Here is a 144,179-nt window from a genome sequence, read left to right as displayed (position 1 = left end):
CGGATCTATGCAGTGCTTGCAATACAAACTACTGCTACTATTTATGGTAGTATTTGGACAAAATTAAAAGTTCTTTTCCTTGCCTTTCCTACACTGGAACGGACGTGCGGGTGCAGTGTTAGTGTTACATGCTCTTCAAAGTTACACTTAGTTCATCCACTGACCGTCTACTCTCTCTAGATCATGGGTACTCACAAACTTTCTCTCAGGGGCTACATTTACAGTGTAGTTTGGGGCCGAGGGCCGCACTGGTGGGGGCGGAGTCAGAGGGGGCGGGGCTAAAGCAAAACGATAACTTGTGACCATGAGGTTGCACACAGGTCCCTGCAGCAGATGCCCTCATCCACTGAGCCACCAGACCCAGCATTTACATACATCTCTCTCCCTCCTGCTCTCCCTCCTGCCCTCCCTCCATCTCTCTCTCCCTCCTGCCCTCCCTCTCCCTCCCCCTCTGTCATCTCACTGTGTGTGTGTCTATCTGTGTCAGCCTTCAGCCCGGGTTGAGACCGCTTCCTCAACGCGCACACACAGACAACAACACCAAAGTACTTAACAGGTCTTTAAAAGACCATTAACATATTATTGAGGCTTTGTTTGTTTTAGCGCCCCTGCTTCTCCACCCTGACAATCACTGCTTGCCCGGCCCCACAGAGCAGAGGCTTAGTTCTATTTCACCTCTTTGTGGCCTTGCATCTCCACTCTGCTCTGTGGGGGCCGGGGGAGCAGTGATTGTCAGAGTGGAGATGCAGGGGCGCTAACAGGTGAAATACAAAAAAGCCTCTGCTCTGTGGGGGCCGGGGGAGCAGTGATTGTCTGCAAGGTCAGCGCACCGCCAACGAAGGCTTGCCGGGCCACCACCGGCCCGCGGGCCGTACTAGGAGTACCCCTGCTCTAGATACACATATGCTATCTAAGAGTCAGATAGTAGCATGATCCAGGTATATGGACACATACAGTTTCTGTGTCACCCACCCAGGCTGTTGTCCTTCCACCCATCATTGCTTCATCATTCACCCAGCCATGCATCTCATATTCTTGCCTTCCCAGCTAGTCTTCAATCTCAATAAGTAAGGAATATATAAGAGCTTACCTCTGGCCGCCACCACCACCGTCTCAACTCTCACAGCTGCCGCCGCCGCCTCCTCCCCTGAAGCATCGCCCGATTCGCCCTCCGCCTCGGTGTCGAGCACCACCACCTCCACACTGGCCCCGCCACCAGATGTTCCACCTACAAAGTACATTTAAGAATGTTAGAATAAAGCAGTCACTAGTATTTGGTCTAGGAATGAAGACATGTGAAAACAATGTAATTTGTGACTGTCGTTAAAGTTAAAAAAAAATGTCCCTTTTTCCAGGGAAGGTTGTCTTGCTGCACTTTTTGGCACAACTGATGAAGGCTGTTTTTTTAACACGCACCATTTTTCTCCACACAGACAGAAGATGGACTTCTAACAACAAGATCAAGTTGAAACCAGGTGAGAGCTCGGCTCGACCACAAGAAATGTCTTCAATTAATCGTCAGCACTAACCACTTTTCCATTATCAGTTAAACGTTTAGTTTTATTATGACTTCATTTTAATAAATGTGTTTACTTTTAATAAAGCTTTTAAACTTAAATACAATCTGTGTTTTTTGGTCCAGACTAGAGTGACTGAGCGAAAGGTTTTGCAATTTTTGCAAGCATGAGTCCAGATAGAACACTTCAAAAGACATTATGGACAATCCCAGAGGACTGCACTAAGTTGATAGAGCTATTGCTGACTAGAATCATGGGAGTTTCGCCAACCGTGCAATCTTAGTTAGCTACACAGACAGACTAATAAGAATAATCTAGTAATACCACAGGGAGTCATAGTAGAGGCAGGATAAGAATTTAGATACAGTCTACAAGAAGAGCAAAGACAATTTTGAAAAAAGTCAAATGAGGAACGCTAGGAAAAATAGGTACTAGTCTAAAATGAAAACTTACTGGGGCCAGCAGAGGAGCCCTCGCCTGCCCGATCCTGGCCCTGTTGATGAACAGCATCCGCCGCCTGCTGCTCCTGTGTCCTCCTCTCGCCCCTGGGGGGAGCTGACGTACAACATGAAAGAAAGAACAGAAAACATGGATGATTGTTGCTTGTCAATGTCAACCAAATCAAACATTTCAAAAGAACAATAACAAAATATTTCTGCGAAATTATATTGATTATGGTTACTTTTCATTTATATGCGGACCTGTGACTTCGAAAGTCACGTAACTCACTAAACAAAGTACTGAAACGTTCACCTAGGACTGGCAGGCAGCAGTCCGCAGGCAAGACGCAAAGTGACAGACAAACTCCATTGTGATTTCAGTCAGATCAGTGACAACACTAACAGTTGCCTGCTACATTACCAGTCATTTAAATAGTCAAACTATCAATCCACCGCCACTATTTTTCTTATTGTCAGGGTTACAAAGGAAGGGGCAGATTTAAGCCCTTGCGGCTCTTTTGCGCCGTTCTTGCGTGACTTTTGTGACGCAGCAGCTAAACAAAAAAGGGCGCCATGGTGCGGCGTATAATATTATAACAACGTGACGCATTTGGGAGATGCATCCCGTTATAAAGCCCTGCGCCATCAGGGGGCGTTCCGGCGCAAGGGAGGGCATTCCTGCGCTGGAACACATCCTAATAGTGGCTGAGGGAAATCTACAAAATATCAATCAGTCACCTTTAGGACAATGATGCGTCACACAAACCCTGCACCTGCTTGAAGCAGACGTACGGCTTGACCCAGCATTGGGGAGATAGGGTACCCCAGAGCATTGATGGAGCTGCGCCATCGTTGCGACGCAACTCCAGCAGTAAAGCTTCGGTGACGTTTTGGGCCCATGGTGCGCCGCATTGCAAATACGGCGCACCATGTTTGGTGGTGGTAGCGGGCCGCACAATTAATGGCGCATCCCTGCTACTTTGCAGGGATGCGACGGTAATTGCAATTCTGCCCCTTAGGGGCATACTTACTTACGCGTTCTGGCGCATCTCCAGAGATGCGCCAGATCAAATGCGTCACGCAAAACTACCCTTGCGACACGGCAGATGTGCCTCATTTACAATGCGGCGCGCCCTGGCGCAAGGGTAGGCACTTGCGTGAGGCATCTCGTCACGTAAGAGCGGCGCATCGCTGGAGTCACGTCGCCAACGCAATGCAACTCCAGTAATGCTCAGGGCCACCCAATACTTAACATGCTGTGTCAGTCCTTTCGCCTGCTTCGAGCAGACATAAGGAATTGAATTGACGTAGCAGCGTCGCAGAAGTGCCTGCGTTAAATCTTGTACATTTCACGCAGGCAATTTTGCGAGGCGCACAGCCGCTGGACCGCGGCGCCCACCCTGCGTACTAGGAACGCACCCATTGTGGTGCAGGCCCATGGCTTTCTAACATGACGCATCTCCTAGATGCGTCATGCTGTAAATGACTCGCAGGGATGCGGCACATTTACGCCGCTGTTGCGTCACGCGATGCAACGTAAACGTGGCGCAAGGGGCTTGTAAATGTAATCTGCCCCCTAGTGTCTAGCATTACGCAGTTCTGTAAAGTACACTCATACATAATAGTTACTCAGGCCAATGAGACCACGAAATAGAAAACAAATAAGCATAGTAGCAACGCCACTGAGAAGGAGAGCAGTGCACCTGAAATGCACAGAAGATTTTGAAATATAATTTAACTACAATGTAATCGTCATCAGCGGCATTATTGGCTTGCTCCATGTAAAAAACAAATATTTGCAATACAACAACACAGAGCAGGAGAAAACATCATAGTAGTGAGTGATTAAATGGCTACTACTACTCACCAAGCCCGGGGATCTCCAAGCCGAGCTGGTCCAGCAGGTCGCGCTCGCGGTCCAGGAGGTCCGTCCAGCGATGGGTGACCTGGCTGTAGGTGCGCTGGACCCCGTAGAGGTGGGATATGGCCCAGCACACCTTCTCCCACCGCTTCCGGCGCTCCCGCATGTTGTACCCGCCGGCCGCGATCCTGCCGCCTCCCGCGATGGTCCTGGGCAGGCGGCGCTGGACGAAGTAGACCAGCGCGCCCACTTCCTCCGGGCTGAAGATCTCCCGTCGCGTCACCTGCTCCCTCCTCAATCTCCCGCATGCTGTCCTGCCACTGGGTCCAGCACTACTCCCCGCCGCCGCTGCGGCCCTCAAGTGCCTGGGCAGCTTCACGGCGCCTGGCTTGACCATGGTCTGGGCAGGTAAGGTAGGAAGAAGTAGAAAATTAAGAAAGAATAGGATAGGGAAGAAGAAAAGAAAAGAGTTTAAAAATGTAGTTTAAAAGTAAAGAAAAATAGCAGAAAAGACAAAAATATACAGCTAGGAAAAGAGAGGGATAGATAAGAAGCAAAATCGTAAAAAAAAAACTGAAAACAAGCAAAGGATGGCAAAGATACCAAGAGGATTAAACACCATGCCCAGACACAGGAAATGAATGAAAAACAAGATGGCCGGCGCCCGTTCACGAGCGCAAAAGTAAGTTCGCGCGAGATTTTCCTCGCGATCTCGTGCGAACCTCTAGATTTCCCGCGCGATCTCGTGCGACCCTCTACTCGCAATGCGCTTACTGCGCGAGATTATACATAGCGGGCGGAAACGGAAATACGTCACGCAAACAAAATGGCCGCGCCCGTACTCGACCTTGGGGTAAATTCGCGTGTTGCGCTGCAAGCGGCTCGCGAATACTGCAAAAAAACTCGCGAAACAACAAGCCGCAAAAAAATAAAATGCTCATTCGCACGAATTGGCGGCTTCCGCGGTCGGTTTCGCACGACGCCGCGCCCCGCGAATAGCGCGAAAAAAAACGAAAAACGATTTCAGCAAAAGCAAAAGCAATGAGCAGGTGCAAAAGGTCAACCTCATGATTTGTAACGATTCTTTGTAGTGCTTCCTGAGGGGGCCCTCCAGAATTCGGTTGCCTGCTTGCAACTATTGTGTGACCCTGCTCTGACCTTAACTGTATGCCACAAAGGTCCTGATTTACAGCTAAAGGAGCAGACAAGCAGGTGCCAGGCTGGAACTTTAAATTCTTTCAGTGACACATTAATTAGCCCCTAATTCATTATTGTCAGTTGGGGCAGGGCAGGTGTTGTAACTAATTTTGCAACAATGAAAGCACTTAGCAAGTGCAAAAGATCACTAATCAGGGCGCACTAAGGAAGCAGGTGCCAGCTAAAAAAATATTCTGTGACACATTAATCAGCCCCAAATTAATTCAAGTCACTTGAGGCAGGGAAGGTGTGCTTTGCTTTGCCGAAAATAATGTACACTGGACAACCAGAGGGTGTGGTGATGAAACAGAGGGTGGCATGGGTGGGCCAGAGGGTGGCATGAGTAGTCAGAGAGTGGCAGTGGTGACAGAGAGTGGCAGTGATGAAGAAGAGTGTCCCAAACAGGCTGGACATGTAGAAACAACAAGTTCGCAAAACTTGCGACCCGACAGGTAAGTTCGCAAATTGCGAAATTGTAAAAACCCTCGCGAACTGGCAGAAACACGGGCGAACACAAAAAAAAAAAAAATCCGCAAATTCGCGGGAATTCGCGGATTTTGCGGATTGCGAATCCGCAAATCCGCAAAATTCGCGAACGCGAGATCCGCAAAATTCGCCCATGCTTACTCCGGATACGAATCGCACGGACGTTTTTTTCCAGGATCGGAATCGACCACCATGTGTACAATACCGTGTCTGATACACCCAACCTACCATACCTACCTGTAATTATTGCCCTAGAACATTTGCACCAATACATGACACTTTCTTCTCGCTACCATGTGTACAACACACTAGTAAACATAGCACTACACTTCCCCAAAGCCTCCATACACCAGTACAGCACTTCACAATTACCCCATGTACTGAACTTCCAAACCCAGGTACAGGAAAACCATACCCAAACAGCACTTACCACTGCAACTCCTCCTTCCACAATCGCACATACCTCACTACAATACCACCAGAAAGGCCCACATTAACAACTGATTTCTCCAAAACTACCTCGCCCCACCCCTGCACTATCATCTCTCACTATTGTCCTATTGTAGAACTGTTCATCCGCACCTGCACCCCAGTGATCACTCATAGAATATCGACTACCCCAATATCGACTTACACAAATATCGGAACATAAATATTGTTGTCAAAAATAACAGCTTCTTATCTTTATAATGGTAAGTACACAGATATCGGAAAAAAATATTGTTGTAAAAAATATCAATGTACAAAATATATTTTTTTTATATGTATAAAAATAATGTAAAATTAATTTTTTAATATATTTTACTTTAAAAAAAATATTTAGAGTTATTTGTAAATGTTAATGATTATAAGTAATAAATTAAATTTTAAAACAATTATACATATATGAAATGTAATACACATATATATGCTTAAGAACTAATAATAAATAATAATTTTAATTCATTTTAAATGTTATAAATATATTATTATATACACACCTGTAACGTAAAAAGAAATTAAAAAAAATATATTATAATTTGAAATATTAGCATATTTAGTATTTTTTTAACCTACATTTTGCACTACATTTAGTGCAAGAATAGAGAAAGTGTTGGAGAGCAGAGGGGTAAAAAATACTATTCCCACTCCAGCGAGTGCAACAGTAGGGAAAGTGTTGGATAGCGGAGAGGTAAAAATTACTATTCCCACTGCAGCAAATGCAACAGTAGGGAAAATGTTGGATAGTGGATAATTAAAAAATAATAATCTAACTCCAGGAAATGCAACAGTAGGGTAAGTGTTGGATAGTGGAAAGGTAAAAATTGCTATTCCCACTCAAGCAATTGCAACAATACGGAAAATGTTGGATTGCGTAGGGTTAAAATTTACTATTCGAACTCCAGCGAGTGCAACAGTGGGTAAAGTGTTGGATAGCAGAAAGATAAAAATCTGTTGTTCCACTCCATTGAATGATAGGGAAAGTGTTGGATAGCAGAGAGGAATAATTTACTATTCCCACTCCAATGAGTGCAACAGTAGGGAAAGTGTTGGATAGCGGAGGGGAAAACATTACTATTCCCACTCCAGCGAGTGCAACAGTAGGGAAAGTGCTAGATAACATAGGGGATAAAATTACTAATCCCACTACAGCGAGTGCAACAGTAGGGAAAGTGCTGGATAACATAGGGGATAAAATTACTAATCCCACTACAGCGAGTGCAACAGTAGGGAAAGTGTTGGATAGCAGAGGGGTGACAATTACTATTCCCACTCTGAGTGCAAAGGTAGGGAATATGTTGGATAGCAGAGGAGTAAAACTTACTGTTACCACTCCAGCTAGTGCAACAGTAGGCAAAGTGTTGGATAGCGGAGGGGATAACATTACTTGTCGCACTCCAGCGAGTGCAACAGTAGGGAAAGTGTTGGACAGCAGAGGAATAAAACGTAATATTCCCATTCCTGCAAATACAGCAGTAGGGAAAGTGTTGGATAGCGGAGGGGTAAATATTACTAGTCCCACTGAGGAAAATTCTAATTTAACTACAATACAAAAGATAATAAAAAAACCAAAAAACAAAACATATATAAAAATATAAAAAAAATTAAAACATATTATAATGTTAAAACATATAAAAATTACATACAAAGTTTATTTTTTTAAAATATAAAAATAATTTAGAACACATACATATTTTATAATAGAAAATATTTATAATCAAAAACATTAATTATTACATGGATGTAATATTATTCCCTACCCTGTAAAACAACACAATTTACAACACACATCTAAATTTACAAATAAAAGTGTACCTCCATAATTAACACAATTATTATCAATTAAACCAATATTATTAATTCAAAAACACATTCAAATAGATAAAAATGAATGTACTAACCAATCCTTACCCCTATAGAACAAAAATCCACAAACAAAATAAAAATAGAGAATTACCAAAAATATTTCTCAAGTAATAACTGAATATTAGTTATGAAGTAATGATTAATTAATTTAAACTAAATTACTTTCCACCTACTACCCAAATAAACACCACAACACACACCCACAGATAACTACACAATTTCCATAACTCATTTTACATTAATAAATTCATATACATTAATTAAGACATAATTAATTAATTATAAACAAATTACCTCCCACCCTATTCCCCTATAAACCCCACCACCCAGTTCTAAAAATATGACACAATTAACATAATTAATTAACAATTAAGTAGTTGATAACAATTAACAAGGAAATTATAAATAATTAATAATAGATCAATTCCCACAATTAACACTATAAAATAAAATTACATAAATATTATATAAAATAATTAATACATGTATTAAAATTAAATTATTTCCCACCCTACTTCCCTATCAACCCACAGCCTGCTCCTAAAAGAAGACACAATTAACATAATTACCAATGAATTCAATTCAATTCAAAGAATCTTTATTCGGTGGTTAAAAATCACCATAAAGCATACACATATTTACATGAATAAAAAGTCATTAAACATTTTCAAGATCCTTATACAAAAGTATTAGTGTTAACATGGAACACAGACAGAAGAATATATCATTTAAAAAAAGGTAAAATCAGAAACATTTCATTCATCTCCCCTAGTTAGCCTTAGACGGACCGCTACCTTAATAAAATTCATTATACAACACAATGTTAAGGGGTCCGATGCTTTTTGTAAAAAGACTAATGCCTCCCTTGCATGTTCCAGTTTAGCTTTTTTTAAAACATTTACAAGAAATCTGCGCCTGGGCATTGTAAAAAAAGGACAGAGTAAAACAAAGTGAAGGGAATCCTGCGGTGACCTATTGTCGCAGCCGCAGGATCCCTTCTGTTCAATTGATGTTGCAAATCCTGCTGGTGATGCCAGCATAAAAGGGAGTAGGTTCAGTCTAAAACGACACATCAAGAATCTGTCCTGTGCGTTATGCATAAGGTACAAATATGGCTCCATTCCCTCAACGCTCTTCACCAGGTTGTGGGCCCTCACTGTCTTTTTAAGCCCTTCAGCCTCAGCTCTGCGTTGACTTTTCAACTCTAGGAAAGTTTTCCTTACTTGCATCTTGTGCTGGGCTACAATTGTTTCAGGGTTAGTGAAGAGATTCCCAAAGCCAATTTCCTCTAAGGCATTCTTTATATAATTGAGCCAGGGAATACGCATACATTTGTCCCTCTCTAAACAGTCCGATAAAATTTCTCTGCTTAGAGACGCCTCAGGATTAACCCAGGTTTTTAACCAGGCCACAATTGGCCTGAGTTTTACCAAATCATCTAGGTGTGGCCTCCCTAATTCCCTGTGTGCTATAGAGCCAGCAGTACTTGGGGGTACCCTCAGGATGGATTTTAGATATTTGTTTTCTTCCCGTTGAATTCTTGTGATATTAACCAAGCCCCATACTTCTGCCCCATAGATTACTTTTGAGCATGATACGGAGCTGTACAGGTTCATCACCTGTTCCGGGCTCCATCTACCTAACCTCCTGCCGTAGCTTGCTATTGCCCCGTTAGAAGCGATCATTTTACTACAACGCTCCTCCACCAGGGAATTAAACTGTAAGGCCCCATCAAAAGTTACACCTAGATAAGGGAACGTTTTAACCTCTTCTACTATGTGGCTTCCTATTGTGTAAGTGAATTTAGAGGAGGTTTTTTTACCAGCTAGGCGCACATAGGATTTGCCCAGGTTGACAGAGAGATCTAGGGCCCCATAAACTTTACAAATCCGTCGATCAAGATTTGTAAGCTCCTGGGTGTGCGTGCAATCAGGACCGCGTCATCTGCGTAAAGCAGAACAGGAATATGACGCGACCCCACCCTTGGGCAATCTGCCTTTAAGCCTAACAGATGCTGTTCCAAATTGTTAATGTAAAGGGAGAACAAAAAAGGGGCAAGAATGCAGCCTTGCTGGACTCCACTCATGCAGGGAAAAGAGTCGGTCAGGCCCCCCTCCCTGTTAAATCGAACCCTAGCCGTGGTGTCACTATGCAGTTCCCTAAGAATATTGATTAGGCCACTGTCTATCCCCATACTGGACATCATGTTCCATAGTTTCTCCCTTTTGACGTGATCAAATGCCGCTGCCAAATCCATGAATCCCATATAGATCGGTTCATCACTGGCCATGGTATATTTGGCAGTCAGCATATAAAGGTTCAGGCATTGATCACTAGTGGACCTCCCTGTCCTAAATCCATATTGGGTGTCCGAGAAGATGTTGTTTTCTTCGGTCCACTCGGACAGTCTGTTGAGGATCGCCCTACCCAGGAGTTTAGCCGATACATCAATCAGGGAGATAGGGCGATAGCACTTGGGATCAACCCTATTGCCCTTCTTGAAAATCGGCACAATTATAGCTTTGGACCAGGATGGTGGCAGACCACAGGTAATGGCAGTATAAATGACCCTGGTCATTAAAGGGGCCCAGAGTTCTATGCTGCTCAGAAACAGGTCGGGGGGATTCCGTCAGGGCCCGGGGCTTTGTTTTTGGCCAGACCCTCTATCCCAGCAGTAATCTCTTGATAGTGAATACAACCGTAGAAACCTGGGTTGCAAATTCAGGTAGCTCTACGGGAGTACCGGGCTCATGATTATACAGACCCCTATAGTGGGTGACCACTGTTCTGGAAGAATATTAAACCCTATCTCCGGGGTATCGTTTTCCTGGAAAGTGGGTTTGTTGATGATTCTCCAGAAACCCGCTAAATCCTTTCTTTCCCCTGCTTCTCTTAGGTCTGTCCACGCTTCTGCCTGCAGAGCGAATTTCCTCCTCTTGGTCTCTTTCTTATATTTCTCCCTGCACGCCTTGATTTTTTGGGGGTCCCTTGGTTTAGATTTAAGGCAGCTTTTGAGCTCCCTCAGTGCTTTCGAGCAATCTTTATCGAACCATTGAGGGTTACTGTGGTTCCTTGTGGGCACACTAGTTTTTAGTAGGCCATCAATCAGATTTGCGATCTGATGGAATGCTTCCAGTAGCCTTGATCCGTGGACTTCTATGTCTAAACAGTCATTAATGGCAGTTTTGCCAGCGTCCACCAGGGCCTTATAAAACTTTTCCCCATCTATTTTGGATCACTTTAATCTCCTGCCTTGATTTGTTACCCTCTCCGTGATTGTGCGATGGTCTCTCCTTTTTGAACCCACCCTATACAACAGCTCCAAAACAAGTGGGTTGTGGTCGCTAAAACTGCTCCATTCAATCCCTACACTAATTGTCTTATTTAGCAGGGATCTTGAGACCAAGATGTAGTCGATGACGGATGAGCATCCTCTACCCTTGAATGTCGGTGGGAGTGTACCATCCTTCTATGTGCCTATCATGTTAATAGTATGTTCAAGATCATACTTGAGCCGGAGCATACTGAAAGCTAACCCTGTCGGGGTATGGGAAAAATGCGGCCCCTTCTCCCTGGGGCATTGGGACCAGTCTGTGTTTGTTGGGACCAATGCCGGACAAAGGTGGCAATTAAAGTCTCCCATGACCAGCAGCGCATATGACTGCCCCTTTTTCTGGACTGTTGTTTCCTGACCCAGCCTATGATCTAATTCAGCCACAAGTGAGGTATGGTCTCCCGCTATCTCGTTATTATAGATATTAAAAATAATGAATCTTAGCCCCTTCCCGGAGAACCTAACTGCCTGGATCCCGTAGGAATTCCAACCTGGGGAAGACCAACTGCCCGTGAGATCTAAATCTATATAAATGGATATTCCTCCCATGGCTCTCCCTGATCTTGATTTTTGCGCGGGTACAAAGAAACACTTATACCCCTGCAAATGAAAGTTGTTCTCCGGGGCCCATGTCTCCTGCAGGCTGATTACGTGGAATTTTCTAATGTAAACAAGCCACTCTTTATTGTTAAATTTGCCTGCCAAACCTGCAATGTTCCAAGAAATCATTCTCAGTACCTCACCACTCTGCTCTGTTCCCCCTTGGGGCCCCAATTGTATCTCCCGCTCAGACCCTTGTATATCCAGTCCATGTCCCCCTCCTGTACATTCAATATTTGTAACCCTGGGCCCGTCTACCACAGACTTCCCAACCCTGCTAGGTGGAGTTTGCTGTGCCAGGAGGCTTTGCTGCTCCGGCTCCTCTACCAAGGCCCCTTTTTCCCCATCTCCTGGAGGGGCAGTATCTGTTTGTCAATCAACCCCCTCAAGGCCACTTAAACAATTGAACCGGTTCAAAGTGTGGAAGGGGGGCTCTGGGCGGCTAAATAGTGGCCTGGGGTTAAATTCATGATGTCTTCCCCTCCGACCAACCCTCTCCCAGTTATCATAGGTTTGAAACGGTTGTGCAGGGGCAGGGATAGGGGGAAAGAAGAAAGAAACCTGGAGGGTTTCAATAGTTGATACCCGGGTTCTATTCTTTCCTTGGCATATATGAGAGACAGTTCCAGCATCCCTGAAGCTCACCAATATGCAGTCCCCTATTATGGATTTGTGTGTTCTCCCCACCCATGGCACCCTTCTAACCATTATTATTTCATTATTTAGATGTACCGGGAGCGGTCTATTCATGTTTAGCCACTTGATTACCCTGCTTTTTAAGGAGCAAACATCCTCAGCTTCACCCGCTTCAAGTGGGGGGACGCCCGCCATGACTACCGTAAAATCGTTTGCCTCTGGGGGTAGGTTAGGCCTACATGGCCAGGGGGAGGCTTCATTAAAGGTGTCGGTGCAGCACTGTCTGCGGGCTGTGCCAGAGGGACAGGGTCTACAGGAGGAGTGGGTCTATTAGAGTTAAATGACTTGGTAGGTACAGGATTAGTCCTCAGGGGCTGTGGAGGGGCCACAGCATTCTCAGCCTGTGGGGGAGCTGAGCTCATTGCGCTATTTGGGGGCTGCTGGGGGGGCCGTAGGAGTGGAAGTGAGCTCCTGAGATCTTCCCTGGAGGCCAGCCGGGGTTTTCATGCTACTTAATGTGGCCTCCAGGATGGTGAGTCTGATCTCGACCTTTTTAATGCTTTCGCTGATTGGTAGTAGTAGCGACCTGAGGAGGAATTCCAGGTTACCTAACGGGGCAACAGAAAGGGGGACATTAGCAGTGTTATTACCTGTGTCTTTTGTCAAGGTCGGGGCCATAGCAGCCTGTACAGTGGGTTTGGGTTGTAATTCATCCGCTAATCTCTCAGTCGGTGTGAGGAGTTTTGATGACCTCCCAAACTCAGAGTGGGGGATTTTCGTTTTGTTTTTGCCCTGGGCACCCCTCAACTTCCTCCTACGTTTGTTTGGGGGTGGCCCATATACTCCTTGTACAGTGGCTGGCTTGGGTTTGGCTTTCCTAGCTTTCGGGGCTGGGGGGTTTGAGAAATTAAGTCAATGGTCACCCTGCTTGGGCTTGGGCTGGGGGCTGGGGTTAGACTCGTAAGTGGGACAAGTGGGGTGTTCGTACAATCCCTCAGCAAGAGGGGGACATCGTCTATAGAGGTCGACTCTTCAATGAGCGAAGTAGAATATTCACCAAGGGGCCTATGTTTCAAGTTGTCTATAGAACGTCTCCGCTCTGCCCTGAGTCGGATTAAGGTGCTCTCCTTATCCCCATCACCCACAGCCCGAGGAAAGTAATTATCTAAGGTCCTGTTTTTAACCCCTCCCTGCTTCATGGGGGTGCCCTCCCTTACTGGATACCGCATTTCAACACAGGTTTGATGGTATTAAATGGGAGCTTTATCAGCTAATAGGACCAGGACTCAAATATCTAAAGCAAGAGGGTGGGCCCAGCCCGGCCTACTCCGGCCTATGACGGCCTTAGACGGTCCCGCCCTTGTCCCGGGCTTCTCCCGGCACGCTCCCGCGAAGCGGAAGCCCTAGAGAGTATTATACTAACTGTGGCACTCTCATGGGCTGATAGGCGGGTGGGCGTGGCCAGCGGGGAGAGCAGCCCAGGTGACTCCTATCCGGCGCGCAGGGACTCCTGGACACTGGAGTCCCGGCGTCTATGCTCGCAGCCCCGCTGACACAATTGCCTGACCCGCGCTCCTCACCCCAAGTCCAGAGTCAGGAACAGTCCCAGGTGCACGACGCTGCGGGACCCGCGAAGCGGGTCCGGCGAGGCGCCGCTTTACTTCCCGGTGCAGAGACTCGTGGGAACACTCGGCGAACAATCCAGGACAGGTAGGGCGTTCAACAAAGTCCGAAAGGCTTCCCAATGAATTCATAATATTTAACAACCAGTTAATAAATAATTATTTATACAATAATTACCACAAATAACAGTGTAGAATATTACATAAATAAATAATAATAATTATTGAAAATATTTTTAATTATAATTAAATTACTTCCCTTCCTGTTCCCCTTTGAAACCCCCACAAATCACTCATAAAAAAATGACACAATTAACATATATACCAATCAATTCATTAATAAAAAATAGCAGCCAATTATTAATTAATTAATAATAAATTAATTCCCACAGTTAACACTAGAAAATCTAAATGAAATGAATACTAATAAATAAAAAATTTATATTTAATATATTATAATTAAATTACTTTCCACCTTATTCCCCCATAAACCCGCAACCTGCTACGGAACTAAAATGCTAAATTTAATTAAAATAAAACTAATAACTGCTAAAAATGTAACACATATATTAAAAAACAAAAGCAATACTTAGACAAAAAATAGAGCACATACATTTAAAAATACATCCAAAAATACATAACACTAACTAAAAATACTATATTTTTAACAACTATAATTTTGCAAACGATTTTAATGACTGATATTTTTTTAAACACTATTTCTTACCTTAAACTCGATATTCTTGCCCCTGATATTTTTGCTGTCAATATTTCTGTGTCTCGATTTTTTCATTTCCAACTCGATATTCTGTCTCCACACCGCGCCCCAGTGATGCTATTGTGTTGTGCTTTGTAGTGTGTTATTATTTTGGGTTATTGTGTCGATACGATACTTCGATGTGGTTTGTGTTGTGTTATTTTTTCATGTTGGTGACTTCAGCTGCCGTTTCTCGTACATCTTTGAATGGTGTTATAACAATTTTGTGTTTTTAAGAAGGAGGTGCATTGAGAATGGGGTTGCTTGGCTTTTAAGTAGAAAAGTTTGTTGTGGGGGGGCTTATATTTACTCTGGATGAGTGTTTTAATGGGCTACACATCATTCATTACATGTACTAGTGGTTGGTTGTGAAACATGAGTGGTATATAAGCTAGCCAAGACTGATGTAATTGGAGAGTCAGTGGCATGATGGTGGCCACCTGTAGCAGCAAGCAAGCCCTGACATAATGGTGCTTTTTCTTTGCAAATTGTGGACACCCATGACATGATGGTGTACACTGGGGCCACAATACTGACCCAGACATTATGAGTAAAAGCCTTCAAATAATTGTGACAGTCCTGCAGACCATGGGCATCCATGGTACTATGTGGCTCAAAGGGAGCACAATGCTTCCGAGTGCATAATGACAGTATTTTTATACATACTATTGACAGCCAAGGCATTATGGTGGCCACTTCTGTGCACAGCTTGCAGTGGCATAAAGGTGGTAATATGTTTACGTACTAGTGACCCTATTGGTATAATGATGCAGAATTCTGACGTAAAACATGACTACTTCTGAAGCCTGAACTTAGGATCATTGTAACCAGCCAGCGTACACATATTCATTTATTCACTCATTCATACATGAACTACCTTAAGCAACCACTCTTCCATCACTCGTACAACCATCCATTCTGCACACATAAAAAAATTAGGCATATTATTGAGTCCCTCATTCATCAATGCACTCCCTCAACCAGCTAAACCTCCCCCTCACCCACTCATCAACACCCTCAAAAACTTGCCAGTCAGCGGAGAAGCTCCCTCGTTTAAAATACACCTAGACCAGTTGCCTTGTGTTTTTTAATCCTGACTACTTCAAATTCAATTGTGTCTAGCTTGTTTCACTGATCGTTTCTGGACGTTCTTGAATCAGCTGTTTCTTTGAGTCAAGCCATCCCCATTAAGGTGCCAGACGTGCTCTACCAGCCAAACAACACTCTAGTTAGTATAACATAACATTATAATAAATGTCCACTATTTCCTAAATTGTTAATGTAGCCAGTGTTCTATCTCAATATGTTTGTGCATACCTACCCACTTCAGATACATCTTATACCAGGACCCTGACCCAAGCATAGGTACATCATTATGTACTTCCAGAGTTCTATTCAAAAACTGCATTTTAGAGGACGTAATGTAGGACCACAGTCGTAATGCTCATGTACAACAAATGCTATTCATAAACCTATGTCGAAAGACGCCTATCTTTGCGGTGTTGATATCTCTGCCACGGTGTCCGAGATCTTCAAACAGATAGGGATATGTTTCAGTAGCAAATGTGCGAGGGATAAGGGGAGGGTTTGTGAAATGGGGAATACTTCTCCTAAATAGGAGGGTTTTAAAGACGTTTAGAAAGGGGTTTAGGGGCATGCTAATACAAAGACAGACTCACAAAAAATTAAGACCATTGTTATTTACAAATTACACTTCTAAAGTTCCTACAACCCTATAGGTAACAAAACAAGTGTACATCTGCTCCAGTCTTGCAATAAGTTAGACACCATTCATGGCCACTGGTACTGTAGCATACTCTAGTGTAAGACAGTGTAAGCAAGGTTATAAAAGCGCGCCCCATAGAGAAAAATGTAATAATATTTAAAAGTGTAATACTGTGTTAGAAAATACATGTAACTATTAAATGATTGTTTTATTATTTTAAAAGTTCATTCTAAATTTAATTTAAAAATGAAATTAACTTTTATTAAATATGTTGAATACTTTTAATTAATAAAATGAGTATGAACACAATTTACTGCATATTAAATGAAAATAACGCAAGTGGGGGATGAGATTTTTTCAAAATTATTGTTTAAAAATATTATTTGGGGATTGAGTTAACATATTTTAATTATTTATTTAATTAAAAAATAACTTGAGTTAATGTGCTGTGACGTTTTATTCTACTAGCTCTAGGTTAAAAATACATTTTTTAAAGTAAGTAACATTTATATCTTACATTCTAAATACCTTTATCATGTTTTATTATTTTTTTTAATAATAATAAACTTTATTCATTTCTACCTGTGTACAGGGAGATCACTGCCACAGTGGTAAAGATCCACATCTATCTGCCTGTGCAGCCTTGCTAGTAGTATCTTTACACTCATAAATACTGTAGTAGAAAGCTGCACCCCTTGATCTGAGGAGAGGGGTGGAGATATGCAAGTCAACATCTAGGTGCAAATCTGCACATGGAAATGGTGAATAACAAAAAAGTTACAACTACATGTATTAGTAAATGTACACATGAATAAATATACATGTTTATATTTAAATTTGTGAATAGTCCCCATAAATGTTATTAAGTGAAAAAATATTCAGGGCTGAGTGCCCAGTATAAGAACCTCACTGATATGCTCTGTAAATGTTGGGGGTTTAATGACAGTGACACAACTAGTGCCACATGAACCCTATTGCAAAAAAAGAAAATTAATCCCTGCACCCTTCCCCCTCCCCCGTAGCGTAGTTTGAGCTATTAGCATTGTAAATAACAATGCCTTTTATGTATGTTTCAAACACCAAAACATAAACAAAAGGCATTGTCATTTACAATGTCAATAGCTCAAACACGCTCAAATGCGAGACCTATTGCATTGCAAATGCTTGTTATTATCTGCAACCTGTCTGATGGCTGCTGTCATTTATATAACAGCCTTATCTGGTCCAAGGTGGAGTCCAAACCTGTGTGATGATACTAAACACGTCGCCTTGCATCTGTGGTACCTACAATGCACCATCCATGGCTTTTTCAGTTTCTTTAACTTTGCATTTTATTGATTAAGCTTCCCTATTTAGACATTATTGATTTATTGGAAATTCCAAATGCAGTGTTGAGAAGACATTGCTCTGGTAAACATTGTTTATATGGCAACTTAATGTCACTTGTAGCTGTTCTTGTACAGCACATGCACACGTTTTTGCTGAAGTACTAAGACTCTCTTCTGCTGAGAGTAGTGACTACATATATTACGAGTGGATTGTTGGTTTCCTTTGTCGCAAACCTTTTAGCGGCCTCCAAGCTAGTGAAACTGCCCTTTCTGGATCCTAATTTACATTTCAGATGGCCATGTCCCTCTTTCACTTTCACATGCGGGTAATAAACTAACTTGCATGGCCGCATCACGGAAATGTTTTTAAAAAGTTGTATTTTTGTCTGACTGGTTTGGAGTTGTTTTTCAAACTTGAGACTTGTTGAGTCAAATACCTTTGAAAATCAGTGGCGGTGCGTCCATTTGGGCAAGGAAAGTTCTGTAAGGACTTGAAGACTTGATTCTTCCCTCAATAAGCTGTCTTTTGACCTGTAGGCCTTGTCATCTTGGCGCCGGGAAACCCCACGGTGGGTAGCTGTGCGCCCTATAAATTTGATTACATACATACATACACTGGGACGTTGCCCAACCTGCCACATGCCCCCATGGCCCATCTTTCGTTCTCGCATTAACTTCTACTTAAGTTCTCTACTTCTCTATAAGATTATTGATCAACTTGATGTGTGTTGTGTATCGCGCCGCCCGGCTGTTCCGGGTCGGCACCTGACCGACCACGCCCACTTGGTGGTGAATCTCTGAACTAGTCTGTACACTCAAGCGCAGCGCAGTATATTAGTGTGCATGTTCGGTTTTGGGAATGATCATTTTTATGACCAACCCAAACATGCGCACTACTACTAGCCGTAGCCTTTCCTTTAGGAGAGCGAGGGATCGAGGTTTGCTTGCTTCATGCAGCACCCTTTAATGGGCAGGGGGTATCGCTGCTCTCTAGCATGACTGGTGAGGGCTTCAGCCAAACACTGATAACAGACACCCGAGCGCCCGTGTAGAGTAGTTGCCGTATAACATTGGGTCTCTGCTTTTCTGCAGATAGTATGGATTGAAAGAGAACGAAGCAGTAAGGAACAGTAAATCTCCATTACCTAAAAAGGAATACAGGTACGATAAAAAACGGCTCATATGCTATAAATACATAAAGGTTTTGGAAAGGAAGCTCTAATATGGAATTGCTTCCTTCAAATAGATTCGACTTCCTAAAGGTAGAGCGCGCTCGTGGCAAGAAAATAATTTTGCAGGTTAAGCTTGAGCACCACAAAATTGAGGTATGAGAAATGGGGCATTGTGATATACATATGTAAAAAGTAATCATATGAGTATAGTCTGAGGCCAATCGAATGGTTTGTTCTTATAGAGTACACACAGTTCATCTTGCTGCCTATATTTGTGAGCTGTGAGGTCACACAGGATTGCCACAAAGACAAAAACATGAGGTATGAGATACCACAAATTGGAGATGCCGTAGTCATTTAGAAGGTTGAGGCTGAAAAAGTGATGTTGTATTTTTTATGTTTTTGTAGATATGTCCAATATGTTTTTACTAAGGAGCCCTGATGAAAGCCCATAAAGAAAACAGCGAGGCTAGAAACGCGTCGGCACAATCAATCTATGATGTCAAATAGTTGAATTGCAAATCATGATAAGTGAATCAAATCATGATAAGTGGATTGATTAAATCAGGATAGTTAACATTTTGTACATACAGATATGCCCTAGCAGGATGAGGCATATGTTTGTATATGTATATATGTGATATATATTTGTGGGGCGTCATAATTGTTTTTGAGTCCTTGACATATTGTTGATGATGGTAAAAGGTATAAATGTTCTATGTTGTTTAAAAAAATGTCAATGTCATTAATGTTAAATGTTGTATAAATTGTGTTTGATATGTTATGTTAGGGGGGTTCTTTTAAAGCGCACTGACACCGTGAGTTTCCTGGCGCTGATTGGGATTTCAGTGAGATAGCAGATAAAAATTAGCCAGATTGGGGAAAAAGCCAAGTTTTGAGAGATTTGCGAAAAAGAGTGAGTGAGTTAGCAGATTTGAGAGAGAGGGGAAAAGAGTTCCAAAGTGTAGGAGCAAGGTGTGAGAAACTCCGACCTCCAACCCTCGCGAGTTTGAAGCACTCGTGTATATATATATATATATACGTGTTGGTCTGGAAAGAAGAGAATTTCCGTATCAAAATAAGAAACCAAAGTACTAAGAAATAAGGTAAATAAATACCCCAACCACAAAAAAGTATATAGTGTGGTGATTGTTTTCAAAGAAATCGGATCCCAGGTTTTGCTCTTGGTCGTATATTCATAAATGGCCCTACCTGGGTCTTGTCCGTTGGGCCTGACCCCTATCTTGGTTTCTCTAGCCAATCCTGGCGCTGCTATTGCTAACGCCACATCTGAATTTGGCTGAGACTGAGAGTGAGAGACGCCGTGCAGTCTGAGAGCTGGCTCAGCTGTTGTTCACAATTACATTGGGTGCCGCCCGTGAGTGGCACAGCACTGCCACACTTGAAACGGTATATGGCCAATGACTGTGTGGCTTATGTGAAGCCATGCACAGTGATTGGCCATTTCGTTCACAATGGTGATTGTCTGACGTGACACCCACGTCGTCGCAGCACCGCAACGACACCTCGTGCACTGCCTGCCTACTGCTCGTCCTCGTCGTGGCTCAGATCTCGATGGTGTTGGTGGTCTGACCGGCGACCGTTCAAGACAGATCCTGACCCTGCCTTCCCTGACCCCTGAACTGATCATTCGGAATCGTGGCGTTGATTGAGAATCAGTCAGTCAGACTCAGGAGAGTTGTTAGACCCGGTTCCTGGGCACCAGGGCACTCAGGGGTAACTGCGCTCCAATCGCATCAACTGGAGTCTTCCCGCACTGGTGTCCTGGGGCCTCCGTACTAGTGGACCCAAAACTGGATGGCCAAGTACTCCTCTCCAGCACTTGACTCTCTAAGGGTAGCGAGACAGAGCAGTCCAATGCTTACTCAAGGAGGTGAGGTGGGGTTAGACATTCAAAATACAGTGTAAACCGTACCACGAGCTGATAAACTCAATGTACAGTCAGTGCTTTACTTTTTATAAAAGAAAAGTACTTTAACACACACAAGATAATTATACTACACATAAAACTAGGATAAACAGTGACAAGCATTTGCAATGCAATAGGTCTCGCATTAGGAATGACAAATTTGTTATTTATGTGTTGGTTTTGAAAATAGCGAAATTATTACCTTTGTCATTTACAATGCCAATAGTTTTAACTTTCGTAAATGTGACACCTGTAGCATTTGTAATGCAATATGTGTTGTATTTACATGACTTAGATGTATTGATATTACAAATAACAATGGCTTTTATTTATTTTTAATAATTAATACTTAAATAAAAGTTATTGCAATTTATAATGGCAATAGCCTAAACTTTGGTAAATAACTTTTGTGAAGATTATGTTAAGTGTATTTTATTGTGACAAAAATCCAAGCACAGAAGTGAAATATTAACTTCTTTTTGTGACATTTGTAATAAAGCTTGAAACATTGAGAGAATATATTTGAACCAGTTGTTGTTGAATGGTTGCACAGATTGATGTGGTGGTGGCGCTTAGTGATGTTGAGGTTGCAACGAGTGATGCTGTGGCTTTCAGTGACGCTGTGGTAGCGCATAGTGATGGTGTTGTGCCCCTGAGTGATGCTTTGGTGGTACTGAGTGATGCTGTGGTGATGCGATACACAGATAGAGTGAGGGCGATAGATAGATAGAGGGTGGGCGATAGATAGATATAGGGAGGGTGATAGATAGAGTGAGGGTGATAGATAGACAGATAGATAGAGTGAGGGCGATGGATAGACAGATAGATAGAGTGAGGGTGATACCAGATAGACAGATAGAGTGATGGTGATAGAGTGAGTGAGATAGATAGATAGACAGAGTGAGGGCGATAGATAGATAGATAGATAGATAGATAGATAGACAGACAGATAGATAGATAGATAGATAGATAGATAGATAGATAGATAGATAGATAGATAGATAGATAGATAGATAGATAGATAGATAGATAGATAGATAGATAGATAGATAGATAGATAGATAGATAGGTAGATAGACAGATAGAGTGAGGGCGATAGAGTGAGGGCGATAGATAGATAGAGGGCGATAGATAGATAGAGCGAGGGCGATAGATAGATAGAGTGTTGGCAAAAGAGTGAGTGCGATAGATAGACAGATCGAGTGAGTTAATGATTTTATGCTGTGGGCAGCGTGCTCCTCAGAAGCATTCCCCAGGTAAAGGGAGCCTTTGTACGAGCCGCATTCCAGGCAATTTACAGTGACGGGATGACGAGCGGCAGAGAATGTGATGAGAATTGGCCGACACGCAGGCCTCCGTTTTTGCTGATGCGCATGAATCTCAGTAATTAGTCTACACACAAAGTGATATATTTATCTCCCTTAGCCATAGCCGTTGAACCACTGGCTCTATGTGTTGCATGCATGCATTAACGTGACAGTCTATTTTGGCCAGCAGGCGCACTCACAACACAGTGAAAATGAACTACTATTACCCAATGTAACGGTACTCAATTCATCCACCTTAGAAGCTGGAAGTGTGAGTTGGTCCTGCCAGGATGTGAATTGATGACCTTTATTGCATAACTGCAGATGTCAGCAGCGAGCGTTTAACACAGAAAAATGTTGCTGTGAATGTATGTGTGTGTGCGTATGTGTGTGTGTGTGTGCGTGCGTGCGTGTGTGTGTCTGAAAGAATTAGTACTAAATAGCACATGTGTGAGTTGGTCCTGCCAGGATGTGAACTGATGACCTTTATTACATAACTGCAGATGTCAGCAGCGAGCTTTTAAAACACAGAAGAATCTTGCTGTGAATGTATGTGTGCGTGCGTGCGAAAGAGTTAGCAGTAACAAACAATACTAGATGTGGACAAAGCTCGGGTGGGCGCTGACTGCCAGAGAATTATAGATGGTGATGAACACGAAAAGGAGCACGAGCATGACATCACTGGCTCTTCCCAGCTCTAACAGCCTGAGATAGTCATTGGCCAAACTTAACCTGGCAGTTGACTGACCTTACCACTCCATGCCAGCACTCAGCTCTCCAGTGTAAACCCAAAGCTACCCTAGCAGTCATTAAAACCGAACATAAATATAAACAAGTAAAGGAAAAGTTACTTTTCTAAAAGTAAATTAGTTTTGATCCCGTACAAATGATATTATAAAAGCTCTACAAGGGAGCACTAAATATGATTTTACATAATGAAATGATAGACTAGTAGCACTTCACACACTTGCAGGTCCAGCTTTGCCATGGTAGTATTTACAGTAGCAAAAGGATGCATCGGTTTTTCTGGTGAATGTAAAGAACCCCATGTAAACATGTGTTTTAAATGTATTCTATTGTCAATGTTGTTTCTTTTTCTTTTAACTTGATGTTAGTATATATAATGTACGAATTTTGCGTTTTAATGTTTGAAAATTATTTTACAGGCCCGTGTCCGAATTAAACAATAGATTATATCAATTAATTCCAAAATAGAAATAAGTGTTAAAGAAATTCCGCACTGCGGATATCAACTAACACTAGCAACGAACTACCACACTGCCGATTGGAGACTGATGCTAAGTGGACGTGTGACGTCACGTGAGAGCGCTACCACACCCTTGTGTAGCGTTTGGTAACCCGTGGCGTTCCAGAGCCAGTGGAAAAATACTGCCCTTCTTGCGGTATTTCACCACCTGGAATGAGGAAGCAGCACGCGATGCCGGGCCTTGGGAAATGTAAGTAATTATGCTCAACAGATGAGAACTGAAGACTGCTGAACACTACTGTCAAAGACTTCCCATGCAACATTATGATTAAAATTAAAAACTTAAATGGTGAAATAAATTACGAGTTGGAACTACCAGAAGATATTGAGGCCAAACTTGAGGAGAACACCTGATAATAAGGTGTTTGGCTCATTGTGATTGTGATGCTACTCATGCATAACATATTAGAATGATGCCTCCAGTTTTATTTTAGTAACAACCTTAGGTACAATTTAAAAATATCCCCTGGCTGAACCCGAGCATTTTTAAACATCGTGGGTTCAATGGTACTCATCTCGAATTGAAGTAAATCGCATTGTAAACTAAACATCTCTTTCAGCGTCTAATACAAAGAGGGAAATGAGGCCCAGGAGAATGTTGTGCTGGAGAAGACCCGAGTCCGTGGTCATCTGGCGTCACTGCAGGTCTCGAGGGCAGAAACAAAAGGCTTGTGTTATTTTGCCCAGCCAACCCTACAATAAAAGGATCTCTTGGGATATTAGGCGGAGATTTCATAGCTCGTGTGGCAACAGGAGGAGGGCTACGGCTAGCTGGTGTGTGGAGCAGACACAAGCAGCATGTAGGGCGGAGAGCAGCCCGCCAGAGCTGGCTAGTGGAAGCTGCCCACTCTCCCCTGCACACTTCCCGTGACTGCTGTGGCTGGGCAGAGTGTGGTAGTCCGGCAAAGCACTGGCACCCCGGAGCTGGCCTGCTGCTGCTGTGCCCGTGTGCCTTCCCTGCCCCGCAGCTTCCTCTAACAGCTCGGTTTCCCTCTGCTCATGCTCCTTTCAGCCCACCATGCTTTAATGCCGTGCATTGCTCCCAGCAATGTTGTAAACCATTTTTGCTGGGAGCGAATCATGGGCTGCTAGGGGCCATTGCAAATGTTTTTTTACGGTTGAACTGGCAGCTAAGACTTGGGCAGAAGATTAGAGCCGTGGCTAATGCCGAAGCGGGAGATAGATGTGTGGCAGCCATAAATATGAAGGTTAGCATGCCGCACTTTATGAAAACAGATAAATTTTGAAAGAAAAGGATTTTGGCGAGGCACGCAATAATAAAGTTGTGTGGCCGCCATTTGCGCTTTATTGAAATGGTGAAGTGTGGCTCAATGGTTAGAGCAGGCAGACCTCGATGCAGAGCTCTGGCCAGGGACCAAGGTTTGATTCCTCCCCCGGCGGGTCTTGGGCTCATTAATTCCCCTGGCCGGATATTCTTGCCTCAGTGCCTATTCTGATCATGGGTCCCACACTGCAACTCTGGGCAATAGCTTGCTTAGTCTCCACAACGGCCCCCACAACGCGAGGGATGCCTGGTCTGCACCATGGGGGTGCCCAGTAGTGGACACTTCACAGGGAAAGCCAGGAAGGGTTCCCTTGCGGTATTCGTACAAGCGCCGGGAAACCCACTGCGGGTATACAAGTACAAAAACATTTACAAAACATTTAATGAAAAACAAAATGACCCAATCATTACCTCTTCCTCCAGCGCTTCCGCCGCCTCCGTTGCTGCTCGTCGTGGCTCCTCTGAGGGCGCCGACGCTTGTCCCCAAGTCCCCGCTGCCCTGCTCCTCGGGTCTCCGAGGTGAAAACGAAACCGAAACCTACGAAGCTCACGCGCATGACCAAATCCTAAAGCGCGCATCTTAATCCGAATCTGCCATGACTCTGCCATGCTGTTTCAATGCTGCGCGTGGTGCGCGTGGCCAGCTCCTGTCTCCAGTCGTTGTCGGCTGAAGTTGGCTGAACCGACAGCTGTAGTCTCTCAGCAAGAGCGCGCTTTTGCCCGATTTTCGCAGCGAGACCTAAAAAAACAGATGTCTCTACAACCCTCTGGGACAGGGTTCTGCTCCCAAACACTATTATAGTGCCTAGACGCCAAGCACTGTAAAAACACAGTTAACATGAAAACACACAATAAGCATTGCATATTACAGACCTTGTTACACAGGGCTGCTCTCATTCACTAGAGCCTTTATACCAATCTTTGGATTGAAAGGATATAGTTTCAGCATATGATGTGAAGTCAAATATTCTTGATCAGCCAATTAACCCCCCTCCCAAAGCAACACAAATGCCCTTCCGTCGTGAGTGAGGACACCGCTCTAGTGGTGTCAGGGATCTGATCACAGGTGCCTGATGTCTTGGCACAGTTTACTGGAGTCCCACTAGTCCAGTAGCCACTGGCTAGCTGTAGGAGGGTAGTGGCTGGACAGAGTTCCAGTTCACCCTGATACCCTCAGAGATCACAAAAAGAAAGGTTGTGGCCTGCTTCACCTGCCTCTATTCTCAGTTACTGCTTGTACAGGCTCCCACAGCGTAAGGGAGGAGCTTAACAGGGATTTGTTCTCACCTTCGAAGACTAGAATCAAGCTTCCTCCTCTCTGGCTTTTCTTGATGTGCTGCAAGCGTCCTTCTACCAGCCTCCGTGATGTGCCGCAAGATTCCTTTCCACACCAAATCCCTTTGATGTGCTGTAAGCTTCCTTTCTACACCTTGGGCAGCTGTCTATAATTTCCTTGGTCAAAAGCGAATGTTCCTCGAAGCCTCACAGAAACAGCTGGTCCTCAATGTTGCTGATGCCTTAATTCCAGACGCAATGAACAGAGTCTTCTCTACTGCCTTCACACTGCGGGTCGCGCTGTGCTATATTCAGACGGACCTGGTGTGGCCGCCTCTTTAGTCATAGACCAGTCTTGAACAACAGCTGACCACTCAGGCCAGACTTTTATCACCTCTGATTGATAGGCTCATCGAATCAGAGGGTCTGCTACTTTTGCATCCTGACTACACCTCAAATCACAAACCATTCATGGCGTGTTCAATGCATGGGTAAAGCATGCACCAGGTCCCTTCCTGCTATCAAGCTGTGCAACTCCCTGAAGAGGAATTTAAATTAACTCCAGCCCAGGAGGCCCTGACCAGTGAGGGAGGGTCCTCTTTGCAGAGTCAGTGCAGCTAAACCCAGATAAGAGCTGGGTGTCTACCCCAGCCCGCCTGGCTTTTCCAAGGAAATAGGGAAGGGCATGGGGGAACTGGGATGTCCAGCAGAACAGCTCGCATTCCTCACACTGGCTCAAATCACCAATCTTCCCCTTTACACCCAAGGGCTCTCAAACACACACAATCACATCAGGCAGACTAAGACAACAGGCCCACAGGCATGGCAAACTGCACAGACTAGGTCAGGAGGGTGCCTAGGGACTCGCCCCTCCTGACTATAGATTTATTGCTGCCACCACTGTCAGTCTATCAGAGTCTTAATAGAGAGGGCAGTAGCCACTCTCTGAAAAATTGGGGTGCACTAGACTTGTCCCATCGACCTCAGAGCCAAGCTCTACGGTCTCAATCCATGTAAACAGGGAGACCCTCAGTGGACATGTATGATTGTCATACTCACAGAAGGCAGGGATCTAGAAACCATACAGTAGCTTTTGAGTAACTTGCCTGGAGATTAGCATAAGGCAGGGGAAGCACTCTCTCCAGAGACATGCAGGAGACTTTCCGTCCCAAAATATGCCCTCCCCTGATCGGAATGGCTGGTACTTACTCCCCAGTGGGAGAAGACCGATCATCTGATTGGATAAACCAGCTGGAAAGTCCATCTGCATTACTCACAGGGAAAGCCAGGACGGGTTCCCCAGCGGTCTATAGCGCTACGAGGCCTGCAGTGCGGGTAGCAGTGCGCTTTACAAGACACACAATTTGCAATTTACAATTTACGGTAATCAGGGGTCTTCAACACAGGTGCATTGCATAATGCAGCCTTCAATTCATCAAAAGCCTTCTGAGACTCTTCAGTCCAGGTCACCTTCCTGGGCTGCTTCGTAGCAGGCAGGGTGTCCCCTGTATCTATGTCAAGCACACAGGCAGGCGTCATCCCAGGGGTAAGTGAAAAGAGATGGGACAATCTCCCCAGCAGTTCTTTACACTCCACCTGCTGTTCAAGTGTCAGTTCAGAGGCAAGCTTAACTCCCTCAAATGAACCATCCTTCTCAACACCTTGCAATAAGTCAGGGAGGGACTCACTCTCCTCTTCCAACTCTTCAACCAATGCAAGTAAAGAAACTGTGTCATTCCTGGGAAGACACACCACCCTCTCTAAGGGTACCTCCACGACTGGTAGGGGAACCAAGAGTACCTTCATCGGGCCACCAGACATGCTGCTGGTTTGACAGACCAGACAGGTATGGCAAAACTTCTCCACATCCTGCCCAACTCCTGGCCAGTAAAACTGAGGTGCTAACCTGTCGTTTGTCTTTTTGATGCCCTAGTGACCAGCTAGGGGTACATCATGGGCTAGCTGCAGCAGGAAATTCCTGTGTAGCTGAGGAACCACCAACCGTTTGCTGGCTACTGGCTCTGGGTCAGCAGGCTCACTGTAAAGGAGTCCATCTTCCCAAGCCACCTTGTGCTTTCTGACTACTCCAGTGGAGACCTGTTCCTGAGCAGTCATCCGCAGGCCAGCAAGTGTAGGACACTCACCCTGTGCCTTACAATACTCCTCAAGGGATGGTCCTATTGCCACAAACAGCTCCTGCAGCTCTGGCAGGGACCCAGACTCCAACACCTTATCTGCCTCTGGATGCTCACCCTCCTCTCCATCTGGAACAGGTGATGCAGACACCAGGACAGGTGCTTTCTCAGAATCTGCCTTTTGTTCTTGGTCTGGCCGGTTCCCCTCTAGTATCTCTTCCACTAGAGTGGTCCCCTCTTCACTAGGAAGCAGTTTTTTAGTCTGTGTCCTAGGGAGCACTGCTGATGAAATCCAGGCCATATAGGCCTCAGGGCCTGGTACTAACCCAGGTTCAACTAGATCATTCCCCAGAAATCACCCAGCACCCTGCTTTTCTCGCACCCCAACATTGACCATGGCCTTCTTGCCATTCACCCCTACCTGCACTCTAGCAAGAGGGTACTCCATGTCATCACCACTATCTACAAGTCCATACCCCTTGGAACCAGGAATGATCTCTTCAGGTTTGATATATTTGTGTTCAACCATAGTCCTGTGGGCACCAGTATTCCTCATGGCAGAACCCTTCCTTCAATTATACTTGCCACACTCATATACCCCGTTGAGTTAGAGTGAATATGCTTAAGGGTTTCTGGGTCAAGTTCCCAGTTGTCCCCGGTGACTAAGTTAAACTCACTTGGGCCTCCCTTCATGTCTCCCCCCACTGAAAGCACACTTGCTATCACGGGTGCCACTGGCACCACATCCTTCACTGGGCAGACTGGCTTTAAGTGTCCCTCTCAGTGGCACTTATAGCATTTAATCACAGAGGGAGTGAAAGGACCCTTACCTCCTTTCCCCTCCTGGTGCTGACTCGAGGCCCCGTTCCTTTTAGACTCTGGTCCTGACTGAGAGCCGTGGGAACCATTCTGGCACTTCCCCTCTGGTTTAGTGCCAGCATGCTGGGAGTTCTTCTCCCCCTTGGGGTTGGAAAGGGGTTGCCTCTGCCCCCTGTTCACTCTGTTGGCAAGCCACTTATCTGCCATCACTGCAAGTTTCTCAGGATCCCTCTCAGGAAGGTCAGACAGATACTGTCTGAGTGGGATAGAGCACTTCTCCCGGAGACGCTCTGCAATCATCACCTGATTTAGGGACTGGTAATCATTTGCTTCCATCCCTCTCACCCACTCATCCAGTCTCTCACTATGTCATGGTTCCAATTCTCCAAAGGAACCCCCTCTGCCTTCTTGTTCTTACGGAACCTCTGCAAGTACTGGGCTGGTTTCAACCCAAACCGCCTAATCAAAGTATCTTTCATGCACTCATGTGTCAGACAGTCTTTCTCAGGCATCCTTTCAATCACTTCAGTCCCTTCTTGAGGGAGGCGACTCAGTAAAGTCGCTGCTTGGTCTGACCATTAAGACCTTGAGGCTTACATGCTAGATGAAATGCACGCATCCAACTGAGAATATCAGTGCCAGGGACTGGCAAGTGTAACAATTCCTTTGGTACCTTGGTGGTATTTTCCTTTCCCTGGGACTTTGAAGTGGACTCACCATTGACAGAGCTAACCCCTCTATCAGCTGCTAACTTGAGCTACTCTTTCTCCAGGGCTATCCGCTCTTTCTCCAATTCCCTATCCTTTTCTTTCTCCTGTCTCTCCCTTTCTTTCTACAGCCTCTCCCCTTCTCTCTCCTCTTTCTCCTGTCTCTCCCTTTCTTTCTCCTTCTATTTCTCCTGTCTCTACAATTCTTTCTCCAGCCTCTCCCTTTCCCTCGTCTTCTCTTTCCAAGCCCACTCTTCCTGTCTGACCCTTCGCTGCTCCTCTTCTGCCTAGCAGGCCATCCTTAGCGTCTCCCAATCAAACTCCCTTGCTTTCTCCACTGCTAAATCCTTAGCTTCCTGGAGTTTCAGCTGAAGTTTAAGGGTCTCTGCCAGCTCAGTCCCTCCTAAGGAGGTGAATCCTGGGGCAGGGGAAAAGGTAGCCTTGGAGATAGGGGGAGGTGAAAGTCTAGGGGCAGGTCTGGGGGTAGGTCTAGGGGAAAGCATAAGGGAAAGCCTTGGGGCTGGTACAGGAGAAGCCTGCACTGACTGATTCGGCAGGCTTGTGGTAACAGTGCTCTCTAACTGTTGCACAACAGTGACCCCTTGTTCATAGCATTTTGTCATGTGGCTAATCAAGTGCTCCCTGTCCTTAGACCATGAGACTTTCCACCCCCTTTCAGCACACATTTGCTTTAATTGCTCCACAGTCAAGTTCTGCAGTTCCACTCCTCTCCAATGTTATCTGCCATTTTACATATAGCTTATGGGTATCTGCTGGACAGAGTCTTATCTCCTGCCTACTCAGTGTGGGTCGCGCCTGGCTATCTTCAGACAGATCTGGTGTGGCCGCCTTTTCAGTCATAGACCAGTCTTGAACAACAGCTGACCACTCAGGCCAGATTAGTATCACCTCTGATTGATAGGCTCATCCAATCAGAGGGTCTGCTACTTTTGCATCACGAATACACCTCCAATCACAAACCATTCACGGTGTGTTCAATGCATGGGTAAAGCATTCCCCAGGTCACTTCCTGGTATCAGGCTGTGCAACTCCCTGAAGAGGAATTTTAATTAACTCCAGCCCAGGAGGCCCTTGCCAGTGGGGGAGGGTCCTCTTCGCAGACTTAGTACAGCTAAACCCGGATAAGAGCTAAGGGGCATATTATCAAGACAGGAGATAAAATTATAGCCGCTTTATCGGCAGAAAACTGCAGATAAAACTGCGATAATTGGCTTAATAATATGCTCTATGGAATTCAAATCGAAGCCCATGATAGATGTGAAGACATCTAACATGGGCTTCGATTTGAATTCCATAGAGCATATTATCAAGCCCATTATCGCCGCTTTATCTGCAGTTTTCTGCCGATAAAGCGGCGATAATTTTATCTCCTGTCTTGATAATATGCCCCTTAGCTCTTATCTGGGTTTATCTGCACTAACTCTGCGAAGAGGACCCTCCCCCACTGGTCAGGGCCTCCTGGGCTGGAGTTAATTAAAATTCCTCTTAAGGGAGTTACACAGCCTGATACCAGGAAGGGACCTGGTGCATGCTTTACCCAGATGTCTTCAAATCTAACATGGGATTCGATTGGAATTCCATAGAGCATATTATCAAGCCAATTAACGCCGCTTTATCGGCAGTTTTCTTTTGATAAAGCGGCGATAATTTTATCGCCTGTCTTGATAATATGCACCTAAGTGTCTACCCCACTCCACCAGGCCTTTCCAAGGAAATAGGGAGGGGCACGGGGGAGCTGGGATGTCCAGCAGAACAGCTCGCATTCCTCACATGGATCAAATCACCATTCTTCCCCTGTACAGCCATTGGCTTTCAAACACACATCAGGCAGACATAGGCAATAGGCCCACAGTCATGGCAAACTGCACTGACTTGGTTAGGAGGGTGCCTAGGGACTCACCCTTCCTGACTATAGATTTATTGCTGCCACCACTGTCAGTCTACTACAGCCTTAATAGAGAGGGCAGTAGCCACTCTCTTAAAAAAAATAGGGGCGCACTAGGCATGCCCCCTCAACCCCAGAGCCAAGCTCTAGGGTCTCAATCCATGTAAACAGGGAGACCCTCAGTGGACATGTATGATTGTCATACTCACTGTGGTAGGGATCTAGAAACCATAGAGTACCTTTTGGTTGACTTGCCTTGAGATTAGCATAAGGCAGGGGGAGCACTCTCTCCAGAGACATGCAGGAGACTTCCCGGCCCAACAAGAGTGAAGTCAAAAAAGTAAGAATCCGTAAATGCGTCACAGTCATTCTCATCATTGCCAGCTAGCCTTTCAGGTCTCGCCAATGTTACAGGATTGAAGAACAATGTTATTACAGCCAATTCCAAAACTATTAAATAACCAATAACTTTAACAGATTAGATTAACTCCTATCAGATGTGCATGTGGAGACCAACCCAGTGTCACTGTGTAAAGAGGTGCGTGTGTGGCACAACGTGCTATAATAATGCCATTGTAATAGAATGGAATGCAGTATGGATGTCAGAGGGCTTCAGAGATGTGTTAGGCGGTGATTATAGGATCATTTTATCTGATCATAAAATTCTACAAAGCAGAAAGAATATAAAAGCCAGGGTTGGTTGCAGGCGTGGAGTGGAGGGGCAGGTGTACCGCCTAGGTCGAGGCTGTCAGGAAAGGATGACACTGTAAGAGTACTAATGAACCAGCAGGTTTCCGCTGACGAGGCAGTGAGCCATACCATGCACTGCAGGAGTTATGTAGTGCTGCGGAACTCTGCAGTAGCTTCGGTGTGCTCGCTGCAGCTGTTGTGATAGCTGGGGCGTTAATCATGTATGACATTGTGACATATTGCAGGGTCATTAATCAGGGGGAACGTTTCCTTTCCGCTGCACGCTACAGTGGATGGGTTTCTAATATTTCATTAAGGTGTATGGTGCGGCACCCAGCCCCCGTTGACTGCCACTGGCTGACCCTGACTTATGACAACAGTAAAAGAGATCCCTTCCAGTACCTCGCATTCCCCGGCTTTACAAGGCCTCGTTAAAAGGTGTAACAATGCAGAGGCGCCGCCGGAGAAATATTTACAGATGCACTGCAGCACAATGACAGCGCCTTGTGTGCGTTGGCGGCAAGGCGGTGCTGCAAGGGTGGGTGCAAGAGGCTGGAGGGGCAGAGGGCAGGAGCAGGTGGGGCTCGCAAGTGTCTCTTGAACCGAAGCCAAGCTTTGATAAGCTTGGCTCTCAGCAGCCAGGCCCATCATGACCTGCAGGGCATGTGGTGAGCAGAGGTGGGCAGAGGTGGGCAGAGGAGCGCAGAGGAGAGGAGAACATCTCTAGCACAGATCTGACATTGGATTGCATGGCTTCCTCTTACCACTGCCAGTTTTAGTCCTACCATCCGCACCCTCCTTTGCCTGCCCCCACCCCTACTTTCATCTGTCTCACCGCCTTCACTTACCCGTTGCAGACTCCCTTTCCCACCTCACAGTATCTTGTTACACGCATTTCTGCCTCCCACCCTCCTCGTGCCTCTGAGATGTACAGCCCTACCTTACACTACTGTCCTACCACTGGTAGACCTTTGAATCCTACTCAAATCCTTCTTTTACCCATTGCACATACTCCCCTCCTTCTCACAGATTCTCCGACTCTACCATAGGCATGCATTACCGCACAGCCCATGTACCTCTCACAGATATACAGTTCTACCCCACAGTACTGTCCTACCTCTAATAGACCCTCATTTCTAACACACCACCTTCTATTACCCCTAGCAGAACCCTTTCATCTCACAGCCTCTTCTTGCCTCTCACATACATCTCTACGTCACTACATCCATGTACCTCTCACAGGTATACAGCTGTACCCTACAGTGCTGTCATACTTCTAATAGGCATTCACCACAAGCACCTTCTCTTACCCCTAGCAGACTCCTTCCATCTCCTCTTACCTCTCACATACATTCTCTACTTCACAGTACCTCACACAGGTATGCAGCTCTAGCCCACAGTACTTTCCTATTTCTAACATACCTTCATAATGAATACCGTCTCGTACCCCTAACAGACCCCTTCCACCTCACAGCCCCCGTCATTCTCACAGCCTCCTCTTACCTTGATGTTATTGAATATTTGTTCCAAAGATCAATATATCTTGATTCTCTCCGCAGGCCTCTGAATTCAAGCTAAGGGATACGTTTGTTATCCCTGACCTGCTCACATGATTTTTGGCACACTTTGAAGATCAAATTTACAAAAAGATGGGGATGGAGGTCAAGAACTAGGAAGAGATTAAATTGAGACAGAACACAGGATATTACAAAAGAGAAACAGATACTAGTACAGAAGGAAGAATGATACGATAATAATTAGACAGGAGACTATTTTAGGGACTTGGACGAACAAATCCTACAACACCATGTGGGTATACTGAATAAGCAGCTACCTATGTTATATGACATTTATTATTGTAATAACTGCACTTTCACAATTGCTTTATTCACCTTCCTGCTTTATCAAATTTGCTTGAAAATGCACTATTTTTCCACACTTTTTTCAAAATTTTCTTGCGGGGAGAGCCCCCACAACCCCACCTTAGGTTGCTTGGGCACGCTCAATATGCGATATCGCCATAGTGCAGTTTGACAATCATTTTACGACTCACCACTTTCAAATGTCTGCATACGCCAGTGTTAAGAAGGTTTCAAATGCTGGAACTTTAGTTGCTTGGATCTGCTTGAGTTATGGACAAAAACAAAGGTAGCATTGCAAAGAATAATAACACAGGAAGCTAAAATGCATTATAATAAAACGCATGTTATATGCGTGCTTTCACGCGAGTGTGGTTTAAGAATCTTATCTCAATGTCCCGTACGACCTTGGTCTACCTCTCTTGTTCCATACAAAGAGCTCCAACTAATAGCATGTTTCTAAAAATGTCTGGGACACTGGAAAATGCAGTCCGAAAGTGCAGGAAAAAAAGTAGTGCTCTTACACTAATAGAAAATCATTACAAGGGTGTTGTATTGTGATTTACTTTATGTTAACATATAATATTGTATTTTACATTGTGCCTTTAAGACTCATGCATGTGAGTGGAGCTCGTTATGTTACTGAGGTGGACTTTAGGTCGATGGAAATCGCCATCTGCTGCATTTTTCGAGCAGCGGCTAGGTTCCAGACGCAGGGGCTGTGCTGAGCTGCTGACGTAGATGCGGTATGGATCATCAAATACGTCAGTGAGTATGCGCAAAATACGTCAGTGAGTATGCGCAAAGTGCTAAGGCAGAATTACATCAATGTGCAAGGTCACGCTGGGTGACCTTGAGTAGCGGCCATCTTGAAGACAAAACAAATTTGCATAATAAAGTGCGAGTACTCACCGGAGCTCCAAGAATAAAAGCAAAGTATAATTAAAGTGGATTTTAATAATCAGGGGTTAATTCGAACAGAAAGGAAATAAAAGAACAGTTGAGACTGTCGGGACGAAGCAACTTATTTATGGAATAATTTTATCAAAATTAAAAAAAAACAGTTACTCAGTGCACATTGTTATAAAGTTATCACTTTTTATGGAACACAAGGGGATCATAATATTGACGTTGTAAAAGAAGATATGGCACAACAGAATTTTTCCATTAGTGCTTTACACCCTTTCTGGGCTACTGGTTCACAGCCTAGCATTAAGTGAGCGTAGTGGCAAGAATACTTTGTAAACTTTATATATGCAATTGAGGCGGCAGGGAGAATGAAACCAGAACAGAAGAAAAGGATACTCCTCCATTCATTAGGACCAGTAGAATTAAAAACCCACTCACGGATGCCTAAGATTGCTGATACTAATTTAGATGTTTTTGAAAACTATCTCTAGGATATAGACAGGTATTTTGCTCCAAAAGTGTGCATAGGTGTAATAAGGCACAGATTCTTTCAAAGAAAGACAACTAAGGATGAAATGCAAGATGAGTGGCTTGATGACTTGAAAAAGTTGGCTATTGACTGCAATATTGGTAATCTTCCCGATGATTTAATACGAGATCAGTTGGTCATGCATAATAATAATTCACCTATACAGGACCGTTTATGGGAGAATGGGGGTGCACCACTTGATGATGTTTTGGCTATAATGAGAAAATCTGAAATGTCAGACAGATGTGCGACTGTACTTAAAGAAGCAGAGAAGGTGTCTGAAAAATTACCTGGAGTAGTGTTTAAAATACAGAATACAGCTAAGAGCCATTCTCAACAAACTCAAGGAAGAGGGACGAATCAACCATTAAAGAACTAGGGAAGAGATAAGAAACCTGACGATAGAAGATGCTATTGATGTGATAGTAAGGAACATTTCGCTTTTAGCAAAGGTTCAAGAAAGAAATGTGGCATTTTTGGACTTTTAGGGCATTTCAGCAAAATGTGCCATAGGCGCAGTAATGTGAAATGTATTTGGGGAATGAAGAGGAGTGTAACGATGAAGATTTGATGGGGATGAGAGTTGTGTGAAGAATGTGAGAGAAAATTTGGTCTTGAACGTAAAGGATGATTCTATGGAAGGCAAACCCATATGTGAGTTGTCTTTGGGGGAGGGGGGGGGGTGACGGTAAATGTTTACGTAGATACAGGGTCTCCTTACACTATTATAAATGCAGATGTATGGAAGAGGAAATTTGTGGATAAGATTGGAGATCAATTGAATGTGTCAGATGTGAATCCTGTAAGTTATACAGGGGAGAGGATTGACATGTTGCGATTCAGATGGTTCACTTTTATTTTTAAAGGACGATCTACCAGAGGAAAATTGTATGTAACCAAGGTGGGGCCATCTGTTCTGGGCTGGTTTGACCAGAAAAATGTGCACATAATACTGGATCCCAATAGTGTTGAGAAGGTACTTATTATGGATGAAAGCAGCAAGTTGGTCGATGTTTTGAGTAATAAATTTCCTAAGGTTTTTGGGTAAGAATTGGGAACACTTAAAGGATTTGAGCACAGAATTGTTCTTAAAGGTAGTGCAGAACCAAACGTTCATAAGCTAAGACCTATTCTTGTATTAATTAGGGAGAAAGTCAAAAAGTAAATACAAGGTTTGTTATCTAAGGGGGTCATCAAAGAAATTGAATCATCTGAATGGATTTCTCCAGTCGTGGTTGCTCGAAAACCCAACAGAAAAATGTGTTTATGGATTGATTTGCGCCATCTGAATAACAATATTGTGATTGAGAAGTTTCCATTGCCTCAAATAAATGAGATGGTGTCTTCTTTAAGGGGGGCGACGTGGTTTTCGACCATTGACCTCTCTGCTGCTTATCATCAGGTTGTGTTGGAGCCAGAATCGAGAAGTCTTATGGCTTTTATTACGCCTTTGGGTGCTACCAGTTTAGGCGTATGCCATTTGGGCTTGCGCCGGCTGCGGCTGTTTTTCAGCGCCTCATGCACAGACTGTTTGGAGAAATGGAGGGAGTTTGTTTTTTCCAGGGTGATATATTGATTGCGGCTGCCAACAAAGATGAACATGATTGCAGGTTACAAAAGCTTTTTGGAACATTACAGTCAGCAGGCTTACCCGTTGAACTGACGAAGTGTAAATTTGGACAAAGGAGTGTCTCATACTTAGGCCATATTATAAGCGAGGAGGGGGTTAAGCCTTCTCTTGTAGAGAACATCGTGAGATCACCTGCTCCCACTTCTAAGGAGGAAATAAGGTTATTTCTGGGAATGGCAGAATATTGCACTAAATTTATAAATAATTTTGCATCCAAAGTGTACAATATTCAGACTTTACTAAAGAAGAATGTAAAAAAGAGTTTTCACAAATTAAAGTGGACTTACAAAGCGTGAATGCCTTATCTAGTTTTGAGCCTAATTTAGAATGCTTATTAACCACGGATGCGAGTGACAATGGATTGGGTGCTGTCCTATCACAAAATGGAAAAGAGGGTAAAGAAAAAATAATTGTGTTCGCTTCTAGAGCACTATCCCCTTCAGAAAGCAAATACCCAATGATAGAAAGAGAAGCATTTGCTTGCGTATGGGCCTTGGAACATTTTAGTGCCTTTGTGTGGGGAAACCCTGTAATCATTGGCACTGATCACTGACCTCTAGTTTGCATTCTTTCCAGTGAGGGAACTGCAGTAGCCCTCTGCCAGATTGGCCAGAATATCTATGAGGATGAAAGAGTGCATTTATAAGATGGTTTATGTACCGGGCAGAGACAATGTAGTTGCGAATTGTTTATCAAGGTTACCCATTCCACTAGAGGAGTGCGTAGAGGATCCATGGGGAAATTTCAGTGTAGCGTTCATACAAGATTCAGGTGTACCCGACATTAGTAAGGACGGATGGGCGGAAGAACAGCGTAAAGATGAGGATTTGGAGAAAGTGTCTGGTTACATTTGTAAAGGATGGCCAAAGAAAGGAAACATCACAGGATGTTTGAAAGCTTACTGGGAAGTACGAATGGAATTGTATCTCAACAAAGATTTGTTATTGAGAGGAGACAGAATTGTTCCCCCTAAAACATTACGGAAAAGAGGTGTTTTGGTGGCTGGGGGTTGAAAAAGATATTGAGAATTTTGTTAAAAGTTGTCCTGTTTACTGCTCAGCAGACAAATCGTTAAAGACCCTGAGACCTGGAATGAGTGAAGGTTTAATCCCTAATCTTCCTTGGGGCACTGTAGCGGTTGTCATTTTTGGACCTGTTGGAGAATTGAAAGTATTTGAACTGGTAGCCATTGACCTTTTTTCCAAATGGCCCTTTGGTAAATTTGTGGAAAAAGTGGACACACATATGCTTCTTAGATTTTTGGATAAGGTTTTTGTAATAAGAGAAAAAGAGTTTTGCCTAATTGGTTTATGGAATATGTGATGCAGTTTGCCTTATGTTATGTTCCTCTTTATTTCTTATTTATGCCTTACCATGTTGTATAATTTTTTCCCCCTTCCTCTCTATTTCATTCTTTTTTTTTCTTTCTTGTTCATAGGAGGGGGTGTGTTGTATTGTGATTTACTTTATGTTAACTTATAATATTGTATTTTACATTGTGCCTTTAAGACTCGTGCATGAGCGAGTTTTAGAATGTAAGTTACCTTTTGAGTATTCTAGTCCTTTGGGTCAGTTGGTAGCTGTGCCTTGGGACTGTTAGCTGTATTTCCTGGAGCTTGTTTGTTTCTTCTACTTTACTTAAAATGTTGCAATAAAGGATTTTCAAGATATACTGCATCTTTTCATCACTTCAAAGGGTAATGTTACTGTACTTAGAAGGTGCTCCTCTGCAGAACAAGGAAAGTGACATATCACCGGTTGTGCCAATTGTTAGGCAGTAAACAAGTGCGACGCAAGACTCTGACCTATGGTGAGTAGCAGGAGGGAATAGAGTGGTAATATTGATGACAGCAGGTCCTGCAGACAATGCATGTGCATTGGTGCTCGAATTAAAAATGACAAAATAATGACGCATTACTATCACAAAATGTGCAGCATTCAGGGGCAGGACAAGATGGTAAGTGAATAAGATGTGTCTCGTGCTCCCTCCAGACTGAATGTGACCTAGCCCGGTAAACCCCTGGCATTTTTGCCTGCTACAGTCATGGCATAGCGCTGGGAGAGCCTAGCAATCTCCCAGCCTCGAAAGATGACAAAGGGGGGTTTGGTTTCAAGCCTGATAGCTCGGAGGAGCTGCGGCCTGGTATTGGGTCCTGTGCCACAAAAAGGAGTGCTGGCTGAAAGTAGAGATGGACTCTGACTTGGAGCCCTCTGCCGCTGAAAGCGGTGCTACCCCTATTCCAGCTGTGTTGGAAGGAGCCCTTGGAGGATCCTTTGTTGACGAAGGGGCCTGGAGGGACCGGCATGTTTTGGGAGGTGTCGCTGAACCCTCCCCATATGCTGCAACAGGGGCTAGAAGGGGAGCTCTACTGGTTGATGTCTTACTGACGGGAGCGGCCAAAACCTGCGGCACCTCTGGCCTCATGGACTGGCAGGAGCCTGGAGGAGACATTGGTGAGAGATAGGAGAGAACGCTCACGGAGCTATGGGCTCCCCTCCCTAATGGTGGGTGAGTGTGCTGGAGCTTCTGGGATGGGCGTACAGAGAAGAGGCCCAGCCGCGAGATGGAGTTTAGAGCGTGGACCTGGAACACCCTCCCCACCCACCTGCTGCAGACCCAGTACCTGCTCACCTTCAGGAAGCTTCTCAAGACCTGGCTCTTCGAGCAGTAGCAGCAGCCACCCCCCTCCTGCAGCGTCTTGAGACCCTCACGGGTAGGTAGTGTGCTTTACAAGTTCTGTGATTGATTGATTGAGAATGGTGGGCACGGGAGACGCATTGGGGCATGAGTGAGCCCGCGCCCTTGGATAGGGCGGACTGTTCCTCCTAAATGTAAATGTAATCCAGTATTTGTAAAGCGCAAACAGTTACCCGAAGGCATTCAGGCGCTGGGAGCCATCGGAAAGATGAAGCAAGCTATTGCCCAGAGTCATATGGTGCTGGGCTGACATGCTGCCGGTGCCGGGGATCGAACCGTGGCCCCCCATATTCCAGCGTCAGTCACCCTGGCCACGGCACCACACCTCCTGTGCTGTGTGCTGAGGCCCCGTTCCCTTCTGCGGCCTGGTGCTTTGATGTAGTGAAGGAAGTTGCATGGGTCCTAGGAGCCCGGCTGGCATCGAAGGGATGTATGACGTTACAACGCATGCTTTTACCACGCATGCCATTACAACGCAGTTTTTACAACGCATACCATTACAATGCATAGCGCTTTGGGGTGCTGGATGTTGAATAATTTAATTTACTATTCCAACTCCAGCCCCCGTGGATAGTAGGGAAGGTGTTGGATAGTAAATTTAATCTATTCCCTATCCTAGAGCGCCCCCCAGCGCAATGCGTTGTAATGGTTTGCGTTGTAATGGTTGCGTCGTAATGGTAGTGCGTTGTAAAAGTTTCGTTGTGAAGGCTGTTCACCCATCGAAGAGCTGCGGTATGGTGGAGGCTGCACTGTCAGGAGCTGGGTGCCATGGGAGTGTTGACGCCGCCCTCTTCTATGCGACTCAGTTTGTTCCTCCTGAGAGAGCCTAGGGTGGCAGATGCTCCATTGCAGGGCTGCCTTCTGGTTCTGAAGCCTGGATTGCATGAAATCCTCCCTGAGTATAAGAATGTGGTGGGGCACTCTCCTCTGGCCTGTTCATCTCCTGAATTGAGCGTTGAATCCCAGGGAAGATCTGTCCCTGTTTGTTGATCACTGAGAGGGAAAGTCTGAAGAGCTGACCACCTGGGCAGAAACAACTAGCCTGCTGAAGAGCTGTAGGTGAGGAAGGCAGAGGAGAATCCCACCCCTTCTGCTATTGCTTCCTCTGTGGCCGGCATTGATGTAGCTACTCATTTCCACCAGGCATCAACCTACTACTACTCGCACCCACCTTTCTTTTTGCACTTTAGGAGGCCATCCAATGATGACAATCAAATAGTCTAAAGGATATGTTTGCAGAGTCATCTGCCATTCCCCCCACTTGGAGACAAATTGGCTGTATCTAGCCGGGCTGTATCACCGGAGATGGGAGATGCTGAAGTGCTAATCACTCACTTACTTTGGAGACTATTTTCTTCCCTCCGATGCGACCTTCAGGAGATCAAGAGAGACTTGGCTCAGGAGATACAGGCAGTCCAGAAAGAGGTAACTGATATTAGGGACAGAGTTTACACCCTGGAGCAACACAAGACTACTAGAGATGAGAAAATCGAACAATTACAACAAGAAATCATATGACTCACCGATCTGCAGATCAATGTTCAAGCGCATACCGAGGATTTGGAAAACAGGTCCCAGGGAAATAACATAAGAATTAGGGGGGCCTTCAGGGCGGAGGGGGACGCTGTTAGAAGCTATGTAACGGCTCTCTTTGCCCAAATACTAGGGGACACACAAACTAAGGACTTAAGTTTAGACAAAGTACATTGAGTAGGCCTTCCTAGGTCAGGAGATTCTCGCCCACTTGATATCCTGGCATGTGTGCATGACTTCCCCCTCGAGGAAACAATACTACACAAATCGAGAGACTCTTCGCCAGTGCAGTTCCGGGACTATACACTGCACTTAGAAAAGGCGAGAGTTCAGACCAGTGACGTCCTTCCTTAGAGACACAAGCATTCTATACTCCTGGGGACACCCCTTTCGTATCATTTTTCGATGGGAAGGGAAGTTGTATCAGATTGGCTCTCTCAGGTAGGCTTGTAAACTGCTGATTGTCTTCGGACCTGACTCTGCTACAATTGTACGAGAGAAACAGGCAGTGTTGGAGAAGCTAACTGAGGAGCAGGGACCCTGAGGGGAAAGAGGGGGGGATCGCTGCACGGATCAATGGCCATCATGGACCTTCTACACCTACTTCCAGCTGGAGTATTGCTGGGAATTTTTGGTGGATGGTTTCTCCAAGACACTGTCTTTATTCCTGTTAATTTTTTGTTTGATGGGGGGAAGAAGGGGGGGGGGGGTTGCAAGGGCGCTCATTCAGTTGACATTGTTACTCTATATTGATGAAATCTTTGACCAGGTGGGTCATTCCTATGAGCATATCAAGCAGATTAGGTGGGCGATGTAGAATTGTCGAGTTACTGCATGACAAGCTAATGCCATTGGTATGCTTCAGAATAATCTAAGAATAGCCACTCTTAATGTTAAGGGGCTTAAAATCCCAGTTAAAGGCAGGCCATTCTCTCTTACCTAGAGCAGAGGAAAGCAGATATCTGCTTGCTCCAGGAAATGCTTTTACTAGCGAGGGACTGGCACCGGTTTAAGACCTGGACCTTTCCACATCAGTATTTTTCTTCCATGGCAAGTAAGTGGCCTGGGGTTGCAATATTGGTCTCGCACTCTTTCAGGGGTAGGATGCGTTCCAAGGTTGCTGACAGAATACGTATCCTGGGCTGTCTATATGCCCCCAACGAGAAGCAGAAACAATTCATTCACAGAGCTGTGGAAGACACAATGACAACTCAAGATTGATGGGTTTCGGTTGGGGCGATTTTAATTTGCTCTTTGATAACGACAAGGACCACTCTGCCTCTAGAGAGGGAGGGGCAGAGTGGTCTCCTTGGATGGGACTCTCTATTTTATTTTTTTGCAGAGTTTTATATAGCGCGAACTTGACCCGAATGGGGTATCAGAGTGCTTTACATATCACAAGTTACATTACATGATGACACACATTCATGTTTGTTAGGAACGGGGAGATAAGTGATTTGCCCAGAATCACAGGATGTTCAGCGTCATTGCCGAGACTCGAACCCAGTTCCCCATAATCGAGGTCGACCACCCTAGTTGTTAGGCCAACTCCTCTCCCTCTGGTTGAGGGAGATTGGCCTGGTAGATCTGTGGTGGAACATCTGTTGCAAAGCTGAAACCAGAGGACAAGGCACTGTACCTTGTATTCCCACGCACGTAAGTCTTATACCAGCTTGGATTATTTCTTAGGCTATCATGAGGTTCAGGCTGTTGTTACATCAGTAGAACTGGAACCAGGGTCACTTTTGGACCATTCCGGAGTTTCCTTGGAATCGAAGGTGCCCGGTATTAATGAGAGGGCTCTGCCGTGGTGTTTGTGACGGACTCTCCTTCACAGACATGCTGTAGTAGAGCACATTCAAAAGGCAATGTCGGATTACCTTGGTGTTAATGATAGCCCTGAGGTTCCAGTCGTGATGGTCTCGGACACATTAAAAGCGGTCATCAGAGACATATGTATCGCTTTATCGGCGGCAGATAATAAATTACAGAAAGAGAAATGAAGACAACGCCAGGGACAAGTGAAAGAGTTAAAACGCATTCACCTTCGCACAGGGCCCCCAGAATATAGTGCCAATTGGAAGCTACACAGAAATAGTTATTGGGTCTTGATCTTGACAAAGTAGAATACTCTCTGCTTCACCTTAAAACATACATTCTATGTCAGAGGGAAAAAGTGCGGATAGTTGTTAGCCAACAAACTTAGGGGCATATTACCAAGCAATAGCGATAATTATCGCTATTGCTTGGTTAGAGACAAAAATTTACCGCTGAGCTGCGGCGATTTTTATCGCAGATAAACCTTGGTATTACCAAGGTTTATCGCAAATGCGATAAAAATCGGCCGCAATGCATGAATATCGCTGAAAAGTCTGCGATTTTCATGCATTACCAAGCTAATGCTCTTAGCCATGTTATCCACCTCCCATTGGATAACATGGCTAAGAACTGCTCAGGGCAGGTGTTAGCTTTTGGAGATATTCGCGCTTAGCGCGAATATCTCCAAAAGTTGGTAATAGGAGATAGCGATGTTAGCGACTGTTTCCAGTCGCTAACATCTTGGCACGCCCACTTTGTATGTCATTAGTGATAAATATCACTGACATGCAAAGTGGGGCCCAAGATGGTCGCTATCTCCTACTAGCTGTCGCTAACTGGTGTTAGCGACAGCTAGGTAATAGGGAGATCATTTTATCTCCGCTTTCTTGGCTTTTAAAGCCAAAAAAGCGGAGATAAACCCCCTTGATTATATGCCCCTTAGAGCCCAACACTAAGCTACTGGTGTTATATCTTTGTTTACAAAGGAGGGGGACGTATCGGAGAAGACGGGCCAATTCCTTTTCGTTTTAGGGAACTATACACCAATCTTTAAACAGCACAGGACCTACAGTCAGAGAATCCACCACATTATTTGCCTCACATGAACATTACTTGCCTGACGACGGATCAGGCCTCAGGACTTGAACAACTGATTTGAACCGAAGAGGTAATAACTGCTATCTCGAGACAGAAGCTCCTTAAAACCCCAGGCCCCAATGGCTTCTCAGAGCTGTTTTATAAGACTTTTGGCACCCTGTTGCCCCACCTCCTCACTGAGGTTTGTAACTCATTTACGGGCCCAGCCACGATCCCACCTTCGATGTTAGACTCTTCGGGGCAGATTTACAAGGCCCTTGCGCCACTTTTGCGTCATTTTTAACATGGGAAAAGTGACGCAAAAGTGGCGCAAGGGGCTGGTAAATCTGCCCCTTCGATTGTAGTCTGGCAAGGACACACGGCACTGTGGGTCATATAGGCAGAGTTCCTTGCTTCACGTTGAAGCTAAACTTTTCACAAGTGTTTCTGGCGGCTCCTTTTTGCACGTTGTTGCCTGGATTAGTGGCCCCAGACCAAGCCAGTTTTACCCCCCAGTGACAATATGCATATAACACAAAAAGAATGCTACACCTTATAGAAAAGGCTGCTCGATCCCAGAAGGAAGTTATGCTCTTCTGCATCGATGCTGAGAAGGCATTCGATGGTGTTCACTGGCCATATCTGACAGAGGTTTTAACACATTGTCTTTGGAGAAAGATTTAGGGCCAATGTGCTGAGCAATTATGGGGATTCACAGGCCTTGATAAGAGTTAATGGGAGAGCTCTGCCCTCTGTCCCATTTGGCAGGGCACAGAAGTCCGTTATCACCCTTGCTGTTCGCACTCAGCCTTTTGCTCAGAGGTTTAGGGATCTTACTGGTATTACTGAAATGCGTTTTGGGGGCGAGGAACACGTCTTCACATTGTATGCCAATGATGTTCTTGTTGGCTATTGGTAATCCCAGAGATGCCCTTCCACCTTTTTTAGAGGAACTGATAGAACTGGGTGAAACTTTGGGTTTTCATACCAACCTGAATAAATCACAGGCCATGAGGCTCTTGGTGTTGTTGTCATCAATAATACCCTTGATTATGTGTTGAGTGCCCGAGGGGGAGGTGGGAGAATGGAGGGGGTGGATGGGGTGTTGGGATCCATTTAAACGTTGCATTTGCTATTTATTTATTTATTTATTTATTGGGCTTCTAAAGCGCGACAGCTACCCAAGAAGGGTTTCCCGGCGCTGGGAGATACTGAACCTCGTAGACAGATTGAAAGGTTCAGGAGAGAGGCTATATGAGGAGTGACCCTCTTGCGCTATCTCGCTTATGCTATGGACTTGCACTGTTTCCGTGAAGGAACAATCAAAATAAATTTAAATATAGCGCACTACTCACCTGCAAGGGTTTCAAGGCGCTTGTACAAATACCGCTGTGGAACCCATCCTGGCTTTCCCTGTGAGGCGTCCACTCCTGGGCACCCCTAAGGTGGAGGCCAGGCATCCTTAGCGTTGTGGGGGCCGTTGTGGAGATTAAGCAAGCTATTGCCCAGAGTTGCAGAGTGGGACTCCATGATTGGAATAGGCACTGAAGCGAGAATTATAATGTCTATGGAATTTTTTGAGCCCAAGACCCGCCGAGGCGGGGAATTGAACCCTGGTCCGGCATAGACCTCTGCATCAGGGTCTGCCGCTCTAATCATTGGGCCACACTTCTCCACTGTTCTACATTACGCTGCAGAATTTGCCTTTCTTTCCCCATAATTTGCTCAGCCTTGCCGCATAATTTTGCCCTCCTCTGCTCCTTCCATTGGCCCATCCTATACTGCCGGATAATCTTGCTATTTCACTGAGCAGCAGAGCGAGTCCACTTTCTTCCTCAGATCCTGCAGGGTGCAGCCGCCCTGCCCTTTCTTGCTTCCATCCCCTGCACAGTACCAGATGATGGGGGTTCAGAACGGATTGATGATCTCATGCCAGCTGACTGTATTGTTGCCACCCTGTACGTGTTCCACGCCACTCATTACCAGTAAAGTGCCCTGGGTTCCCAGGTGATCATTTCTTCAGTAGGCACCTGTACAGTGTGGCGTCTGCAGTGCCCTGTCCTTTCGAAGGGAAAAAAAACATTCATACCAAGACTTTCTGCTGCAGAAGCACAGATGGACAACTCGGAGCCCCAAAAAGGCACCCCCGAGGGCTCCGGAGACAGCTACCCCCCTGCCGTGCAGCAGGCTGGCACTGCCCCACCTCCACCCTACCCTAGCGTTGGCAACACCCTCTACTGCGTTCCTGCCAGCCCCCAGGGCCCCGTCTTCTACACCGGATACAACGCAGGGTACCCACCCGGGCAGACGGTGGTGGTGACCACCCAGCCAGGAGTGGTGGTCGCCCCTGTGCAATCCTACCCCCGAGACTGCCTGGGCTACTCGATCTTCACCATGATCTGCTGCTGCCTGCCCATCGGCATCGCTGCCCTCGTCTTCTCTATAAAGGTAGGTGCCAGCACCTCACGCCCAATAGAGTAGGAGCTGTGCCTTGGCAGGCCCCTAGTGCAAGGAAGGAAACGCCCCCCTCCCTCCCGGCTGCTGTTTGAATGCTAAAATACAGACATAGTCAGGGCTCAATGGGCCCCCTTAGGACTCGGGAACCCGGTGCCACTGCACACGCTGCACCAGTGGGAGCTTCGCCTGCCTGGGCTCCAAGTACAGTGCCACCGGCCACGGCGGAGGAGCCCATGCCAGGGGTGCCAGGGTCTCACTGCTGTTACTGGGTAGTATTGCAGATGCCAATGTTGCGTTCATTCATTTCTCCATGTTTTGATATCGTGCGAGCATAGCTCATTTTATTTATTTATTTATTATTAATTACGATTTTATATAGCGCGAACATTACCCGAAGGCGAGCCGCGGAGTACTCTGCAGGCAGTTTGTTTACTGTAAGTAGAGTCTCTCGCGTGACAGGTGCGGGGTTTCGAGTGAGCTGTAAATAGTCCAGCGCGTCTCGTGCGCGGTGGGTCATCCCCGCTTGGGTCGCCCCCGCTTGGGCCTTCACGCCAGATGACGGGGCCCGTGAGGCGGCGGAGGAGGGGGCTGTGGAAATGTAAACCGCATTGACTAGGTCGTGTTTACATTCGGATGCACGCACCTACACATGTTTAAACTGCTGTGTGTGCCCAGGTTTTAACAGAATAACGGAATGCTAGGGCGGGCCCGCCACTCTGCGGCTGACGTGTCGCCCAGGTAGCGCGGCAGAACTGGTGCCCACAGGGAATCGAGGAAGCGAGATAATGACACGGTGGCGATCGCTAACTGCCCGGGGCTGGGTTCCGTGTTTGTTCACTGCAGCCTTTCGCAGAAGCCGACAGTGTTTTGATCTCCCCGCTGTTGTTGGTTCACCGCCACGGTTCCTAGAATGATTGGGCGGGCCTCTGGCTCCATCCTTATTTGACTTGGGAGTCGCTTGTGTGCGCGAGCTTCAGGCCACAACAATCAAGCAGGAAGAGATGTAATATATTGTATCGTATTGCAGCATTTGTATAGCGCTACGTGGGTTGTTGAAACGCTTGCTTACGTGGGTGACACGCTACATCAGTAGCAAAGCTAAGGTGTTCAGTATTAGTGTGGGTCAGGTGGGTCATAGTGTATTGTATTCCAAGAGCGGTCTATTTTATGGTCGTTCGCCATCCGGCCAAGAACGAAAGTCTTTTTTTTCCCATTACCCCTGCAGAATTAGAGCAGGAAAAATAGAAGGACCATATTCGCCCAGAGTCCAGCATATCACACCAGGGAATTTAGGGGCCCATTAGGATGGCGGGCGGATTGCCCCCGCCAGGCTGGCGGTAGCCACCGCCAGTCTGGTGAGGGCATTCCGCCCGCCATCCGCACCTAAATTCCCCCCGCCATATTAGGATGGCGGGGGGACCGCAGCGGACGGAAAGACCGTCCACGGCTTAAGGCGACCGGGGCAGAAAAGGATTAATATGGTGGCGGTGTCTAGTGGTGGTGTCTAATAGACACCGCCAGCCATATTATGATGGGCTTAGGGAGATGCCTTTCCGCGGCGGCGATGCCACCACGGAAAGGCATGCGGTCATCACTCTGGGGGCCCCCTGCGGGCTGCCAGAGTGAAGGAGAGGTGGGGGCTGCACAGGGGGGTACCTGTGGTACCCCCATCATTTGCATAAAAAAAGCAGCAGGCACCGCGCGGTGCCTGCTGCTTTGTTTATGCAAATGCAGTAATGCATTTATAGCATTGTGGCAGGCGATGCAGAGAGCACCGCCCGCCATAATGCTATAAATGCAGGATGTGCCCGCCACTGTGGCGGGCACATCCTAATACCCCCCACGGGACCCCCACCCTAATGGCGGGTGGTCCCGAAAAACCGACAGGATGGCGGGCGGACAAAGTCCGCCCGTCATCCGAATGAGCCCCCTAGTGTAAAGGAAGAAAAGCCCATAAGTACCAAAGGGTTTTACCCATTTTGTGACTATGGAAAAATGTGCTGGTAGTAAGACCCAAAGGGTGTGCTCAGTAGTATTAATTGGCGACTCAAGGAGTACAGCAATTCAACCAAACAATGTGTTGCCCCATTAATAGACATTTATAAAGCCGAGCTGTATCCGCGTCACTTTACGGAGCCGAACTGTGGGGCCTAGGCAAATTGGAATCTCTAAGCAAGGCCGAGAACAAATTCATCAAAGACCTCCTTGCCACCCCGATGAGTACTCCGACAGTCCCGGTCTTAATGGACGTAGGCTGCAAAGCAATTAGGGACCAGGCAAGCCTTAGCCCTCTCTTGCTTTGGGCTCGCCTGTGGAGGGTTCCGGAGTTAAAATCCTACGCTGACGGGTTAGCAGAGGTGATGCGCTCTGATGGCTGGCAGAAGATTAAATGGCTTAGGGACATCAAACAACTGCTAGGGGATCTAGGTTTGGAATCCTGTTGGCTCAGCCACTCAGCCCCCCCAAAGGAATCCCTAAAAAAACTATATTGGGAATGGGTCTTCGCGAAGCGCACCAGCAACCAGCAGCACTGCAATGCCACCGCAGCATTTTTGTTAATAAAAGATGTTGTTGCCTTCGAGCCCTACATGGATTTAATTACCATCGCCATGGACCGGTCTTTGTACATCAAATTCCGATTAGGAACCCTACCCCTTGCCGACCTTTGCTCCAGGTGGAACAAGTCCCAGCCAGCATCACGCCATTGTGCCCTATGTTCTGATAAACCAGAGACTGTGCCACATTTTCTTTTCGAATGCCCGGACTATGGACGCCCTAGATCACGATGGCTCAAACCAATTTGCAGAGAACTGGGCACCCACCAGCATACGGTCGCCCTCCGTATTCTATTAACTAATACAGCCCCTCCCATTGTCTGTGCAGTTTCCAAGTTTTTAAAATGGGCTTGGTTGATTCGACTAAAAAGACTGTCCATATCAATTTAATTCCGTCTTAGCTAAATTATTCTGATCAATTGTGTTTTTATTCTTTTTATTCTTAACGTACAGTCACATTTTTCGACATGCTGTTTTTATTCTTTGTAATGCTTTTATGATATATGCATATCGAAATAAAGCAATCAACCAACCAACCAATTGGCGACTGAGGGGAAGAAATGCTTGAACAATAACTGGGGAAAGTAATGAGCTGCTTATGTGCTGCCGAATGGGATGGTAATGCGTTCGTTACTTGCCAGTAATCCCATTAATCTAATTTCTTCTTCCCTGCCCCAAGCTTTATGGAATGAGGCGTGCGCACCTTGCAGACTGGCTCCCTGCTGCATATTTTAACCCCAAAAGGATCCTTTATCCTCACCAGAAGAAGCTCCGCCCTTTTACTTCTGCAAGACAATATTGCTTGATATCACGCACACGAACTCCTGAAGGTGTAATCAATTGCCTTAAGTAAATACCCCATAAGGCCACCCTGGAAGGGAGTGTGGATTGAAGGAGTGGGGCAAGGAAGAAGGAATTGGGATTACCCATTAGTAATCTAAGCATTACCTCCTCTTCCTTGTCCCAGTTCTTTTTAACTCAGGGTGTACCCAAGTAGACTTATGCGCTGGTGAAAGAAAGAAAAAAAAACACCAGAACAAGCAAGGCCAGTGCACACGAGATGATTTTAATTGGTGACACAGAAGCCCTTAGTGAGCATCCCCTGGCAGTAGGGAAGATTGCGCATCACAACCAAAAGATCCCCTCACATCTGACGCCCCCTCCAGCGAGAATCCAAAGAGGGCAGCGAGAGTGAGATCACTATACACTGAAATGCAATTTGCATATCAACCATGTAGGTGTGCGTCGAATGGTGATGTGCCTGTTGGTTCTTTGCTTGCTGTGAATCTAAAAAAGAGTTAAAAAAAAAAGGCGGAAGGATTGGACCAAGAAGGAGCCAAGCAGTTGTCCCGTAAAGAGGTACAGTACCCATTTCCTCTGCCCAAGAATCAGGTCTACCTCAGGTAGAGTGGCCAGCACCCCAGCTGGACACAGGAATACAGAAACTCAGAAGACATGGAGATAACTGATCTCGAGTAGCAACTGAGAGAAGTGGAAGGGGTTAATTCCCTATCTAGCAGACCTGAAAATGACCGAACATGGAATCGCATTACTAGGCGCAGCTGTGTAGCCTGAATAGATGACTCCCTCATGGAGGATATCTACGCAGTGAAGCCGCGCCTCACCAGGAGTAGAGGGATTGGGACAAAACAGGAAGAACAATGTCCTGAGTGCAAAGGAAGACAGAATGGACCTTGGGAATAAAACCTGGACCATGAGGAAGGATCCTGAGGTAAGGAGAATGGTAGACCAGAGATCGGCTCTCCCACGCTCTAGGTAGGGGCAGCAGCTACTAGGAATGCAACATTAAAGAGGACAAGATTTCAAAGGCTCAAAGAGAGGAGACTGTAAGATCTTTAGGATGAAAGGAGCATCCTACATAGGGGAAAGAGGCCTAAAATGGGCACAATCATCGGAAAAATCCTTCAAAAGACAAGTCACAAAAAGATCAACATCTCTAGGTTCACAACTGGTGTCCAAAAAAGCTTGAATGGCTGACCATGGGGCTCAGATCGTAGAAGGAGATAGACCCAGCTGAAATGCAACCTGCAGAAACCGAAGAATAATTTAGGGGCTCATTACGATGGTGTAATGATCGCCACCGCAATCGTAACGCCATCAAAATGAGAATTACCTACCGCCATATTAAGATGGTTGTGGGTATTGCGGCGGACGTAAAGTCTGTCTGCCGCTTTTCTGCCTGTGGCAATTGTTACAATTGCCTGCCAGGTGAAGCTAGGCCACTAATATGGTGGCTGTGCCTAGCAGGCACTGTCCACCATATTAGGATGAAGGTGAGTGATAGGCCTTTCCATGGTGGTGGGGATTGGCTTCGGGGGCCCGTTGTGAGCCCCCTCAGGAGGGGGTGCACTGGGGTGCACCCACGGTACCTCCCTTCAGTTCTCTGCACCAAGTGGCAGGCACCGCATGGCACATCTGGCAGGCGGTCCCATCACCGTTATGATGGTGGGCTGACTGATGTCTGCCCGCCATCATAATGAGCCCCATGGTGTTCACAGACCAAAGGATTAACTCCTTTACGGGACAGAATGAAAGAGAAAACCCTAGGCAATAAACAGTCTACGACACTGAACAGACCATATTACTCAACAGCATAATCTCTAATGAACTCAGTGTAAACATATGTACTTTGTCAAAATTTCATTTCTTTAATTCAAATTGATAAAAAAAAGTAATAGGACATAATTCCTAAAGATATTTAAATTGGAAGTGTTTCAAATTACAAACACATTACAGACAAACCATTATTCTCAAATAGCCATGATAACAGACAGTCTTAACAGAAGATAAAAATACAAAGTGACAATGAGATGGATCTTCTACGCACGTTTCAGCGCACACTGCACCTTCATCAGGAAAGCCACAAATTATCTTAGTGTTGGTCATCAACTTAATCTATGTTTCAGCTGATCAAAAGAGAAGGGAGGTTACACAAGCTAGATGGCTGTACCTCAATCTCCCTTGTGTGGTATACAGATGTGCATGCCTTAAAGGGGATCTTGTCAACTTGAGAAGTCTTATACTTCAACCGGTCTAATCCAATCATAAAGGATAGATTTAAGTGATGCCGAAAAGCCAGTTACTTGAATTAATGTCCAAGGAATAGTATAACCATGTGGAGATCTCTTTATGCAAGCACGTCTTATGGAAAGTCTTTTATTTCAATCGGTTTAGTCTGATGATAAAGAGAGGAGTAATGGTCCAGTTTGATTAATCTCAAACAGCAAATTGATTAGATTGCTATCCTACGCGTGATTAATATTGTGCGATCCTCTCGATACAAGCATATCAATCCATATGACCCTGCTGTATATTTCTAATGCATACAAACCGTTGAACCGCATGCATACGTCCATCAGCCGGGTCTCCTTTATGGAGTCACCATGTAGAAAAGTATCAGAGATTGTCCTAGGAACTTAAAGCAGCTGGAAAAGAGAAGCAGAATCTTGAAATAGACTTGGGGCTTTATTATGAGTTTAGCTGTCCTCCTGTCTGCCCACCACTACCTCGCCGACAGGAGGACCCCAAACCCGTTGAGCGCCCACCCGCCAAATTACAACGGTAATCTATGGCAGGTCCTGCGATGGTCTCATGGCGGCGGCAGTATAAGCTTCATAGGTGTGCCTTAACTGCAGACGCCCCGTGACAGTACCTGCAGTATGTTTCTGCACAGAGTGGCATGGATGACACAACATGCAGGAACCGTGTGCAATTCAAGGGGGTATGTTACTGTTACATCGCAACTTTTACATCGGAATGCTGTTACAACGCAGCTTTACAACGCTGGTACCATTACATCGGATGCCATTACAACGCAGGATATTACATAGCAGATGCTATTACAATGCATACCATTACATCGTAAGTATTGGTAAGTATATAATTTTTTTAAATTTTATTTAATATTATATAATTAATTTAATTATTTTAAATTATAAATAAATATATTTATTTATGTTTTTTAATATTATAAATTAAATATATTAATTTAAGTAATTTTTTAAATAAGTATGAGTACAGGAGTATATGTTTTGGGGTACTGAGGTATATGTTTTGGGGTGTTTGGGTATTTTTAGGTTTTAGGGCAGGGTTTGGGTTTTGGGGTACAGGGGTGTTTTTAAGTTTTAGGGCTGGGTTTGGGTTTTGGGATACAGGGGTATTTTTAGGTTTTAGGGCTGGGTTTGGGTTTTGGGGTACAGGGGTGTTTTTAGGTTTTAGGGCAGGGTTTGGGTTTTGGGGTACAGGGGTGTTTTTAGGTTTTAGGGCTGGGTTTGGGTTTTGGGGTACAGGGGTATTTTTAGGTTTTAGGGCTGGGTTTGGGGTTTGGGTTACAGGGGTGTTTTTAGGTTTTAGGGCAGGGTTTGGGTTTTGGGGTACAGGGGTGTTTTTAGGTTTTAGGGCAGGGTTTGGGTTTTGGGGTACAGGGGTGTTTTTAGGTTTTAGGGCAGGGTTTGGGTTTTGGGGTACAGGGGTGTTTTTAGGTTTTAGGGCAGGGTTTGGGTTTTGGGGTACAGGGGTGTTTTTAGGTTTCAGGGCAGGGTTCGGGTTTTGGGGTACAGGGGTATTTTTAGGTTTTAGGGATGGGTTTGGGTTTTGGGGTACAGGGGTGTTTTTAGGTTTCAGGGCAGGGTTTGGGTTTTGGGGTACAGGGGTATTTTTAGGTTTTAGGGCTGGGTTTGGGTTTTGGGGTACAGGGGTATTTTTAGGTTTTAGGGCAGGGTTTGGGTTTTGGGGTACAGGGGTGTTTTTAGGTTTTAGGGCAGGGTTGGGTTTTGGGGTACAGGGGTATTTTAGGGTTCAGGGGTAGGTTTGTGTTTAGGGCTAATTAAATTATATTTACCATTTATACATTAATTAAAATATATTTATTAAATTAAATTAATTATATTACATTAATTACATTTTTAAATTAAATTCATTAAATTAAATACATTATTTTAATTAATTTAATTCAATTACAATTTTAAAAATATTTAAATTAAATTAATTTCATTATAATAATTAAATAAAATTAATTACAATTTGTATTAAAATTAAATTAAATAAATAGATTTTATTTTATTAAATTAAATTAATTACTATTTTAAAATGTATTTTAATTAAATTAATTAAATTAAATTAATTAAATTAACTTAATTACATTTTTTTTAAAAAGGTATACTTACCTATACTTACGATGTAATGCCATGCGTTGTAATAGCATCTGCTATGTAATGCCATGCGTTGTAATGGCATCCGATGTAATGGATCCTGCGTTGTAAAAATTCCGATGTAACGGAATGCGTTGTAAAAAACCGTGTTGTACTGACATCAATCCATTCAAGGGTGTGCACATGTGCCCCCCGCATGCACCCTCAGGCCCAGTAGGGGCCGGGGACCCTGTTAGGGCCCCATTCGTCACCTCTCCGCCACCCTTTTGATGGAGGACTCACCACCATGAAAGGAGCGGTGGACAGGCAACTTGGAATATGCACTGCGGTGCCCTGCAGCATTGCCACTTAATACAAACAAGGGGTTTGGCCTTAGACGGCCGGATGGGGCCGTAGTAAACCAAGAAAAGAGTGTCCTAGACGTCACATTCAAAACCTGCTAAACCAATTTAACAGACTAAAAGCCATCAATTCAATTGATATGGGATTGAAGCATTTATTTGCTACTTCGTTCTGTACACTTTACTCTACATTTAATCATGGATCAGATAAGTGGTGGATATGTTTCAGTCAAAAACAAATTATACATATTAATAAAGCAAATAAAATAAAGACATACAGATTTTGTGATGAAGTAATGTGATTTAACAAACAATGCATGAAGCGTGATACATAACAACGATTCTCTAAACATTATATCATCCGTTTCAGTTCACTAATGGAGCAGCTACTAGGACAACCTTTATCATCCACATTGTGAAATAAATTCAAGAAGCTGCTACCCATGGGCAAAAGAGAAATTAGGCCCAGTAGTGAGACCATTAAAATACCATTTCTAGTGGGGGAACCTGAATTAAAAGCGATCGCCCCGCGTTGTGTAATGCTGACGAGTTTCGATTCCCAAGGTGGTTTGTAGGATTCTCTTCAGGGCGTGGGCTGGTTTATCTGATAGAAGTTTGAAGTTTACTGGTTTGTATAGCGCTGAATCACCCATGAGGGTATCTCAGCGCTTAGGACGGCAGAGAACAGGCAAGGTAAAGAACTAGAAAAGGTACGTGTTCAGTAGCTTTCTGAATTGAGGCAGATTCTGACAATTACGTAGCTAAAAAGGTAACTTATTCCAAAATACAGGGGTGAGGTAGGAGAATGCTTTGCTTCCGCTGCGTGCTTTTTTAACTCTGGGGGTGCAAAGCAAGAGTTCAGAGCCTGATCTAAGCACTCGTGCCGGGGTGTATATAGCTAGTTTGCTAGTAAGATACGAGGGGCCTTGGCCATAGAGGGCTTTGAAGACAGTGCAGCCTAATTTGAATTTGACCCGCTATCTCACCGGAAGCCAGTGGAGGTGGTTAAGGAGGGTTTCAGAGGGTGTTCTGTCTGGGTCGTCGGCAACAAGACGGGTGGCAGTATTCTGCACAACCTGAAGTTTATTGAGGGAGCCTTCGTTAGACGAAAATAAAAGGGCATTACAGTAGTCAAGTCTACTTAATACCAAGGCTTGCATTAACGTTTTCTTGGTAGGCGAGGGTAAGAGGGGAAACATCCTTCTAAGTAGATTGAGGATGTAGAAGCATGAGTCAGCAATGTTATTAGCATGTGCCTCAAGGGTTAGTTTGTGATCAATTCTGATACCTAGGTTCTTGACCACTTCTTTAGGGGCAGGGGCAGGACCAAGGGGCATATTACCAAGCAATAGCGATAATTATCTCTATTGCTTGGTTAGAGACAAAAATTTACCGCTGAGCTGCGGCAATTTTTACCGCAATAAACCTTGGTATTACCAAGGTTTATCGCAAATGCGATAAAAATCGCCGCAATGCATGAATATCACTGAAAAGTCAGCGATATTCATGCATTACCGAGCTAATGCTCTTAGCCATGTTATCCACCTCCCATTGGATAACATGGCTAAGAACTGCTCAGGGCAGGTGTTTGCTTTTGGAGATATTCGCGCTTAGCGCGAATATCTCCAAAAGTTGGTAATAGGAGTTAGCGATGTTAGTGACTGTTTTCAGTCGCTAACATCTTGGCACGCCCACTTTGCATGTCATTAGTGATAAATATCTCTGACATGCAAAGTGGGGCCCAAGATGGTCGCTATCTCCTACTAGCTGTCACTAACTGGTGTTAGAGACAGCTAGGTAATAGGGAGATAATTTTATCTCCGCTTTCTTGGCTTTTAAAGCCAAAAAAGCGGAGATAAACCCCCTTGATAATATGCCCCCAAGTTCCTCCGGCCACCAGGTAGGCGACCAGCCTGTAACAGCTCCTCCAAACAACATGATTTCAGATTTCCCAGCGTTAAGTTGTAAAAAGTTAGCCCGCATCCAGGCAGCGATGGATTTCATGCCTTCTGAGAAAATACGCTGAATATCTGGTCTGTTTTTATCAAATGTGAGGAGAAGCTGTGTGTCATCTGCATATGAGATGGGGGTGAATCCTAAGGATCTCATGAGTCTGGCCAGGGGGGTAACATAAATAGGCATGAGCCCTGCGGGACCCCCTTGGTAACTTTAGTAGTAGTAGATTTAAAAGTTCCCAGAGTGACAGTCTGAGTTTTGTCAGTTAGAAAGTCAGTCACCCACTTCTGGGCCAGCCCTTGAACACCTATATCTTGGAGTCTATTTAGTAGAATGTGGTGAGAAATGGTATCAAATGCAGCTGACAGGTCAAGCAGCACTAAGAGTGCTGCTTGACCCTTGTCCAGAGCCATTCTGATATTATCAGTAACCTCAATAAGAGCTGATTTGGTACTATGTTTGGCCAAACTGTGAGGCGTCTAGATGGTGAGAGATTTCTATGAACTCGGACAGGTGTTTGTTGATATGTTTTTCAATTAGCTTGGTCTGCAGGGGTAGTAATGATATAGGTTGGTAGTTAGATAGTTCAGTAGTAGAGATCTTGTTTTTTTTTCATATGGGTACTACTTGGGCGTTTTTCCATACTGGGGGAAGACTGCCAGAACTCAGAGAGCTATTAAGGATAGAGCAGATAGGATTGGCGAGCTGGTCAGCAAATTTGGCCGAAATTTTGGCAGGGTTGATGTCCAAAGGGGAGCCAGATTTAATTGTCGCGAGGAGGGATATGACTTCTGTAGTACTGAGAGGGGAAAGGAGAGTAATTGTGAGGGGTTGTTTTGATGGTCAGTGGGGCCAATTGTGATAGGGGAGGAGAGAGTATTGTCAGAAATGATACTCTGATATATGGTATCAATTTTTTGAGTGACACTATTGCACAGCAACTGCGACGGAGATTCATAGGCTCTAGGGTTGGTGCAGGACTTAACTATTTGGAAAAGAGTTCTGGAGTTGGTTCCAGCTTGCTCCAATTGATGTGCAATATGGATTTTGCGCTATTTTTTAATGTTTTTATGATAGGATGCTAAAGCGGTTTTGTAACTCGATTTATCTCGTTCTCTGTGGGAGAGTCACCATATCCGTTCTAATTTCTTGCACTGACTCTTTTCAGTGCCTAAAGCAGGGGAATACCAGTCGGAAGGAATGGATTTAGGGGAGTGGGTGAGTGGTTTCAATCGAGCTGCCTCATCAAGGATTTTGATAATGATGGAATTAAAATGAAATACTTGGTGTTTTACACCGTAGTTAAGAGTGTCTGTGTCCCAGGATAGAAAAGGAGACATAACGTGGTCGGCCCTGATTTGAGCCAGGGTCTATACCTCTGTCCGTGTAGGATGTGGGAGTCGGGGAGGTATTAGGACTCATCAGATGAAAGTTAATCAGGGAGTGGTCAGACCAAATACGAGGGGGTGTTTCCCCACATGAGATGTTCTGGGAGTTTGAAAGGATGAGATCTAAGGTGTGGCCAGCGATATGGGTGGGTTCATTATTAATTTTAAGGAGACCTGAAGAGGCCAGGTCCCTTAGAAAAGAGCGCAGCGTCATGGTTGTAGACATCCTCGCTATAAATGTTGAAATCTCCTATGAGTAGGAAATTGCGGGTGGCAATTATATGAGGAGAGATAAATTGAATAGAGAAATAAATTCACACATTGCTGGTGAAAAGAGGCAAGTTAAAATGTGAATGGCACAAATTTTGCCAAATGGGCGGTGCTTTTACAAAAGGTATTGGAATGCTTACTGTCGGTTAATTGGAAGCCTAGTTGTGCTTTGGAAGGGTGATTTGCACCATGCTAGTGATGTTTTTTTGAAGCTTTCTTTCAGCTCTCAGTCGGTTTAGTAATTACCAATAGCTGAACAAGTTCGCATAGAAACGGGCCGCGTTGTGTCTCTTTGCAATCGGCTGTGAAGGTCGTCTAGTGGTGTCTCATTCCCAGCTTTTCACTCCAAACTGCAGCACTGCCAGCATATTTCTGCTCCCTTCTGCTGTGCGACCACAGCAGGATCCTGGATCCCCTTCAGGCGCAGCAATCAGGTGGCGGTCCAAATGCCACACTCTGAATACTGTGGGCAGACCCACAGTGGTGGCAGTGGCCGAATTGCCACCGCAAGTATGGCGGTCTTGTGGACCTCTGTACTCATAATAAGCCCCTAATCTTGGAAGCCCCAACATCTCAGCTTCGAAAACAAAAGTCATTGTTTCTCCACATAGCAACATTTGGGGAATGAGAGGGAAGCTGAGGTGTATGGGGAAGAGAGAAAATCTGAAGGCAGAGCACACAGAAGAGCATCCACTCCTTATGCCCGGTGCCTTGTCCCTGGAACTGACTGCAAACCAGAGGGAGCAAGGCATTGGCACACAAGGAAAAAAGGTTTAAAGAGGGAGTTCCAAAGGTGCCAGAACCTGTGTGAAGACTCAGCGAGATGATTTGAGGCTGAAGGGAGAACTTAGCATTGAACATTAAATCTATTATTGAAAAACTATGAAACAAAAAGAGGGTGGAATGAATGCACACATGAATGTAAGCATCTTCCAGATTCAGCACTGTCATGTTTGCCCATGAAAGGACAGTTTGTGGTGGAAAATATACTGATTAACACTCTGTTTATTGATGAACATTCGGAAGTCTCTCCAGCACAAAGACGTGTGAGGAGACACCCAGTACCAAAAAACGTGGGTCATAGGAAAGGAAAGTTCAAGATTGCATTCTTCTTTACTCTGTTTACTCTCTTTACCTTCAAGCCAAGGTCCAAAATTTGCCATCGGACTAAGATAGTAACTATTTTAGGTGTGCAAAAGGGTGCATGCCTGCAGGGTGTGCACACCACATTTCTGACATACAATAGTTCTGGCTTCTTCGCTGATAGCTGAGTTTGTGGGTGTGTGCATGGGTGAGTGGGTGAATGTGAGACTGTATCAATATTCGGAAGAACCCAAGATTGCAAGAATGGATCAAACAGAATGTGACAGAGTGTATGGAAATATGAATGAGTAAGTGCATTAATGAGTGAGTGAATTGGTCACTGAGTGCATGGAGAGATGAATGGATGAGTGAATGCCAGGATGGGTGATGAAGGAAGAGTCCTGGGTGGAACAGTTGAATGATTTGATAAATAAACAAATGAGTGGTGAATGAGTAAGCTGACGTGTGAGTGAATGGATGGATGTATGAATGAATGGGCTGCCATCTATCAATATCTACGCATGGATCTATCCACCCATACATACTCATCCCTCCATTAACTCATGCTCTCATCTATATTTTAATCAATTGTTACATCAACCAACATCTGTCTAATCACACTTATGCCTTCATCTTCTCATCCATGTATCAACATGTCTATTGAAAAGGAATCCTGAGAGTCATGTATCACCCTCCACATTTGCATGGACATTGTCTTTTTTTGCATGTTTACTGGCATGTGTACTTTCTTTGTTTATATTGGGTCTTCTCTGGCCCGATGAAAAGTTGTGGGGAATTCTTTGCAGAGACTAGTGACCCCATTAGGATGGTGGGCGGGCTTTGCCCGCCCGCAGGGCCGGCGTTAGGCATGGGCAGCGTGGGCAGCTGCCCAGGGCCTCGCACTCAGCCCACCAGCATGGGGCCACGCACTGGTGATGTGTCTTGTCGGTTCCCTGGCGATCCATTTCAAAGAAAGGTGTCACCTTTCCTTGAAATGGAGGGACCCCCCTCCCCGGGCCTCTCAGGGATGGTATCTGGATACATGAGGGAGGAAGACGCTCCCTTCAATTAAAAGGAGACCCATTCACAGACACTGTGGGAGGCCCATTGTCCATCATTTTGCCCCCCCCATAGTTTTAACTTTTAGCCCACAAGCAATTCTCACACCTATCGGACTGAAGGTGTGAGAAATGCTTGTAGGCTCAAAGTTAAAACTGTGGGGGGCGACAAAATGCTGGACAATAGGCCTCCCACAGTGTCTGTGAATGGTCTCCTTGCAAGGGGCCACCTATCTACATTAGAATGGCCTCACACATTCCCTTTTAGCCCAGGGCCTCGCAAATCCTAGAAGCAGCCCTGCCCGTCCGCCATCCTATCGGAAATCGGGACCGCCCCCAGTAAGGGCGGGGGGCCCACACGTACCATTAGGATGCGTCCGCCACAGTGGCGGGCACATCCTGTATTTATAGTATTGTGGCGGGTGGAGCTCTCTGCTCCGCCCGCCACAATACTAAAAATGCTTTGCATCATTTACATAATCAAAGCGGCAGGCACCGCGCGGTGCCTGCCGCTTTGATTATGCAAATGCAGGGGGGTACCACAAGTACCCCCCCGTATGCCACCCCCCTTTTGCCTTCACTCCAGGGGCCCACATGGGGCCCCAAGAGCGAACACCGCCTGCCATTCCGTGGCGGCATTGCACTTTTGCCATTGTAATATGGCTGGCCATATTAATCATTTTCCGCCCCGGCGGCAATGCGACCGGGGCGGAAAAGTGGAGGGCGGTGTTTCCCTCCATTGCGGTCCCCCCGCCATTACAATGGTGGGGGGAAAAAGGGTGGCGGGCAGGCATTTCTGTCAGGCGGATCGCCACCGCCACCATGGCGGTGGCGATCCGCCCGACATCGTAATGGAGCCCTAAGAGTGGCCAGAATTACAAACTAGAAATTGGGAATAACTGGGTGGATCAGGGTTTACTGAGTGGAACTCATTATGGTTTTCCAGAATCTGGGCATTTTAATACAGGCATTTTCAATCCTGCTCTAGGTAGGAGATAAATGTCTGTCGGGGCTTCTGCGTGGGGTAGTGGGTGGTTCGGAACATGTGTGGGAAGGGTGGGGCAGTGTAGGAGACAATGTTGCCTAGCAGCGGGGAGCATTACATTCTTCTCCCATGCCTTGGCTTAGGGTCAGGTCAAAGCTGCAATGTAGTCCTTTCCCAGTGCACATTTACTGTCCAGATTTTCCGGTAGGTAGGATCAGACCTGGTGTCACTTACAATTGTGTGGAGCGGAATTCCATGTGATAATTTCCCTCTACACAACTCCTAATCCGATCCTTTGTGTTACTTGAATATAAGTGTAGGGGTTTGTATGTGCCTGAATGATAGTTGTATTTTGTGTGTGCCTGCAAATATGTTTCTAAGAGTATTGATGCCTATATGTAGGTTTGTATGTGCCTGAATACATCGCGGTGTGTTCCTCTGCCCTGGTATGTGATAACATGTATATACGGTCTGTGTTCGCGTGTATATTTGGATGTGTGTCTGTAAATGTATATATGAGTACTTGAAAGTGTTTTTTGCGTGTGTCTGCGTAACATGTCTATGTCTGAGCGTTTGTGTTTGGACATACGTTGGACCGTGTATCTTTATGGGTGCCTGATGGTGACCCTCTTTTAATGATGATCCTCAACTTGTCCATTGACTTCCTACTTCGAGGCTGTGTAGCTCAGATTCTCCGAGAAAAGTAGACAGAAGAGTAGCTTACAGTGGCCTTGCCTCATTTACATCTTGTTTTGTTTTTTAGCTTTGTATACTCAGGAATAATACAAAGACATGTGTTAACAAGATACAGGGTTGAGAGCTCAGTGATGTAAACCTCTCAGTTGACTTCCTTAGCAACAATCGGTCCTTAGTTTGCACAGATTTATGCGAATCCACCACATGGTGGCGCTGGATGTGTATTTTTAAGCAAAAATAATTTAGGGACCATTTAAGTATCTACTATATCGTTACAAAAATGATAAAACTTGGCCTTAAAAACCTGTAGTTTAATGTGACACATGGGTTTTTCCAGCTGCAGTATAACTACGTAAAAGTACCTGGGGCTCTTCTCTTTTTCTTTCCATATTTCGGAATTCTAATAATTATCATTATAGATTCATGTGCCCTCTCGACATCCCTGTTACAATATGGGTGGACGTACCACCATTGCCCTGCCGCAGCCGCCAGGGAACCCCCGTTCCCTTGCAGTGTTGCGGCGGTCAGGAAGCAGTAATATGCTTACCGGCGCCACAGCCATGAAAGGTGTGGCAGAGAGGAAACAAAAGGGGCCCTACAGGGTCCCCAGGTTCCTCACGCCCTATGGTTGCACACAAGAGAGCACAAAATGTGCCCCCTGTGTCTATGCACACCAGTTCCTGCACGGCATGGACTCTTTAATCCATGCCGTGAAGGAACTGTTTTTGGTATTCCCATTGCAGTGCCCATTTTTAGAGCCCGCCAGACCGGAGAAAACTTCTAATCTGGAGTGTGGCTCGACCACAGCTTTGGGGGTGCGGCAGCCGGGCAGACCCGGCACTGCACCGCCAAAGTCTTAATAATGCCCAAATTGTCAAAAATACGGTGGAAAAAAATAATGACCAGAAACAGGGACCAATATCGACTTTAAAGCAATTTATTTAAAATAGTTAGTTAAAAATAATGTAATGATAAATAACTAGTGTTTGAAATGGAGGTCTCTAGTTGGCAGAGGTGTGCATCTTTGCCCAAGTAGGAACCCTTCTTTCTAGTCAGGGTAAGGGGGATACACTTCTAAAATAACCCCTGGTCTTCCCCTTGGTAGCTTGGCATTCGCAGTCAGGTTTCTCTCAGAGGAATTGTGTAAATCATTTGTGCACACATACAGTAATACAGTGAAAACACTACAAATGGACACCACACCAGTTTAGAAAAACAAGTAGTCTTCATCTAAACCAAACAAGAGCAAATAAGACAAAAATCCAACATACAATATTATAAAAATAGTTACTGTTCCAAATAACCTATAAATTGCAGGAAAAACGTAAAAATACAGTTCCTCTGACTCAGTAGCTCCATTCGGGGTTACCGCGATACTGAACGTGACAGAGTCTTAACAATTCTAGCCAACTGCGTCGGTACGGGTCAGTTAAAGCGTCAACGGACTTGGAGGCAGTACCTTTCTTGTTGCGGCCAACGCGCCAATGTGAGTCGGTCAGGGAAATCATCTCGGTTGCGATGTGAGATTGAAGCATTGCAGCATGCGGTGTCCTGACGGGTCGGTGCAGGCAGCGGCTCGTTGCTGGAGTTGGTGAGACCAAGGCCTGAATAGCAGGGAGCTATGGTGCTCGATTTGGTGCTGGTAGGTCACGGTGCGGCGAAAGAGCCAGTTGATGTTGTGGTCAGTCAGCGATGGAGTCGGTGACGTCTGTGCAGCGTGTAGCGAAGCGGTGCGGAGTGCGGTGCAAGCAGTGGCTCCTATATCGACTGGACCCACCGACAACGCTTATTGCTTAGGGGTGGGGACTTTTTTGAAAACTCTGGAAACTACTATTTCAAAAAAGACTTTGTCAGTACCTGTCTTGTTCTTCATTGGGTCACTACTTTTCAGTGTAGATTTAGTGAGCTTGGTGCACAAGACCTGAAGTGAGATCAGCGCATGGGTGGAAGACTTAACTGTTGAGTGCGGCAGTCAGCAGGTCAAGCACTGAGTTCTCTGTGACGTCATCGATGTTTGTGTGACACTCTCTTCTCCACTGACAATATGGCTAGCCATGCTCCTAACCTGCTTTCCAGAGACATTTGCGGTGAGCCGTTCTTTCTTTTGCTTGATGCGCATTGGACAAGCATATTTTGTGACCTCTTCTCGTCTCACCGACGTGCTGCTATTTGTGATCAGTCAACTGTGCATTCCACCATTGTGCTGGTGCTTACTCTTTGCTTTGCTTGCACTTTCTGAACAGCCGTTTTCTTTTTTTAGTAGAGCCAGCCTGTCAAGGGTCTATCTCACCCACTCTTGTTGCGGAGAAGGCAACCTTTGATGATACATCCCCCCATTTTTGTTCCAAAATGGCTATGAGTCAGGGAGTAATTCAGCCACCGCCCTTTTTGTAGAAAGCGGGGAAACATGATATTAAATGGCTGGAGTGGCTTCATGTGCTTGAAAACTATTTGACTGCCATTGATGCAGATAAATTCTATCCTCCCTGAAATATGGCCCTGGTATTTAATCATTTGAGAGTGGCTAGGCAGAGATTTTTTGATAATCCTCCGCCTTTTCCTGTGCAGTTGAACAAATGTTTATCTGGAAGCAAAGGAAAGGATGAGGAAACAGTACTCTGATGAATCTTGTGTTTTGCTAGAGAGATGCAGTTTTGCAATGTGCAAACAGTCATGTGATGAGACTGTAGAGGAATATATTGACACCCTACTAGTCTTGCTAGTTGCTAAGTGTGAATTTGGTGACCATGTGGACATTTATATACACAACCAATTTATTTTCTATTGCCTTTCAAAAAAGGTGCAGGAACGTTTGCTGGCTTGTGGCAATCCTATGCTTGTGGAAACTATTGATGTGGACAAAAGCATAGAAAGATCAATTTTCACTTCTAAAGTGCTGTCTAAACATACTGCGCAAACTCAATCCTCTGTTAGTTGCCATAGAGGAGGAGGTTGTTTGTGCTGTCAATAGCAAACAGTTATCTGAAAAGAAAACACAGTGTGGTCAGCAGGGACGCCGTCAGCAAGTGTGCTTTTGCTGTGGTTTGAAGAATCACATAGGAAATATAACCAATATTGCCATGCAATAGGTAGAGAATGTAATTGTTGTCATAAAATGGGTCATTTTTAAGGTGTTTGCAGGGGTGCTTCCAGCATGGGCAGCTCTCTTAACAAGGTTAAGATTAGCAATGTGAGTGTAAATGACTCTGAGGTTGAATTGCAGGAGTGTAGTTACAGGTTCTCAGATGTGTTGTTGACTGTTGATTTGCCAGAGGTCTCTTGTCTTGCTTCAAGAAAGAAGATTAGGGGACCTATAGTTGACGTTGTAATTGATGGTAAGGAGGTAACGGTGATGGCAAATTCTGGTGCTCTGTCACTATCCTGGGAGATCGTACCTTTTACAAGCTCGGGCCAAGAGCGACAGCTTTGACTCATCCTGACACTAACTCCAAGACCTTCGGGGAACAGGATATAGACCTTCAATTTTTCTGGTCTACATTGGTATGTTTAGGAAGGTCCATTATTACAAAAGTCTATGTAGCTGTGAATGGAAGAGACATAGTGGGTTGGAGAGATCTTGCAAGTTTGGGTATAATTTTGCATCCAGGTCATGACCCTCCCATTGTTTCGGGGGAACAACATAATGATTTATTATGGTTGGAGGGGGGAGATGATATTGTGGACAAGATGGTTGCTTCATACACTGGTATTTTAAAGATGCAGTGGGCATGGTACTGGGTTTGGAGCATAATATCCAGCTCAAGAAAAATGCCTTTCCAGTAGTACACAAAGTAAGACCAGTACCACTGAGCATAATACAGGATCTCAAGTTTTTTTTAAAGTCTGATGGGATAATTGCACCCATTGACGCATCAGAGTGGGTTTCTCCGGTCGTCCCGACAAAGAACAAGGCTGGGGATCTCAGATTATGTGTGGGCCTGAGGTTAATTAACCAGAACATCTTGGTAGATTGCCATCCACCCCCATGCATACATGAGATGTTTGCAAACATTGAGTGTTCGAAGTATTTTTTCACCATCGATTTGCATTCGGCATATCACCAGATTCAGCTTAGAGAAGAGTCACAGTCACTCACTGCGTTGTGACTCCATTTGGTGCGTTCAAATATTTAAGACTTCCATTTGGACTCAAATCCGCATCGAGTGGCTTTTAAAAATTGATGGATGGGTTACATGGTGATTTTCCACATGTGCAGGCTTTTCATTATGATATCTTGATTTTTAGGGAAACCATAAAAGAAAATGGACGTTGAATAAAGTGTTGAGTATTTTACAGATAAGAGGGATGACTGTGAAGCTTAGTAAATGCAAGCTTCTTGTGCAAGAGGTTGAGTTTTTAGGACACCTTATTTCGGAGAGGGGAATTAAACCATAATTTTGGAACGTAGAGGTCATTAAGACGGCTCCTCCACCTTCTGACTAGGACGCTCAAAGCTCCTTCCTTGGCTTCTGTGAGCACTATGATAGGATTGTGCCTGGTTACGCTTTAACTGTACAGTCCTTGAGGTCTCTTCTCAAAAAGTTGTTAAATTTGATTGAAATTATGCTGTCAACGCTGTATTTGAAGAAGTCAAGTTGTTAGGTATTGCATCCATTTGTCTCTAACAGAAAATCATTCATTACTGTTAACACTAGCCTCAAGGGGCGTGGAACAGCCTTTGGTCAATGGATTGAGGGGCAAGAATTCTCCATTGCGTTTGTTTATAGAGCATTATCGGGGGCTGAGAGCAATTACAGCCCTATCGAAATAGAAGCTCTTGCCTTTGTATGGGTTATGCAGAAATTCAAGAAATGTATATGGGGTAATTCATGTGAAATTTCAACTGATCACAAGCCTTTGGTATTTTTGTTAAGTGGAAATGGATTGGGCAAAGCCTCTGCATGTTTGGTTAGGTTTTTGTCAAAATTACAGGAGTATGTCATTGTGGTCAAGTACATTCAAGGAGGGAATAACATTTGTGTAGATTGCTTGTCCCACCTTCCTCTTCCTCATAACACAGATTACAACAATGATTGTGATTAGGAATGTGTTGAGGGTCTTGTGGATGGGTTTTTGCTTGCCAAGGATGTGTAACTCAGGATGAGTGGTGTGCAGCCATGGCGGAAGATGATGTTTTGAGTGAAGTGGAGTAGTTTGGTATTCAGACAGAATATCGAGCTGGAAATGCCGACTTATGCATATATCGAGTTGAAAATATTGTGAGCTCGAAAACTCGACAGCAAGAATATTGTGGTCAAGAATATCAATTTTAAGGTAAGAAATATATTTAAAAAAAATATAGAAGTCATTACTATCGTTTGCAATAATATAGTTGTTTGAAAAATTGTTTTTTTAATTAGTGTTATGTAGTTTTAGTGTATGTTTTAAATGTATGTGATGCATGTTTTGTTGTATAAGTATTGCTTATGTTTTTTAATAAATGTGTTACATTTTTAGTAGTTATCAAATTTTATTTTGGCTATAGTGTGCGTTTTTTAGTTCCTTAGCAGGTTGTGGGTTTATAGGGGAAAAAGGTGGGAAGTAATTTAATTATAATTAATTAATGATAATTTTTTATTTATTAAATATTTATTTAATTGAGATTTTATAGTGTTGATTGTGGGAAGTAATGTATTTGTAATAAATTATTAATTATTAATTGGTTGTTAATTAATATTCATTCATTAATCGGTAATTGATTAATTGCAGTACGTGTGTAATTATTTTTTAGGTGCGGGGTAACGTTTGGTTAGTACATTTATTTTTATCTGTTTCAATATTTCTTTTGATTATTAATATTTGTTTAATTGATAATTAGTTGCTAGATGTAAGTAAATGGATTTTACCAACTCTGAAATACCGAATTTTACCAATTCGGTATTTTAGAATCGGTAAATGCAATATAGGTAAAAATTCGGTATTTTTTACCGAATCAGTAAAAATCGGAATCTGCCATTCGGTAATTACCGAATCGGTATTTCCCTAATCAGTATTTACCGAATCGGTATTTCCCATTCATTCCTATGGGCCTTAGGAATGAATGGGAAACACCGATTCGGTAAATACCGATTTGGTAATTACCGAATCGGAAACTGAATCAGGCTGCCAATCAGGTGTTACCACCCTCCCCCTCCCTATCAGGAAGTGGCTACACAGGCAGCTGCAAGTAACTAGAAGCTTCTGGAGAGGCAGTTGGATCTGAGCTGAGTCCCTGAGCCACAGAAAAATATTTGCACCTTTAAACTGTGAAAATGGCAAACAGCAGTGAAAAGGAACAGCCAGAGAGGAAGAGGAAAATAAAATTTAGCAACTGCAGGTCCTTGTGGAGGAGGTGGTAAAGGTACACCAGAAATTGTTTGGAAAGCTGTCGCTGACTGTGGCTGAATCTGTCAAATGGAAGATTTGGCTGGACATTCAAGCAAAGGTCAATGCTGTAGGAGTGACTCCAAGGGACATAGACAACTTGAAAAAGAGGTGGTATGACCTCAGGGGCCTGACAAAGAAAAAAATTGGTGAGCTCCACAAACAGGCAAACAAAACTGGAGGAGGGAAGAACCGTGCACCCCCCCTGACTGACCTGGAGGAGCTGGTGGGGTCCACCATTGAACCAGAGAGCGTCTGTGGACTGGGAGATGCAGACAGCTCCGCCAGAGCTACCATAGGAAAAGATAAGACGCATGTACAGAAATAACCCCCACCCCATCAGCCTTCCCTTTACACTATGTGGCAAAGGTAACCACAGTCCAGTATGGGTAGCACTATACAGGAGCAATACATCATGGGACATGTAGTCAGTAAATGAAGGACCATGTCATACAGCACAGCAAGCAACAAGTTAGGCAAATCATTTCAGGCATAGTGAAGTGCAGGCAACATGTACATTGTAATCAGTACTATAATCCAGTTTCCAGGCCCAGCCAGGCGAGGAATATTTCATTTTAGAATAAAAAAGAGATTTTGATTGACCTAGAGAGGGTCACAAACAACCATTTAGATAGGGCACAATCCTGTACCTAACACAAGAGTTGGAAAAACCATAGGGTAAGAAAAGTAGGTGAGTCAAGAGAAGAATTTTTAACAGGCAAAGAAAGTTTTGGAGCCAACTGTCGCTTGCAAATTATTAATCAATTACAGCAAGTTTCGACATACAGTGTCTACAGAATAATATACAAATGAAATTCCTGCATCACTGTTTTAAGCGTCAACGTTTCGATCCCCTGGCTCCTAATGAACCGGGATCATCATCAGGACTGTATTAATCACTGCCTGTTTACATTACGAACGCCTTCCAAGTTTGTGGGGTGGTCTTGGTCAGGCGCTGTTTAGGCGCTGGAGGTACTGCAAGGTATCCCGGAATTGGGGGTGCCTTAGTTTAGTCGGATATGGACTAGGAAAGAGTAATATCGCAGGCGAGTCTTCCTTTACAGTTGGGATCGGGATTAGGAGTACGTTGCTCCTTAGGTTATGGAGCCGTTTTAATAAAGCGGTCTGGATGCTTAATGCGCAGTGTGCTCAGTGGTGGGTTGATGGTGGAGACACAGTGGTCTCTCTCCTCATCTCAAGCAGCGTGAATCCGCTGCTCAACGTACTCCTAATCCCGATCCCAACCGTAAAGGAAGACTCGCCTGCGAGATTACTCTTTCCTAGTCCATATCCGACTAAACTAAGGCACCCCCAATTCCGGGATACCTTGCAGTACGTCCAACGCCTAAACAGCGCCTGACCAAGACCACCCCACAAACTTGGAAGGCGTTCGTAATGTAAACAGGCAGTGATTAATACATTCCTGATGATGATCCCGGTTCATTAGGAGCCAGTGGATCGAAACGTTGATGCTTAAAACAGTGATGCAGGAATTTCATTTGTATATTATTCTGTAGACACTGTATGTCGAAACTTGCTGTAATTGATTAATAATTTGCAAGCGACAGTTGGCTCCAAAACTTTCTTTGCCTGTTAAAACTTCTTCTCTTGACTCACCTACTTTTCTTACCCTATGGTTTTTCCAACTCTTGGGTTAGGTACAGGATTGTGCCCTATCTAAATGTTTGTATGTGACCCTCCCTAGGTCAATCAAAATCTCTTTTTTATTCTAAAATTAAATATTCCTCTCCCGGCTGGGCCTGGAAACTGGATTATAGTACTGATTGTGGTCTATAAGTTTATTTATTTATTTATCGAACTTCCTGAGGACCGTTGTTCTCTGTAATAGCTGATTACCCATGGTCCAAAGGTATTCATTGGGTTCCCTTGTTTACATGTAAAAAACAGAGGATACAGGTGCACCAACTACACAGCCACCATCCCAAGACCCAGAAATGTCTCCACATGTGCAGGCGTCCCCAGAACGTACAGGTTCCCCTCTGTGACTGTCGTCACCTGAACTGCCTGCATCACTTCCTCTGACAACTCCTGCATCACAAGAGAGCAGGAGGCATGTAGTTGCCCCACTTGTCCAAATGGAGTCATCAGCGGGTGACATGGAAGGGGATGCCACACCAACCTTGCCTGGGGAAGGTAGCTCTGCAACACAGCAGTCCAGTGCAGAGGTTGTCCGGATAGGTAGCAGACGCTGCAGGCACAGAGAAAGCATTGTAGCAGCTCATGTGGAGGGTCCCAGTGTCTTCCATGGGCTTGAGGGTAGCATGGTGAAAATCCAGAGGATGCAGGGGAATGCCATCCTGTCTGTGCAACGCCAGATGAGGAACCTGAACACAAATGTGGAATGTATAGGGAAGGGCATTAGAGAACTGGTCGATGTTAACAAGGAGATGGCTGCAGGGATGCAGGACATGACACAATCAGTGCAGCAAACTGGACCAGGACATGTTATCAAGGCGCAAGGAGAGGCAGCGTGCGCAGCAGCAAAGTAAAGCAATAAACAGACTGGCCACAGCCACTTCCCTCCTATGCAGCGGATGCATTAACATGCAAGAGGGACTCACACACAACAGCAATGAGGTGTCTAGGGGCATTGCTAGTTTGGCCAGTGCTGTTGATGATAATGAATGCACAGACAGCACAAACGTCTGCCCTGGACGTCCCAGAAAGTGAGGAAAGCACCAGTAGGAGCAGCATGACAAGCCGACACGGAGGAGCAGCCGGCGCCATGGTGAGCCAACAGCCCAAACACACAGTGAAGAAAGCCAGCCACTTACATCTGGTACTGGTAAGCGTGGGCGGAAATTACTTTTTCAGTTAATGGGGAAGTGACCCAGGACTACCATTATTACATGGATGACATTTGTGTTGCACATTTGTGCTTTTGAATACCTGCGTAGTGCCAAATATTAAACTACGTTGGGTGCATACACCACCTGTCTGTGTCTCTTTACTTACCTAAAAGTAGTTGCGTGTGATCTCTGCTCCTCTGTGTCTGCCATCTGTTGGTGTAGCAACTCCTGCTGTGTTGGGTTCAGGCAGTGCATGTTCATCATCATGGTCCTCATAGTCGCTTAATTCCACCTCGGTGCCCTTCTTAGTCGCGAGGTTGTGCAACATTGCACAAGTTACAATCATCTTACAGCAGGTTATTGGTGTATACTGGCGTGCCCCTCCACATTTGTGGAGGCAGCGGAAACTGCTTTTCAACAGCCCAAAGATGCGCTCCACAATGTCCCTGGTTGATTTGTGTGCCGTATTGTATCGCCTCTGGCTGGGGGTTGAAGGGTTGAGGTAGGGTGTCAGGATAAAGGAGCGGACGGCATATGCACTATCCCCTATTTGTAAAATGAAAAAGAAATTACTCACATGCACACATACATCTGCAATATGTGTCAATGGAGTGTCACACGGTGTTTTACCTAGCAGGTATCCTTCGCCAAATTCCCCCGCTGTCAGGCGTGTGTAGATCCCACTGTTCTGAAAGATGTAGGAGTCATGGGTACTTCCTGGGGACCTGGCCACTATGTCCGTGATCACAGATTACCTGTACATTTATTGTGTGGGTCGACTTCCTGTTCCTGTAAATTTACTCTGTGGCAGCAGAGTGGGAATAGTAATTTTATCCCCACGCTATCCAACACTTTTCTTACTGTTGCACTCACTGGAGTGGAAATAGTAATTTTATCCCCTCAGTTAAACAAAACTTTCTCTACTGTTGCACTAGCTGGAGTGGGAATAGTGATTTTTACTCCTCCGCTGTCCAACACATTCCTTATTGTTGCACTTGTTGGAGTGGGAATAGTAATTTTTACCCCTCCTCCCTCCAACACTTTCCCTACTGTTGCACTCATTGGAGTGGGAATAGTAATTTTTACCCCTTCGCTATCCAACACTTTCCCTACTGTTGCACTCGCTTGAGTGGGAATATTAATTTTATCCCCTACGCTATCCAACATTACCCCTACTGCTGCACTCACTGGAGTGGGAATTGTAATTTTATCCCCTCTGCTAAACAAAACATTCACTACAATTGCACTAGCTGGAGTGGAAATAGTAATTTTTACTCCTTCGCTATCCAACACATTCCCGACTGTTTCACTCATTAGAGGGAGAATAGTAGTTTTTACCTCTCCGCTTTCCAACACTTTCCCTACTTTTGCACTCACTGGAGTGGGAATAGTAATTTTTCCCCTCCACTATTCAACACTTTCCCTACTGTTGCACACATTGTAGTGGGAATAGTAAATTATTCCCCTCCGCTATCCAACACTTTCTCTACTATTGCATTCACTGGTGTTGGAATACATATTTTTACCTCTCCGCTATCCAACGCTTTCCCTCCTGTTGCACTCGCTGTAGTTGGAATAGTAAATTTTAACCCTTTGCTATCCAACACTCTCCCTACTGTTGCATTTCCTGGAGCGGTATTAGTATTTTTTTACCTATCTGCTATCCAACACTTTCCCTACTGTGGCATTCACTGGAGTGGAAATAGTAATTTTACCTCTCCGCTATCCAACGTTTTCCCTACAGTTGCACTCGCTGGAGTGGGAACAGTAATGTTTACCCGTCTGCTCTCCAACACTTTCTCCACTGTTGCACTCAATGTGGTGCAAAATGTAGGTTTAAAAAGTATTAGATATTTTAATATTTATTTTATAACATCGTTTTTTGTTTTAGTAATTTTTATGTTACAGGTGTATGTATATATATATATTTTAATTTATATGTTTTAAAATATTTATAACATTTTAAAATTAATTCCAATTAATATTTATTTATTGTTTTTAAGTAAATATATATATATAACATTTTATGTATATATGTTTCATTTTTTTAATTTACATGTATTACTTATAATTGTTAAAATTTACAAATACATCTAAATAAATTTTTTAAAGTTACATTTATTATTTAATTTATTTTACATTCTTTTTTATACATATACAAAAATGATAATTTGTACATCGATATTTTTACTACATATTTTTTCATGATTTTTGTGCTTATAAAGATAGGGGGTCGATATTTTTGACGAACATATTTATGTCCCGATATTTGTGTAAGTCGATATTGTGGTCGTCAATATTCTGTCAGGGATTCGGATTTAGTGCATTCCCAGATTTACCATGATCATAGACCTTGGAATGTGTCAAAATGCTATGCCTAACATCTTTGTGCTGCATTCTTCAGCACGTTTAAAGAGGGAAAAGCCTAAAAGGATTGCTTTTATGCATGATTATATGCAGGAAGGTTTCTTCCTCGCGTAAAATAACTCTGCTTGCAACGCAGAGACCCTTGCTCCATAGTGACCCCTCTGGCGCTTTCAGAAGCGGTCGCTCCCCCACAAGAGCTCCTGCCTGGTATCATACCTGCGCTCCCTGCCTCCTACTCTAGCATTGCCAAAACCAGCATAGCGCTTCATTACTGCATAGCGCTATAGCGCGAGTGCCTCTAGATTCTTATTCTACCATTTTGCATCGCTTTGACTACAATTACCGCTGCGCTGTGCTTGAAGCCCGCATTATTTGTGCTTGCATTTTATTGTGCGTTACTGTACTGCACGCCGCATTGCCTAATTAGTTTGCAGCCTTTGATGTGCATTTGGTGACCCTGCCTACCTCGAGTTTACTCGAGGGCCGCCATCTTTGTTGTTGATGTTGCCTCGTAGCACCTCCTCCACAGCCAGCCCCGCCTCCCAGCTGACCCTCCCTCCCACGGACCACACATCCCGCTCCTAGCCTCGCAAGCGCTGTGACCCCTCTGGCGCTTTCAGAAGCGGTCGCTCCCCCACAAGAGCTCCTGCCTGGTATCGTAACCGCGCTCCCTGCCTCCTACTCTAGCATTGCCAAAACCAGCATAGCGCTCCATTACTGCATAGCGCTATAGCGCGAGTGCCTCTAGATTCTTATTCTACCATTTTGCATCGCTTTGACTACAATTACCGCTGCGCTGTGCTTGAAGCCCGCATTATTTGTGCTTGCATTGTATTGTGTGTTACTGTACTGCACGCCGCATTGCCTAATTAGTTTGCAGCCTTTGATGTGCATTTGGTGACCCTGCCTACCTTGAGTTTACTCGAGGCCCGCCATCATTGTTGTTGTTGTTGCCTCGTAGCACCTCCTCCACAGCCCGCCCCGCCTCCCAGCTGACCCTCCCTCCCACGGACTACACATCCCGCTCCTAGCCTCGCAAGCGCTGTGACCAGTCTGGCGCTTTCAGAAGCGGTCGCTCCCCCACAAGAGCTCCTGCCTGGTATCGTACCCGCGCTCCCTGCCTCCTACTCTAGCATTGCCAAAACCAGCATAGCGCCTTATTACTGCATAGCGCTACAGCGCGAGTGCCTCTAGATTCTTATTCTACCATTTTGCATCGCTTTGACTACAATTACCGCTGCGCTGTACTTGAAGCCCGCATTATTTGTGCTTGCATTGTATTGTGTGTTACTGTACTGCACGCCGCATTGCCTAATTAGTTTGCAGCCTTTGATGTGCATTTGGTGACCCTGCCTACCTCGAGTTTACTCGAGGGCCGCCATCTTTGTTGTTGTTGTTGCCTCGTAGCACCTCCTCCACAGCCCGCCCCGCCTCCCAGATGACCCTCCCTCCCACGGACTACACATCCCGCTCCTAGCCTCGCAAGCGCTGTGACCCCTCTGGCGCTTTCAGAAGCGGTCGCTCCCCCACAAGAGCTCCTGCCTGGTATCGTACCCGCGCTCCCTGCCTCCTACTCTAGCATTGCCAAAACCAGCATAGCGCCTCATTACTGCATAGCGCTATAGCGCGAGTGCCTCTAGATTCTTATTCTACCATTTTGCATCGCTTTGACTACAATTACCGCTGCGCTGTGCTTGAAGCCCGCATTATTTGTGCTTGCATTGTATTGTGTGTTACTGTACTGCACGCCGCATTGCCTAATTAGTTTGCAGCCTTTGATGTGCATTTGGTGACCCTGCCTACCTCGAGTTTACTCGAGGGCCGCCATCTTTGTTGTTGTTGTTGCCTCGTAGCACCTCCTCCACAGCCCGCCCCGCCTCTAAGCTGACCCTCCCTCGCCCCTCCCCTTCCACTATCCACATATGACAGATGCTTTTGCGTGCAGCGTTCACGCGCAGCGGTCGCGCCCCATTCGTGCCGAAGGTGCGCCAAAGGTAAGCCCGTCTATGCCCGTCCGCGCCTGGACCGCGCCCAGCGCCAGACCCCCTGGCCCCCGTTCCACCCACCCCACCCGCATTACATACGACGCCTCCACCCTCTTAGCCCTAAACCCCGGTCGACTCCCAACTGCGCCCAAGCCGCTCCTGGACACACCCATGGACCCTTCACATGCAACTGCTGCAAGTATGACGGCACCAAGACCATCTCCTCACCCACGAACACCAAACAGAGATCTGACACCAACCACCTAAAATGCATCCTGCTCAACACCCGCTCGGTCCACAGACACGCCATCGACCTTCGGAATCTACTAGACACCTTCTCTCCGGACGTCGCCTTCCTAACAGAAACATGGATGAACGCCTCCTCAGCCCCAGACATCACCATCGCCATCCTGGAAGGCTACAAAATCATTCGTAAGGACTGCACCATCCAAACAGGAGGAGGCATCGCTATCGTCCATAAGAATTCCATCCGCATCTCAACCAGCTCAGACGTCAACCTCCCTAGCGCCGAACACCTTCACTTCCAAATCCACACCGACCCCAAGACCACACTCAGAGGCACCCTCCTCTACAGGCCACCAGGACCCCGTGCACAATTCAGTGAAGACATCACTGACTTTATCACCCCACATGCCCTCGCCTCCGAAGACTACATTCTATTGGGAGACCTCAATTTCCACCTGTAAAAGAGAAACGACATCAACACCACCACCCTCCTGGACAATCTCGCCAACCTCGGACTCAAACAACTTGTTAATATCCCCACTCACCACGCAGGTCACACACTCGACCCTATCTTCACCTCCACCAAACATATCTCCTTCAGTCACACCACAGTTCTCCACTGGACGGACCACAGCTGCGTTCACTTTGTCTACAAAAAGACCACAACACACAACCATCCTCAACCTACTCTGCGAAGAAACTGGAACAAAATCACCATCGACCAGATCTCCTCATTGCTTCTTCAAAACCCCCCTGCCCACTCTTCGAACCCCAACCAAGCAGCCATTAACCTCCCTCAATGGCTAACCAACAGCGCTGATCACCTAGCACCTCCGAAAAAACGTCAAATCAAACTAGGCAGCAAAAACGCCCCCTGGTTCAACGATGATCTTAAAAAATCCAAGAAACTCTGTCGCTCCTTCGAGAAGGCCTGGAAAAAAGACCCAAACTCCAGCACCAGGGACGCCTTCAAAAACGCCACCCGCATACACCACCAACTGATCCGGACTGCCAAGAAAGCCGCATTCAAAGACCGACTAGACAACAACGCACACAACAGCAAGGAATTATTCAACATCGTCAAAGAGTTTACCAACCCTACCGCCAACTCCAACGACATCACTCCCTCGCAAACCCTTTGCGACTCCCTAGCTTTGTTCTTCCACGACAAAATCGCAGACATCCACAACAGCTTCCACAACCAACCCGGAGACCAACCCACCCAACCTTCTGCCGTACCTTCACCCCCCCTGAACATCCTTAATGACTGGAACCCAATCTCCACTGAGGACACCATCCGCCTGATGAACTCCATCCACTCAGGATCCCCAACAGACCCATGCCCTCACCACATCTTCAACAAAGCAGACTCCATCATAGCACCACACCTCCGAGACGTCATCAACTGCTCCCTCAACTCCGCCACCTTCCCGGAAAGCAGGAAACACGCCGAACTCAGCGCCCTTCTGAAAAAACCCACAGCTGACCCCACCGAACTCAAAAACTACCGCCCCATCTCGCTCCTTCCATTCCCGGCCAAAGTCATCGAGAAAGCTGTCAACAACCAGCTCGCCGCCTTCCTCGAAGCCAACAAATCCCTCGACTCCTCACAGTCCGGCTTCCAAGCCAAACACAGCACTGAGACCGCACTCATCGCAGCAACAGACGACATTCGAACTTTATTGGACAATGGAGACACAGTCGCCCTCATCCTCCTCGACCTCTCCGCAGCCTTCGACACAGTCTGTCATAGCACCCTGATACAACGCCTCAGAAACATTGGAATCCAAGGAAAAGCACTGGAATGGATCACCTCGTTCCTTGCCGGTAGAACTCAGAGAGTCCGCCTCCCACTATTCAAGTCAGAGGCCACTGAAGTCATCTGCGACGTACCACAAGGATCATCTCTCCGCCCCACCCTCTTCAACGTATACATGAGCCCCCTCGCGGCCATCGCACGCCAACACAACCTCAACATCATCTCCTACGCTGATGACACTCAACTGATCCTCTCACTCACCAAAGACCCTAACACCGCCAAAACCAACCTACATGAAGGGATGAAAGAAGTAGCCGAGTGGATGAAGCACAGCCGTCTGAAACTGAATTCAGACAAAACAGAACAGAGGTACCTTATCTTAGGTACCTCCCCCTCCGCCTGGGACGACTCTTGGTGGCCAGAGGCCCTTGGAAAAGCACCCATCCCGACGGACCATGCACGCAACCTGGGCGTCATCCTGGACTCCTCACTTTCGATGACCAGACAAGTCAACGCCGTTTCATCATCTTGCTTCAACGTTCTTCGCATGCTCAAAAAAACATTCTGCTGGATCCCCACTGAAACTAGGAAAACAGTCACCCACGCACTGGTTACAAGCCGACTGGACTACGGAAACACCCTATACGCCGGTACCACCGCAAAACTTCAGAAAAAACTCCAACGCATCCAGAACGCATCAGCCAGACTCATACTAGACATCCCGCGTAAAGACCACATTTCTGGTCACCTGAAAAACCTCCACTGGCTCCCCGTCAATAAGAGGATAACATTCCGCCTCCTAACCCACGCACACAAAGCACTCTACGAACTTGGACCCCAATGCCTCAACACACGACTTTCCTTCTACACCCCCTCCCGCCAGGTACGCTCTTCCAACCAAGCCCTTGCTGCTGTACCTCGCATCACCAAAACCACCATGGGAGGAAGATCCTTCTCCTATCTGGCGGCTAAAACCTGGAACTCACTTCCCATTCACCTTCGCCTCACTCAGAACCACCTAGCATTCAGAAAGCAACTTAAAACCTGGATTTTCGACTTGTAATTCCCCACCCTTCTCCAAGCGCCTTGAGACCCTCTGGGTATGTAGCGCGCTATATAAATCAATTGAATTGAATTGAATTGAATAGTGCAAGGGTGCCTGCATTGGCGCTAAGCACCCAAAAGTGTGTCAGTGCAAGGAGAGAGCATGAATGCACCATCTCTCGAGATATGGTGCATTCCTTTCCTCTCCCTTTCTCGCAGCGCCGCAAGGTGTCTCGCTGGGGTTCCTGAACATATGATAAATATAGCCCTTAGTGCAGTGACATTTCTCTAGCTGAGCGCAGGAAGGCTGCAGTATTGTAGATTTTCCCATGCCAGTGTGGAGAGAGTGCCTTCCCCTCCACTGTGTCCTATCAGTACTGCAGGGCTCAAGCAGAGTAGGATTCCTTCTGCAGTTTCCTGCTGGAGTTGTAGCGCTTTCTCTTTGTCCTGCTCTCACTCTTCCTCCACCTCCCCCATATAATACCACCTCAGAACAGTTAAGATTGAATTATAACAAGAAAATAGAAGAACTTTAGGGGCATATGTATGAAACAATATTGTATTCCCAAAAGCTCCGAATCGCAAAAAAACTGCGTTTGCGAGTATAAAATCGCTAAACGCGATGTATGAGACATCTTTGCATCGCAATATTAAGGAATCGCTAACTTTGCGATTCATTAATGTGCGAAGCAATAATTCTGCGAATTACTGTGCAAATTCTCAAACTGCGACTTCCCAGCTTGCAAAAATCGCTAATTGAGAAATCGCAGTTTTAGAAATCGCAATCAAATGTATGAAAAAATAGCATATTGCAAAAAATGAAAATTCCCAAATTAGCAAATCGCTATTACCACCAAGTACATGCAGGTGGTAACCAGGAGCAAGCTACTTAAACCAGTCCACAGTGCATCAGGTTCTCCCACAATGGCAGCACTATATGTAATAGCCAGGAGGCTGCGAATTTGGGCAGTAGCACAGAGGAGAATGCGTCACGGATCTTCAGACTGCGCGTCACTCTGTTCCAGCAGATTGAAGAGGAGATCCATGAGAAGTACAGGCTGAACCCAAAGACCATTTTAGACCTGATTAAGGAGCTGAAACCCTATCTGGAACACCCAACACTCAGGACCCAAACAATTCCCACCCATGTGCAGGTCCTGTGCTCCCTGCACCTCCCGGCCTCAGGGAGTTTTCAAGGGGTGATAGCAGCGGTTGGCAATGTCTCACATAGTGCCCATTGCGCTTCTCTTATGCCTTCTCAGATGCAATGCTACAGAGGCTACCACATCACATACACTTCCCCAGCACACAACAGACATTACAGCAAACCAAACTGGATTTCTACCAGGTTGCACGTTTCCCCCACGTCATTGGCTGCATAGATGGGACCCATGTGGAACTCACCCCCCCATCAACAAATGAATATGTCTTCAGAAACCGTAAACGCTACCATTCCCTGAATATACAGTTCGTGTGCAATGCCAAGAATATAATCAATAAAATTGTAGCTAAATAACCAGGCAGTACTCACGACTCTTTCATCTTTAGACATAGTGGGATACACAGACGTCTGAGTGCTGGCGAATTTTGTGAGGGCTACATGCTAGGTAAATGCATGGCACATATCCATCCATACAGTACATCTTGTGGGGGGGGGGGGGGCAGTGACTCACCTATTCTTTCTATCCCTGCAGGTGACAATGCCTATGCAGTGCGGGACTTCATCCTGATCCCGTATCTGGATCCAGCCAATGCAAGGGAGAGGAGATTCAACAGGGCACACAGATCTACGCGCTGTGTCATAGAGCTTACGTTTGGGATCGTACAGAGCCAGTTCCGGTGCCTGCATAAAAGCGGAGGAGCACTCCAATACAGTCCTAAGACCTGCTGCAAAATCATGGCAAGCTGTGCAATGCTCCACAACATGGCAATGAAAATAGTCACCACAATTGACGTTACTGATACAGATACATCGGAAGATGATGGCCCAGGAACCCCTGGCAGATCAGCATCTGGAGTTGGGGCAGCTGCCGGATGTCAGAGGTGGGCTGAGCTCACACAGAACTACTTCTAGGTGAGTAAGGATGACATGAGGCAACATAATTATTTTAATCAATTCTGTGTTTATTCAAACCTTAAACAGCAGGATAAAAGTGTGTCACACAGTCTGACAAACAGAATGACTGTTGCTGTCCACAGTACATGTTATGTCTACAGTGCAGGTAGTCCTAACATACAGTGGACTTTGTAGGGATGGGTTGCATCACCCATTGGTGCGACTCTTTTAGTGTACAGGTCACATCCTTTGGTGACGGACTACTGCTGGCCGTTCTCCTGGCTGAGTGCCCTCCGTTGGGTACCTAGGTGCTGCACCCTGTCTGCCACTGAGCCTTCTTGTATCTGACAATGTTGGTGTGTAGCTCCTCCTCCTCGATGTCTCCTCACTCTCCCCTGAGATCATGAGTGCTGTGCCACCTGTGCTTGCCATCTGCACCTGCTCTAAAGCACTAGTGTCCTGCACCAGGCCTCTTGCGATGTCGTGGCAGCAGTGTGACATTTCTACTTGCAAACTTATGCTGTGATGGGTCAAGTTGCTTGTGGTGGTGCACAGGCAGTTCACCACCTTGGTGTAGCTGTGCACAAGGGCGTTAGCACATTGGGCAGCCCTGTCCCTGGCTACTTGGTCACAGCTCAATGTCACACACAGGTCATATATGGCACCTGCCATGGCCATGATGCCCTCCCCCATGTAGCACTGATTTTTGTTTAATTTGCAGAGCTGCCTATATATTGACCTCAATGATTTTTGTTGCAGGCGCTGTACCTGCAGCATGCTGTTCTCCAGACCTACGAAGACTGTGGGATCTTCTACTGTGGCAGTGCTGGTCCTGGCCCTTAACCTGCATGTTTTAGTTCCTGGCTCCCCCAGTTGCGGGGTATGGTGTCCATGCATGTGTGAGACACCCTGCATTGTCTCTGCTTGTTCATTCTCCTCCCCTGTGGCCTCTGTGTCATCCTCCAATGTGAGTCCTCATCATTAGCCTGGTCCTCAGGATTTCTAAAATCCTCGCCCTCTGCACTGTCTTCCAGTGTCCTAAATTGTGCTGCGGCTGTAAAGGGGAATTCATGAGTTTGTGACAATGTCTGCATTTTGCACTCAATAAAGTTTTTACAATTTGTATTGGCTAACTTCTGGCACTCTCTTTTCCCCTTTTCACTGATTCACATGTTGCATTTAATTTGCTATGTCTCATGGACACACTATCACTGTGTGCATGGGATGGGGATGTGTGCGGCTGTATTTTGCATGCATCTTACCTTGGTTGCTGGTTGCAGGGTCGGAGCTGTCTGTGTCAGCCACACCACTGACGCTCTCAGGTAGGAGTAGGAGTGTTGACTCCACCAGCTCCTCATGGGGTGTTGGGTCTGTTGCTGTGGATGCTCCTCCCCCAGTCTTGTTGGCCTCCTTCAGCCTGGCTGCCACCCTCTCCATCAACCTTTGCCGCATGTTGTACCATCTTTTTCTTAATTCTTCCACCATGCGATGGGTCACACAGACAGCATTAACTTTTTTGCTGGATGTCCAGCCAGATCTTCCTTTTCCTAGACTCAGGGACCCGGAGGGCCTTCTTTCCAAAAAGGAGCTCATGGCTGCACAACATCTCCTCAATGAGCACCTCCTGCTCCTTGTCACTAAATTTGTGCTTCCTCTTCCTTTTTTCTCCCTCTTTGCCCTCATGTTGTTTCTGGGACTCCATTGTGGATGTTCCTCTGCTGTGCTCACTCCTCTCACTCTCCAACCAGCCTCTGACTGTGGCTCAGGGCAATCAGGTGCAGCAAATCACTCCCACTTCCTGAGAGTGATGTCATCAGGCTGCACCTGAATTGCAGATTCCCGTTTTTTGCGATTTCTTAATTTGCGAATTTCGCAATTAAGGAATCGCAAAGCGAGTTTGAGAATTTTTAGCGATTTTTAAGAAATTGCAATTCGTTAGAGATTTTTTATTTACATCGCGAATTGCGAATCTCAAAATGAGAATTGCCAAAATTTGCATTGTGAGATTCGCAACTAGGGATTTTGATACATATGCCCCTTAATTTCTCCACTAACTTGCGTTGGAGTGGAAGTGATATTAAGTGGGAGAAAGGTAAAATAAGGTTATGTTTGACAAGTAAGTAGTCTCCTGCCTGAATTGGTAGTGCTCATATGTATGATCTGTGCAAACGCAAACACAGACAGGACTGACTATGAATCAGAGGCTGGGGTATGGACATGAGAATAAGGTAGTGCCAAGCTTAAACATTACCCTTATCTGAATTATTCCATACCTGACCTCCAGTGGCGACCGCCACAAAACTTCAGTGTTGAGGTGGGGGAGGGGGATGGTGTCTCAGCAGTCCCTGGGACTTCTGAATAGACTCCCCACCCAATCCAGATGCTGCTCTCATAGCATGAGAGTAGCACCAGGATTGGTTGGAGCGGCCTCGTAGTGCCTGAGGTGTTTCCCCAACCCGGCTGCGCAACACAGCCGGATTGGAGAAACTTAAATGTGTATATCTGTTTGGCCGGCCTAAGACGGCCGGCCAAACTGACATGGGCAGTTTACATTGTGTATTACCACCTCTTCCCTGCAATGCCAGGCCCTGCCCAAGACTCCCTGGCTCAGTTTGTCAGGGGAAAAAAAATTATAACATTGTTATATTCAGCAAAACAATCAATCAATCAATCAATCAAGGCATTTATATAGTGCACTACTCACCCGGAGGGTCTCAAGGCGCTAGGGGTGGGGGGTCTGCTACTGCTCGAACAGCCAGGTCTTGAGCTGCTTCCTGAAGGCGAGGTGGTCCTGGGTTAGGCGGAGGTGGGTCGGGAGGGAGTTCCAAGTCTTGGCGGCAAGGGAGGAGAAGGACCTTCCCCCTGTGGTGGCTCTTCGGATGCGGGGGACGGCGGCGAAGGCATGACCGGTCGATCGAAGCTGGCGTTTGGGAGCGTAGAAGTTGAGGCGGCTGTTGAGGTATCCTGGGCCTTGGTTGAGTAGGGCTTTGTGTGCGTGGGTGAGGAGACGGAAGGTGATTCTCTTGTTGACCAGGAGCCAGTGCAGGTCTCTCAGGTGTCCGGAGATGTGGTTGCGTCGGGGGATGTCCAGGATGAGTCGTGCTGAGGCGTTCTGGATCCGCTGGAGCCTTTTCTGGAGTTTGGCGGTGGTTCCGGCATAGAGGGAGTTGCCGTAGTCCAGGCGGCTGGTGACGAGGGCCTGGGTGACCGTCTTCCTGGCCTCGGTGGGGATCCACCGGAAGATCTTTCGTAGCATGCGCAGGATGTTGAAGCACGTCGAGGAGACGGCGTTGACTTGTCTGGTCATGGAGAGGGAGGAGTCCAGGATGACGCCTAAGTTACGTGCGTGGTCTGTCGGTTTGGGTGCGCTGCCTAGGGCGGGGGGCCACCAGGAGTCGTCCCAGGCGTGCAAGGGTGAGGATCCCAGAATGAGGACTTCTGTCTTGTCCGAGTTCAGTTTCAGGCGGCTGTTCTTCATCCATTCGGCTACCTCTTTCATCCCTTCGTGTAGGTTAGCTCTGGCGGTGGCGGGGTCGTTGGTGAGGGAGAGGATCAGCTGGGTGTCGTCGGCGTAGGAGATGATGTTGAGGTTGTGCTGGCGTGCGATGGCTGCGAGGGGGCTCATGTAGACGTTGAAGAGGGTAGAGCTGAGCAAGGAGCCTTGAGGAATGCCGCAGATGACTTTGGTGGCTTCTGATCTGAATGGGGGAGGCGGACTCTCTGTGTCCTTCCGGCGAGGAAGGAGATGATCCACTCCAGTGCCTTCTCCTGGATTCCGATGTTGCTGAGGCGCTGTACTAGGGTATGGTGGCAGACAGTGTTGAAGGCCGCGGAGAGGTCTAGGAGGATGAGGGCCGCTGTTTCTCCGTTGTCGAGCAGGGTTCGGATGTCATCGGTGGCTGCGATCAGGGCGGTCTCGGTGCTGTGGTTGGCCCGGAAGCCAGACTGCGAGAGGTCGAGGGATCCGTTCGTCTATAGGAAGGCGGCCAGCTGCTTGTTGACGGTCTTCTCGGTGACTTTTGCAGGAAACGGGAGCAGCGAGATGGGGCGGTAGTTCTTGAGGTCGGTGGGGTCGGCTGATGGTTTCTTAAGTAGAGCGCTGAGTTCGGCATGCTTCCAGCTCTCCGGGAAGGTAGCGGTGTTGAAGGAGGTGTTGATGATGTCCCGTAGGTAGGGTGCGATGACAGTGTCGGCCTTGTTGAAGATGTGGTGAGGGCAGGAGTTGGTCGGAGATCCGGAGTGGATGGAGTTCATTGTGCAGACGGTGTCTTCGGTGCTGATCGGTGTCCAGGCGCGGAGGGTGGTGGTGGGGGGCGGTGGTTCGGTCGTGGCGTGCGTCGGTTGAGTGCTGAAGCTGTTGTGTATGTCCTCGATCTTGTTGTGGAAGTAGGAGGCGGGGGAGTTGCAGAGGTCTTGCGAAGGGGTGATGTCGTTGTTTAGGGCGTTGGGGTTGGAGAGCTCTTTAACGATGTTGAAGAGTTCCTTGCTGTTGTGTGCGTTGTTGTCCAATCGTTCCTTGAATGCAGTTTTCTTGGTGGCGTGGATCAGTTGGTGGTGTTTTCGGGTGGCGAGCTTGAGGGCAGTCATGTTGTCCGGTGTTGGGTCTTTGCGCCAGGCTTTCTCGAGGGCTCTGCAGTTCTTCTTGGAGCTCTTGAGTGCGTCGGTGAACCATGGGGCTTTCTTGCTGCCGGGTCTGCTAGGCGGGGTCCTCAGAGGGGCGAGGTCGTCTGTGCAGTCGCTGATCCACTTCGTGAGGTTGGTGGCCGCTTCGCTAGGGTTCGTTGCACTGGTGGGTGGGTTCTTGCTCAGGGAAGTTGCGAGCTGGTCGGCTGTGATCTTGTTCCAACTTCTGCGTGCAGCCTGTTGCTGTTGGTGGTGGATCGTGGTCCTTCTGAAGCTGAAGAGGACGCAGCTGTGGTCCGTCCAGTGGAGTCCGGTGGCGTGGCTGAAGGTGATGTCCTTGCTGGATGAGAAGACGGGGTCGAGTGTGTGTCTGGCGTAGTGGGTGGGGGTGGTCACCAGCTGCTTGAGTCCCAGGTTTGTGAGGTTGTCCAGCAGAGTGGTGGTGTTGCGGTCGTTGTTGTTCTCCAGGTGGAAGTTGAGGTCCCCGAGGAGGATGTAGTCAGCGGAGAGGAGGGCGTGCGGGCTGACGAAGTCGGCGATGTCTTCGCTGAATTGTGTGCGTGGTCCCGGGGGTCTTTAGATGAGGGTGACTCTGAGGGTCGTCTTTGGGTCGGTGTGGATCTGGAAGTGGAGGTGCTCGGCGGGTGCGAGGGTGTCGTCGGTGTTGGTCGTGATGCGGATGGTGTTCTTGTGGACGATGGCGATGCCTCCTCCAGTCTGGTTGACGCGGTCCCTCCGGATGATCTTGTAGCCGTCTGGGATGGCGATGGCGATGTCGGGCGCTGAGGAGGCGTTCATCCAGGTTTCCGTGAGGAAGGCGACGTCTGGGGCTGTGCTGTCGAGCAGGTTCCAGAGCTCGACGGCGTGTCTGTGGACGGAGCGGGTGTTGACCAGGATGCACTTGAGGTGGCTGCTGCTGTTGCGCGTCTTGGTCTTGGTCAGTGCTGGAGTAGTGCAGGTCCGGATGCAGGCGAACTTGCAGGAGTGGCAGCAGAAGGGTCCTTGGGTGCGTCTCGGGGTGGCTCGGTAGCAACCCGGGGTTCGGCCGGCGTTGAGTGCATAGAGTTCGGTGGCGTCGTAGGTCCGGTGGGTGGGCTGGAATCTGCGGGGGCTAGGGGTCCTGGCACTGTGCACGGTCCAGACGCGGACGGGCGCAGACGGGCGCAGACGGGCTTACCTTTGGCGCACCTTCGGCGCTCAATCGGTGCTCCCGCTGCGCGTGTCCGCTGCGCGGTCGCTGAGGGGGCGTCATAAGAAGGGAGCCGGGAGGGTGGGTCAGCTGGGAGGCGGGAGCGTGGGATCCAATTGGCCGGCGGGGGGGCGGGGCCGCAGGCAGGCAGCGGCGGGTAAAGCGAGTACGGGACTGGCGGGCGGCCCTGCGGCGGCTGGGGCACTCGCTGACGGCGTAGGCGAGCAGGCAGGCAGGCACAGCAGCAGGAGGCAGGTGGCAGGAGCAGGAGGTACGAGGAGCGTTGGGGCGACCAGGCCGAGGCACAAGATGATGGGTGGAATGTTGCACAATGGCAAAACATTCACCCCCAGTCACAGATCTGGGTTTAATCCATCGTTATTTTGCTCACCCAGCCACCCCAGTTCAGACATGGCCATATGCAAATCAGTCTTGATCCTGTACCTCATGGGAACAGTCCAGACCGAACTGCCAAGCCATGTCTTCCCTAGACCGGAATCAAGCATCCTAGTGGCTTAGTGAGCACAGGACCCACGTCTGGGAAACATTGTTATATTATCATTTATTTTCCTTTGACTGACTCAGTGGAGCGACGCTCCTCCACCATTACAGAGGAGTCGCCCCTGCTGAATGCATAAATGCGTGAACCTGAAGGAGGGTAGTGCATGCTCTAACCCGTCACTTGTCGCTGCAATCCTTGGTGTGAGACTATGAAGGCAGAGGTAGCAACAGCAAACAAACAAAGCTGGAAGAGGTATACAGCAATCTGTATTTTCCCTTCCTGTCCTCATTAGCAAATAGGAATCTAATGGGGAAGGTGTGGTCGGACAAAGGGTCTATCGTGTGATGTCACGAAGGGTTAAAGGGTCCATGATATCACGCCTGCCACCTCTTGCATTTCTGACATCGACATCTATGCATTAGTATGTATTGTCAACAAAATGGAAACATGATTTTGCCTTTCCTGTCTCTCTCCCTTGCCCACTCTTTCTCTCTCTCCTTCTCGTTCTCACTCTTTTTTTCTCCCAACACATTCATTCCTGCCTCTTTGTATCTTAATTGATTTCGCTGACCTGAAGCTTAGTAGAGAGCCCAGGGTGCACAATGGCTAAAGCAGAGTGGGTGTAAACTCTGGACCAGTGGAGGAAGGGGTCGCGTGGTACATAACCAATGTCTCCCTTTCACTATTTCCTTTTTCAGTATCACAGGCTGTCCACAGGCTGTCCATTCCCTGTGTATCACTATTCTGGGAAAAAGTTACAACTAGACTTATCTCCTCTATTTATTCTTCTGCGTGTAAGATTCATAAAAAGTTATATGCCAGTTGTATTTACATATCAAAAGCTTTGTTGCTCGTGAATTTTTTTATTTTTACTTATTAGCCATTACTGTATTTAACAATAGAAGCATCAACTCAAGCAGTATACTTCCCCATAGCCAACTTTCCTACTCACCTGTGAAGTCAGGTGAGCACACAGCGCTTTGCAAACAATTGAACACCGCCTTCAAGTTTGCATATTAGCCTCTCACCTGTCTTTACCTGGCATGTGTCTAAAGGACAATATCTTTACACATACCTGCTGCATTTGTTTCTTCGTAATATCCTAAATGTCCTAAAGAGGTTTTTACACCCTCTGTCCTCTGCAAACATTAAAATCCTCAGTGCTAAGTGTGCCTACCCCAGACATGTCGAACAAAAACATCCATTAGCAATGTCAATAGGACCGGTGTTAGCTGCTTAGCCCTTGACTTTGTCAATGCTTTTATTTTTGTGGTTATTGTAAAACTTTATTTTGGTGGAGCTGCTGAGCCGTTGCCGATATGAAAAACACAGGGTAAAAGCAAAAATATATTTTTGGTCTCAAAAAGATACATTTACATATCAGTCATTGGCACTGAAGGGAACCACTTTGTATGCAGATGTGCCTCTTGTAAAACCTGTTGCCACTCACAGTGAACTTAGCAAATGGCTGAAGTGAGCTGACCCATTGCCCTGTGCTGTATGATGTAATGGGCAGAAGATAAATGTTGCACTGTCACAACAACTGGTCATTGATGAAGAGAACTGTCTTAAAACCCCTATAGGTAAGTATATTGTAGATATAATATCATTTAAAATCAAAAGTTCTAGGCTAACGACAGACCTACTAATACGGCCATCTCCACCCTCTCAAGAATGTTGCATTGATAATATCCACTACAATGTGGAGATGTGAAGAGTGCAACCAAGGCATGCTCAGGTGTAGGACCATGCTCCCATCATTCGATGTGATCTAATGCGAGAACCATCTGTTCACATATGGCATGAAGACAATGAAACACTATGACCTGATCTGTATTATATTTGGCCTTTCTGCCTTTGCCTAAATAGGCCTTGTGTACTTCTTGACACAAGCTAAATAGTTAAGCGAGTGTACAACAGCACGCTGCTCCCGGGAACCCTATATAAAACCTTAACCACTTCCCACCCAGGCGACCGCTCACCCACAAAGACATCCAACCATAACGTTCAGAAAAGGTCAGGGCCGTTTCTAAGTGTTTTGCCGCCCTAGGCGAGAATTGAAAAATGCCGCCCCCTCCCTTTCACTCATCAGCTACAAGTTTGTAATCCTTGCTAAGCACACTCGGTCTTACATCCTGCCGAGGTAGGTAAATAGAGCAATCGTGAAACCTGTTATTTTCAGCCTTCGGAAACTGTATACGCATCGTGTAAAGCGCTATGTGAAAATAACTGTATTATTTTTGTTTGCGTTGGCAAAAGGACGGGATGGGGATGGTTGGGTGGGTGGAGGTAGCAGCATTCTTTGACATCACATGATATAGTCTTCGCTCGATCAAGTGACCAGAAAGAAGAGAGCGCTAGTGCATGGGAAGCTAGTTTGCAGGGCCTGAACTTGGGTTTCATGAGGCGCTTTCTAAAGGTCTATCTGTTTGAGCTATGAATTAAAAATTTGCAAACATTTGTGACAAGAATTTTCAATTCTATTAAGGACACGGAGGCGAGGATTATGCTTTCTCGATTTCTTTACTACCAACAGCAGCCAATAGGAACACAGTAAAGAAACGAAAAACTACAACTCCCATGAGCACTTAGGTAACCATAGAGAGCATATCCCTATATAAAGAACCATAGAGGGTAAGACTTCCTCTTTCTTTGTCAGTAAAATAAATAAGTCAATGAAAAAGTCAATTCACGTGGAACCGAAGAACAGCCTGGAGGAAACATCCGTAGGGAACAGGAGAACGACCATCAGGCGACATTCCAAGAAAAAAACCAAGGAGCAGGAGACTGGAGCAGGCAGAAGTCCACAGGTCCAGCATCCGAAAGACCGGAACCAAGGCAGGAGAAAACTGAAGGATCTCACTTCTGGTCAGAACCTGGAAGAAAAACAGAGTCGTAATACACCATCCCAGGACCATAAGGTAAAATACAAAGGGTAGGGAAATAGTGCAAGCCTCACCGATAAATCGTGTAGCGTCTCCAGATAAGCCAGGGACTTTCCAGCATTCCCCGAAAGGCGCCACGCAACCAGCCGGAGCTGACCTGACAGAACCAGAGGATGCGAGTGGAGCAGAGGATCCAACAACAAGTTCCACTTCTGTGGAAGCAGAAACGGCGTCGAGCAACTCATCTCCAGAAGATCCGGAAACCATGCCTGAGCCCTCCAAAGAGGAGCTATCAGAATGACCTCCGACTGGAAGTGCTTTGTCCGTGCTAAGACTCGCGGAATCATTGCGAATGGGGGAAACGCATAGCAAAGATGAGGGGGCCAAGTCTGGAGAAAGTCATCCGTGGCCAGAGCCTCCGGATCCGGACACCAGCTGTAAAACCTGGGCAACTGGGCATTGAGGCGAGATGCGAAAAGATCGATCCAAGGCCGACCCCAGAGGCGAGACAGATGCCGAAACACACGGGGATGAAGCCACCAAACGCTGAAATCCAGCAGATGGCGAGAGTTCCAATCAGCCACCTGATTCTGGCGACCCGGGAGATACTCTGCAATAAGAGTGATCTTCCTCTGAAGGCAGAAGTGCCAGAAGTCCTTCGCAATCTCGGCCAAGAGTAGTTGACAAGAGACCGAGTCGACCAGGAAACCCAGGAACTCGATCGATTGAGAGGGATGTAACAGAGATTTTTGAGGATTCACTAGAAACCCTAGAGACTGCAAGAGCTTGATCGTCCACGTCAAGTGGGTGCGCAATTAGACGGGACACTGAGCCATCAACAAGATGTCCTCGAGATATACGATGAGACGCACCCTGCGTGCCCTCAGAGACTCCATGACTGGTCTCAGAAGCTTCGTGAAGCACCACTGAGCGGAAGAAAGACCGAACAGGAGAACCGTGTACTCGAACCACGTTCCCATCCACTGGAATTGGCCGAAACGGCGATGAGGGGGAAAGATGGGAACGGACAAGTAAGCGTCCTTCAAATCCAGGTGAACCATCCAATCGCCGTGTCGAAGGAGATCCCTGAGAAGATGGATGCCCTCCATCTTGAAGTGGCGATAGACCACTCCGTTGTTGAATTCTTTGAGGTTGAGCACTGCCAAAAACCAGGCGGAACGCCCTGCGTAGTGAAGATTGCGCCTTTTCCAGGCCGCTAAAGGTGGCCACAAATTTCGTCAACTCTTTTAGAAAAGGTTGACCCAAAAGGAGACCCTGACCAAGGGGCCCGACTCAGACGTCGCAAGCTCAGCCAATCTGGGGTCCATCTTCAACAAGATGGAACGCCGACGCTCGGTGGACAGAGCACAGTTCGCGTTCCCCAATTGACAAATAGCCCGTTGGGCCCAGCCAATACGTTCACCGGGATCAATGCCAGACGCTGACCCCTGAGCCTGGTAACCTAAATCTAAAATTTTGGTAAGGGGGCCAAGAAGATCCAGCAATTTATCCTGGCATAGGCGCCAAGACCGGTCAATACCCTTCTTGGGATCTTTAGTGAACTTCTTCAGGTAGGTTAAGATAGTGTGTCTGCTAGCTTATCTGCCAACTCCGGACGGGGACACTCAGAACGGAGAGGAGAGCGCACCTCCTGATCAAAAGGCTCACGGATGTGCGTCTGTATATATTCCGCAACCTCAGGTGCAGGGAGCCAAGACTTCGAATTAGGGTGAATGATATCAGTGGGTTCGAAGGTGAGGACAGGTGGATGAGAAGAAGCGTCCACAAAATGTTCCTTTCTGGACTTTTTAGCTGGGGGAGGACCAGAGGGATCGGAAGAAGAGGAGGAGGTATCATCAGTGTCCGGAGGAGGCAGATGAGACCGCTTGGAAACAGTGGGGGCAGACAAAGACTTGGCCAACTTAACAAAGTCAGACTTATGTGGGTTTGTAGGTGACTTAGAGGATTTTTTACCTGAGGTAGAAGGCACCCAACCCTGCTGCTGAGCGTAATCGGTCAAATGACGTTTCAATGGGCCAATAGCGCGGACCAGCGCAGTATTGACCGAATGTTGCACCCCCTGGTCAAGGGCGTCAACCAAATCGTATTTAAAAGAGTCTTCAGGCTCCTCATCATAACAATATTCCTCAGAATCCTCATAGCCAGCCATGATTAATGTAAGCAAAGCACAAATGAGGAAATAATAAAGAGGAAATAATAATGCCCACAGTTCAATAAAGCAAAGGTCAAATGTCAAATTTAGAAACCAAAATGACCAAGTCCGGGGGAGCGACCACCCCAAGCAAGCCAGACAGGCAGAGTAATACTCAACCCAAACACAGGTGTGTTAAGATGTGGAGGGACAGGCTTGCCACAGACAGCCACTCTGGGCAATGCCTCTAAAGATTATAAAGCCCAAATCAGGTAAAAATTGCAGAAAAGGGCGTCACTGGGGACTCTCCGGCAGGCAGTGGGCGGAGGCTGTGGTAAACGCCGCCTCTCAGCCTGTTAGGGCTCCGCGAGTAAACACGGAGCGTAATGATAACAGACACGCATGCGCGTCAGCTGTGCCTGTTCCCCGGATGTAGAGCGACGCGCGACAGCAGTGCGCGAGCGCCCGAGTCCCCGTCCCACTCCACCGGCAAACGAACGCGGGCACAAAGCGCCCGAGTAGAGAGGAGAGGCGACCACGCTCTCTCCACAGAGAAACACTGCAAACTAAAGGTCCGCAAACCGGAGGAGCAAATAACACGGAAGCGCCAATAGAAACAGGGAAAGCGTCGGAAGACGGTAATTAGCGGCGCAACAATGCAATGCAGTCAAATAACACAGCAAACATGCAAAAAGTACAATAAATGTAGAAAGGGACTTAACTGGCTGCGAAGCAGCAAAGAAAGAGGAAGTCTTACCCTCTATGGTTCTCTATATAGGGATATGCCCTTTATGGTTACCTAAGTGCTCATGGGAGTTGTAGTTTTTCGTTTCTTTACTGTGTTCCTATTGGCTGCTGTTGGTAGTAAAGAAATCGAGAAAGCATAATCTGAGCCTCCTGTCCTGCCATAGAATTCACCGACTGTAAGAGGCAATTGGTAAATAGATTGATACAGTAACATTTAATTTTAATATTCAACTTGGGAAGGAGAAATGTATTCAAGGCGAGCATGAATAATTATTTAATATTATTACTAATAATTCAGGCTGTATATGCATCAGTGAATATTATATTTATTTACACACTATGCCTACTATCAAGCATCCAACAGTGAATATCTTCTGCTCCTTTAAATGAAAGTGGAATTTTACTTTGTTGTGGCTCTTACAAAAATCCTGCCTTCCCATTTTCTTTTCGCCTGTTTAGTAGTATGCCAATAAAAGTATTGCCCACCTTTTTCATTGGTTTTGTGTTAAAGTTACTACAATCAAACATACTTTCACGTTGTTATTTTTATAACTCTCGCCATAATAAAATACTTTGATATTTTCGTTAGAAAATTATTTACAATAAAAAAAATATTTATTTTCCCTTTTTTTACACAATTTTTACATAAAAGTAATAGTTAGTACTGGGGATGTTATAAACATATTTAGATAAAGTGTTATTACACTGTTTTTTAAATGAATTACCAAAACGTGATTTTACACTTTTTGCATTCCTTTGTAATTAATATTATGATAAAAGTATCATAACACGTTATTTAATAATTGTTATAGCAATTACCATGTTTTTACGTGTATCTATTGTTTCTAATCATTCTGAAGGTGCCTTAAAACACTATTGCTCCATCACATTATACGTGGAAATTACACAGTTGGTAATTTTGGGTGCTACCTAGAACAACGCTATAAAAGTTACTTTACTTTAATCATAGCACGAACAATCTCCACCTAATACTTGGCCAAAGTGTGCATAAGCACTTACTTGCTAAAACCATTTGGTAATTAGTAACATGTTATTAACATCATTAACAGCGCCACGAAACCAGCAAACACCAGTAGCAAGCGCCTGACTTCTCACTCCTGATCCACTGGTATAATCTTCTTGGCGCACTGAATTACTGATGCCGCGCAATTCCAGGGTGGCGCAGAGCTCTTTCATCCATATCCGTGCCAAGCCTGATGTATGGCACCTCTCCCGGCCACCGACCCACTTTTGCTGCCGGAGTCTGACACATTTGTTTCCGGCGCCTTTTAACAATAAATGCGAATAACTGAGACAAAAGAGGGACCCCGGGCTGAGCGTGTGCACGAGGAGCATGACCGAAGGAAGATCTCTGCCAAGCACTTTGCCACCCTGGCTGGTATGAGGGTCCCTGCACTCTGATAGTGGCGTAATTGATGAGCCCCTGACTGCGCCTCACATGTACACTCCCTTGGCAGTGCTCGGAATCCCTGCACCTTGAGAGAGGGGCTTAATGACAGTGACCCCTGCCCTCTTCTGCACCTCACGCAGGGCCGTTTCTAGGTTATTTTGCCGCCCTCCTCCTTTTGTCGCCCTAGGCGGCTGCCTAGTCCTGCCTAATGGTAGAAACGGCCCTGGAAAAGGTTTCAATAAGTGCTGAAAGACCACGATAGTTGTAGTTGTAGAAGCATACTCTACAAATTCCAATACCAATTATCTGTATAGTCGACTTTATTGTCATTTTTTTGCCTGTCGGCATGGCCTATTGTTACCAATTGCTTAACATAAGCATAGAGTAGGCTTTGGATCCTCTCAGATCATTTCTTTCTTATCTTCCCCTGTTGACTGTCTATCTTTCCGCCTCCTACAGAGTTCTTCTGTCGCGATGGATGAGGACCTATTTTATATTTCTAAAGTACGCTTAATCGTAAACCATTACATGTTTTAACTCATTGATACATTGTACGCGGAAAGCAATTTTTTTTTTGTTTTTTTGTTAGAGCAAGCATTTTGGAATATTTTAATCAGGACTCAGAATGCAAGCCAGACCTATCGGCGTTACAATGTTTTAAAGAAGAATGTTGGTCGTTTAGGAATTTATCTTTAAAGAGATGGTTTTATATGATTAAGTGACTAACTAGCTATATGAATGTACAGGCTTTGTGATTAGAGCAGAAAGAGAAGTATACAAGTCACATGCATGACATGCGGGAATTAGATGTTGCGTAATATTGCCGTGGATAATGGATTGTCTTCATGCACCTCACCCTATGCTCTACCGATGTACATCACAAAGTGCTCCCCATCTATAGATCATCCTCTGCACCCGGCTGCCCATCACCCTGTAATCGCTTCACATATATCACCCTTTGCCCCAATGAAAAAGTAGGTCTGACTGTAGTTCTGAGGAATAGCGACTTGAAAATCGTGTTTTAAATTTTGATGTGGAAAAATATTGTGACTTGAATATTGACCAACAGAAAATCATAAAGGTAAGCATAGGGTTACTATGTTCTCAATTTTACGATGGTGGGCATCACTGTGTTGTTATAGTTAGGCCAGAATTTACCTAGGAAGACTATTTTTTGTTTTCCTAATAACTTTAAACCCATTTGACCAATCTGCACAATACCCAAGGGTGGCTCCTCTGCTTTGGCAGGGGAGGTCAGCCCATTGCTTTTCAGCAGTGGGAAGCAGAAACATAAAATTATAATAACTTTCCATTATTATCGTTTTAGGCTGCTTCATGTTGCTTTGCGGGCAGGTGAGTAGGGGGGCTGCTCTGCTCTTAGAGCAGTGCAGGGAGGTGTGGTTTGCCCACTCCTAAGTGCACAATGACTGTGTGGTCGGCCTTCTCAGGCCACCCAAACCAGTCATGCACACTTTCCTCGTTCTCCATGCAGGCTGCAGTAGAGCCTGCATGGAGAACATGCCCAGGCCCCCATTCCCTGGTTGAGTGTCGAACAAGGACACTCAAAACCAATCAAAAGGCTACATCATGATTCTGCTGCAGGACAACTGTAATTTCCTATGACCTGCCCAGATTGGTCCATGGAATGTCGTCGTTCATGCCGGTCTCATGACTCCGTATCCTGTAGACCCACTTCTGTTCACATATGAAAAGGGTCCGAGTGGGGTCCCAAGTGTTGGATGAGATGCATGGTTTATCCAACATGGTCCAATACATGTCTTCAACAGTTTGTCCCTTCTCCACATAATGTAATGTGAGATGTGTTGCAGCCCTTGCACAATGGATATTGCTCCTATGCTCCATAATTCTAACTTTCACATTTCTGGAGGTCATACCAACGTTGATAAACCCACATGGGCACCTGATCAAATAAATAATATTTGTGGAGTTGCAGTTGGTATGCACTCAATGTTCCCACGTCTACACTTTTGGTGTTAGTAGTTGATCTACAAATGTCACACAAGTCACATATCGTGTGTCCTGTAACAGGTGGGAGGTCCCAGACGCCCGAGGAGCCCCTCAGGGGTCGGCTTGAAGTCTGGAATGCACTAAATGGTCCCTGATGTTAGAAATCCTTCTAAAGGAGAACAAACGCTTTTCAAGGTGGAGGCCACTGGAATTAAGTATCTGCCAATGTTTGAGGATAATTCGTTTTATATAGGTAAATGTAGTAACACAGATGGTGTTCTTCTTCTCTGTTCTCTCTGCTTTCTCCAGAAGGGTTCCCCTATGGCAGTTCCATGCTCTTTTCTGCGCTCTATGCACCACTCATGCAGTGTATTCCCTGTTATCCAGTTTTTCAGATAGAAGAGCTGCTTCTTCTTTGAAATTTTCAAGTTAAGAGCAATTTCTGCTCAAGCACAGAAACTGCCCCACTGGGAGATTCTCCCTGAGAGATTTGGGGTAAAAACTCCCAAACAGTGGCAGTCTATTTTTATCTTTGGATTTTTGATGGACCTTAGTGGATAGTTTCCCCTCATGTGAAAAAAATTCCTGGTCCAGAAATGAGAAGCCTCCCTTTGTGATAGTGGATGTAAAGTGCAAAAAAGATGCTACATGCGTTCAACCATTGTATGAAATCTGTTAAAGATTGTTTGTCTCCTTTCCATATGAGGATGACATCAGCTATGAAGCGTTTCCAGGTGTGGATGTTCCGTGCCCAAGGATTACCAGCATCAACGATGTGTTTCTGCTCAAAAGTTGAGATATACAACCACGCTAGACTAGGCGCAAAGGCACCCCCATTGATGCACCATAGGTTTGTAAATAATCAGTACCCATATACTCAAAGACATTTTTAGTGAGAGCTATCTGGGCCAGATGTAATATAAAGGGCCTTGGAGTACAGTATTGCCAATCCTGCTGCTCCTCTACCCACAGGGTCTCCATCTGAGGGATATTATTGTACAGGGATTCAATATCTAAACCCACCAGGTATTCCTCATCGGGATTAAAGTCCATGTTACTGAGGAGATTAAGGACCTCTGTGGTGTCCTTCAGATAAGCAGTTCAACTTTGGACCAGAGGTTTAAAAAAGAAGTCGCAAAATTGTGTCAACGGTTCAAGAATTGAATTTATGCCAGCCACAATAGTTCTCCCTGGTGGCGGTCTTGTAGCTGTGTGTACCTTCGGTAGCATGTAGAAGGAAGGTGTAACAGGATTTTTCTGCTGCAAGAACCTGGCCTCGTGTTCAAAGATCCAGTCATTAATCAGGGCCTCTACTATCAAAATAGAGATTTCCTTTCTCAGATCAGCTGTAGGGTCTCTGGATAGGCCCTTGTAGTTCCTTTCATCACCCAGAAGCATTCCTGATCGTATGCTGTTTTGATCTGGATCACTATTGGTCCTTCTTATTATTTTTGCCTCTCTCATTGTTTGAAGAAACATCAAACGAGCAATTGCGCCCCAAAACCAAAGTCATTTTGGCTTATAGAGCGAGAGTTACTGCTCTAGTCTTGTCTCCCGTGCGTGTTACGCCATATGCATATTACACGTCTCACACTAACCCCGTGACGGGACGTTGTTCTTTATCCAGGCTACTGGTCTTCCATATTGCCGTGAATCTACGCAGCACCTGAAGAGACCAATTTTGTAGCGACTAACCACCCTTGATGAAGTAAGGAAGGTGTAGGGGAGTTTTAACAGTGGCTGTCTACACGGAGATCACGACTGGGGAAACTGGCATTCGGTGCAGGTGTCTGGTGTGTTTGCTGCATGGGTGAGTGGTGCTACTTATAGACCACGCTGTACCAGCACTGTGACATACTAGCAGTGTGAACAGGGCTAGTTTTACCCTAAGCATGCACTCTGGGCGTTTACCAGTACTTACCTAACAACCATTTCTCCTCACAGTGTGCGACTACAGGGGGTGGTCCTCTATTCCTCTGCCCTTTCTAGCGCTCATACCAGGAAACCTTGGTAAGGTGTGCTGAGTGGAGGGATATGTATGACCCCAAAGCACTTTTAAGGATACATCTAAGACTAAGAGTACGATGTGGGGCTTGTTGAGACTTCACAACCATTTCTAGACTGATGTGTTTCACTGAGCCTTGTGACATAGGCACTATGTTTGGAAGTTTGACATTCGCACTAACTGTTCCTAAAGAATTAGGGCCATTCTTTGAGAAAGTAAACATATATCCTGAGCTAATATCTCTTAAGTATCTCATTCCCAGTATCAAATCCACAAACAATAATTTGTTTCCACAGTATCTTCGTTTTATCTTCATTTATTATCCATTCTTAGGTCAATCCAATCTTCAACAAGAAAGCATACAATAGCCGCTGCCTGCCAACACGTGTTTCGTCTTGGTCTGGTTACCAAATGACTTCGTCAGGGCTGCAAATATTATAATAAATGTAATCACTATAAACCTAACAATAAATAACATATACAAAAAGAGTGCATGTCAAAACAAAGTGGTCTTAAAACAAATATCAGTGCTCATAGACATTCCAATAAAGGTCTACATAAAGAGACCCATAATATCGGTCCCCCTTGGGTTCCGATAAAGTTATTGTATCAAAGAATAGCATAATTTAAAAATCACCGATGGTACATCAGTTATTATAAATATAATATCCTTCAAAATTTCATGACATTGTACTATATACTATATACAACAGAAGGGAGAAAAAGAGAGAAAAGGAAGATAGCGTGCTATTAGAAGGAGGTTGTTTTGAAGTCAAGAAATACCAAGATCAAAAAGGAGATTAAAATCCCGTTAGAAAGCGTGAAAAAGAGGAATACATAAGATGAAGTGATCATATAGTCCCAACATACACCATAACCATACATACAAAAGTACATCAGAATTCCATAGGTTCAAGTGATTGAAAACCCCATTGTGAGTTAATCGATATACAAATCAAATAGACGGCAAAAAAAGAGGGGGGTTAGGGAGGGCGTGGGAGAGGCAAAAGTACGAGAAGTGAGTGTGAGTATTATTAAGGCTCGCTCACCATATGACTAGAGTAACGTCTCATCAGTTTCTAAACGATGTGCTTTAGTCCATAAACAGCATCCATTTATACGCTAAAACAAAAAAAACAACCAATATGTTGTCAACATCTAAGATTAATCCTCCTGTAAGGTAAATATCACAATTAAATTAAAGAATTCCAAACGCACGAAAAAGGACGACTACGTCAATATTAATAGATTGGATAAGGTAAAGTCCATCCAATAATTTAAAATGAATGATTATATCACACTCACTGTGATCACACTCACTGATTCTCAAGATATTCCAGAGTATACAAATTGTTGTTCAAAGGTTTCAAAAAAACGCCATCTCCATAAGTTCAATCATTTGAGGTGTATGGAAAGAATACATGGCAGACCCGTAACATATAGGTCAGTAAGTGGATAATCCCGAAGAGTGTTCGTGGCTCACTCGTATCCTAAAAGTAAGAACAGTCCCCGTGTCAGAAAAATACCCATATGAAAGTTAGTTAGAATTAATACGTAAACAGCATCACTAATCTTATATCTTAATAAAAGCTGAGTTCATAAGTCACATCATTCGTTACGTAATCACATAAAAGAACAAAAGAACCACCTATTGCTTTAGCCCGAAATAGGTCCCAGCTAGATATAGCACGTTATCTTCCTTTTCTCTCTTTTTCTCCCTTCTGTTGTACTATATAGTACAATGTCATGAAATTTTGAAGGATATTATATTTATAATAACTGATGTACCATCGGTGATTTTTAAATTATGCTATTCTTTGATACAATAACTTCATCGAAACCCAAGGGGACCGATATTATTGGTCTCTTTATGTAGACCTTTATTGGAATGTCTATGAGCATTGATATTTGTTTTAAGACCACTTTGTTTTGACATGGACTCTTTTTGTATATGTTATTTAATGTTAGGTTTCTAGTTTAATGATATAGTGATTACATTTATTATAATACTTGCAGCCCTGACGAAGTCATTTGGTAACCAGACCAAGACGAAACACGTGTTGGCAGGCAGCGGCTATTGTATGCTTTCTTGGTGAAGATTGGATTGACCTAAGAATGGATAATAAATGAAGATAAAACGAAGATACTGTGGAAACAAATTATTTTTTGTGGATTTGATACTGGGACTGTGATACTTAAGAGATATTAGCTCAGGATATATGTTTACTTTCTCAAATTTACATATGTGACCTGTCTCTTTGTCACATTGTTTGTTTCTGGGTGGGTGACCAGGACCTTATCCTTAGAGCTTACTGGATTTTGTGTTACACTAACAATATTTCTTCCCAGCGCAACTAGCGCAACTAGCTCTCATTCACCTGTTGTTTTGTTCTAGGGCCATTCTTTGCCCAAATAAAAGGGTGTATAATCTATATTTTACAGAATACATGTGTCGCACCAAATTGGTTGTTTTTATGAAGTTATCACAGAGAGCACAAATCCCTTCACTTGTATTATTTATGTTGTTTGTCTGTTAAATAACTGTACAGACTGTTTTCACTGGTTTTTATTCTTTCCATTTACAGATTACATTGACGAGTAAGTGTACTGGACTGCACCATAGTAAGAGGTGGAGTAACATATAGTACAAGGGTATATGTGACAACAAGGAAAATAAGCATAGGGATCCCTTTTGTCCTGACAAATGCTGGTATAGAATCAGAATACAGCAAAAACATGTTGACCTGTATGCAGAACGGAGGGGGGGAAGAGTGCATAACTCACTTACTCCTCCACCATCCGAGGGTATCTTCTCACCTTTTTTTTACTCCTTACAAGGGAATCCAGGAATAAAACTATTATGACGATATCCCTTAGTCAATTTTAACACTCATTTTCTGCATTCATTTAGGATCCTTTTCTTTTCCTTTTCTAATTGGTTGTATTGTCTACCCCACCCTATTGCTCCGCCTCTAGCGTTGGTCTGCACTGAGGTGTTCCTGCAGCAGCCCTGCGATGAAGCATGCTACAACTTGTTGTGGGTGAGGGCATTTTTAACAAAGTGAATGTGCTCCTGTTTTAGCTTTATATATACATTAAATATTGCAATTTGTTTTCACCTTACTTCCTTTTTGTGTGTATGTTTCTTTAGGAGGGGTCTCACATCTGTGTGTTTTTCATCTGTCCGGTGAGGTTGCAGTTGAAATGGAGGTGTTGAGGATGCTGGTGAGTTGTATGCTGATTGGGTTCCTCAATGTGGATGGAAGACATGATGGCTGAGGTGGTCAGGGTGGTGAGCAGTGACCAGGTGGTGATAGTTTGGCTGGTTTTCGCTGGTTGGTTGAGGTCATTGGGGTTGAGTGTGGCTGGTTGGAGGTTGAAATCATTGTAGATGTTGGTGATCTTGCTGTGGAAGTCGTCTGAGAGGATGTCACAGAGTTCTTGGGAGGGGTGAATGGCGTTCTGTATGGCTGTCCGGTCGAAGAATTGTTTGACTATTTTGAAGAGTTCCTTTGTGTGGTTGGCTGCGGAGTCAATGCAGTGGTGATGGTTGTTTTCTTGGCTTCTTGGATGTGCCTGTGATAGCTGCTGTGGGTGTTATTTTGAGCAGCTCTGTCAGCGGGGTTCTTAGTGGCATGCTATCATTCTCCAGCTGGTGGCAGTTGTGCTTGGTGGTCCTGAGTTCTGGGGTGTATCAGTTGGCATGTTTGGGGATGTTGTTGGATTTGATAGGTTTTATTGGGGAGACGGTCGGTGCTGTTGGTGATCTAGGCGGCGAAGTTCTGGACAGCCTGGTTGAGGTCTGTTGAGGCCTCGGGTTGGGGCTTGTTGAGGGTCTGTGACCACTGAGTTTTGGTGACCTTGCTCCAGCTGTGGTGGGAGGAGATCTGACTCCTGGTGATGGTGTGCTGGGTGTCGGTGATGGTGAAGAGTACAGTGGTGTGGTCAGTCCAGATGAGTTCTGTGGTATGGCTGAATTTGATTCTGTCGCTGGAGGTGAAACAAGGGTTAAGTATGTGTCCGGCTTTGTGTGTGGTTTCAGTGACTAGTTGGGTGAGGTCGATGTTGTTGAAGTTCTGCAGGAGGGCAATGGAGTTGGCGTCGCTGGGGTTGTCATTTTGGAAGTTGATGTTGCCGAGTAAGATGTAGTGGTGAGAGTCGATTGCTGGGGGGTGATGAGGTTGGGGATGGCATCACAAAATGTTGCTCAGGGTCCCGTAGTTCTTTAGGTGAGTGTGCCTCTGATTTTGGTATTTGCATCGGTTTGTAGTAGGAAATGGAGGGGTTTCATATAAGGTGTGAGGCCGTCATTGATGATGGTGCATCTGATGGTTTCCTTGAAGATGATGACCATGCCTCTGCCTTGTTTGTTAGGGATGTATTGGTGTATCATCTTGTCGCCTTCAGGAGCGGGAGTGGCGATGTCTGGGTTCTAGGAGGAGTTGAGCCACATTTCAGTGATGAAGCAACATCTGTGGTGAGGGTGGTGATAGTGCCCCAGATTCCTGTGGCATGTTTGCAAAGTGAGCGGGGTCTGAGCAGTATACATTGGAGCAATTGTGGGGTGTTCCTTGTCTTGTGGGCAGGAGTGGTGCAGGATCTTTCAAAGGCTGTGTCGCAAGAGAAGTGTCAGTGTCCACAGGTGAAGGGTCCTTTGGATCATGGGGAGGACGAGACACAGCTGGCTTGGCATCTGGGGTCCAGGTCCAGGAGTTCCTTGGTGTTGCAGCGTTGTGTGGCAGAAGGGCCAGGGGTCCTGGCACTGGGCTTTGTCCAACCGGTGGTGCGTTGGCAATGAGCCCATTGAGTGTGACTGTTGCGTGGTCATGCGGAGGCCTCCATTAGTGATCTTGGTGGGCGGTCCAAGAGCAGGTAGCACAGGAGCAGAGGGCAGTACAGTGGAATTAGGCAGCACAGGGACAGGAGTAGCAGGAAGCACAGGGACAGCAGATAGTGCAGGGACAGCAGGTAGGGATAGGGGCAGCAGGCAGCATAGGGGAAGCAGGCACTGCACGGGCAGCAGACATCCCAGGGACAGCAGGCAGCGCTGGGGCAGCAGGCAGTGCAGGCGCTGCAGGTAGAGGGGCAGAGGGCAGGGGGCAGCGCAAGGACAGGAGGCAGCGCAGAGAAAGGGGCAGTGCAGGGGTGCAGGCAGTGCAGGGACAGGGGCAGCAGGCAGTGCAGGAACAGCAGGTGCTTCTAAAATACGCCTATCCCAATGTACCTAACCTAGGTCTAGTACGAGGGAAGAAGTAAGTATTGTTTAGCATAAGTTTTAGTTCTGCCAAGAATTGCCAAAGGTTTCTCTAGGTTCTAATCAGCTCCATACCTGAGAATGAAGGAGGTTGGTATGTCTGTCTCGGGACTCGATTTCCCAACACCCCGTAAGGGGAGTCAGAAACACCGGAGCTGGATTCTTGGCAGAGGAGGACAGCTTCTCTTCAGTGCGTCAGCTGGAGAGTCAGCTTCCTTCAGCACTTGCTATAGCAAGCTGCATCGGGCAAGTAGGTCGTCGAACTGCACCAAACCACACCGTACTTTGCATTAGCAAGTGAAGGTCTATTTATACCTTGAAGGTGTTTAGGAATTACAGCTTTGACGTAAAGTCGGGCATATGAACATCATGGATGAACCCATAAGGAATAGTAGTTCATGCATAATAATGAGTTTCTTGGAAAAATCAATATCCAGGCTAGGGGAAGTCCCTTCTGCTGAAGAGTTTGTTTTTCCAAGAAATCGTTGCGACATTTGTTGAACGGATGTATGACGTTACCACGCATACCATTACCACGCATACCATTACAACGCGGTATTTACAACGAATACCGTTACAACGCATAGCGCTTTGAGGTGCTGGATAGTGGTAAGTATAATTTTATATTCCAACTCCAGTCCCCGTGGATACTAGGGAAGGTGTTGGATATAAAATTAAACTTATTCCCTATCCTAGAGCGCCCCCCAGCGCAATGCGTTGTAATGGTATGCGTGGTAATGCCTGCGTTGTAAGTGTAGTGCGTGGTAAAAAATGCGTGGTAACAGTTGTACACCTTGTTGAACGGATGAAAGTAGCCATGCCTGTATTTGGGTAGCGTGGGCTATGCCTAAATAAGGGCTTGATTTCTATGCCTATATAAGGGCAACGTGGATTGTACCTCTTATAAGGGCATGAATCAGGAAAATTCCTTTGAATCTAAAATGCCATACAACAGTATATCGCTTGGGGAGAAGAGTGTCCTAGCCACTGTGGCTAACAGCGTAGGAGTTAACCTTGTCTCCCTGGGTGATGGTGCGATGGTGCAGAGAACTCATATAGTTAGTGTTAGAAAGTGGATTATTAGAAGGAGAAAATGTATATCTGCAATAAGGCCACTAACATAGTATAGGGCTCAGAATAGGTCTTTGAAAATTATTCCCATGCTCAACCCTTGGTAGCTTAGCTGCGAGCAGGTAGGCTTAACTTCAAAGACAGGTATGTAAAGCATTTAAAAACATCAATTCAGTAAATAATTAAGACACAATGCATAATGAAAATCCAGCACCAATTTATACAAAAAAGGAGATATTTTTGTCTTTAACATGACAGCAAAACAACAAAAACCCAATGTAGGGAACCAAAGATATGAATTTGTAACGATTTAGCATTATATAGCACTTAGAAAACTATAGCGCCTTATTGGGATATCTGGTCACGATAGACCAAGTCAAAGTCAAAGTTTCAGGCTGCCGCCATGGAGCCCTCTGGCGGCTACCCCTTGCAGTAGGTCTCGGTAAAACATTTTTACCTTCTGACTTAGAAGCTTTTTTGGAGCTTTTCTTCCCGGGGTCTCTCTAAGCTCATAGCCAGTCCAAATTTTTTGAGGGGTTCCCGGATTGTCTTGCAACGAGCTCCCGATCAAACGTATGGAAGTTCAGCTTCAGATGCGTCCCAGCGGGACAAACCAAGGATCCAGGTCGACAAGTGGTTGAAGACATGCGACTTGGCTTTCGCGGTTGCTCCTGGTCACCTTTTCTTCATTCAGACTTAGAAACTTTTATGGAGCTTTTTCTTGAGGGGTCCCTCGATGCTCTTCACCAGGCCGACTTCGGGGAGGGTTCGCCGGCCTCGAATTTTGCCTACTACTGGTCAAACTCTGGAAGTAGGACGCACAGTGATTTTCAGCGGGACAAACCTGGATGGCAGGCGAGGTTGAGGACAGACGGCTTGGCTGACCAGGTTAAATCAGCCCCATTACGGAGCTTTTTTTCCAAGTTGCTCCTACGTTCTCCAAACTTCTGGAACTTCTTCTTGAAGTTCCCCTAAAGGTCCCAAAGTATCTCAAACTCACTCCTAGTGTCTGGAAGCTCCAAGATGGTCCCTGAAAGTTGAGGAATTCAGTTTCCACAATCCACTTGGATAAATCCACTGGTAGTTCTCCATGTTGGGTAGTGATGTTCCATGTGAGCTCTGTCAACCTGTAGCTTGCATGGAATCTTTAGTCCTTTTACAGCAAGGCAAATCCACAGACTGTAGTTGTAGATGATGTAGATGGTGCAATCTTCAGAGTGCAGGCCCAAGGATATGCACATCAAACTTCTCAGCATGGCCCGTTTTGCTTTCTTAGGTTTCAAGCAGCAGATCTGAGGGGCTCTGCCCTTCTCAGATACTTATTACAATTTCTCCAGGTCAAGCAGGAGGTCACTCCTGTCCAGTGGGCTGGAGGGTTCCACCAAAAGGTCTGACCAGTTCCTGCAAAGTGTGGCACCATTTTGTCCCAGGGCGCACCAACTCTTCAGAAATTCATAATGGCTGATTTTGCAACAGGGAGAAAAGAGTTGGCTAACCACACCCCTAGGATGGCTAATCTCCATAGTCTCTCACCCTTTCATCGCCTAATTCCTTCCTTAAGCCTAGCATCTGGCTGGGGTCAAAAGAGCAGTGTTGTAAATGACACTTGAGTCTTCCCCTTCCCTTGAATTTCATTGTTTACAACTGCTACCCCTGCTCTGGCATTCCTGTGTAACAGAACACTGCCCTACCAGCAGAGCTAGTTAAACCCAGGAGCTCTTTATCACCTCTTCAAAGAAGCCTGGCTAATCCACTTAACTCTGACCAATCAGGGGGGCGTGGCTTGGCTGAGCAGCAAGATGGCCACTTGTTAAGCAGGCTCTGCCGGCCGGGCTTTATATCCTGCAATTCTCCTTTTACCAACGGAGCGATCAAGCCCATAAACAACCATAGCTACATTCCACGCTTCGCAGTGGTCAAAACAAGCCCTCTCCTGCAGCACAGTACCGATCGGAGAGTGAACTGTGACCTGTGAACTGTGAACTGAAACGCACTGGTGCGGCTACGGTCGTAGATGTGCTGCGGCCTTAATATCTGACCGAGCTTCTCGTAACTGGTAACTCGTATCACTGGTTGCATTTGGCCGCTGCTATCAATGCCACTAACCCTGTGCAGGCATATGCCACGACCAGCCTGGGGGGGAGTGGATGTGGCCGGTGGCGCCGCACTGAAGACTGCGGCCGAAAGCACTACACCGTTCTGAAATTGCAGGCCTAATCCATCCGAGGCAGACCCTGGGCTGCGGCTGAGACATCAGACGCACTAGGCCGCTGCCCTTTGCTTCGACACTCCTGAGCAGACATTCACCCTGAAGAATTCGGGGTGGAGAGTGCGCGGCTGAATGTGCTGCATCGGAAACCGTGGCTTCAGGCGCTGCACCATGCTGACACTGCAGGCCTGGCCGGCTTGTGCTTGTTCCAGAGACACTGGCACAGCCTAGTCAAGTCAAGTCAAGTCAATACATTTATATAGCGCGCTACATACCCAGAGGGTCTCAAGGCGCTTGAAGAAGGGTGGGGACTTACTTGTCAAATATCCACGTTTTAAGTTGCTTTCTGAATGCTAGGTGGTTCTGAGTAAGGCGAAGGTGAGTGGGAAGTGAGTTCCAGGTTTTAGCTGCCAGGTAGGAGAAGGATCTACCTCCCATGGTGGTTTTGTTGATGCGAGGTACAGTGGCAAGGGCCTGGTTGGAGGATCGTAGCTGGCGGGAGGGGGTGTAGAAGGACAGTCGTGTGTTGAGGCATTCGGGTCCGATTTCGTAGAGTGCTTTGTGTGCGTGGGTTAGGAGCCGGAAAGTAATCCTCTTATTGACGGGGAGCCAGTGGAGGCTTTTCAGGTGACCGGAGATGTGTTCTTTACGCGGGATGTCTAATATGAGCCTGGCTGAAGCGTTCTGGATGCGTTGGAGTTTTTTCTGGAGTTTTGCGGTGGTACCGGCGTAGAGGGTGTTTCCGTAGTCCAGTCGGCTCGTGACCAGAGCGTGGGTGACTGTTTTTCTAGTTTCGGTGGGGATCCAGCGAAATGTTTTTTTGAGCATGCGAAGAATGTTGAAGCAAGATGAAGAAACAGCGTTGACTTGTCTGTTCATCGAGAGTGAGGAATCCAGGATGACGCCCAGGTTCCGTGCGTGGTCCGTCGGGATGGGTGCTTTTCCAAGGGCCTCTGGCCACCAAGAGTCATCCCAGGCGGAGGGGGAGGTGCCTAGGATGAGGACTTCTGTTTTGTCTGAGTTCAGTTTCAAACGGCTGTGCTTCATCCATTAGGCTACTTATTTCATTCCTTCATGCAGGTTGGTTTTGGCCGTGTTAGGGTCTCTGGTGAGTGATAGGATCAGTTGAGTGTCGTCGGCGTAGGAGATGATGTTGAGGTTGTGTTGGCGTGCGATGACCGCGAGGGGGCTCATGTATACGTTGAAGAGGGTGGGGCTGAGTGAAGATCCTTGTGGTACGCCGCAGATGACTTCAGTGGCCTCGGACTTGAATGGTGGAAGGTGGACTCTCTGGGTTCTTCCGGTGAGGAACGAGGTGATCCATTCCAGGGCTTTTCCTTGGATTCCGACGTTTCTGAGGCGTTGTAAAAGGGTGCTATGACAGACCGTGTCGAAGGCTGCGGAGAGGTCGAGGAGGATGAGGGCGACTGTGTCTCCATTGTCCAGTAGAGTTCGAATGCCGTCTGTTGCTGCGATGAGGGCGGTTTCAGTGCTGTGCTTGGCTCGGAAGCCGGATTGTGAGGAGTCGAGGGATTTGTTGGTTTCGAGGAATGCGGCGAGCTGGTTGTTGACCGCTTTCTCGATGACTTTGGCCGGGAATGGAAGGAGTGAGATAGGGCGGTAGTTTTTGAGTTCGGTGGGGTCCGCTGTGGGTTTTTTCAGAAGGGCGCTGAGTTCGGCGTGTTTCCAGCTTTCCGGGAAGGTTGCGGAGTTGAGGGAGCAGTTGATGACGTCTCGAAGGTGTGGTGCTATGATGGAGTCTGCTTTGTTGAAGATGTGGTGAGGGCATGGGTCAGTGGGGGATCCTGAGTGGATAGAGTTCATCAGACGGATGGTGTCCTCAGTGGAGATTGGCTTCCAGTCATTGAGGATATTCAGGGGGGGTGGGGGTCCTGCAGGGGGTTGGGTGGGTTTGGTCTTTGGGTCGGTTGTCGAAGCTGTTGTGGATGTCTGCAATTTTGTTGTGGAAGAATGAGGCTAGGGAGTCGCAGAGGGCTTGAGAGGGGGTGATGTCGTTGGAGTTGGCTGAGGGGTTGGTAAATTCCTTGACGATGTTGAATAATTCCTTGCTGTTGTGGGCGTTGTTATCTAGTCGGTCCTTGAAAGCGGCTTTCTTGGCATTTCGGATCAGTTGGTGGTGTATGCGGGTGGCGTTTTTGAAGGCGTCCTTGGTGCTGGTGGTTGGGTCTTTTTTCCAGGCCTTCTCAAGGGAGCGACAGAGTTTCTTGGATTTCTTAAGATCATCGTTGAACCAGGAGGCCTTCTTGCTGCCTAGTTTGATTTGTCGTTTTTTCAGTGGTGCTAGGATGTCGGCGCTGTTGGATAACCATTGGGTGAGGTTGGTGGCTGCTTGGTTCGGGTTTGAGGAGTGGGCTGGGGGGTATTGAAGAAGCGATAAGGAGATCTGGTCGATGGTGATTTTGTTCCAGTTTCTTTGCAGAGTGGGCTGGGGGTGGTTGTTGGATGTGGGCTTGTTGTAGGTAAAGTGAACGCAGCTGTGGTCAGTCCAGAGGAGAGCTGTGGTGTGGCTGAAGGAGACATGTTTGCTGGAGGTGAAGATAGGGTTGAGTGTGTGACCTGCGATGTGGGTGGGGGTAGTGACAAGTTGTTTAAGTCCGAGGTTGGCGAGGTTGTCAAAAAGGGTGGTTGTGTTGCGGTCGTTGTTCTTTTCAAGGTGAAAGTTGAGGTCTCCCAAAAGGATGTAATCCTCGGAGGGGAGCGCGTGTGGAGTGATGAAGTCCGTGATGTCTTCACTAAATTGTGAGCGGGGTCCTGGTGGCCTGTAAAGGAGGGTGCCTCTGAGTGTGGTCTTGGGGTCGGTGTGGATCTGGAAGTGAAGGTGTTCAGAGTTGGCGAGATTGACGTCTGAGCTGGTTGAGATGCGGATGCATTTCTTGTGGACGATAGCGATGCCTACTCCTGTGTGGCCGGTACGGTCCTTGCGAATGATCTTATAGCCTTCCGGGATGGCAATGGTGATGTCTGGGGCTGATGTGGCGTTCATCCATGTTTCTGTTGGGAAGGCGACGTCCGGAGAGATGGTGTCTAGTAGATTCCAGAGGTCAATGGCGTGCCTGTGGACCGAGCGGGTGTTGAGCAGGATGCATTGTAGGTGGTTGGGGTCGGATATCTGTTGTGTGTTCGTAGATGAGGAGTTGTTCTTGGTGCCGTCGAACTTGCAGGAGTTGCAGGAAAAGGGTCCATGGGTGTGTCCAGGGGCGGCTTGGACGCAGTTGGGGGAACGGCCGGGGTTAAGGGCTAGGAGGGTGGTGGCATCGTAAGTAATGCGGGAGGGGTGGACATTACGAGGACCAGGGGCTCTGGCGCTGGGCGCGGTCCAGGCGCGGACGGGCGTAGACGGGCTTACCTTTGGCGCACCTTCGGCGCGGCCGTAGCGCGTGGACGCTGCGCGGGGGTACATCTGTCCATAAATGGATAGTGGGGGGGGGGCGGAGCGTGGGAGGGTCAGCTTGGGAGGCGGGAGCGGGGAGGAGACACGGGGGCAGGTAAACAAACAACAACAGCAAAATGGCGGTGGGGTAGAGCGATTTAAGCAGTACACGCGCTAAAGTTGCCAGTAATCAGGAGCACTGAGCAAATCAACAATTTAAATTATGGCGCAGGAAAAACGCTATTAGGCAAATGTCAACTAAAATTCTTCACTGAAAGAAAAACGATACCAAGCGCTATACAGGAGCGCTATGCAGAGGAGATAGCAGGCGCTGTGCAGCAGTACACTCTCTAGAAGGTAGGGCTCGAAGAGGAGCGAGTGGGAGCGACCTCTGAGAGCGAGAGTCAGACGGTCACAGAGGTAGAGGGGGACGGGGTCTGCAGGTCGATACTAGTGTGTGGGAGGGTCAGCTTGGGAGGCGGGAGCGGGGAGGAGACACAGGGGCAGGTAAACAAACAACAACAGCAAAATGGCGGTGGGGTAGCGCGATTTAAGCAGTACACGCGCTAAAGTTGCCAGTAATCAGGAGCACTGAGCAAATCAACAATTTAAATTATGGCGCAGGAAAAACGCTATTAGGCAAATGTCAACTAAAATTCTTCACTGAAAGAAAAACGATACCAAACGCTATACAGGAGCGCTATGCAGAGGAGATAGCAGGCGCTGTGCAGCAGTACACTCTCTGGAAGGTAGGGCTCGAGGAGGAGCGAGTGGGAGCGACCTCTGAGAGCGAGAGTCAGACAGAATTCTAGCAGAGTCTGTTGCTGACCATCAGCAGGCGGTGTGACCTGGACCACACGCCTCCCTAGCAGAAGCTGTGTGCACCACAGGGCAGATCCACCGTGATTAGAACACCAGATGTTGGGCCTTGCCTGTGACCTGTGAGGCTGTGAGGCGGATCACGGAGAGACGGCGCAATCAATTGAAGCCCACCCAGCCGCTCGTCCAGAGTCCTTCACAGCCAACTGTGAGTACCCACTGTGTCCCTTGGAGCTGCGTGAGCTTGTGTGTGTGCGGGCGGGTCCTTAGGTGACATTGAGTCTCTGGGCTGTGGCCTTCCCTGGTTACTGAGGGCGCTGCGCGCTAGGCTATGGGCCCTGTGAACCCGGCGTCGCTGTGGGCCATAGGGAGGGAAGGAGACAGGTGCTGGTTCTAGGCACGGGTATAGCTGAGCTGCAGGATCCTGAGTCCTCACGCTCTCTGCTGAGGCTGGGACCCAAGTGCTGTTGAATCCCTCTCTGCCTGGCTGCCAGGCACTGGTATCTGTCCCACCTGGGGTTCTTCTGCGTGAGAGCATGGGCTGTGAGGTAGATTAAATCCTGGTATACCAACCTCCTCGTACAATCTGACAGCAGCGCTTCACGGCGCCAGGATAAGACTGCTCCCTCTCTAGTGTGAAACAATACTGGCATACACCATGGGGAAAAATGATCTACAGCAACCCGAACTCACGTTTAAGAACAAACGTCGCACCCACACTATTGTCCCTAGATCTGAACCTAAACTCGTATCTCAGCATGTAGGAGACCCACAAGAAGATGACTTGAATACAATCATGCTGGAAGTGTGCACAAATCTAAAATCCAGTGAAGCGGCAAGTGGATTCGCACAACACCACATTAGATGTCCTAGAAAACCGCACAAAAGAAGCCCACGAATTTCAAGTCGAATCGAAGGAACACTTTCTCAATATGGAAAAAGCCTTGTCAGTGATTCAAGCGAAGAACAAAGACTTGGAAGCGCGCTCTAAGAGCAATAATCTCTGCATTGCTGGGATACCGGAAACTACAGCCATACCCAAAATGGAGCCATACGTTGAATCTCTATTATGTGAACTTTTCCTGACGGCCCTATTTGCTATGTTCGTGGTGGAGTGTGACCACAGAACCTTGAATCCTAGACCACCAGTTGGCGACACGCCTAGGCCTATAACAGCGCGCCTCTTAAATTACTGTGACTGAGACGCTGTCTTAAAAGCAGCTAGAGATCACAGCCCCATCAGCCACCAGGGTAACAAGATCTCCATCTTCCCTGATTTCACCCCTTTGGCCCAAGCCGCGCATAAAGAATTTCTTCCCACTAAATGGCTCTTGCAGTGAGCTGAAATCCCATATTCAATGCTCTATCCAGCCAAGCTCAAGATCTCGTGTGACGGCCAGGTTCACTGTCTTTGTGTACATTGCCTCTGTGGTGTTCCCGGGGGGAGGGGGCGGGCGGATCCTAGCGGTGGTGGCGGGCCTGGGGGGGTTGCGGTGGGTGTTTTGGCCCTCATGGGTATCCCCGGTGCATGATCATTGTCTCCATGGCACCTGTGCGTCTTCAGGTGTGGCTCTTGGCGGAGCTTTCTTTTGTGCTGCAGGTAGTTGTCCTGCTTAACACCAACAAAAGGCAGGTGTTAATTCTCTACTGCTACTGCGGCTTATCGCCTGCTTTTGTTTCGCATCGCAGATCTGGCAGTTTGATGTGAAAGTGGTGTTGTGGCTTTTACGTGTGTTTTTGCACGGGAATGCCTACTCTGCATCTCATTAGGGTTAGTTGGTGGTGTCCACCATGGAGATAACTTTTGGGGCAGTTATTGCAGTAATACAGGCGATGTCTGCAGTTTGCACCAGATTGTGAATTGGGTGTTAGATCTATCTCCACTTTTGATGTGTTAAGGTGGGGATGAATCGGAGTTAAGTCCTTGTGAATATCCCTCTTAATTTTTACAAACAAATCTAAAGTGGTGCTAACCATTTGCAAATAGAAGAGTTCCAATTGGCGCAGGGTCAAGACTGAGTTGCATAGAGTTGGGTCCAAACTGAGGTGATATGGTGTGCAAAATAGCAATGTACTGGTATGCGGCCCGAGTGATTACCAGTGGCTGAGATAATTCAAGCATTCAAACCATCACTGTTTTGTATACTTACTGGGAGAGAATGAACTTCACACCCCTCAAGAGAAGTGGTGAGGGTGCACTATTTCCACTCACTCCTCCTTATACACAGTTGTGAGACAAGGCCGTTGCACAGCTTCCACTATCTCCACCAGCAGTACAACTAGTTGCCTCAATCTTCACCCACAGTGCAGCAGACACCAGGGCCTAGGCAGCAAAATCAGACTCTGCAGAGGCCACCAATCCACCATGAAGCCCAGTCCCCTGCACACCTGTATTCCTCCCGAACCTCCTTCTACTAAGTCCAGTGAAGAGTAACCATTGGAGGCAATAGTCTTGCTCTCTGGGGGCAGACGTTCCAAAGATGAAAGTGTCATGGGGGCAGGAGCATCCATCATCGGATCCCAAGAGGTCCCTTAGTCCCTCACATCAAGCACAGAGGCGTCCAAAAACAGGCCAGGCTGGTATGGTCTCCTGCTGAGGCAGGGACTAGAGTGACTGGCATGGACAGTCACCTGTCTTCAGGATCATGGGAATTAAGGATGAGGCTTTTAGAACACACTAGGGAGTACCAGAAACTTTGAGGAACAAGGATAGGACTGGAGCAGAAGAACGAAGCAGAGTGATATCTAGGGACTAGTCGGGTGATGGGTAATACTTGTTGAAGACAAAATAGGACAGAAAACACATATAGTACAATGCACAAATGGAATGCAATAGGAAAGTATAATTAAATCTACAAACCATAAATGATCGCGTGTATGTTCTATGGAAAATTGTCTTGTAACAGGAAAATATCTACCAATAAGGCAAGATGCAGTCAATCTCACAGAGCCTTGCATGAGACGAGTGAATCTCTGCAAGAGACATCAGACTTCAGGACTCACTAGCGCCCTCTGGTGATGCAAACTAAGATTTCTACATAAACATTAGAGACGACAAAGGGAATGGAGCAAGAGGGACAGAGTTCAGAAAGAAGTTCAGGAAAAGGAGGACTAGAGTCTGGGAACATGGAACAGCGTGAGATGAACAATACCGACACCGCCTCATGAAACACAGCACTGTATTATAAGAACATGAAGAACAGGACTGGGAGGATGCAGATCAAGGAACCCGGAAATGCATGAAAATGAACCTGAACACGAACAAGGACAGGACTGACAGAACTAGTAATACTGGAATGCATCAGGCAGAGAGCAGCTGGAACAATTAGGAGGAAACAGACAAGACAAAGTTGCATTACAGGTAATGGGAAATTACGAGGAAATAAGAAATGCCCAAGGCACAAGGACAGTATGAGCAAACCTTAATACAAAGCAACAAGACATTCAGAGTTCACACAGGGTCACAGTATTGCAGAAGGGAAGACGAGAACGCTGCAGTCTGAGCTCACAGGGCAGAAACAGCAGGAAGATCAAAGAAGGAGCAGAGGTGGAGGGACAGAGACAGGTACCCAGGTGCCAGGAATCAGGGAGCCACTAATGGAGGGGATCAGGCTGTACTGGAACTTGGAGGGGGGGGAAACTAGGAAAACCAGAAGACACAAGAAGGGAAACGGGAACTCAATGTGGATCAGTGCTAAGAAAGAGAAATGCCCAGAACGCATGTGTGCATGGGAACCATGAATCATGATACTGAATGAGCACCACCTCCGGCATGTGACACAGGCTTGGTAGTTTAGTCTGCCCTGTTCCTATGATGCACTGGGCCAGGGACAGACTGATTTGCATATAGCCAGGTTCTGAGCTGGGATGGGGCAGTGAGATAAATAACGGTGATGGATCAAGCCCTGATCTTTGGACTGGGTAAGAGTGGTCTGCTCAATTCAGACACTCTGTTCATCGCCACCCCCTTTTCTGAATCGATTTTGGCCACTATAGGTGTGGCAGGGTATACTCAGACAAGAGTCCCTTTCTCACTGCTCCATCAGGATTCAAGCAAGCCGGGCCGAAGACGGCTGAAATGCCAGAAACCGGTCCCCGGTAGCTTGTTTCCTTTCTGGTGAAGAACTGGCTTGGTAGTTTAGTCTGCCCTGTTCCCATGATTTTTTTTTTTTTTTTTTTGAAATATGTTTTTATTGCTGGAATTAGCAAATTGTTACATGTACGACCAGCAGTATAAATCCAATAAAATCAATGAAATGCATCCCATCATCCCCCAATAGCATGTACCCATATACAGCCATTCAACCCACAGCCCAACGGTCAGGCGGCAAGATCTAATGGGGGTGCAGCAGGGAAGTAAAGCTGGTCCGGATAATTCACTGTCCGTCATCTGCTTTTCTAAACAAGCCTATAAAACCACAAAGAAAGCCCCTCCCTAAAACACTATAACCCAAATCAATCCCCACCCAACCCAACCCCGCCATCAGTGTATGGTAGCAGCCGCAGTAGGATTCATGAGAGGACCCATGAGGAGAGTATCAGAAACATAAATTGCAATCGCCTAACGGGACTCGGGGCGCGCTGCTCCCTCACTGTCAGAGTCACTGGGGGCGCAATAATCCCTGAGGGCCTGTACTAATGTTTCCCATCCCAGCGCTGCCTCCTGTGCCTTCTCGTTATGCTGTCTCCCAGCTAGTTGGTATCTCAACGTACTTTCACCCGCTGCCCACTTCAAGAGTTCGCTGTGCCACCTGCTCCCGGTCGGACCAGCCCGTGCCTTCCAGTTCCTGGTCACCTCTCGTTTAGCTAGGAGAAGCCCCAAATCAATGAATTTACTGGAAATTTTGTTTTTGGGGGTATGTGGAAACCAATGCAAGAGTCCCACTGCCGCATCAACCGATAAGGATCTCCCTGTCACCTCCTCCAGGGTCTTCCCCACTTCCTCCCAGTAGGAGGACAATCCCGGGCAGGCCCACAACATATGGAGAAGGTCCGCCTCCGGCGCCGGGCATCTAGGGCAGTTCGCCGAGCCTGTGGCGAAATACTGTTGGATTTTCGCCGGAGTCAGATATGCCCTATGGAGTACGTAATAGTGGACCAACTGAAAGCGGGCATGGCGCGTGCCCTTCCAAGCCCGCCGCACGAGTTGGGACCAGGTCGTCTCCGGAATCTCCTTGCCTATGTCCGCTTCCCAACGGGCTCTCAAGGTCGTGAGGGGGGTCAGCCCCTCATTGATCAGTCTGCCGTAGAGGCAAGTGACCGCCTTCACCGTGCCCGCAGACATCATGACGTATTGGCACACCGGAGACGTAGGGGGCTCCTCTTGCCCGCATTTCCAGTGCGCCTGGACCGCTCGGACCAGGGCCGAGTGCAATAGGAAGTCTCCGCGGGGAACCTCGAATTGGTCAATGAGCTCCTGAAAGGGCAAGAGCGCCCCATCCTCATAGAAGTCTCCCACCAACTGCAATCCCGCGTCCTCCCAGTCCGCCAACTGTGACCAATCACCACCATGGGGCAAGGCCGTCAGCATCCCCAAAGGTATTTCAGGCGCATACGGTAATCGCAATTGGCCCCGGGCGTGGGCTCGGTTCCAACACAGGCGAACGGTCTTCTCCTCCAGCGACAGGTCTTGCAAGGCCAAGCGTTGTCGTAGCGCTATGAAGGAGAGAACATGCCTGGCTGTCCCCGTACCCCTCCTGTCCTCTGGGCCCCGGAATTCCCTGGCGATCTCCTGGGTGAAGGTCTGGAGCTGCGCCGCTAGATAGTATTTCTCAAAATTCGGCACCGCAAGCCCACCCTCGGCTTTCGGCCTCATCAGGGTCATGAGGGCCACTCTGCGGCGGCCCGAGCCCCAGAGGAATCCGACTATCATCGACCGTAAGAGTCTAAACGTGGCCGGCGGAATCCAGATCGGTAGTGCCCGGAAATAATACAGCAACCGGGGAAGCGCCACCATTTTGAGCAAAGCGATCCGCCCCGCCATCGAAAGCGGTAACGTAGCCCAGAAGTCCATACTACCCCGTAGCGCCCGACTGCATCTGGCAATGTTCCCGTCTAGGAGGTCAGATGGTTCATGGTAGACATACACCCCCAGGTACTTAAAGCAGTCGGGTTCCCATCTAATCTCTCTATCGAGAACAGGGCTGGGGGTGCCTCTGCGAACCGGGAAAAGGCATGTCTTAGCCCAGTTCACCCGGAGGCCCGAGACCTCCCCAAACGCCGTGAGCGCAGTCGCTGCTCCATGCAGGGCAACAACCGGGTCTTCAAGGAAGAGCAACAGGTCATCGGCGTATAATGAAATGTAGTGCGGGCCCGACGGTGTCCAGAAGCCATTATAATGGGCCCCCGATCGGAGTAGCAGCGCGAGAGGTTCCACCGCCAGCGCGAAGAGAAGTGGGGATAACGAGCAGCCCTGTCTCGTGCCTCTCTCCACCGGGTATTGTGAGGAAATTAGCGGGCCTGCCCGAACCCTGGCCGATACAGAGGTATATAAGACCGTGGTCCATCTGATAAAACCCTCGCCGAGGCCGAACCGCCGTAACACAGTGTGCAGGTAGTCCCACTCTAGGCTATCAAATGCCTTCTCTAAATCTACCGATAGGACCACCGGGCACGGAGCGTCCACGAGCGGTTCCCCCAGCAAGCGGAACAACCTACGGATATTCATGGTCGTGTTTCGCTTGGGGATGAACCCAGCCTGGTCCTCATGTACCAGGGAGCTCATGTGGCCCAGCAGTCTCGAGGCCAAGATGCTGCTCAGAATTCTATAGTCGACTGTCAGCATCGATAAGGGACGATAGGACGCCGGATCTGCCGAGTCCCGCCCCGGTTTGAGGAGGGGAACCACTAAGGCCTCGCGCATCGAGCCAGGGAGCCGTCCAAGCCTCTTCGCCTCTCTATATACGATCACCAATCTTGGGGCTAGGAGATCAGCATAGGCTGCATAAAATTCTACAGGAAGGCCGTCTAGGCCCGGGGTCTTATTCCGCGCCATCTTTTTAATGGCGCTGCGGATCTCCCCCAGTTCGATATCGGACCCCAGGGCTTTCGCTACGTCGGGCTCCACCGTTGGGAGCTCCAGGGGTCGTAGATAATCCTCGAGAAGGTCAGGGTCTCTGGCAGAACGACTGCGATATAGATGGTCGTAGTAGTGCCGGTAGCAGCTCAGAATCTCAGGCTGAGTGTGCGCCACGGTCCCGTCCGCCATGCGCATGGACGTCGTCAGTGAGGTCTGGCGCGTAGGGTTAGCCAGCCACGCCAACAATGCGCTCGACCTATCCCCCTCTGCGAGGGACCGAGCCGTATAGGCCTTGTAGTCGAAGCAGCGCAGCCGCTCGACCTCCGCCGCCACCGCCTCCTTCGCCTCCGCCGTGCGTCCCTGGAGTTCAGGGTGTCCGGGGCGGCGGAGTTCCAACTCACGGAGCCTCCGATCAGCGATATCTAAGTCATCAAGGATAACCCGCCTCATACCTACCTTCTTGGTGATGCAATAACCCCTCACCACCACCTTAAAAGCGTCCCATTCCAGCGCTCTCGAGCTCGCGGTGCCCCTGTTGGACGCGAAGTACTCCGCGATCTTGTCTCCTAAGTCCGCTTTGAATACAGTGTCCTCGAGAATCTCGGGACGTAACTTCCAGGTGGGCACCGCAGGCGCCCCAGGAAACCAGCGAAGGGCCAGCAGGAGGGGGTTATGGTCCGAGATGGTCCTAGACAAATACTCGGAGCGGACCGCCGCTGAAACCAGTTCAGTCGAGCCAAGAAATCCGTCCAACCTAACGTGTAATTCGTGGAGGCCCGAAAAGTAGGAATAATCTCTAGTGTCGGGGTGTTGCGCCCTCCAAATATCCGTCAGACCCCAGCGCAGCTGCCAGTCCCCACGACCTTTAGCCACACGGCGGACCGGAGAGTCAGGGAGGGGCGGATGCGAGCGGTCGGTCTCCACATCCACTACTGAATTGAAATCCCCACCGAGCAGGAGGGGCCCAGTAAAAAAGTGGGCCAACGAGCCCGATAACCTGGAAAGGAAGGCAATCTGGTCCACGTTGGGTGCGTACACACAGCAAACGTTTAGATCCCTCCCTCCCAGAGTGCCCGATATGGCCACGTAGCGCCCCTCTGGATCTACCACTGAGTTTGTGACCTGGAAGGGAACCCCAGCTCTAATCCAAATTAGCGCCCCCCTGGCATACGCGGAGTACGATGTGTAAAAGACCTGCCCCCTCCACCTACGCTGTAGCGCCGCCCCTTCCGCCTTGTTCAGATGGGTCTCCTGCAGCAGCGCCATTTGTACTCCCCTACGCACTAAATAAGCGTGGACTTTGTGCCTCCTAGCCATGGTGTGAAGCCCCCGTACGTTCCAAGTGATACATTTCACATTGGCAGCATCAGCCATTGTCCCATAATGTTCGTGCAAAGTCTCCCCATCTGGGTCCCAACAAAGAACGAACAACAATCAACCCAGCACTGATGGCGGCCATTTTCCCCAACCAAAACTCAACAACTCTTATTCCAACCAAATCCCTGCCCACCCTCCCCAGAACAGGACCCAAATAGCATCATCCAGTTCCCGTCCAAACATGCCCACAGAAATCCCCTTGTCCCCAACTAATCCTGCGGTCGCCACCGTAGGAAGGCCTTAAGGGCCAGGTGCGGGCTGGGCGGTGGCAGTGGGCCCTCGACGCCCTGGCTACCAGGACTAAAGCAAGCCCAAAACAATATCGGAAACCCTCGGGGCAAGAGCAAGGCACCCCACCCCCCAGTTCTCCGGAGATCATGATCAACCATCGGCTCCCGCCACCCCCGCTTCGGGCCCCCACCCAAAAGGATGCAGCTCACCCCGTCAACCCTGTCCATCCAGAAGGTCCTCAACCGATTTCGGTGTGATCACCGGCGTGTGGACACTATCCGTCACCGAGTCCTCCGAGTCCGTCGGTACTCCCTCGTCACCAGGGTCCTCCTCTTCTTCAATGGTACCGTCTCGTGAGCCAGATAGTGCAGATAACACCTCCAACACTCCCTTCCGCTCCGTCGAAGTCTCCGCAGTCGAAGGGCCGCCCGACCGGCCCCGGCGACTCCGTATCCTCTTAGACCGCCGTCGCTGTCCCGGCTCCACCGCTAGCTGAGACGCGGTGGTGAAACCATCTTTCCCAGCTCTATAGAGTTCAAGCCAGTTACAGACATCCTCCGGGGTATCAAAAAAGTGAGTCTTCTCATCGACAATGATGCGGAGCTTTGCAGGAAATAGGAGCGAGTATTGGATGCCCTCGCTCCGGAGCTCGCGCTTGACCGCCAAGAATGAAAACCTCCTGCGCTGGGTTTCATAGGTGTAATCCGGGAAGATGTTCACCTGGCTGTTCTCCACCTTAAAGGGGCCATTATGTCTGGCGGCATTGAGGATGAGGTCTCTGTCGCGAAAATGCAATAAGCGTGCCACCACCGGGCGCGGTGCACGACCCTGTTGTGGTGGCCTCGCTGGGACTCTATGAGCTCGTTCAAGGGTGTAGAAGGAGGATAAACTCTCTGGGGCCACCGTGTCTCGGAGCCAGGCTTCCAAGTAGGCCACCATGTCGCCATCTTCGATCTTCTCCGGCAGGCCTACCACTCGGATGTTGTTGCGCCTGTTACGGCCTTCTGCATCTTCCGCTCGCTGTTCCAAGGCAGAGATCCGGGACAGGGCATCTTTCATTGCGCGGCCAAGGATCGCTGCGCCGGCTCCAAGGTTTTCACCGAGCCTTCCACGTCCTTGACCCTGTCCGAAAGCTTGCCGTGATCCGCCCTAAGGAGGCCCAGGCTCGTCGCTACCTGGGCAATGTCCTGCTGAAGGGCCGAGCGTGTGGTCGCGATCGCCTCCAGGACGCGGTCAAACTGTTGCTGCAATGGTGCTCCGTCAGCACTCCCCAGGTCTCTACGGTCCTCTTTGTCCGGGGCCTCCGAGTCAGAGGCGGCGGGGGTAGTCCCCTTGGCCCCCCTTGATTTCCCCATGTCGCGGGAAGCGCACAGTGTGGACCTAGGCAAAGGCGCCACCGAGTGCGGGCGTCGGCTATGACTCTCCCGATTGCTGGCCCTCGGGCTGAGGGCTGGCGATCCTCTTCTCCAGGGCCTGTTGGTCCTCCACAGTTTCGGCTCGCGCCACCGCCGCGTCGTCGGAGAACACTGAGGAGGAGGCGGAGACACTCGGCGCCAGGCCGGGCAGGCCCGTCTGGTTAGCGAGGACCCGGAGCGAGGGCCACCCACACCGCCAGAGACTTTGTGGCGCCAGGGGGTTGTGCCTCCCATGGGATCGGGTCGATCGGGGAGATGCAGCCAAGTGCTGTGTAGTGGGTCGGCGCCACCGTCAGGGCCTCCAGGCGTCCATGTGCCGAGGTCCACTATGGTGGGGGCATCCGATCGTCCAGGCGCAATCTCCAATGTCAGAGTCCCATCAGTTCAAAGTCCAGATCCTCACATCCCTGGAGGACAAAAGGGTGGAGGGCGCGCTGTAACCAGCGATGTTCCTCCAGTCTAATGGTCCCGTCCGAGGGGACAATGGGGTCCGGGCGCCATGTTGGGTCGCTCCCCTCGGGACCACAAACTTCGATTTTACGGCAGATCACCACTCGTCCGGGCTGCGCCAGGCGCCTCAGCAGGTTCCAGTCGGGCCGATCAACAGTTTGCGGGGGTTAGGGTGCCCCATGACCTCCGATTTACAGGATAATCCCGGGCTCAGTCCCGGAGCCGAGCTCTCAGGCGACCATCGCCATCGGCGCCCAAGCCACGCCCCCCTGCCCTGTTCCCATGATGCACTGGGCCAGGGACAGACTGATTTGCATATAGCCAGGTTCTGAGCTGGGATGGGGCAGTGAGATAAATAACGGTGATGGATCAAGCCCTGATCTTTGGACTGGGTAAGAGTGGTCTGCTCAATTCAGACACTCTGTTCATCACCACCCCCTTTTCTGAATCGATTTTGGCCACTATAGGTGTGGCAGGGTATACTCAGACATGAGTCCCTTTCTCACTGCTCCATCAGGATTCAAGCAAGCCGGGCCGAAGACGGCTGAAATGCCAGAAACCGGTCCCCGGTAGCTTGTTTCCTTTCTGGTGAAGAATTGGCTTGGTAGTTTAGTCTGCCCTGTTCCCATGATGCACTGGGCCAGGGACAGACTGATTTGCATATAGCCAGGTTCTGAGCTGGGATGGGGCAGTGAGATAAATAACGGTGATGGATCAAGCCCTGATCTTTGGACTGGGTAAGAGTGGTCTGCTCAATTCAGACACTCTGTTCATCACCACCCCCTTTTCTGAATCGATTTTGGCCACTATAGGTGTGGCAGGGTATACTCAGACATGAGTCCCTTTCTCACGGCTCCATCAGGATTCAAGCAAGCCGGGCCGAAGACGGCTGAAATGCCAGAAACCGGTCCCCGGTAGCTTGTTTCCTTTCTGGTGAAGAATTGGCTTGGTAGTTTAGTCTGCCCTGTTCCCATGATGCACTGGGCCAGGGACAGACTGATTTGCATATAGCCAGGTTCTGAGCTGGGATTGGGCAGTGAGATAAATAACGGTGATGGATCAAGCCCTGATCTTTGGACTGGGTAAGAGTGGTCTGCTCAATTCAGACACTCTGTTCATCACCACCCCCTTTTCTGAATCGATTTTGGCCACTATAGGTGTGGCAGGGTATACTCAGACATGAGTCCCTTTCTCACTGCTCCATCAGGATTCAAGCAAGCCGGGCCGAAGACGGCTGAAATGCCATAAACCGGTCCCCGGTAGCTTGTTTCCTTTCTGGTGAAGAATTGGCTTGGTAGTTTAGTCTGCCCTGTTCCCATGATGCACTGGGCCAGGGACAGACTGATTTGCATATAGCCAGGTTCTGAGCTGGGATGGGGCAGTGAGATAAATAACGGTGATGGATCAAGCCCTGATCTTTGGACTGGGTAAGAGTGGTCTGCTCAATTCAGACACTCTGTTCATCACCACCCCCTTTTCTGAACAGGAAAGGTGTGGCCACTGAAGGAACTGCAATCACAGTGGTGTTGTGGACACCAGGACTGGTGTATGATGTGGGCAGGGTGTGCAATGTGATGGAGAGGTTTGTGACATGTACTGGCATAAAGACCCCACAGGGCCTTCATGAGCACCACCAGGTGGCAGGATGGCAGCATCCTTCCCGGTATGCTCTATCTAGCAGCAGATTGGTACTAGGCTTTGTCTGGCATCTCTGTTCTATGGGAAAAGGCCCTTTTGATGCACTCCCTTGTCTTAATTGCTTTAAAATGCAGGATTTGTTCTTAGTGTATGTTGCAGGCTTTTGCAAGAAAGACATCTGACAGAACAGAGGATGGTTCCTTTATGATGAGACTTAATGAAGTAGATGTGTGCTGAATGTAGAGGCCGTTGGGCATCTTGGTTTATTAGTGCTACATAGAGTACATCAGTGAATCTTGAATCTTTCTCTGCAGCGTCAGGGTTATCAAACCAAAGCATAGGTTCTCCTCAATGGCAAACATAATCTCTGCTGCAACTCTGCTGTAGTCAACAGAGCGTTATTAATGTCTGTAAGCCTGTTCTCACCACCTCCATTAGATAATCCCCTCCCTCTCCCAAACTCACTTTCTCAACTATAATTAGAACATTTATTGCCTGCAACATTGACCATGAAATGTACCCAACTCATCAAGCACAGGCTTGTAGATCAAATCACACAGATGGCTGTTTTGAAACCAAGCTCCATGACATTCATGTAAGACAAAGGGGAAGACAAAGGATGAAGGTCAGCTGTTGCACAGGATAGTTTGAAGGTCCTCTAAAGGTACAATTCTTTTTTTCCACCCCTACAGAATATGCATAAAGGGTACCTGAAACGTTGCTAAACCATGTCTACAAGTCAAAAAGCATTGAGTTACACTTTCATCAAACCATTTTTATTAGCATCAAGAGTATGGTTCGTTTCCTTTATGTTTCAAACAGAGAATGAGTCATAAACCATCTTGATACAACTTCTTTGTGGCGCTCAGTTTACATGACGTTAAAAAGCAAATTTGCTTAGAATATGTTACATGCTATAACCTTATAGCTAACGTTTCGCCTATTTCAGTGAAATCTACTACAAATCTAATGAGGTAAGCAGGAAAAGGAGTTATTGGGCATAGGGTGGGGACAGAGTTGTTGGCATTAGTTGGTACGTTTCCGTCATAGGACTAACACTATCAGTGCTTAATTTGAGCCGGTAGTTTCAGGTGCTCGGCACCGGCACTCAATTGCCAACCCTGGGGCTTATGATAGTCTGCCACGTGGTAGTGGTGTATGGCAAATTTAGGTACGAGCACAACAACATCTGTTTATTAATTCAATTTACATTTCCAGTGATTAGTATTTGCATCCTAAGCCATTCCTATAGCTTTGGGGCCCTGGAAAAGATTAAATTGTCACACTTTTAAGAGTGTGATGATTAGTAGTGTGTTGGTGCTGTCATTGGCAGCGCTGCGAGGAGCAACAAATGGTTCAAGCGGTATTGTCCTCCTGTCGAGGGCCCCGGCACTAATATTTCTACAAATTAAGCACTGACACTTTGCATGCAGTCAGCTCTGAATCTTCACAGGTGGAAAAAAAGGAAAAACAAATCAGCATGGAGAGTCAGGAGGTGGACTGTGAGAGAAACAAAGATCAAGCATCATGGTGACATACATCCAAAGACAATGGCAGAAATAAGCAGGTGAAAATGTAATCTAGTTTTACATAGCAGTCCTAAAGTGGAGAAAGCTTTTTGAGGAATAACCTTTATTCGGTACAAGACAAATAGTTTAGTTTAGCAAGCTTTAAAGGGAGGTTTAAAGATGAAGTTGATTCGAATTTCTACATTTGAAATATGAAACTATAGGCAAAATAGGCCCTTTTGGAGGTTAAAAGTAAGCATTTGGAGACAATGTATAAACAAAGGCCAAGATACTGACAAGTGAGAAGGGAACTTATCAAGACCAAATATAAAGCAAATATGTATCAGAAAAAACTGCTAATAAAGCAATATTAAGCATTATGCAAATATGTTGGATGGTCAAAAAGAGGTGGAATCAGCTCTTGGTCTACAGATTAAAAAAATGAAAACAGACCATACAAAAGTTGCATAAAATGCACACAAGGAAGGCTAATGACTACCAAAGCCAATGTCATGAAGAGATTTCAAGAATGTGACCAGTACTTCAAAGCCTTAGAACCACACAATTCTATTGCGGAAAAATCCTTCTTTCCTAAAATGCAGATGCCAAACTTGTTGGAGCAGCAGGAAAAGGAATCTTTAATTTAAATGCAAGAGTTGTAGACCTCAATAAATTCACCTAAATAAGTATATCACCAGTACCAAATGAAATTACAAATGATTTCATAAAGTTTTTAAAGGAGTTCTATCTTGTGGAATTATATAACATCAATATTAAGGACAGAATATTTCCATCTCAGTTTAAGGAAGCAGTCATTAAAGGTCCTAAACCATACAAAGACCCTCTGGGGTATAATCGTTGCTGACCAATTTCACTTGCCAATGGTGATTACAAAATATTTACAAAACATGGGTAAGTGGATTATAGAGAATGTTACAAACACTGGTTAAAAACAGCAGAATGGATTTGTTGTAATGAGGAATGAGGCCTTTTGTACTTTAATTTCAATGCACAATTAGAGGAACATATCAGAGATAGTAGTATAATAAGGGCCTCCTTTCTGCTTTTCTTCCTTCTTTAATATAGTAATTTCTCTGTAAGATCTACAAGTAGCATTATTTCTGTTCCGTCTTCTAATTGTTAACACCTTCTTTTCTGTGATCCACTGCTCTATGCTAACAACATGTCCAATTCTTGTGGACAATGAGAATTATGTTAAGATTTAAGACCATAGACGAAGTACATTGTGGGTTATTTTGTAGACATAAACTAAATAAACTTTTCGTAAAGGCACATATTTTTTACTGTATTTTACTGATTAATGTTATTAGCTTTGTGTGAGTTGTATTTTCTACTGTCAGCCCAGACTGTGCCCATCCACTTCTATGAAATGGCCAAAACTTCACCAAAATTTCACTTTCAGTTAGAGCCGTATGGTAATGTATATGTATATGCATATTGTAAGTGCAAACCCTCACCAGGGAGCAAACGAGTGCAAGGCATGGTGAGTGCCATTCAAGGTAGGAAATGACTTAGTACTGTATATGTGTCCAGCAGGGCTCATCCCTCTGCTCCACGCTCTTCAATGCATATATGACCCCACAGGCCAACTTCGCCAGATCCCATGGTCTCAACATAAGTTACTACGCAGATGATACCCAAATCATCCTCTCACTCATGGACGACGCCACCACCACCAGAACAAACTTCCACAGATGCATGACAAATGTTGCCGACTGGATGAAGAACAACTGCCTACAGCTGAACACAGACAAGATGGAAGTTCTGATCTTTGGCAATAGCAGCAACACATGGAATGGCTTCTGGTGGTCATCAGACCTAGAATCCACACCTGCTCCCTCCAACCATGGCAGGAACCTCAGAATCATCATTGACAATAAGCTCACCATACAATCACATATCAACGCCGTCTCCTCCGCTTGCTTCCTCCCTTTTACGCATGCTCTGTAAGATCTTCGAGTGGATGCCCCTACACACGAGATGCACCGTGACATAAGCCCTCATCACCAGCTAACTGGACTAAGACAATGCCCTCTACATACGAATCGCCAAACACCTTCTACAGAGACTTCAGATCATCCTGAACATCGTAGCCAGACTCATCCTATACCTTCCCAGACAAATCCACATCACACACCACCACAGGAAACTCCACTGGCTCTCCGCACAGAAGAGATGCCAATTCAAGCTGCTCACCCACACACACAAGGATCTACATAATCAAGGAAATACCTACATAAACCACTGCCTAAACTTCCACAGCGATAGTGAAGACTACGCTCTGCCTCCCTTTCACTTACTAATACTCCTGCATCTTCCGAAGCAGAAGTGGAGGGTGCCTCTTCTCCCACATTGCAGCAAAGACTTGAAACAGCCTCCCCATGCACCTCCAGACCATCACCTCACTTCCAGAATTCTTAATGGCCCACAAGACTAGACTGTTAAAATAAGCCTTTGGGGCCTGTAAGCGACTGGATGCCCTATCAGGTGATTCACTGCGCTTTATACATTCTGATTGATATTTGGACAGAGAGAGTACTCTATGGTGATTCTAGGAGCTGAGAGTTTGTTCTAGAGAATGAGGGTCTCCTTATGTGTTGTTTTCTTTTCTCTGAATTGTAAGATTTAAGGCACACACCTGATGTTATTCTAGTTTCAAGATTCATAGGACTTTCTGAATAGGTAGATTGTCAATCATTTTTCCTGAGGCACTGCCTTAAATGTGTTGATCAAAATGCAGACCTGGGTGACTAGCCAGAGGTGGTGCATACAGGTACTCATGATTTGGTCAAACTCCTTTAGATGAGTGCAGTAATGACATACAAGATGCTCATCATGCGCTCTTCAGTGGAGCCAGTGTGTCATTGGGGGTGCCTGCTTGTGGCACAGTAGCACCATCCAGCTTGTAGGGTACCTATGCCTGGACAGTCATTCCTATGTGCTACTTGGAAGGGTGGGGTTTTATTATGCATGACAATAAGCCAGTTAGGTGTTCTTTGCATGAGGGCGGTCAACAATAAGATTTTGAATCAGAGTCCATTTAGTTCCTTGGAAGATACCTGAGCTTCTTTGGTGCTGATAAGTATGAATTCAGACTTAATTGGATTGAGCTTCATGTAGGCAGTTTGGAATAGACTGGTGGCAGTATTTGAGTTGAATTATCAAAAAATGAAATCCCCTTTGGGCAATTACAGTCACATATATTCAATCATCAACCAGAAGTTGATGGTTGAATATATGTGACTGTAATTGCCCAAGGGGATTTCATTTTTTGATAATTGTCCTTACTGGGGGAACATTGTTTACAACGCGGTGAAAACACTGCGATGCCTTTACAACGATGCCATTACAACGCAAGTCGTTACTACGACTTGCGCTGGATGGCGCTGTTGTATAAGGAATATTGCAATTTTATATTCCAACACCTCCCCTACTGTTACGTGGACTGGTGTTGGGATATAAAATTATAATTTTCCACAATCCACGCCCTACAACGCAAGTCGTTGTAACGACTTGCATTGTAATACAGCGTTGTCATGTACCGCGATCTAAAAGATCGTGTTGTACTGACATACATCCGTTGGTGGAGATTTTCAGATAAAAGTCATGCGCTCATAGGCACAGTGATAAATGTTGATTCTACGTTAGGCCACAAGCAATTTGAGGTTGAAGAGGAAGATTATGCTGGAGACTTGGATCTCCAATTTACTCATAACAGTTGTGATACAAAGACATCAAGCTGGACATTTTGTTGCCAGTCAGAGATATAGATGGACACTCATCAAAGTAGGTTGTCAGAGAATTAGGTGGAAGCTTACAGATGTTGATGATGGATTAGTTAACTGTGAAAGAGGCTGCAAAGAGAGATTGCCAATGTCTTCAAAGAGAAGCTCTGATGAGGAACATTGATTAAAGAAGCTGTGTTTCCAACATAGTCTAAGTCCTAACAAATGACCTGACAAGGATTAGGGGTGGTTCTACCGAAAGGCAATAGGAAGCAGCTTGCATGGTCCCCACAGTGTGGCAAGTGTGTTAGGTCTTCCTTGCAGATGCTACATTTTGACCCCTTATATGTGCAGATGAGTAGCAAATGTCATTTTAGGTATGTCGTCAAATATACTCATGCTTGATATGGTCGGGATCTTATGGAGGACTCCTTCAAGAACCCTGCTACATTGAATGAATCATACCAAAGATGCATTAGATCTCATTGCATTGCTCTTCGTAGAGCTAGATATTTCATTTGAGAGCTGGTCACAAGGTACTGCCACTATCACACTTGAGGAGTGATGATTAAGTATGGGTTAAGGGGAAGATGAGACTGTTTAAGTTAGCTTATCATATTGCTTATGGTATGTGACACAGACTCAGAGATGATGGCTTGACTGGGAAATGCCTTAGCGGAAGGTATAGGATGAGGAGGCTGAAGGGAGAGAGTTATCCTTTTAAGCTGAAGAAGGATTATTGGGGCAGAATGGTCTTGAAAATATTTCTGAAGAGGCATTGCCTTTGATATATGTTGGCAACACTTTTCAAGTACTGAAACCTAAGGCAACAATTATTATGGCTCTGGGATTTCATGGAAGATTGGATGATTTGGGGGAGGGTGGAGCTCTGTAATTATGGGATCTGGTAGGTAAGACCTTTGTAAAAAGGTCAGGCATCTAGTCCATGTTGATATGTTCATGGCGCTGATCAAATGGAGGTCGATTCCTAAAAATCTAGGTAATCAACGCATATATGTCAGAATTACCAGTACCTGGCCTCAAGTTTCTAAGTATCATGTTATTCTGGTGACAAACTCTGTACAAGGTTTGATTAATAAGAGGTGAGCCTAAATTGAGCCAAAGGGCTGATATGGTTAGTATGGTCTGTTATTAGGTCAAAATCCAAATCAGCCAAAACTACGTTCATTTGACGCCATCCAAACCGCATGTGCAACAGAACAGGGAAGTTCATGTGCACAAAGTATGCCGTCAAATCAGTAGCACAGCATTTCAGTCCTTTTGCACTTCATCTGTTAAATGTAAGGACATGTCAGGCCAAGCCATGATGAATTTATTTTCAGTGTGTCTAACACCTGGAACGTCAGGTGTATTCTTTGCTAGAGATTGCACCGAGTTCGGGTCTTTGTACCTTCTTAATATCTGCAGGGTGTGCTCCATGTGTAGTAATGCTAGAATATCAGCTTCCATGTTTATCCCGGGCTGTGTATGTATCATAGTATGTACCACACATAAAAAGAATATGACCCTCTTTCCTTCTCTTTTACAGACACGAGACGCCAATAGCCGTGGGGACGTAGGCCTGGCGCGCAGTAACTCCACCACTGCCCTGATCCTGAACCACGTCGCCTTGGGCATAGGCCTCATGGTCAACATCTCTTGGATGGCTTATACCATTTTTGTCATTGTCACTTTACGTAGCTACTACAGCACTGCCGTTCAGAGTAGCTATTACATCGACGACTACTATGGCTAACTGTTATACAACACAAACGGACCAATCACCTTGGAAACCACATTCCACCATTAACTGAGCCAAAGCCATTGTTGTGTGTGATCAGACTATATATTTTGTTTTGTCAAGTACAGGCGGAGGGCCTTACCTATGTTTATTCCATTTCAAATGTAAATGTAGAGAAACAACTCAATAAAATGTCTTCGGAACACCCCAAAAGGACAGGGCAGGGCACCATAGTAGTCAACTGTACCGAAATATAACACGCACTGGCAAAGCCATTAGGGCTTGCTTTCTATTAGTGAAAGTGAATTGAGTGCATTTATACTTACACACTCACCCACACTTACATACATACACCACCCCTGTCAATTACAAGGAACCTTCACTAATAAAAATCTAGAAGTTTTGTCAATCTTGGCTAAATATAGTTTCCTCTTGTGTATTTTTGAAGTTTCATAAAGGTTTGAAGACTTTTCTGTGTACTTCTATTTAGGTATCTTTGATTGGCTGGCAGTACCATGTTTGCCTTATCGCAATGACATCCGTTGGGGAATCGCGTGCTTAATAAACAGTAAACAAATAAATAAAATAGAAAGCTTTCTTTGCCTAAATGGAATGAGAGTGGCATACTTTAGATGATGATTGACCCTTATTTTTAAAGCATTCAACATATTAAATGAAAGCATCAAGAGTGGTGTCATCCTTACTCTGTGGTTATGGGAGAATGAAAGTCTATGAAAGTTTCTAAACTTTGAGGGCAGCATCCAAGGCGACCTGCACATCCGGTGGAAAGTCAAGCAGGCCCTGCCAAGAACATTCAAAAGTAGAGCAGTCACCAAACAGTTCATCAAGATGATATTAAACACCCTTTAGCCCACACTCCTGTTTTAAAATATCACAAGTACAAAGACAGAGTCAAAAAAGTGAACATTTCGGAAACAGAATCAGGATATTTTGTAGGGGTGTGTGCTGGGACTCAGCAGAATTCCACGGAGTTGCATAAAAACTCTGTGAGATCCCGGGGAGTTCGCTGAACAAATGCAATCAGCACGTTGTGCTGATTTTTAGCAACAGGAGCTTGTTCCACGCTGTAAAATCAGCTTGAATGGCACCATGCAACTTGCCAGAGGGCACTGCTTCTTTGCTGCCACTCGAGTAGAATTTCTACATGAGCTGCCACTTTCTCACTGTGAATGGCAGCGACAGCCCTCTTTGAGAAATCTTGCATTGTGTCGTCTTAGCACCCAAAAATCCTGCTGGGGGATGCCAATTGTCACTGGCGCTCGCCAAATTACCGTTGGCGAGCTGTGCGTGAGAAAAAACTCCACTATGCGGTCGTTGGAGTTTTGCCATGCGAACCACAGAGTGGGCAAAAATCTGCGGACTCCGCTGGCGGAGCGGTATTTATCAGCCTTCACTAGTGATTGTCTATAGATCTAGTAGGACTGAGTGCCATCTTAAGCTCATTGCTCTGCCTCAATTGAAGCCAAGTGTAATTGTGGATGAGGGAGTGACATCTGAAACACTGTATCTATTTTAAACAACAAGGGGACCCCAATTAGTATCAGCGAGGGACCTCGGGGAGCTTAATCATATGGAAACAACAATGGTCCGTGGCAAGGAGACGAATGATTGAAAATGAATATAGACTCAGTCAGTTCTATATTAGCGAAGACATGCCCAGCCGGGCAGAGGTCCTCAAAGTTTATATTTAAATCAAAGCTTGCAAAACACAATAACACCTTCAACAATTCACGTTCGTGGGGCACAAGCCTGTACCCAACCACGACAATACACAAACAAAGACATACACAAAGGGCTTGTAAGGCAAAATCAACAGTCTCTGCAAAATTCCAATTTTAGACAGAGAATTTCTTATAGGTACCATTACACAATTTTGTATAGTGAATTATTCCACAAGTATATGGTACACAGTAGGTCGACGACGTTTCGGACCCCCTTACTAAATGATGGGGTCCATCATCAGGACAAAGCAATGGTTGCCTTTTTAAATTATAAGCCTCTTTAGCCAGAGGGGCAATTGTTATGAAAGCTCAAATAAGAGCGTGCAGGCAAGTAGTTAAATCAGGAACAATTTTAGATGAATTGTCCGCTTTATTCGGTTTATCAGTAGTGCCTAAGAAATTATTTCGAGGGTCCAGGGCAATTGGTATGAGAGCTCAAAATAAGAGTGCGCAGGCAAGGAGTTAAAACGGGAGCAATTGTGTTTTGCAAGCTTTGATTTAAATATAAACTTTGAGGACCTCTACCCGGCTGGGCATGTCTTCGCTAATATAGAACTAACTGAGTCTATATTCATTTTCAATCATTCGTCTCCTTGCCAGGGACCATTGTTGTTTCCATATGTGAAACACTGTGGCATCAGCATTGCACCCACATTACCTTCTCGTTCTCTCTTCCTCGTCCCAGCCTTGACCAGCTGAGGTAGTTCTGTCACACAAGACAGGAATATTTTGACAAATCCTGTTAATATTTCTGCCACCTGGAATACACAGCCCACTTCCAAAATATTCAGGGGCATATTATCAAGGACCGGTGTTAAAATTATCGCTGTTTTATCGGCAGGAAACTGCCGATAAAACGGCGATAATGGGCTTGATAATATGCCCTTGTTAATTCCCATAGAAGCCCATGTTCTGATGTTAACCTGGGCTTCTATGGGAATTAACAAGGGCTTATTATCAAGCCTATTATCGCCGTTTTATCGGCAGTTTCCTGCCGATAAAACTGCTATAATTTTAACACGGTCCTTGATAATATGCCCCTAAGTTCCTGCCTCCTTAGCTTTGCGCTTAATACTTACGGGAATTGTTTTGTTGTTTTTTCTGCCTCTCAAAGTGACTTTCTTTTAAGCTATTACTTTGGACAAATGCCTCGGTAAAGTAGGTGCTCTGGAGATTGACACTCCCCCCTCCACCTCTTATCTTCAGTTCTTCCAGACCAAGTGGTCCTGAGGCGAGGTCCCATTTTTTGTCCTAAAGTCCTTTCCAAATTTCATTTACAGCAAGAGAATCATGAATGAGACGGATAGTTCTCCATCCTCAAATGAAGAGGGACAATTCACAACTGAAGGATGCCAGGAGAGCCTCGGGTGCATATTTAGAAAGGATAGCAGAGTGTATGCACCTGAACCCTCTCTTTGTTACATTTGGTGTGTGAGACAAAGGGAAGTAAGCCCTCAACTGCAACTGGAGAAGTGTGGCTCACTGGTTAGAGCAGGCAGACCCTGAAGCAGAGGTCAGACCCGGGACCAGGGTTCAATTCCCGGCGCGGCAGGGTGTTGAGCTCAAATGTCCACGGACTCGATAATTCTCGCTTCGGTGCCTGACCTAATCATGGGTTCACACTCTGCAACTCTGGGCATTAAGCTTGCTTAATCTCCACAACGGCCCCCCTGCGGCGGGATGCCTGGCTTTCACCTTGGGGATGCCCTGTAGGGGCTATCTCACAAGGAAAAACCAGGACGGGTTCCCAAGGCAAGCGCGGAGATACCCCTTCGGGGGTCGATTCTGGCGCTATATAAGAAATATAATAATAATAATAATAACTATTAGTAGCTGGGTTAGGGCTGCCATTTTCGTAGAAATCAGTAGGCGTGGATCTTCCCCTTGGCATCTTGGTGCAATCATCCAGAGGGATGGCGACTTCCTGAGCTGAGGTTAAAGGAGATTCCTTGTCTAAGATTTGGAAAGCCGCCACCGGGGCTACTCCCCACACTTTTGTGCATTCACAATCAATTGGATGGTTCAGCCACATGTGTTCAAAGTTTGAATTTGCAGCATTTAGGAGCTTTCTTTACGTTAGATGGCCAGGGTTGGGATGAGGAAAAGAGGATGTGCAGGTCATGTCGATTCCTACTAGTTTTCTTCATTCATCCTAGTCCAGTGCTTCCACATCCCAGCCCTGCACCGTCTCTTCCCTAGCATTCCGCTGACAATGTTAGAGCTTTATAATCACAGAAAGCTAAGAAGGTTGAAATGGAATATATGGGAAGTGGTTGTGATGTGACAGGTAGTAGAAAGAGTGAAAGGACTTTTCAAGCTCTGTTTGAAAGTACCTAATTGGTGTTTTGTGAAACAATCCTATCCAACGAGAGGCTATTCCCTCAGATGGTAAGGAGACGAGGCAGCATCGGACTAGGGGCCAGATGTAGGTGGCCATTTACCAGCCGGTAACGGCCGATTTCGGCCGTTACCGACCGGTAAATGGGTATTTGGGATGTAGGGGGCCAATTTTACTGATTTGGTAAATTTACCGATTCGGTAAATTTACCGAATCGGTAAAATACAGAATCGGTATTTTTACAGATTCGGTAACTTCTAGATGTAGGTGGGACTCTTCTGAGTCCCAAAGGCCTTTCAGATTCGGTATTTTACCACCCAATCCAATTGGGTGGTAAAATACCGAATCCAGGTGTGCATGCACACCTATGCCATGTGACAGACAGACATGCCCTTAGGGCATGTCTGTGTGCCACATGGCACACATGCCTGTATTTGGGGTGCTAGAGGGTGTCAAAGTGACACCCCCTGCACCCTTGCTGGAATCGGTATTTACCAATTCTGTAAATACCGATTCGGTAATGCCCATTGATTCCTATGGGCTTCAATGCCCATAGGAATCAATGGGCATTACCGAATCTGTATTTACCGATTCTGTAATACCTACATTCCCTCCCCCTCCTCTATTTTACCACTTCTTAAATACCGAATCGGTAAAATTCGGTATTTAAGAAGTGGTAAAATAAAATTACCTACATCTAGGCCTTGGAGTAATAGTGACATGTCGCCATTTAAAATCCACAGTTCTATTTTATACTCCTTGAATTGTCTGAAACACAATTCAACTGTTTGTAAATTGAACAAAAACAAAATGGGACCGATTCATAAAGTTGTAAATCTCTGCTCTTAGCGACATTACACATACATAACAGGAGATGTTTGTTATTCAGTAGAATACTGAACTGAATGAAATTAAAATGTGTAGCTTTTTATAGGTGTCTAAGTGCACCTGGGTATCCTCAACCTCAACCTGAATGTTAGAAAAGGAAAATCAGCTTGTGTAGGCGTAATGAATATGTCAAATATCAATACTATTATTTTTTCGATGTTTTATTTACTTGGAAAGCTGGTCTTATGTAAAGTCTTCCATGTATCTGCATTCCTTTCAAGAACTGGATGTTCTGAGCACATTCCCTACATTTATAAGCACTTACGCCGGAACATGTTATGTCGTAAATGCGGAAAAGTGGGGAAAAGACATTGCAAATGGATTGTGCGTGGTTACCTCGTTTGCTTGACCTGTGCCATGATACTCCATTGTAAACACTCTGGGACTCATTACAAGGTGTCGGAATAGGGTGGAGTATCTACAACACGTGGTAAATACCATTACCCCAGGGTGAGGCTTTCACCATTTGTGGTAAAAAGCTCCCATTCTGAGTTTTTTTAATTCAAATGATTTTATTAGGATTTTTTTTTTCATATATACAGTACATTACAGGCACAGAGAAGGCAATACTGGTGAGACCGTGCGCCGGTGGGGTTACATTTGGCGTGTCATTGTCAACGTCTTGGCGCCTACATGAATTGTTAGGTGATCACGATCTTGGTGCATATTGTTGACAACTACCTGACCACTCGCAAACCACCCTAGGCTGATCACTGGAGCTTGGTTGCTTCTTCGTCGAACCCCACCCGCGTAAAGTACACTGGAGTAGCTTAGCGGTCAACAACAACTTGAACGTTCCTTTCTCTCTATCTTTCTTTCTCTTCTTCCCCACTTTTGTTTCCTCCCAATCTGAGTTTTTAACAGAAATCTAGGGGGCAGATTTATGAAGGGCTTGCGCCACGTTTACGCCGCCGTTGCGTGACGCAGCGGCACGGAAACGTGGCGCATCCCTGCGCCCTATTTACAACGTGACGCATCTAGGAGATGCGTCACGTTGTACAGCACTGCGCCATGAGCAGGCGTTCCTGCGCAGCGGGGGGCGTTCCTGCGCAGGAACGCCTCCTGAAAGTGGCTGAGTGAAATCTATGAGATTTCACTCAGTCACTTTCAGGGCAATGCTGCCTCAAAACCCTGCGCCTGCTTGAAGCAGGCGTAAGGCTTGAGGTAGCATTGAAAGAATAGGCCCCCCCAGAGCATTGCTGGAGCTGCGTCGCGCTTGCGACGCAACTCTAGCAATGCGCCACATTTCCGGCACAGATGCGTCACGCATCTGTGCTGTTTTTGCCCCATGGTGCGCCGCATCATAAATGCGGCGCACCATGGGTGGCGTAGCTGTGGCGCACTGTGGCGCATGTTAACTGGCGCATCCCTCGGGATGCGCCAGTTAACATAAATCTGCCCCTAGGTGTGTTAGAAACAGATACATGCGGGTTGCCTTTTTCCTGCTCCCTCCCCCCCAATACCGATCAATACCGATCATTTTGGCAAGTATCATTTGCTGGAATTTATCAAAGGACAATTGGAAGGGGGGTGAGGGGGTAATTATCTTACAAATTGTAATTCCGATCCTGTGCACACACGTGTTTGTATAGGGGTCGCCATTTAGCCCTTTCATCGCAATGAGGGCATATGTGTCACTTATGACTGTAGTCAAATCTGCACTTACTTGAACTTCCACACGTGTAAGTGACATCTTCAACCCCCAACATTCCTGATTTAGTGAATAAGGGTTGGATTTTTTGTTTTGCATGCTTAGCCCTGCCTCCTGCTAAGAAACATTCGATGAATCTGCCCTGTGTGCCTAAAATCCCAATTCTGTCAATATTATTTCAATATTGCGGATTTGTGACTATGTGCTGCTGATATAGAGCCAGATTACACAGGCATTATGAAATCTAACCTGCTGGAAATACTGTTCCGTAAACTACAATTAAAACCAAGAACTGATCAGGCCAATAGGTACGGCTTTTTATGTGAAGACATGTGTGTGGGTGAATGAGGGAATTAGTCAAAGGTTAGAAGAAAGGATGCATGGATTAATAGGTACAATAGGGGATGTACGTTGTTACAACGCAGGTTTTTCAATGCAAGTCGTTACAACGACTTGCGTTGGGGGTGCTGGATAGTGAATAGTTTAATTTACTATTCCAACTCCAGTCCCCGTGGATAGTAGGGAAGGTGTTGGATAGTACATTAAACTATTACCTATCCTAAAGCGCCCCCCAGCGCAAGTCGTTGTAATGACTTGCGTTGAAAAACCTGCGTTGTAAAGGTACTGCGTGGTAAAAGTTGCGTCGTAAAGGATGTTTCCCTACAATAGGTACAGGGTGTGTGATGAGAGCATAAACGAGTTCCTGGATATATGAACCAAATGGTAAGTGAGAAAGCATTATTGGCTGACGGGGTGAGTGAGTTGAATGAATGAGTGATGGCTGAACGTGTGAAAAAAATGGTGGGGGAGTGCTTGGTGAACTATCCACCACCCAGCATTTATGCATTCATTGCCTAGTCTCTCTTACATCAATTCATAAACTCACACATGTAGTCATTCATAAATGTCTAAAGTCACATAATCTATAAAAGCATTCATTCACCACTCTCACTCATTCATTAATCTAATAATCTATTTAGCCAAAAACAACAATGTATCAGTTGATCACTCACCACTGCAATCATGCATGGTCTATCCACTCGTGTGTGTGTGTGTACCTGTATGCATTCAGCCTGTGACTGTATCTGTTCCTGACTGTTAAGTTGTACCTGTATGTTTGTTGATTTGTCTGTCTGTGTATGGATTCATGGAGGTGTTTTGTTTAGCCTCTGTGAACAAATGAAATATGTGATGTGTTTGTGTATGCATACACAGATGTACGTTTGTCAGTATATGTGAGCATGAACAAGGCTTGCTCGTAAGGAGGGGATGGGGAGGGGGAGGTGGGTTGTGCCGGCATGGATGCCGGAGTGCCAACCACATCTCTGCCCTAATGAAAGTAAGAGGTGCTGCCATATAAATGTTTGCTAGCTCTTGGGATGTAAAAGTCCAATGCAAGGCGGCAGATGTGCACATCTGTTCTGAGTGCCCCAGCTACTTTGATATTTGAATCCCTGCTAATCATTTTTGGTCATGGGCAGACACAGATCATGTGTATGTGCCAAGACGTAGGACTGTTTTATGTTAATGCAGTCTTTTAGGGCTTGGAGGAGTGCATCAACCACTACCCTCCTAGTGGTAGAGGGTTACTGCCCTTGACAGGAATTTAGTGACACAAGTATGTTGGTGGCACCATACCTATTTTGTGTTTAGTAGTAATCAATAGTTTGAACATGCCTTTTTACCTGTGTCACTGGCCAACACATATAAAGTTCATCTTCTGTGTACTGACTCACCCTTGGTCTACATGGTGATTGTGTGTTGCACCAGGCAGTGCATGATACTTGTGTGTGCATGCTCAGATGTGTGTATGACTGTGGATGGTACATAAAAGGGTTCCAGGGCCTGGAAAGGATAGTGGAGGTGAGGGCTGCAAGCCACAGACAGATGGGGATTGCTGGTATTTCCTAGAGTTGGAGTTGGAATAAAACACACTGGAGGAAGGGGAGCAGAATATCCCCTGTGCACATCAAAGTTCTTTTTTATTCCAGAAATAGTTACTGGTCAAAGGGGACTGAGGTTATTGTTAGGGATATGATGTATCTGATAAGCTTGACATTGTAGGACTAGGAGATCATATAAGAGGGGAAGGCTTAGGCCTTTGAACCATTTTGAGTCATTGTTTGGTGGATGCTGACTACCAGGTGTGAAAACTGGTTACTCCCTGTGTCTGTATTGTGGTTAATTAGAAGAGGATTCACTTCTGTTGTAACAGACCTTTGATAAAAGACAGGACGAAGGAACGGCACCTTAAAGAAGTTGACACCCCCCTCAGGAATCTCACAGTACCAACCTGTTGGAAAGTGGATTATTAGTAGGGGCAAATGTATATCTGCCACTTGCAATAAGGCAACTAACACAGGATAGGGCTCAGAATAGGTCTTAGAAAATTATTCCCATGGTCATCCCTTGGTGGCTTGGCTGCGAGCAGGCACGCTTAACTTAAAAAGCAGGTATTTAAAGCATTTAAAAACACCAAATCAGTAAATATTTAGAAAACAACACAAAGTAAAAATCTAACACCAATTTATAAAATAGGAAATATTTGTATCTTTTAAATGACACCAAAACTAAAAAAATCCACTGTAGGATGAATTTGTAAAGATTAGTCACTTTCCAGTGCTTAGAAACCGACCGTGCACCTTTTGGTCATTTTGTTGCCTCTAACAGGGACACATTCACATTTAGCAATTGTTCTGGGGGATCTCTCACCAGTCTTGTGCAGCCTTCTCCAGCAGACTGGGTCCTGTTAGAATTCTTTCCTGAAGTTCTTCTTGCCGTCCCAAAGTATCCAACACGCAATCCAAGGTTCTGGAATTTCCAAGAGGGTCCTTGAAAGGTTGAGATTTCAATTCCCACAATTAACTTGGACAAAACCCTTACAAATCCACTGATAGTACTCCAGGCTGGGGATTTTTTGTGGTGATGGTCCACATGAGCTCTGTTACCCTGTACCTTGCAGGGAGTCCACTCTCTAGTCCTTTTGAAACAGGTTTGATCCACAGGGCTGTATTTTCAAATGGCGCAAAAGGCGCAATCCTCAGAGTGCAAGGCCTGGTGAATGCACATCAAACTCTTTAGCATAGACCCTTCTGATTCTCTTAAGTTACAAGCAGCAGATCCGAGGGGCTCTGCCCTTCTCAGATACTTATTCCAACTTCTCTGGATCAAGCAGGTGGTCACTCTTGTCCAAGGGGCTGAGGGTTCCACCCAAAGGTCTGACCACTTCTTGCAGAGTGTGGCAAAATGCTAACCCAGAAACCACTATTCCTCCAAAATTCAATATGTTAGAATTTTCAGCAGGGAGGGAAAAGCTGGCTAAACACACCCCTAGGATGGCTAATCTCCATAGTCTCTTCCCCTTCCATCTGCTCATTCTTTTCTTAAACCTAGCATCTGCCTTGTGTCAAAGAGGAGAGTTGTAAATGAAACTGATGTCTATAGCTTGTCTCCCCCTTCCCTTCAAGAGCGTTATTTAGTGTTCCTCCCTCTGGCTCTGGCATTCTTATGTCCAGCAGCCTCTCCTCTCCAGGAGGCTTCCTAACCCCAGGGGTCCGCTATCACCTCTTCAAAGCAGCCAGGCTCACTTGCTTATCTCTGACCAATCAGAGCAGAGTACTACAGGGTTGAATTTTAGCCTACAGACAAGAAAATGTCTTATAACTTCTTGTCTGTACATTTTAGAATAAATGCAACAATACCATATTGTTGGACTTATTATTACCATTCTACTGAGTCCTTTAATCCTAGTTTGATGGCTTTTCTTTCTTCAGTTATTAATTAAGAACCTTTTCCAGGGTTTACCTATAGGCTGGGGATCTGCAATGGAAAATGATCTGGACAATTTCTCCAATACCAGAGCATATAAAACAGGTTTTATAAGGACCCTGCTTATACCTGCAGAACCCTCAACCCTGGAACACCTAGGAAAGACTGTAGGGGTTCTGAATATATCAAAATATTGCAGAGCCTCATTTCACAGTGCTCCTAGCACAAAAGTCGATTTTGGGAAGCACTTGTATACAATGTGGGGAGTGGAATGTGCAATTCCACTAACCCCAGGGTATTGATAAACCTTTTTATACAAATTCTCCTTATAAATACCTGCCTCCCCATCCCTGGAACACCTAGGGGAGACCCTGGGGGTAACTACCATGTCCAAACATTGTAGTTTAGCCGTTTGTAAGTGCCCCAAACACAAAAGTCATGTTTGGGCATCATTTGCATTTTAAAAGCAGTCCTGCAACACTGGGCTGATTTTAAACTGACCTCATGCTCCAGCAGGGTACACATGCAAGTGCAGAAAAGGCTGCTGGCCTCTTAACTGCCATGCATTATTCTATACTAGCGGCTTGATGGTAGTTTCAATCCCCCTGCCCTATATGTACTAGGGCCTTATAGGGGAGGCCATACCAATCACAGTGGTAGCCTAACCCATAGTATACCCTAGTGTATGTAGGTGTTTTCATTGTATTTTACGTGTGTCTGCAGTGTAGCACTGGCCCTGGGCCTGGTTAGGCAGAGCCCAGGGTCAGTCAGTTACCATCAGTTCCAGTCAGTAAAAAGTTTGGAGGTTCCCAGGGCACAGGATGACTTTGCAACATAGCCCCCAAAGCGAAAGGTGATGGGTTACTAACCTACACCCAGGTAGTCCTCATCAGCTAAGTGGAAAAATCTGGAAAGTCCATCCGCATTTGCATGGGCAACCCCAGGTCTGTGTTCCACTGCAAAGTCTATTCCCTGTAGGGACATGGACCACCTTAACAGCTTGGGATTCTCCCCTCTCATTTGCATGAGCCATCAGAGAGGCCTGTGGGTAGTTTGAACACAAATGTGGGTCCCAAACAAATATGGGCTCAACGTTTTCAGGGGCCAAAACACAGCAAAAGCCTCTCGCTCAATGGCACTCCATTTCTGCTCTCTGGGAAGAAGTTGCCTTCTAATAAAGGTTGTTCTGAAGCATCTGTCTGAATTACAAATATTTTGTGTAGTCAGGGGCCAGCAACACTGGTACTGAACACATCAATCAATCAATCCATCTGAGGAATTGTAAGCGCGCTACTCACCCTTGAGGGTCTCAAGGCGCTGAGGGGAATGAGGAGGTCAGCAGATCTGATTAGCCGAAGAGCCAGGTCTTGAGGGCCTTCCTGAAGGAGTTCAGGGATGAGGCGCGTCTGATTACCGGTAGCTCATTCCAGGATTTGGCTGCAAATGTGGGAGAAGGATCTTCCGCCTGCTCTGGCTCTGTGGATATGCAGGGTTTCGTCCAGTGCGAGGTTGGGAGATTGGAGGTTTGTTTTGGGTACGTGCAAGTTGATTCTGTAATTGAGGTTTTTGGGTCCGTTGTTGTGTCGGCATTTGTAGGTGTTGGTGAGGATTTTGAAGGTGACTCCTTTCTCCACAGAGAGCCAGTGGAGTCTTCGTAGGTGATGGCTGATATGTTCGTGCCAGGGGAGGACGAATTTGGCGGCGGTGTTCTGTATTGTCTGGAGTTTGCGGAGTAGGGATTTGTTGATGAGTATACTCAGGCATAGTAGTCTTTTGATCATCCAAGTGCTTCATGAGCTCCTGGCTGGCCTCCAGTTTTCTGTTTGCCTTGTACATGTACTCTGCCATTCTAGATCTTAGGCCTAGCACATAGTCAAGCACATTGTTCTTTGCTTCTTTAAGAGGCTTCTCTAAAGACTCTCTCAGCAGGCGCAATCACCCGCTCACAGGGTGTCCAAACAACAACTCAAATGAACTGAAGCCAACCCCTTTCCGTGGAACCTCCCTGTAGGCAAACAGTAAGCATGGGAGGAGAACATCCCATCTCCTCCTGAGTTTCTCAGACAACCCATTTATCATGCCCTTCAGGGTTTTGTTGAATCTCTCAACAAGACCATTTGCTTGTGGGTGATAGGGAGTGGTGAACTTGTAGTTGCCACTACACTTATCCCACATAGCAGTCAGATAGCCGGACAAGAAGTTTTTGCCCCTATCTGATACTTCCTCTTTCGGAAAACCCACTCTGGTGAACACTCCAAGCAGTGCTCTAGCCACTGCAGGAGCATCAATGGTTCGAAGAGGGATTGCTTCAGGGTACCTAGTGGCATGGTCCACTCCCACTAAGATGTATCTATTCCCTGATGCAGTAGGTGGGTCCAGGGGACCAACAATGTCCATCCCCACCCTTTCAAAAGGAACCCCAATCACTGGCAGTAGTATTAGGGGAGCATTTGTCTTTCCCCCTGCCTTGCCACTGGCCTGACAGGTGACACAGGAGCTGCAAAACTCCTTTACCTTTTCAGACATATGTGGCAAATATAAATAGTTCACCAACCAGTTCCATGTCCTTGTCTGTCTCAAATGTCCTGCCAAGGGGATATAATGACCCAAAGTCAGGATAAATGCTCTGTACTTCTGAGGCACCACCAACCTCCTGGTGGCCCCCTCCTTGAGGTGTCTAGCCTTTGTATAAAGCAGTCCATCTTCCCAGTAGATTCTATGAAACCCACTGTCATCCCCCTCCTCTTGTTTAGAGGCAATCCACCTTAAGCTCTCAACGGTGGCACAGTCTCTCTGTCCCTTACCGAACTCCTCTCTGGAGGGTCTACCTGCTCCTGTCAGTTCTGCCAAATTTGACAGCTCTCCCAGGGATGGAGTCCCTCCCTCAGAGGCCAGATCCTTCCCATCAGGGTTTGATTCTTCCTGCACCTCTGGAGTTCCCTGGGCTGGCTCACCAGGCCTAGTACCCTTGTATTTGTATGCTTGGCCCTATGTTCCAGGGTCCAATTGTCCATCCCCTCCCTTCTGGCTAGTCTGGGACCTAGTCACAGCACATACCCACTCAGGGAGCTCCAATATTTTCATATGGATTCTTTTCTCCACCTCTGACCACGCAGAGGCTTCAAGATCATTGCCCAGTAAACACTGGACTAGGAGCACCTTTGACACAGTTACCTTAATAGGGCCTGTCACACCTCCCCATTCCAAATCCACTACAGTGATAGGATGGAGTTTCGTAGTGCTGTCTGCATAAGTCACCTGGTAAAACCCACCAGGTAGCAACCTCTATGGAGGCACCAGCTCTTCCAGGACAATAGTTACAGTAGCCCCTGTGTCTCTGATAGCCTTAACCTCAGTCCCATTCACTTTAGGCCTCGGCCGATACTTGTCCATGTTTGGAGGTAAGACAGCAAGGGTTTCAAAATGTACCCCACCCAGGGACACTAAGGTTGCTTC

The 144,179-nt window shown here is 46.4% G+C and overlaps 1 protein-coding gene across 1 annotated transcript; it reads left to right on the top strand.

The window, feature by feature from the left end:
- Positions 1-46,327: 46,327 nt before the first annotated feature.
- LOC147701213 (uncharacterized) lies at positions 46,328-130,670 on the top strand. The gene is made up of 2 exons (XM_086928598.1): positions 46,328-46,844; positions 130,145-130,670. Exons 1-2 carry the CDS (start codon positions 46,512-46,514, stop codon positions 130,349-130,351), a joined length of 540 nt encoding a protein of 179 aa, XP_086784724.1. The 5' UTR covers positions 46,328-46,511; the 3' UTR covers positions 130,352-130,670.
- The last annotated feature ends 13,509 nt before the right edge of the window (positions 130,671-144,179 follow it).

The sequence above is a fragment of the Lissotriton vulgaris genome, chromosome 7 (genome assembly GCF_964263255.1).
Source record: "Lissotriton vulgaris chromosome 7, aLisVul1.2, whole genome shotgun sequence".
Classification (NCBI taxonomy): Eukaryota; Metazoa; Chordata; class Amphibia; order Caudata; family Salamandridae; genus Lissotriton; species Lissotriton vulgaris.
This window is presented reverse-complemented; position numbering and strand designations above follow the sequence as displayed.

Bases quoted from the DNA above. Each gene is read 5' to 3' on its own strand.
- LOC147701213 (XM_086928598.1), top strand. From the start codon at position 46,512: ATGGACAACTCGGAGCCCCAAAAAGGCACCCCCGAGGGCTCCGGAGAC. The intron at 46,845-130,144 runs GTAGGTGCCAGC...TCTCTTTTACAG, and splicing joins CCCTCGTCTTCTCTATAAAG to ACACGAGACGCCAATAGCCG.